Below are 111,633 nucleotides of genomic sequence, written 5' to 3'. Positions count from 1 at the left end.
GACCACATCCTCCCACAGCAACACCACTGCAACAAGGTTCACAGCTGTAATGGACGCCATCGTGGGACATCGCCGAAATACTTGCTCATTCATCGTCATCAAACCACAGGAATGCCTCTTTCTGACAGGCAGCTGGAGGAACAACATGAGCTCACACTCGCAGATATTGTACATACAGCACACAAACGTCAGCACCTAGACTGCATCATGCCGGAGAAAACAAATATATACCCTGGTTACAATGACAAACAGTTGGGGAAAGACATCCCGTCTGCACCGGTTGAGAAACTCTTCCTATTGCATCCATAAATTCCTAAGATGTGACTCTAATTACAGCCACTGCTTTACAGAACACACACACACACACGCTGCTACAAACACACACACACACGCACACACACACACACACACACACACACACACACACACACACACACACACACACACACACACACACACACTCACAGTGAATGGCAAGCTGCTAGCAGTCTACTCACAAGTGCTTCTGAAGCTGGGATCAGTGAAAAGGCAGATATCCTCTTTTTCTCATCTGTCAGGCTCACTTGTCCTCCTCCCTGCTCTGCTTGTCTCTCTGTCTCTCGCCGGCTGACTTAAAAGCGAGAGTGGCTGAAGACGGAGAGAGATCTGCAGTGCTGGAACTCTGTCAGTATGCTAATGCCTGGATCTGCTCTGCCTCCCTCTCTGTTTCTCTCCTCTCTCCCTCCCTTCATAGTTTTCTCCAAGGTCAGTGGGTAGAACTGCCTACTTGACTCCTCCCTTACTGGACAATTTCTTCCCTCCTTACCAACCCCCCCCCCCACCATACCCTCCTACAGGCTGGACACCCGGGCAGTAATTACCGTCATGATCCAGATTAACTCCTGGGTGTGCTCTTGTTGTGCTACACTGGGCCGGGCTGGACTCAGCTAGCTGAGCCAGGACGGGACAACACACAGACAGGATTACTGTGTGTGTGTGTGTGTGTGTGTGTGTGGGGGGGGGGGGTTAGACCCCACAAGGAGAGCCAGGGGCAGCCAGACAGGACGGGATGGGACACTGTTAAGCCCTGCAGGGGACAAGAGGGAGACAGAGTGAGAAGAAGACACTGAGCTAACAGCATGAATACAACAAGAAAAATGCATCTGCAAAGACAGGAACATAGAGGCATGTCAACTCTGAGGAACATCAGAGCATTATAAACCAATAACACGTAGATTAAAGGAGTCGGATTTACATGAGGGGAAAATAAAGCCTGAAATTAAAGATGACCCATGAAAATTTACACTGATCTGCTCATATTCACGGTCACAGCCACAGACTGGAATATATAAGAGACCATGTTGAATTTCATCTCATCTAGCTGCAGTCCAGGAGTCTCACACAGAGCCTCGGAGGAGACCAGAGTTAAATAGCTTAGGACTGGCAGGAGATCAGCCCAGAGGAGACACAGTTACAGCAGGAAATGATCACCTGATTTCCGAACAATTCTCACTGTTTACACGGATTGTTTTCTCAGATTCAAACGCTATATGAGCACAATCAGGCTGTGAAAAGATCAATGCAGTGGCTGTTCGAGTGTGTGCACTGTGCACAGTCCACCCCTCCCTGTAGTCTGAGTCTGAGCTTTGCGGACTGTTTAGCTGCTGCACTCTTAGTGGCTTTGGATCCTGTGATGGGATTAGAGGGGAGAAGCGTCTGATGGGATGAGACAGAACTCAATACATGAGCAGGAAGTACTCCTTCACCACAAGCGGAGGTATGAACCCACAACAGTACTTGTAGCTAATCACACTGATTGACACCAAAAGGAGCGCCAGCTGATCCAATTCATCCGTTTTGGGAAAATGCCGCCTTGTTCCCAGTAAGAGTGCAAGTTTACTAATAATTTCTACTTTCTGACTGTTGCTCAAAATAAAAAAGACAAAGTCATACCCATGACATGTATAGAAGCAGCACTGATCCAACATTCTCGACAAACACTGTTTCCTTTAGTTTGTGACATGTTCACAATTCCTCCATTAACAGAAAAGAGCACATAAAACAACCTCTTTTCAGAGGCTCCTAGAAACATCCTTGGGAATTGGTTACATCATCTGCAGCAAAGGGAGCAGTCTTTGGTTTTCTTGTGATGTACTGACACCCTCTGGTTGTTCGGGGTAAGTACAACACCCTCAAGAGTGCTTTTAATTTTGAATGAACAACATGAGATATGATGACATGTGTATCATGTGTTTTAGCTGTTCTAATCTAAAAAACAGCCTCACCTTCAGGATGGAGTTTACTTCAATTATACTGGTGCCACTGCCAGGTCTACTAATGTGATGGTGATAATGTAATGGTCATAAAAGCTTCACAGATGGTGTCATCAAATCAAATCGTACCCAGACGATATGAACCTAAAATCCGAGGACACACCGAGTGACAATTTCTTATTTTGTATTTCAAGAACTTTGGAACAGCATGCGTGAAAACAAACAAAAGAAATACAATAATTAAACATGCAACATCAATCAAACATAAAGTTGGGCCAGCCAACAGATCATTTTCACAAAATACAAGACAAAGAAATAGATGAACAAAACAACGACACCAAAAAAATTTGAATAATGAAAAGAAACTGAGGAAGAACTCAAGTGGATGGGCTGTTGTTACAGTACAGAACCAGCAGATGGAGGCATACAGTGTGAGATTGGTAACATGAAACATGAACATAACGGGTGGAATGGAAAACCAGAAACTAATCCAATAACTAACTAACTAACTCCATACAATGACAATGTAAAAGCACCTACAGATCACTGTCGTATTTATGTCTTTTTTGGTACCAACTACTGTAATTTAAGATGGTAATCACAACCTCAGATGCTATGTGACAGAATGAATGAAAGAAAGTAAAAGACGACCCACACGGAACTCCTGTCGTTCCAAGTACTTAATCTGTTCAGGTGAGTCCAAAAGGCACATCACATTGCAAACAACAAAGGATGCAGAGGACGCTCTGCTAACATCTGGAGCATGTTTCAACTCACTGCCATGCGTCTTGTGTAGGGAAGATTTCTAATCCACCACATAATACTGGTACACACTCCAAAAGATATTTTCAAGCCCTGCTTTCAAAATCCATAATTTTCTCTTTTATTTCATTTAAATAAAATATTATTCAGGTCCCAAAACAGCATGTGTGGGGAAGGGGGGAAAAAGGTAACCTAGAATGATTTCCAACCAGCACGATGACTAAGAGACGTTTCAGGTAAACAAAATTACGTGAGGCAAAGACTTAAAAAGCACATAAACATGACTGGTTGAAGGAAACCATAAACAACAAATACAGTACACTTTTTTTCCCTTCCTGTGCTAACAAAAAAGGCAAAGCAAACTTTGAATACTGCACGAAACAGAGATGGTGGTTCAGTACATAGTCAATACAGGTTAAAGATTAAACAAACCTATGACTTTCCCTCAACAGTTCTTCCACATGACCTATTTAACTGTCTTAACACTGATTTGTCCGCAAAAGAAATCTCTTTTTGAATGACCTGAGCTGTGCCAAGTAGTCTGCATACAGTACATCAAATTACAACCAAACACTGAGGACATACATTACACCCTAATTGTCAAGTACATACTGAAATTCTTCGTTCATTATTTATGACACTTTTGTGCCTGTACCTCTAACACCAGGCTCTGACGTCAGTTTGAAGATTAATGTGATTTCAAGGCCATTTTGTCATGTTTGTCTAGCCCTCTGTTAGCTACTAAACAAATAAAAACACAGGACGTGAATGATAGTTGTCCACAAAAAAAAGCAAGTATGTACTGTAAGCCAAGAGGTCAAAATATATCCACTCAGGCTGACTATGTGCTACTGCAGTAAGTACGTAAAGAACAGGTAGTGTTCATTATGAGTGTTATTAGTCTCTATGGGTGCCCCTTAGTGCCTACTGTCTGAACTGGCTCGCTGGCTGTGAACTATGACCTCACTGTAGGCTCGTACAGCAGATTGGGTCGGGTGAACTACATCACAGTGTCAAGGCATAGCATGGCTCATCATGGCAGAAAACATTGGAGTAGCACCTGATGGTGATAAAGAGGTTAAGGGCCTGCATCGGAAAGCAAGAAATACCTGTATGGTAGTTTAAGTAATGTAATATAAAAAAAAGACATTTCTTAAAATTACATGTGTCTTGGGGGGGGGGGGGGGGGGGGTCTGTTTAGTGAAGGCAGCATGAGAATGAAACCACGACACAGAATACTGAGTCCGAAGAAGAAATGCAGCAAAATCTCAAAATAAGTCCAGAATGTGGATCCACAGTGGCCAGAACTTGGCATGATCCTTCCCTGATCCACGATGAAGTGCAGGACAGACACACGGGCAGTCCAGACATGTCATGTCATCTCATCTTTAAAAGGTCCAGCATATACTGTTCATATTGCTCTTCATTTCATTACACTGTCTCTGATTTGACATACTGCAGTTGATCTGATTCTTTACTCTGAATAGTCTAGGAGCTGTGTCAACCATCCTGTCGTTCAGGTAGAAATCTCCACCAGCCACCTCTTCACTTCAGTTTAGCAGGACTATCTCTCTGCTGTACACCCTCGGGGACTTCCATGGGAAGTATTGTCAGATTAGGCAAAGCAGGCAGGCAGGGTCAGTGGCATGACTGGTTAGAGCTACAGGCTGGAGGCCGGGGCTTCAGCTGTGGTAGCTGGGCACAGCCGCCTGTTTCTGGGAGAGACGCAATAGCTCCTCCCTGATGGCCTTGATCAGGGAGGCAGAGGAGTGGGTAGGAGGAGATGTATCCAGGGGTGGCGGGGCTGACAGATAGCCCACCCCCGGGATGTCTAGGTGGGCAGGGGGTGCCGAAGGCTCCCTGATGCCACTTCTGGGCGTCTGGAAGATAGAGGAGGACGAGTAGTCAGGACAGTCCAGGAACTGAAGGCAGGAAGAAAGGGAAAACAGAAGGAGAAAGAGGGAGAGGAGGAGGGAAATATTTTAGAAGATAAAAGAAGAAAAATGTAAAAAGAATATCAAGTGACAGAACTAGAGAGTGGGAGAGAAGAGAGAACTAGAAGAGAGTAGCATAGAACTATAAGAAAACTAAAATTGTATATCCATAAAAAACTAAGAGAGCTTGTAGGATATGGCTGCCATTATTCTATATTACCTATATATAATATTTTTCTTATGTATATTCTATATATAAGAAAAAATCTAAATCAAAACTGACTATTTGGTTTCAAGTCTGTCTCTTAATGCTTTCCGCTGTCTCCAGTCTCTAGTTCATTTTTGGTCTCAAAAGACAAAACATGAAATGAAACACAAGATAAATTTGACTATTTCATATTTCATAGAAGACCTTGGTCTTAACAAAATCAAATCTGTGATTCACTCACTGCATCTTTTTCAGGCTCAGCCCTGGAGAAATTGTCATCTTGGTAGTGGTTCCAGCCAATGCCTCCATTCTGGCCTGGAGCTGCCCTGACCCCTGCTGGGTAACCATTCAGCCTGCTGGACAATCCCACCTGTGTAAGATGATGGAGCTGGGCGCCTACACACACACACACACACACATACACATACACATCACATCAGAGCTACAGGACCTGACACTCAATCCTCAGCAGCACCTTTAACACACTTTGATGCAATCACTGCAGTCTGAAAAGCACTCTGTCTCCTCTGTGCTGTGCTCTATATGATAAATGCCAGAATCCATTTCTATTAGTGTAAGTCACATGATGGCAGCAGCATCACGCCAGCTCCTTTAATAATTTAAGGGACAGACAAGGCTCTTTCAGTTTGACAGGTTTATGGGTCAGAGGTGTGTGTCTGTATTAAGGAACAGCGCTGTGGCCCACATCCAGAAGTGATTTAAAATAAATTGTGTCCACAGATAAACACACATAAATAAGTTTAGCAACCTTCAAGTGTTAAATCGTAAGAGGCGTGCACTTGTCTTTTCCCATAAAAAAGTTTCGAAGTGGAAATGAGTTTAAGACATATGGGCTTTTTTGCAGGTCAGTGCAACATCTGAATCCAACATGTAAACAAGTTTATGGCTGTTTGCCTGCATGTGTGCAGTTTCCACTTGTACCTGTGGTTCCCCCTACTGGTCGCGGTCTGGCAGATGAGGGCAGCTCGTCAGCGTAGAGGCCCCTGCTGGAGTACAGGCTGTCTGGCTGGAGCTGCTCACATTGCCCTGCTGTTTCTCCTGGTGGCAGGTAGCTCGAGCCAAGGCCCTGCCTGAAACACAGAGAAATGCATTTTCATTCACTTAATTGTGATTTAATGAAAAATGTAAAGTAAAAATAGAATTCTTATAGAATTCTTCTCTGTTGCAGTCTCTACGCTGTCGTATCAATGGAGCTATCCAGCTATTCTATAAAAGCAGTGACAATGTGGACATCTGCAGTTACATGAGGTACAGAAGTTTTCACCTACTTTATGCTTAAGCAAACAAATTAAACTTAAAAAAAACTCGCTGAACTGATATTGTTCAGTGCTGCATACATATGAGAGGACAGACCTATTGGACAGTGTGTGCATTTGTGTGGGTGTTTACATGCATGACTGTGCTAACAACAGGGCCATCGGTCACCCTGATTCTACTGTATGTGGTAGAAGATATAACTTAGTATAGCACAAGTGGCTGACAGCTGCCGATGATACTTTAGTTCCACTGTGTTCACATTTCCAGTGAGTTGTTGACCACAAATACATCAGTTGGGTTTTCTTTGGCTGCTCTGCTTTCTAGAAAATGAACTTAAATTGTTGGTGCTGCGCCTGCACAGTGAGTGTATCTGTGTTATGATATGAATGTGTGAATGTGGATGGGTGCCTTGGTCTTTTTAGAGGCAGTTAGGAGACCACTGCTTGGACCTGATCCATTAAACCAATAAAATAAAGATGACTCCTCTTTCATTATTCATGAGGCCCAATTCACTGGATGCACCTAAAGGAAAACATGCCTACTAAAGTGAAGGAAAATCAGGCTGTACTGATCAATAAGAAATCATTTTAGCGTAGGAAGAAGTGAACGTCAAATAAGGAAATTATTTATTAATTTATACATGAATATTCAATTTTCATGGACTACTCTACAAACCTTGGTATCAGGCCTTGGACAGCAGGGGGGGACATGCCCAGCTCAGTGAACCTCTGAGGAAGACAGACAGACAGTGCTCAGAAAGTCAGCAACAACAGTAATGACAAAGGCTGAAAAAGGGCAGCTAAACTACAGTACGTGACCGTATTTGTGGCTTATGAAATATTCAAAAATTGTATATATCTCAGCTTTCATACTGTATCCAGTTCTAGCAGAAACAAATATCGCAATTAATGTAAAGGTCAGTCGATGTTGATATTTCTTATAAAAGCAAAGCAGTACTGCGCCTATTGCTATGTACAGTGTATTCGGGGCTCACTCCATGTACTGGAGTAAACAGTGTTGTTTTTACCAAGCATGGTTTTGTTGGATATCCTTCTTTCTTTACAGTTGACCTTTTACAGCATATTAAAGCACTGAACCCTCAAAAGCAGAACCAGCAAATAACTTTTTATGGCTCCGCTGCCCACTGTTAAGTCTCTCTCTATATTTGTCACCTGGGGTGAACACCAGTGCTGGACTATAAGGGACAGAGTAGTGATTAATGTATGTCGATAGCTGTAAAATGCATTTATGCATTATGAATTTTAAGAATGTAAGTGAGAAGTACAATTACCATAGTGATAATTAAGTTTAAAGTCAAGATAGGAATATGTTTAGTTTTAGTATCTTAAAACAACATTACCATGAAATACTATACAGTACTTCATTTTTCCATTGAGAGGGTGGAATGCATGGTTGCATCTGCAAACTACTGGACATTTTTTAAAACAGTCAACGGTGACAGCATAGGCCTCACTGCTAACCTAATCTGAGTGATTTCATGGGCAAAAATCTTTACAGCTTCCTGTACCGCTAATATAAAGCTCTGCCAACTCATAACTTTTTTTTTCACATATAATGGCCATGGGCACTGAAAACCTTAAACTTAATTTTAGCTCAGCTCTAAACTTCAGTAGGAATTTCAAAGGAGGGGATACGCTATAGATAACTTTCACTTTGTCTCTTGGCAGGTCCACCCATAACATGAACCACTACGAACAGTGTATCGCACATGCACAGTATTACTAACTCAAAGTTTAATGTGTGAACAAACTGCAGCACTGCATAAACTGGCCTTTGTATTGTGCTGCTTTGCACAGACCTCTCTTCAATAAATAGCCTGAATAAAAACACAAATACAAAAGCAAACACTGAGATTGTTATTCCAGTCGCCTTCAGAGCAGTTATATGACTGTACCTTCCTTGAAACCAGCCTACACTGACAGGAGCTAATGCCGAGCAAGCATAGGCTGGGCATATTACTGTAGAGTCTTAGAGTTGAAGATAGCTGACAGGGGTTGGAAGGTCGCAGCTCCATCGGGGCGACAGATGGAGGAATACTTAACTGATTAGTTTGCTAAGAGGACACGATTAAACTTGAAGCTATAGGCTTCATGCTGTGAATGAGCGGAAAAAACCTTGAGAAAGGGAGGAGATAGTGAATACAAAGGATTGTACACGTGTCTGTTTACGGTTTTGTTGTTCTGCTTTTACAAATTTAAACAGGTAGCCTATTTCTCTTAATCTGCCCCCAGATTAGTGAAATTAACAGATTGATGACTAGAATACAGTTTACAGGATCTTAAACGCTTAGATGCCATGGAGAATCATTTGATGCTAACACATAATTGTGTTCAGTGCAACACAAAAGCAGTATGATTTGATGTTGACTGAATGGTTAATGCTTTATAAAAAGTATCCTGTAGATGTAAGCGCCAGGGATGGCTACTTACACCAAGAGCTTGATAGGAAGGACCCCAAGGTCTGGGGCCACGGCCTGGAGGGCTGGAGCAAGAAGGGTTGGTGTTGACCCCTGGGAGAGTGATCCCTGCGGTGCTACCCTGAGAGGTGGGCGACACTAGGGCAAAGGCATCGTCCAGCAGGGAGTGCATCTGCTGCCGCGCCTCCTCAATAGATGGCTGTGGTGGCATGTAGGGGGGTGGGGGAGGGGCATGGCCTGGAGGAGAGGAAGCGGGACCCAGGAAGACGTCATCGGTGGGGGAGGGACTCCTGTGAGGGGATCCTGGGCCTTGGTCAGGGTCTGACTGGAATAAACACAACATACGTACACACAATTAAGAGACGTAGAGGTTATACAGTATGTGGAAGATTGTATAATGATTCTCCTGTACTACTCACTACGTAGGCCACATTGTTGACTCCAGGACACTTTCTGTACGCAGCATCACTGTCTTCACTGATGAGGTGGTCTTTGTCTGCTTCCATCATGCCTCCATTCAGCTGCTCCTTCATCCTCTGTTTGGGAGAGCGTCTCCCTCGACCACTGAAAAAAAATAGGAGAAACGTAAATTAATCTATTCATGAGTATTTTTTATTTACTTCAAGACAGGCCAGAAAAATGTAGTCAGCCCTGCACACCCATATACACAAATCAACTTGTCCACCACCAAACCAAACAAGTACAATGACTTAAAACATGAGCCCTAACCTTTTCTTGGATCCCATGAGGATGGAGGACATCTGGGCATCTGGGTCCAGGATCTTGTCGATCTGTATCTGTGCTTTCTGATAGATGCGATCCTGGTCCTTCGCATCTCCGAGGCCACTCGTCACGTCATCCATGGCGGGGAAGTCGTAGTGGCCCTTCCTCTTGGCACGCAGACGTATCTTGTTACGATGGTGCTCAATCTCTGACTTGTGCCTCAATGCCACCTGGATCTGAGGAGAAAATCACCTCATTAAATGTCAGCCTTAAAATATGCACTGATTAGTGTGGACAAATCACAAGAACTACAGCAGCATCAGAGAATACATAATTTTATAAATATTTAAACTAGTAAATTAGTGAATCATATCTTCCAAAGGACTTGCAACGCTGTCATCTGTTCCTATTAGGTATTCTTTATTACGCTGATAAAAATAATTGAAGTCTTTGATACCTCTGTATCTGACAAAGAGCCAATTTGGGCTTGAAATGTTGTAATTTTCTCATGTAATAAAAAAGAACATTTTACAGGAGCAGATGAGTGTTGCCTGTCCTTTGGGAGAAAATTCACAGTGCATGTTTTCACAAGTAAGGTTGAACAAGTAAATGAATCACTTTTTTAATCCAAACCAATTTTTATGCCTTTTTCCATTGTGGTTGCACTAGTTTGATTGAATTTTCTAGCAACAAGTGTCACACTCCGCCATTATCGATAAAAAGTCACATGACTCAAAAACATTCTTGTCTTTCATATCTTAGAAAACAATAAAATGTTTATACTTTTAGATTCATTTATTTGCTGAAAAAAAGATCAGTTTTTGCCAAGCAGTCAGAAGAGCAAACCTCTTTGTTGATTTGGTTGGTGTCAGACAGTTTGCTGTTGATGGGTGGGCTGTGCAGCGGTGGGACAGGCATGGGCTGCATGGCGATAAGCTGGACTTTGTTGGGGAGTCTCCTGCTTGCATCTGTGGCACGAGACATCCGATCGACGTGCTCAAAGATCGAGGCTGAGGACAGCTGCTCGTTTGTACCATTCATAGGAGGAGGACCTGAGGAAGGAAGTATATAAACAGAGGTCATAACTCAGTCAGCACAGACTCAGTCAGTCACTGCAAGTCTAAATGCTAATGTTGACTTAAACTAGGGGACAGAGCACTGCGCAAGGATCTCTACAAAACTTCTACCATTGTATTTAATTGACAGGACTACATTTGAAATATGACTAAAGTGTGGAGTAAATGATTCCGGTGGTGACATGAAATGAACAACTTTGTTTGTGAGGTTGATTGTCTCTACGCTGTGACTGACAGCTCAGCAAGCAGTGATGGATGGTGAGAAAAAGCAGAGCACAAAACTACCACAGAAACAAACAGACAGCACACAGACACAGCTGCTGGAGGTCAAGCCTGAGGTCTATAGAGACACAGACGGAAAGAGGACAAACTCTTACCAATTCTATTCTTGCCTGCAAAACGCAATAGAAAGGAAAAAGAGTTTTATTGAGGTGAAGGAGATCAAATAAATGCACCTAAGATAGAAGTGGTTACTGTATGTTGACAATAAAATTTAAACAAAAGCCTAGTGAATTGAGGTCTGGCCACCATGAGTGCTATTGTAACGTTTAGAAATGAAAAGAAAAATAAAGGGGAGAAGCAAAAAGAGAGTCATCTGGGAGGATACATTTCCACAGTTGATAAAAGCTTCTCGTCTGCTCATGTGAAGTTTATTAATCAGAGAAAAGAAAGGAAGGAGCTGCTTCTGATGAGCAGAAAACACACAGATCAAAACAGAGAAAGATGCTACATTAAATAATACTGAGTGTGTCTTATTTACAACTACTTATAAACATTGTGGCCGAGCATATACAGTCCCAGGCAGAGATTTATCAATAACAAAACAAAGCCCATTCCTCTGTGGGTGAGTCAGGCTGTAGTCTGTGTGCCTGACTGACTCTGGCTCCAGCACATAGTCACTGAGTGGCATTGCAGGCTTGAATCTATCAACAAGCTGTCAGATAGAGTAACTTCAACTACCCCCCCCCCCCATTCCCTTCTCTCTCGTCTCTCTCTTCTGTCTGTACTTCTTTTGACCACTGAATAGAGTTCCTACCAGGTGTTTCTTTTACCCCCACTGTTCCCCTCTGTAATCTTTATGTCACTGCTTGGGTTGGTGCTGTACTTTTCCTCAGTCTTTCTCTGCTTTGTCTGTTTTTTTTTCACCACTTCACTATCTCCCCTGCCCTCAATCTGTCCCCCTTGTCAATCAAATCATGCCAGCTTGAGTTGCTCCCTCTTTATCTCTTTATGTCTGCCCAATCCCTTCAGTCTCATCTCCTTCCCCTCCCCCCTTTCGTATTCGCTCTCTGTGTTTGGAAGAGTGATGTGAGTGTTGCCACTTGCCATTTAAAACATTGATGGGGACCTTACGGGTCTGCTTGCCGTCGCTGGGTGTGGCGTGGGCTCTCAGGTTCTCCTCAGTTGATTCCCGCTCACTGGAATGGTCACTTACCACAGAGTCACCGTCTGACGGCGAGATCCTACCCAGAGAACACACACACACACATGAATAATACAAGTCCAAGAACACACTAACATGCTGAAATGTCATGCATGAACGAAAAACAGTGCTTTTCCAGAAAGGTAAAAACTGGGGGGATTCTTCAAAGAAATGATCATGTGATTTAAATGCATTAAAATATTTCCACTGACAGAATGATCAAAATAACAATTTGTCCTTGCCAGCTATCAAGTGAGGAGAAACAACCACTGTCGACCCCACACTGAAATGGACTATATTAGTGAAGTTAGTAAATGCATTAAGCACTAATTGCTTTACTAATGTTTTGATGTCATATGTCTATAGTGATCTGGGAGATGTTGGCAATGGTACACAAATTCTTCTAAATACATTATTACAAAGAAAAACTGAAAATACCTATTTGAAACCCAGCTATGATTAAATGTAATTCTTGAAACTAGTAAATATAGCATGTGTATGTTATCATAACTTAATATAAGTGATACAGACAAACGGACAGAATGCAAGACTGGAGGAAGATCCCTCACTGTCTAGTGCATAAATAATTGATCTGAGGATCTGTCAAAAGTTTTTCATCTGGTTGACTGACTGTCCCAAGTGAGCTGAGTGATGGGGTAAAAAACAAGCTACAATATATAAATATCTTAATATCTGTATCAAGTAGAGGATTCAAACCAAACGTGAGTAAACAGTGAGGGTTTTGACCAGGTGCTGGATAAAGGAATAGAAAAACTAATCATGACCTCTTGACCATCACTGAGTAAAACACTAGTCTAAAATGAACTGGTAGTGCTAATTCAGACCCTCTTTTTGATGCTGTCTTTTTGTTATGTAACCTATAACAGCATGACCTATATAGACATAACCTGATGTAATGTTCTCATTTTGTCTTCTTTATTTGAACTCATCATTAACAGTTTTCAGGCTCTTGCCCTGTACTATGAAGGAGCATTGACCTTTCTCGCCTTCGACCGCTGCGGGACGCCTTCGTTGAGGAGGTTTTGGACATGGGAGTGGGGATCTCCCCGTTCTCAGATGGACTGAAGCCATCTTTAATGGACATGGGCAAGGGTCCAGGGCCAGGCCCGGGCGGGACAGACTCCTGAATCACCATGACATCATCCTTACTCTGCTGGCCAAGGTGCAGCTTGGCAAAGTCAAAGCCTTTCACACTGGGAGCCTGCAACTGAGGACAGAGGCAGAAGAAAGGGAAGAGAGGAGGAATACAAAGTTTAAGGAAATAAGGAATGGAAAGAAAGGTGGAAAGACATATGGCAGACATTACAGAGGTCAGATAAATATTTACAATACTGTGAATATTTACTTAATGACAGAGACATGTAATGTTAATTGTCTTTAAGTGGAATCATATTTGAATATGACATTGTTGCATAATGACTTCAATCTATAGTTTAAACCACGGTGGCAAATATGCAGCGAGTTCAGACAGTGACTGAATGACTGACGGAGAAAGACTCAGACAGACATGAATGAATAAAGAGAAAGAGGGACAGGGAAAGATGTGGGGAAACATTGAGCTGCTTTCTTTGCTTTGAGGTGGTGGGATACGGAGGCTGAAGATGGAAGCAGTGAGACTATTTGAGTGTAAAGCCCTCGAGTCTTTCCAACAGCAAAGAAGTAAACACAGGATGTCAGACCTCAGTGTGTGTGCTTGCAGCTTTGTGAAACTTTGGCCCTATGACACTGAAATGTGTATACAAGAGAAGAGAAGAGTGACATGACATGTTCCAGGTAATTCTCTGAATCATACGCACACTCACTGGGTTTACTGATGCAAAATGTCTGGCTTAGAAGAGGCTTGTTGGTATAAAACTGCTAATCCAGTGTGTTGCTTGCCAGTACAAAACTGCTAATCCAAAGAGAGAGCGAGAGTGTGTGTATGTATATGTTTGTGTGTGTGCTGCTCTCCACGGCACATAAACAAGGCCAGTCTTTGAAAGGGAAAGCATTCAAAAAGCTGAAAAGTAAACGCTGTTTCATTATAATCAACACGGAGACTGAATGAAAGAAAACATACAGCTAATGATATATCCCAGACATTATACTCACTAATTACTACTTAGCCCGGTCTAATGGTAAATTGGGGAATCACAATAAACAGTTGATACATGCAAAATGACGTCTACTACTTCACAACACAGTGATATTATATTTTCATTAGGATCTAAAGACTATAAACACACCAATACTACGGTCCACAGTGAAATCCACCATAATGTGAAATACTGGATTTCTGTATCTGGACATCACAACCGTGTAAAGCAGGATCCTAAATGTCTATTAACAAAAACAAGCACTAGTCCTTATGGCTACTGAACAATATACCTCCTCATTTGCTCTCCTTCCTTTAGTTAACACTTTCATCTTGTCTTCTTTCTTCATCTCCCCTGTTTTCATTGTAATTGCTTTGCTCTCTTGTCTCCTTTGCTCTTCTGGTTTAATTCCTTTCTTTTTTAAGTTTAACTTTTCCTCATCTTTGTCCTCGTCATCCTCCTCCTCTTCTTCCTCTTCTTCTTCTTCCTCTTCCTCCTCTTCTTCTTCTTCTTCCTCCTCTTCTTCTTCTTCCTCCTCACTGCTCAAACTCTGTTTGCTCTTGGGAAGAGCTACTGGTCTCTAAGCAGAAGCAATGGTGAATAGCATAAATACTTTGAGTGATGCTATTGTTTCTGTATCTGACATAAACTCAAAAGCTGAACTATTAACTATTGACTAGGGTGTTGTTCTTATATAACTGTGCAAGATAGGAACAACTACTATTCAGACAGCAAACACGCACATAAACTAGGTCTCTTCTACATCTAGAAACACCAGACACTGCTCTGTACCTTCCCTCTTTTAACCTCCTTCTCCTCCTCCTCTTCCTCCTCTTCTTCTTCATACTCCTCTTCTTCTTCCTCCTCATACTCCACCTCACTAAATTCTATATCCTTCTTAGCTGGAGGGAGTGTCTGGTGAAGAGAGGTCCTTGATTCTCTGAATGAGGTAGTGGACTGAGAGAGGGGGAGTGGGGTTAAGTGACAGATGATTGTGTTAAGCAGAGAGGGCAGGCTAAGTGATAGTTACTTCTGCACATTAGATTCATTGCATTAACCCAGTGTGGAGGGTTTAGTTCACAGCACAGCTCAGGGAAATGAAAGACAGACACAGACAGAAAGATCCACCAGTAAGTCAGGAAGCTGAAAAAAAAACAAAAGCCTGCAACAACATGCTAAAAATATTTATTTTAGGAATGTATTGGAGGGGTATTCCTGTGTCAGCAACATCTGACTAAATGATGAAAGAGTCGCTGACTGTGAAGCGGCAGCTGAGAAATAGCACTGCAGGTGCAGCTCCCTGGTATTATTGTTGGTAAGTACAGCACAGTCGAAATGCCACATGCCAGTGCATTAGTCCTACATGTCATGTGCAAAAACAAAACAAAAAATACCAAAACATTGCATGACAGCTGGGCTTTTCAAGTCATTGGTATTGCTTTCAAGTATGACAATACATTAGCACTACTAAGCAGTATACTGTGTGTCAAATGTATAGTACTAATAGTAATAGCAAATTCAAACACAGAAAATTCCCTTTTTTCCCCCCTTTTTTTCTCTGATGAAGTTGACCCTGCTTCTCTCAAAGTGAACTGATGTGACTATACAGCCTGTCATTTCATTATTGTTTTAAAATATTTTGTTCATCAATACGTATAGTATGAGGGACCTCAAAGAGCAGAAGAACTTTCTCTCCTGTCAATTAACTTCAGGGCAAAAGGCACATGTGCTTTAAAGTAAGAGAGAGGCGATACTGAGACAGGAAATAGCCTCAGCGCAGCCAAATGGCATTATCTCTATTTCAAGTGAAGGCAAAATGGAAGGAGAAGCTTTTCAATTGTCGCAAACTGAAAATGAAATGAGACAAAGGGGAACTGAAGGGCAGGGTTGTTGGTGTTTTAAGCAAAAGAGTATGTAAGGAAGCATCAAAACAGTTTTAAATAAAATAGAAGAGCAGCCAAGTCACATTTCATGTTCTAGCTGCATTAAGGATTCTAATCCAGTTCGTGTCCTCTAATAAATCTCTCCACTGGGATCATTAAAGTTTTACTAATTTAATCTAAAAGAAGAAATGATGAAGTCCAGATTTTGCGCAGTCCTCCAGCACATTCATGGCAATGACAGATACACCTAATTAGTTAGCAGTTCATTTGGATTTAAAAGTGGTCTCATCTTTCTGGCTTTCCACATCAGTTGCCTTGAACCTTTCTGTGCAGAACACAGTAATGTGAAATAATGTAATATAATGAAACCTACTGAAATATTGTTTTCTTCTTGATGGCGGATGTTACAATAGTGGCTGTGGTGCCAATTAGTGTCAACTTACATATTTCAAATGTGTCATTTCAGTCAGACACTGTATGACACTGATCGGACTCTACCTTCTGTCTCTGCTGGATGGAGGTCATGGCATCTGGCTGGAACTCCAGCTTGTCTGTTCGACACAGTTTCCAGTACAGGATGGAAATGATGACGATGACCACGAGGAGCGGGATCACCACCCCAATGACGATCCACATGTTGTTGTTCTCAGCGTCAGAGGGCGAGGTCGCCACCTTCTCTACAGCTATAGACAATGACATTGAGAGAGAGACAAGAGAGCATATTGAGTCATTTCATTTGTGTATGCAGTTCAATATTTCAAGCATATCCTTTTATTCCCTGTTCACAAACACATTGAGAATGCAAAGCTAAACATGCAGTATCGTTGGAGTGCTGGCTCTTGTCTCACTGCTGTAATCTTCAATGCAGACCTTCATTAGTTTTAATTAACACTCATTTCATCCCCTGGGAAAGTACCGAAAGAGAACACAGTCAGCACAGAGACAGAACTCCCTTGAGGGGCTCTCATTAGGCCTTCATCCCTTGTTTAGATTCTTAATGAGGAAGACAGGCTTTTGGTACAGTGTGTACAAGGAGAGGTAATTAGCTCAAATGTTACTATAAACATACAAAGGAACACTTGGAGCCAGCAGCCAGCTTGTATCCTTTTTTATGTCTTATTAGGAGCTTGTGAACAATTTTCCTAAAATTGTGTCGTTTTTTTTCTGCATTGCTCTGTTCCAACACCTTCAACAGCTCTACTCAGTGAAGTGCAATTAGACCATGAAAAGTTACCTTGAACTGTGCAATTCACATAACAAAATGTACTGTATTTCAAGTCATATACCAACAAAACAACAATGGTAACCATAACTACAATAAGAATAAAATAATTATTCACATATAGGTAAGTCCCTTCTTTCTTGCCTATATCCACAGGTAAACAAAACACTACACATCATGTTCATCGCTTTGCTGCCCTTGAATGTTAGTTATCTACTATGTAAGAGGTACTCACGCTGTGCCAAAATGCCCTGGACACGATATCCCAAGACGATGGCCGCTCTTTGAACGTCCAGGCTATTGAGTAGGTTGGCTGCTTGATCTGCAAGCATCCTCTGACCACTGGGGCCCTCCACAAAATACACTATTTCCAAGGGATGGTCCACACCCACCAACCGGCTCGAACTTACAACCTGGGAGGGGGGAAAAACAGAAAGGTACAATATGTATTTGTCCAATCATTCGCATGAAATCATGTGGTATAAAAGTTCATGCAGATATAAAACACTTATCCAGTACCTAACAGGATATAAGGCTGCCCTTTGTCATCAGAGCAACTTTAATCCACCTCTGAATACTGTTATCCAAGTCTTGACTTGTTTGTTTTATAAATATTTTTGAAGTGATAAAAGAGGTAGTAATCTGTTTCCATAAAAGTTCAGGAAGTTTGAATCTGGCAATTGGAGATTGTGGGAGATTTTGACTGCATCCTAGACTCTTCAGTTTGTTTAGCCATGTGTTCAAGGGCATTAGTATGTTGGAATAATGTGGAAACATTCCTTGTTCCACAGGACACATTGTCTTGTATGTGGAAAGGATGCCAGGGCCCTATATTCCTTGGCTGTCATACAATTACATAGAGCAATCACCAGGCCTAACGACTACTAAGAGATGACTGCCGGTACTGTCCACCATTCTTTTTAACAGTTGGCAGACAACATAGCATTTTGTCTTTTTCCAAATATAAACATGTCCAGATGAAGGAAAAAGGCTGAAAGACATTGAATAAAAAAAAATATTTGCAGGCTTGGAATCCTCAGTTTTGTGGTTTTTAGCAATCATCTTGTTAAAAGGTCTTTGTATCTCTGTTGATGAATGATGATTTACACACACACACACACACACACAGCGAGGTGCAGGCTAGAGTGAGCTTCAATTCAAGTCCATCAAAATTAACATTAGTTGTGTGACGTGTTTTAATTTTGATACTCTCATCTGTAAATGTTTTCCTGCTGTAACATTTGTGGCTAATAGACAGTGCTCAAGCAACTGGAAAAGAAGTGCTTCCAAAAATGAACATAGGGTCCATTAAAGATGAGGCACTACACTCTCTACATTTAAAATGGAAAGTCTAACGAAGGCTCTAATGAGCAAAGTGTCAAAATTTCAATAATACAGATGGCTTTTTAATGGAGAGTGTGGTACCTCCTTTTCTATAGAACCCTGTAATGATAATCATTTTTGAGTTTTTGTGACTGCAGAAACTAAAATTCAGGCACCAACTCTGTGGCCTCCTTCGTTGTCATTTGCTGGATTGAAACTTGCTTTACAAGCCCCTGATAAAACATCCATGTGAAACTACATATTCAAGGGTTCTCTCTGATCTGCCACTTTTTTTAATAGCAGTGCACATTCACTTATTGTCTTCAGGCTCAGAAATAACGTCAAATATCTTAATTGTATTGTATGTATTGTACACCTCTTTAACTTAACATGAGGCTGTTGTAGCTGTACTTGTAATTGCTGCAAGTCCTTTGTCCATTCTTGTACAAAAATGTTGACACACACACATATATAAAAATAGCAAACTCATCATATGTAAACTTGTGTGTTCCCATTTTTTCCCATTCATTGTTTAAATATTTCTGCATGTTGGCTAATATGTGTGTGCAGTCTCCCTCTGGGTGCCCTGAGGCACAGTGCAGTCTGCTGTCTGCATTACTGGAAAGAGTAAAGCGCAGGTCATGCCTGGGTTGACACAGAAAAACGGCTGGGCAGGCTCCCTCATCCAAAGTCTAATCCAGTCCATGCATGGTTATTAGAGTGGAAAGACGGCAGCGTGAATGTGTGTGTTATTGCACGACCCCAATTCAACCTCCTCTTTTATCTGTCTAGGCAGACTCATAAGGTATTCTCATAGGTGACAACACCACACTGATTCTGTCATGAGAGTCTAGGGCATCTGTTTGAGATATATGTCTTATATGTGTGTGTGCAAGAGCGAGACAAAGGATTCTTCTGAAGTTCAGACGCTCTGAATCATCTCTCTCTCATTATATCCAACAGACACTCAAAGATGCCTCCCGAATGACAGTATCCTATCAAGGCTGGAAGGAACACAAGCACATAATAAGGCTTCTATGTATAACACATATTCATATTTGTGACTGTGAAAAATGTCATTTTGAAAGGCAGAAAGGATGCCAGAGCCTAAAATTAGAGATCTAATCTTAGCACCGAGACAGACATTACAGGTTTACCACCAATATGGTCCACCGGGTTTTATGGAGATCATGCAGTAAGCAGAAAGGTCAGAAACAGTGAGGCTGCTCCTCAGCCAAGGATGATATTTATCACTCTGACAGCCCCCCTGTTTAAAGACCACCATATGCACTCGGACTTCATGAGGTCAGATCAAATATGCATCTCTCGTCTACCATAACAAGTCTCTTTTATCCGAGTGTTTTGCTCTCCCTGTACCTCTGATTTCTGAATCTTTTAGCTACCAGTCTCTGTATCTCTCCCTCCATAATGTCTACCCTCTCCACAACAGAGACACACTCTTAATCATCCCAACTGCAGGATACAGACAGAGGAAGAGAAACAATTAATAATTGATCTGCTCTTAGCAGCTCCGTCAAGTAACAGGACTGGAGAAATGAGGAAGAGGAGAAAGAACAACGCCTCATGAGGTTGTGGTCTTTGAGTGGCTTGCCCCTGGGCTGAATGGGATGCTGTTGCCATAGAGACAGAGCCCTATCCTGTCCCCTTTGAGATGAGCTGAGCAGGTGCGGAGCGAACCCACAAAAGCTAGAGCCTGATTAGTAAAGCAGTAAGGCTTTCAGTGGTTACAAACACTGCAACGCTCACATAATGAGGCCTCAGTGCTCAGGCAAGGTAGTTAGAGAGAGCTTGCATCAGGGAATAATGATATAAATGGTACAAGGAAGGAAGCTTTTTTTAAGATTTAGTGAGTAATCCATTAACAAACTTCTTGTGAAAGTTTTGTTGTGTAATAAACAAGAAATTCAACTAGTAATTCTATTACATACTCTATACTGTTTCCAGAGAAAGGCACTGCAATAAGCATATCTTGAACAAACACTGCCATGTCTGCCTTACAATAACTTACAGTTTTGTATCGAGTTTTAACATTTTTATTTATTATAAAAAAGGTAAAAAAAGGTGACTGTAAGGTGACTTGTTTTCTAATTTACTTTCACTTAATTTAAGAAATTTTAGAACAGACAATATGTTGAAATAAAGACGACAACAGCAGCAGCTGAACGGTTCAAGATAATGTCACTTAACTTAAGGCAACAAATTCTGCAAGTATTTCATACAAGTGAAATTATCTACCCTGGTTGCCTTTTTCTACCCAAAAAACCTGACATGAAATGACTTAAATTTCTTGTGAGGTTTGATAGATTTTGCCCCGTTTGTATTATCTTCTCCAAAGGCTATGCAGCTGAGAATACAATCACTGAATGCAGACTTGAATAAATCTATACATAGATACAGTACCTGAACACTGCTGTTGCCTATAGTGGTGGCTCTCTTAACACGTGTGACTAATCCCATTGCCTCCCCGAGTAACATGGCCACCCGGCGCTCCATGTTGGCTTGGAAGGTCCGCTCGCCCACTTTCTGGTCCAGTACACCCAGAAGCACTATGTACACAGACAACAGAAAAAACATACAGAGTATCAGCACAACGGGTCTCAAATTTAAGTAGTTGCAGCAGCTTTTCACCATGCCAAGAACTGAAACCATTATACCTGTTCTGACCCAGGAGGAGCGAAGCAACTGGCTGGTGTTCAACTCCGGATAATGGAAAGCTGTTACAAAAAGTGCAAAATGATGTATAAGCGTAGTAAGGTTTAACCGAAGTTCATTGTTGTTGATCAGAACTAGAAAACACTCAGAAAGCACCAGCTATTACAGTAAAGGTGAAATATGAGTATATGGAAATAGCTAAAATATAGAGAGACAACTCTGCGGTACTCACGCTCAGCAATCTGCAGTACAGGAAAGCCCATGTAATAGCTGAATTCCACCATTGTGAGCTTTATCAGAGCATTGCTGACATCTGACCCCATCAGATAACCCCTTGAACCACGCACAGTGAAGGTGATGTCCACCGGCTGCCTCACTAGCCGTTGTTCCTGATACTTAGGAGCAGCTGTGGTGATGTTTACAATCTAAACACAAATAGACAGACATGCACTGTTCAGCGGACAGACCATTACACAACATAATGTACAAAACTTCTTCCATTTTGCTGGTGATGCAGTTTCTGGGAAAACTTGTTTGTCTCTAAAAGAGTTACAATGAAGTTCCCAATCTGAAAATCACTGGCTTCAGTCACTGGAAAGTAGAACACAAAATTGGGCAGTGTGGGCAGAGGAAGTTTGCTGGTTGTTGATAAATAATATTTCCATGCAGCAACAAATGCTTGATTTAATCCTTACATTTATTCCAACTAAAAGACTATAATATAGACCAGTGTAATAGGATTACATAAAACTCTACTGAAGCCAACCAACCACATAGCCAAATAAGCTTTTTATTAACAAACAGTAAGCTTCTTTAATACCCAACAACTAGAGCATGAACTCCTCCAAGTACATGTATTCAAGTGAAGTATCCTGGGGTCTTGTTGATGACTGATGGTAAGATGGAGAATGAGATGGACAGGAAGATTGGTGTGGCGTCCACAGTGACATAGTAAAGAATGAGCTGAGCTTGACGGACTCAACAATTGTGATTAAACAGATTAGCTCCTGTTTACAAAGCAATATCCCAGTCAAAGTCAGCCTTTGCTGCAGCAATCGCAGTCATGCTTCCCTGCCTTCTGGTTCCACTCACATGCACTGTGAAGTTGGTTGACTCCTTTGAGCGCCGACGCACTTCTGCAAATGCCATGGTCAAACCTCTCTCAATGCTCTCACTGAAGTTGCAGAACCGCACATCTATGTGACTGGGAACAAACTGCAGCACTGCATGGAGGGAAGACAACGAAAGTTTTAGATCAAGTGGTGATCAAAAGGTGATCACAAATGTTGACAACAAGACAGCTTGTGAAAGGTCATTTACCTGTGTGGATTTGATATTTTCTGTCTGGTGTTGTCCAGTTGGGAGACACAGACAGAAAGCGGCGCCCAGACCTTCGCAGGGCATTGATGACAGATATGGCTGTGTACACAACTGGACCGGACACCACCCGAAACACAAACTTTGGTGGGGGGTCCACAACCTTCACAGACAAAGCAGGAATATCAGACTAAGACAAATCACTCATTAGAGTCATTTATTCACAGTTAAGTGGCTTGTGTTAAATAATCAGCTGATGTTTTTGAATGGTCATTGTGGGTCTTGTGGATCTTGATGTGACTACTCCTGTGGTTAGTTTATCACAGAACCACTGATAAAACACTTGGGAAGTGGTCTGGCCTTCATGGTTTATGTGCACCACTGTAATATCGTGTAATGTACACACACACACACACACACGCACACACACACGCACACACACACACACACACACACACACACACACACACACACACACACACACACACACACACACATAAAAACCGAGATACACATATACTGTATGTGAGGGCCACTACACAACAGTTCATCCACTCCAGAATCACTGTATTCTAATAGGATCTCTTTTACATCATAATGTGCCTATGTTGTCATTACATGTGTCTCTTAATTGCCAAAAGAAGACTAAAATCATGCATGCTATCACCTTAAAATTAATAAAATGTCTTAACCCCTGTTGAGATAGATTTACCTGCAGCTCCACTGACTTGTTGAACTCCCCTTTCAGTATGTCTCTCACTTGAGATTTGGCATATCCAACAGTGGCCCCGGAAGGAAAACCTTCAGAAGCAAACACAAGGATGGTTATTGTTTTATTCCATTATAAGAAAGATCTAATATATGTATATTTCAAATTAAAATTACAGTTTTAAGTCCCAATTTGCATACATTTCATACACCAGTGTACAACAGTACATGTTGATTACATAACAATTTGCTGTAATATAACACAAAGCATAATTAAATGTCAAACTAACCTATTTTTACTAAATAAGCAGGCCTGTCAAAGTTGCAGAGGTACTGTCTTGATGTTGGAGATATAGTTGTGGTCTTTCCACTGGTCGTATAGATGATGTTGACACTAGCTGAGGCTTCAGTGGTGGCAGTAGTTCTAGTTGTGACTTGATGAGAAGTAGTGGTGGCAGTTGTAGTTGCGGGTACAGCAGAGACTGTATTAGCTTCACTGCTGGTTGGGATCAAGGTCATTGTGGCTGGGATGTCAACTCCATCTTCAGTCACCCCCTGATCACCCAACACGACTGGGGGGACCAAAGTGCCATTAGATGTGGGTTCAGTTGAAACTGAAGTGACATCGCTAGTTTGTTCAATTGTAAAAGTAAGTAAGTAAGAGTCTTGGGAAGTTAGTTGTGTTACGCCAGCAGTGGTGTTGGCAGCAGGTTCAGTGGGAACAGGGGAGAAGGCTATGGTAGCAGTTAAGACAGGAGTGGTGTGTATGGTACTTTGTGGGAATGATTCTGTAACAAACCAATGGACATCTGTCAGAGAGGAGGGAGACACTACATCATCTGGCAGCAAAGGCGTGGCACTGGGTGGCATAACTTCTGTTAATGTATTACTGTTCAGGCCAAGAGTCAGTGTAGGTGCCAACCAATCTGTGGTGGACACTTGACCACCCCAGACAGAAGAAGAGGGATCAAATAAGTGGGTTGGGACTATGGAAGGATCCAGAAAAGGCCCAGAGGCATTAACCAGCTGAGGACTCTCCTCTGTGGTTACTACTGTGGTTGATTCGTCATGAGGCTCAAACCCTGACAGATCACTGGAGGACTCATCCTCAGTGAGTTTGGTGTCAGTGGTGAAGCTGCTGGTGGGTGTGATGTCTGTAGCACTGATGGACACCACGGTAACATTCCCTCTGTGTTCAGCTCCAGCGTCTGAACTGTTGTTGTCCTTGGTCAACTGAGTGGTATAATACTCCAAGCTGTTCATGTCAGGTAAGAGGACATCCGTCGGTTGAATTGTGAAAGTATCGAGCCAATCTATGTCTGATGCGTCGGCCATATCACTGTTAGCTGTGGGAGTAGGTTCCAGTGTATAGTGAGTGGTTGTGGAAAGAGAGGAAGGATGAATGGATTTTAGTGGAACAATGATGCTGTATGCTGTCATGAGGCTGGGAGAAGGTGAGACATGAAGAGGATGCCGGGACGAAGGGGATATGCCCACTCTGGAAGGGAAGGATGTGTCATAGCTTTCTGTATAGTCCTCCAGATCATAAGAGTCAGAGAGCACCTTGGTGACCAGAGAGTAGTCCTCTCCATCTGCATTTAAGAATGACATTGTCTCCAAGTAGTCCCCAGATCCCCAATCAAATTCCATGGTGTTGGTGGGGTAGAAGTCCTCTGGAGAGACCTCAGTGGGTTCAGATGAAGGCGATGAAGGGTGGGGGGCGATGAAAGGCACATTGTAGCCAGGGGCCAGAATCTGATCTGGGTTGGGTAGCATGTTTATGTCATGTGCTGATCTTTTATCCTCCATGGGGGCACTGCTGGGGCTCAGCTGGTCCGCATCCAGGATTTTACCATGAGATTCATCTGTTGGAGAGTCAGCGAGAGCCAGTTTAGGGGGCTCAAGAGGCTGATCAGGAAGTGAGGTCATGATTGCCAGTGTTTGCTCTGATGCACCATCCTGCCGCTTGCTGAAAGTTTCTTTCTGCTCAGAACTGAGACCTAGCTGAGGTGTTGTTGACCTTGTAAAAGCAGAGGGGCTTAATGACGTTATGGACTTATTTGACTGAGGCTGCAGCTGGGATCTTGTAGGAGTTGGAGAGAGAGAGGAAGATTGCCTGGCCAGCTTCCAGTCTGTGGAGAGTTTAGCGAGTGTCTCAAATTGTGGACTAAACCCCAATACAGGTTCGGAGGGGCTTAATGATGGAGAGGAAAGAGGATGTGGTTCCTCTGCAAGGAGGTCACTTGCTGTGAAGGATTTGGAGTTTTCAGAAGCAACATGTCCCGACTGAAAATGTGTGATGTCAGCCGTCCTAACTTCATGGTTTGGTTCAGAAATGGATGGCAGGGAACCAGGTGAGTCTGGGCTCTCAAAGGCAGTATATTGCGAGGCTGGTAAGGCTGATGGTGATGACCCTGTTGAACTTGGAACATCTCCAAGAAATCCCATGGGGTGGTGTGTGGAGTCCAACAGAGACTGATCTGCAGAATAACAAAGAGAATGCTTCAGTTTAGTATTGAATGAAAGAAATATTCATGGCTGACTTCAAACAAAGGAAAGGGATGAGGGCTAGACTGTAATTAAAATTAGACTGCTTCTACTGATTATTATCATTCACACACTCAATCTGATTTATTTCACACACCAATATAGGGAACATAACTTGATTATTACTCAAAGTGAGTTTAAATATCTCTTTTATCCACAACCTCTGGATGCAAATGATTTCAATAAAGTTGTTGCTTTTGTAAACACAATAACCTGTCAATTTGTAATCTGATATCAACCCTGATATCAAGATTCAATCAACTGTAATTTCATCACTTTTAGCAAAAATAGTGGCCAAATTGTTCAACAGAGAGTCAGGATGAGACCAAACATGACTTTGCATGGCAGACAGGCATGCATACTATTGTATGTTATGTTGTATAACTGGACATGAACAACAATGGCATTGCATTAGAGGCATAGTTAGTTTGCTCACAAGGACGTTTTATAGGATTACCATTAATCATGAAATGAGTCATTCTAAGGCCGGTCCCCCCTGGAGCCGAGGTCACAGAGTGATAAATAGACTAAACAGTACAGTGAGACACTTCATTGAATCTGTAAGCTGTGGTGGGTTTAGCGTGTAATTTGAGACCTTGGCCTATATTAAATAAAATCAATACTATATTGACAGATGATTTGTAAACTGCAAGTATTGATAAAAAATGGAATTTGAGATCTATGAAATAGTGAGGTTGGTTTACCAGAAAACACCAGTTATTCAGTATACTGTATATTACAAGTACCTGCAACGTGTAAAAAGTGCACCACTTCACTTTGTGCTTGTGTGTGCTTGTTGACTCCTGAGCAAAATCATTAGACCTGATCACTAGTCTAACTATTGTCCCATTTGCTAAAGTGCCTACAAAATGGAACCATTAATCCTGAGGAAAATGCCAATAAGAGGAGGGAGTAAGGAAACACTCACAGGCTAATACATAGCCAGTAGTTTTGAACTACGAGAATATGCTGACATGCATGCAATGACCCTATGTTCCAAACTGAATGAGTGGTTGCTCTGGCTCAGCACCTCAATGATCTGGGCTTTTTACCCGTGCACTCTAGGGAGAACATCTCCTATCCTATTTTATGGTACCTGACTTTGGAGTGATGGATGGTGCAATTTGCAGCTCATCAAGAAGACCAGCCAAAATGTAGAAATGGCAAAGTGGCTTATGCAATACATTTCTGACTTAATTTGAGTGCCAAAGGCCTTTCTCTACATATTGCATAACACAATGTATCATACATGATTTAATTTGGGAAGTGCCTTAATTACACTACATGGTCAGGGTCTACATGAGCTGAAGGGAAAGGAACAGAATAGTACTTAAATAATTCATGGTTATATACCTTTTAACAGTTTCATGTAGCTGTGTAAATTTGCCTCTTTTATATGCTTAAATGTGTTTCATACACTTTCCATATGAATAATATTTAAAGCCCAAACAGAAGTTTCATGGTTCTGCTGAAAGAAACCTTAGCACATGGTTGGTACGATGACACAGGAGCTGCTGGCAGATAAACAGGACAGATAAAGGGAGATGAGTTAAGGTGCCTGCTTACATTAAAGGAGATGCTATCTTATGGTTCTTGGTTCAAAATGAACCATAATGTGTGCATAGAGAGTGTACAAGCACAAACAAACCACATCAAGGATTGAATATACAATAATTCTGTTAAATAAGCTAATAAGCTTAATGCAGACCGCATGGCTTGAATTTGTTCTTGAAAGTAGGTCTTGAACAGAGCAAGACTTTAAAGGCACCATTATTGCCATTGCCAGAAGCAAGTCACCAACAGCCTCTACATAGTGACTCAGCAGCTGCTGGTAAAGTTGCTGCTCTTTGTAGTGTGCAGAGGCTCTGCAGAATCATGCACACTTGAAAATAGCCGCAGAATCAGCTGAGGGAGAAGACTATTTTTAACACTTGGAGCACAAAACAGATCACTTATAAACAGCATCAACAAAAAAGAATATACTTCTGGAGCGTCATCTTCAATTTACTGCATCGCTTCATATAAGAGGACGGCCTCTGGCCTGGCCCAGGAGAAAACTCCCCACTTAATTATAACCTACACTGGTACCTTAATTGAGTCAACATGCTATTATAACAGAGCCCACTGGAAAGGACTTGGAAAGGAAAAGCCAAGACTTTCTTCTCTGAAGGCTAGTCTGTGCTGCACATTCTCCAAACTGCCACACAACTCCTCGTCTGCTGTGCCAATGTATCACACAACAGGGCAGATGCACACACTCTTAGCACACTCTGAGCAGACCAAATAATGTTCTTAACCATTAATAGGAGGATCTAGTTGCCTGGTCTATACAGGATGTTTATTGATGGCTTGATTTCTCAGTTGTAAATAATCACAAGAACAGAGCATGGAAAGGAGAAGCCCCAGCATTTCTACAGATCATTTTGAGAAAGATACTGGAATCATAATCTCTGCTGTGTCAGTCCAAGCAAAGCATGGAACAAATATGTCAATATGTGTGTGGTTCTCTGTCCCATGTCTCAACTGAGCACTTGCCTTTGCATTTGGCTGTAAACAACCGTTAATTTTGAATGCTACAGATATATAAAAGAACAGACAAAGACTATACAGACTATACAAAGAACATGCTGATGTTTGAGGTCATACTGTGGCACATGACCCCAAAATGTCACCTCATCTCAGGCCACCCCGACAGTGACAAACTAATTCATTTATAGTCACATTTAGGACAGTTAAACATGCATGAATGGATTTCAAAACATCCAGCTAATTTAAACAAAGACTGTTATTGGCAGGTGATCGAAGAAAATACTGATAATTGTACTGATAATGACAATGGTGAGAATGATGATGATGGTGATGATGATGATGGTAGCTAAGTACAAGGAACACTGACAGACAGAAAATACATAATCGAACCAAAAATCAATGCTCTCTTTCACAATGAAGCACAGTGTTCAGAATCCTTGCTGTAGTTTCATCTCAGCTTCATGAGGTTAAAGATATGGTTATAATAATATTTTCACTCAAAATAAAAACAAAGGAATTATAGAATAAAATCCCAAAACTGAATTATGATTGCAGATAGACCTGGCTGTTTATTCTTAATAATTAAGCAGGCATGGTCTAAATACTTGAAGGCTAATCTTGGGTAATGACAGTCAGAGCTCAGCACGACAGACAGCAGCCAGGCACAGAGCAAGTGAGACCAGACTGAATTGGGGCTGACATTACAGTAAGCAGAAACTGACAAAGGCCTTCAAGACCAAGCAGCGCTGCCATCTGTCCCCCGAAACACGAGTGTGTCACACTCAGCTGGCCACTCATTGTTGGGCCTGACCGTGAAACCAAGCCATGATACCCATGCAGGGGGACACCTTTTATCAGGTCACGGGAGCATAAAACTCAAGTGCTCGGCTCATGTAAATGAGGAGTACAGTTTTCCCTTATTCGTTCCTAATCCCACTGTCCCAGTCACTTACCTTTTCTCTTTCTGGAGTAGGTTAATCATTTTCACAGTAGACCCTCATTTCACTGCCAATAAAAACTCATTACAGAAACAGGGTCGGGCTGTTATTGCGTCAGCAGTCTTTAAAAACTATATGTCTAGTTTATAAGGAGTAAGGACTACTATAAGCAGCTTGAATACAAAAACATTATCCTGATTCCTCACAAAGAAGTTACTATACCATGTGTCATCTTCTCGTCAAAAAAACACATGAATGACAAAATATGGCACAGTCTCATTATTCTGACAACACTGAAGAATTAATGCAGTGAAATTTTCATTTATTCATTACATGAAAAATCCCAGGCTAATGAGATTCCATTTCCATTCATCTGGCTTTGATGTGTCTTTTAGCCTAGACTTGGTCTAATGAATAGCTGCCATATGCGTGACCTGAACTAAATTTGCATTTGATCAAATTGACAAGTTAACACATCCTACAAGTCATTTCCTCTGGGCCTTCTCCTATGTTTGACTTATAAACAGGTAGTTATTTTATTGTTTTACCTCCTTCAGTGAATCAGTCACATGGTAGCACAGCTATGACTGGCAAGTAAGTGGAAGCATTAATTGGGTGTTTTTTTAAATACCTTTTTGTTGTAAACTCATTAATACATTTCCATCTATTACAGCCGACTTAGTGAAAACCCATCTGTCCATATTTAAGCAGATGATGACACAGAAAATAATGCTCTTCTTGTGGCTTGGTTGGTTTGTTTGTTTTGCTTCCGTTTATACATCCGGTCGCAGGGTTGGATCACTTCCAGCAATCATGTAAAAAGGATTCTGACAAGAGAGGGATTATCACTGCTGTTGGCTGATCTGATGTTCCTTTATAAAATCCCCACAATGGAATAAAAAAGAAGTGGAACAGGGTAGAGAGACTGTGCTGAAGGCAGACACAACTTCAGGCATCTGAAATAGCACTAACCCATTTACCCTGGATGGATATTGACAAAATCTTATGAGATCATATATTGGATCATCACGGCTCTCCACTAACCTACATATGTGTCTTACTGTTAGAATAGCTTGACAGAGGCCCAGTGTGTCTGAATAGACGCTGGTGTTCCTATCAGTAGCACATTTTTGTTTTGCTTGCTTGACTTTACTTTGTTTTTGTTTAGTTTAACCTTTACCAAATGCTATCAGTTCGTTTCTTAAAGGGCAGTCACAGTGAGAGGATTTTATTGTATAGCCTCCTACTACAGTTTAGATACATCTCGTAATATAGAGGCAACAAATGTTTTGCTTTGACTATTGCATTTATTTCAGTGAAGCTCTTTCTTGTTTATATCTTCATTAGCCAAAACATATTGCTTTGGGACTCAAATCAGCATGACACAAGTATCAATTTTTGGATGTTTATGTATTAACATTTTATGCAAGATGTTAGAATTCAAGGACTGACACATTCTCATATATTATTGAACATAATAATCATCTGTTTTAAATGTAAAATATACAGAGTTAACTATAAAAAGACAGAAAACAGAATGGATAACAACACACAAGAATGATAATTTATACATATAATTGTGACTTATTAAAGTCTGCAACAATGAACACAAACAGATCCTCCAAGTAAGACAGAACGTGATCTTGGCTTTGCTGTCCTCTCATGACTACTGATCCCAATGCTGAAACCGGGTAAACCTGATAATGCCTGTCTGCAGACAGCACTCTGCTGATGTCTGGAATTGAATCATAGAAAATACCCTCCCCTGGTCTCCTTTACTCAACCAATACTCTAAACTGAATCTGTGTCCTTCGACACAGTGAAATATTTGGGCAGGCGAGAGTTGACAGACAAAACAATTAAGCGAAGAACAAATGTTTGTCTCCATCAACTCAATGCGAGTAGCTGGGTGAAGCCCAAATATGATTTAGCTGGTAAAAGGTTGAGTATGCGCATTTTTTGAGTGGAAGGGACATGTTTCCAAGCTAAAGGCAAGCTGTATCTCAGTACAAACAAATTACACATGAACAGAGACACACATCACAAAGATATGAGGTCCAACTGAATTGCTCAATATTGATATTTGGGGCATTTTATAAGAATCAACCTACCATTAATTATCAGAAGCAGCTGTGAAACACACAGAGGTGTGTGGGCACATGCACACAAACCACACAGAATAATTCACACATGCACACATACATTCCTATGTGTGTCAAGAAACCTGAGATACCAATTACAGAGCCCTCTAATGATATCATTTCCTATGTTTGCCAGACTCCTTATTGCAAAAAAAAAAAAAAGAAGTAATTTAATGGTTGTGTAATTTGAAAAAAAGAAGACAGAGAAGAAAGGGTCTTTTGGTATTAATGTTAGCTAACTTCAACCCCACACATGGTTCTGTTTTCAGCTGAGCCCCTTGCGTGACTGGCTCTTTTCAGTTGGCAGGAGCTGCGTATGCTGAGTGCAGTCGAACAATCAAGATATGGCTGTGTTGACATTTGGTTTAACAGGGAAGCTTTTAAGATGGGAAAGATCCCATTGTTTTTATCAGTGGAGTTCAATTAGATCAACTCTCTGCCAAAGCTCAAGCAGCCCCCCCCAGGGAAAAAAGAGGTGCATTTATTATAACCCTGCACCAGTTGCTTTGCGGTACACTTACTTGTTGAATTTAGCCTACATCAAACAATAAAAGATTAAAGAAGAGATTTAAATCAATAAAGTGAAGGTTATAAATTGAATCTAAGCCCCTGATCTAATAGGTCAATAAGGGTAAAGCACAACATAAAGTTTTGTAGTGGGAGACGTTGCCAACATCTACCGTAAATTAATTCAGTAGTATTTGGCCAAAAATGAGCATGAGAATGGAGACCTGACTGAGGTCATGCCTGCACTTCATCAAATATTTATGTGACCCCTGTTTTGTTTTCCTGAGGGAGTAGTTTTTAAGATAAGAGAAAGGGGAGTGCAAAAAGAGTAGGAGCAGGATGGGGGTGGGGGGTAGTAGAGTAGTAGTATGAAAGTCCAATTGAGAAAGAGGAAGAGAGGGAGAATGAGGGAATCAGAGCCAAAGGTACAGTTAGCTACAAGGAAAGCTGACTTTCCTAAACACTTTCAGGGATTTGTAGCATGCTGGGCTACTATATAACATATTCATTCATAAAAGCTCCACAACACACACAAACTCACAGGAGTCTCCCCAGAACTCATGGCTATGACGGTATGACCAATTTCAAAGGGTGGCTTATGATGGTGCAAAGTGGCATTCTTTAAGAAAAGCCCTACACTGCTATGCACACAGGGACAAGCACACACACACACACACACACACACACACACACACACACACACACACACACACACACGCACACACAGACACACACACACAATTTGGGTACACTCCTTCACTTTCTGCAGTGCTGATTTTCTTTGAAAGACAGGAAGGCAAAGACTTGTAACCAGAGAGGCCCAGAGGACTGTGTCACTCAGCACCCTCCTCGACTTTGCCTGAGTCCTCCAGGCCACTCTCAGGCTTAACGTCCTGGGAGAACAAACACTGTCTGCTGGGTTAGGTTAAGCTCTCTTCGAAGAAAACTGTCTTCTAATAGGCCTAAAAGTCAAATATGTGAGCATAAAAGTGAAGTATCTGTGCAGGGTTAGGCAGCATACTTAAAGTTGTGTGATGTTGAAAAGATCCAAACCAAAATGTTTAAGCCTGGAGTAGCTCAAAAAAGGCTGGACTGAACCGCACCATCTGCTCTGATAAATATATAAATAATCAGCTGCAGTTCATCAGAGCACGTAGTGATTTGGGCTCAGCACAATATGGCCTCAATGTTGCCTTCTGTCAAATCGTCAACTTTGCATTGCACATTTCAAGCTCCCAACACTGACGAGCCGCTAGCACAAGAAACTGGAAGCTCAGTCAGGGCAATCCATTTGAAATAAATAAAGGTTTACTGCAAGCTTGAGTACCAAAAGGTTTTGCCAACTGTTTCTAGTCAGATCAATTTTACAGCTGTGATTCTAGACACAGACAATCATTTTAACAAGAATAGCTTGCTGGTTGCTAGTTAGTGTTTCTTTAGCTACACCAATTCAGACTCTCTGGCTAAATAATGCTAAATGAGTTTGACATGGTTACAAGACTAACTTTTATTATTTTGCTAAAACCTAAATAAATAGATATTTTATAAGCTAAAGATAATGAATAAGGAACTAGACAAAATGTAATGTTAACTGTAATCATTGTATCCTTTAAATGCTATGCAATGGATCATGTAATGTAAAGCAAATCAATATAAAACAATATATAATAAATAATAATAATATACATATACACTGAGAAGCTTCCTAAAACACTACCATTGGTCATTTCTGCTTTTGTAAATGTAATTAAGTGCATAAATGTTAATTTAAAAAAATCCAAATTGCATAGTTAAAGCAGTTAACAAATCATAACTAGGTAACTTATCAATAACTAGTAATTATGTCTGGCAAAATACCAACACAAACAAACAAAACAAAACACACTTGTGAGTTGTTTTAATCCTTAAGTAAGATTGCTGTTCTACACAATATTCATGCCATGTTTGGACACTTGTAGGATGCTGAAACTGCAGTGGAAAATTGCCTTGGTAAAACACAAAAAAGGGTACACAAAATCACTAACAGATGTACATTCACAGGCCCCCACTACACTGGTACCTTCACATCACAACCTACCAGTACGATGCAGGTAATGGCGGACAACTGGAAGAAATTAGGTAAATGAGACTACAGCCATCCTCAGGATAGCTAACTATATAATAACTTTGACGTGTGGCTGCATTGGAAAAGATAATGATGGACACTGATTATCAAGTGGAACATTAACACATTAACATTAAAAAGCTGTTTTGAAAATGTGTGTCTGCTATCACTGACCCACTATCCCACTGCTCTCCACACAGCCAAATAATGTTGGGACAGGCTAGTCAATAGACAAGCAGGGTCAGCCACCGGCTGCTTTCCAATAGATCTTTCTGGTCAAGCTACAGGCCTGGTGAGAGCAAAAGTACCCACTGTTTGGCTTTTGATAGGTTCTACCCATTGATCTGCAACTGGCTCCCAGCTCTAATGAATAATGAATGGCCATATTGTCATCCCACACAGATCACATTTCACATGGCAACGGACTGCGCTGGTAATTAGCCAGGACTTTGCTGGCCTGCAGCTTGCTGTGTTGAACTTGCCAGCCACTGCAGTGCAGAGAGAGAGAGACTGTTGAAGCAAAATTGTAAGGGCACTTTATGGTATCACTTGTAAAGTTTATAATTATATCCAACATATTTCTAAAGATCTTTCATTTTAGACCTAGAGTATAGCTGCACAGCTATTTCTTTCACCGAAATTGGGCAGAGGACCAGAAAGACCAAGAGAAGCAGGGAAGTAAGAATGAGGAAAATACTGTATGATGTTGAGTCTGGAGGAACAATTATACGTAGGTCGCCATGCTCTATTTGACCTAGAAACTATAAAGTGTGCTTTTCTGAGTCTGTAAGAGGAAAGCTGTATGACTGGTGATTTCACTGTTGAAACAGACCATGGAAACACATTTGTCATCCTGTGCACAGATTAAGTGAACTGTATAGCAATGGGTAAAGATGAGCACTTCCTGTCATACAATAACAGTGTTTGTTCTTAGCTTAACTAATTTAGCAGTCAAAAGAACAGGTCCCAGTTCTTACCAGTATTACACGTACACTTACTTTACATTGTGAGATATTGAATACATCTTTTACAGCCATATATATCCATATTAGAACTTGATTTATTGACACAAAGTACCTAAAACATTAGATATATAATATATAATAACATTGCACCATTATTACATGTAAGACTTGACAAACAACAGACTCTTATTGTACAGTGTTGCAATTTTTACAATCCTTATTAATATCTCTTAAACAAAAAAATACTAAAGGCCCATCCCTTGATGTTCCCATTGTGCAGTAATAATGTTCTCCCAAATTTAGACCGCTTGAAACGAAACAGGCTAATTCAGAACAGCATGCAGTTGTCTGAAATCTGTCCAAACCATGGCAGATAAATGTAATCTCATGTGATGCAGTGGTTTGCAGCCTGCCACTGGAGAACTGCCTATGAGATGCTCCTCAAAGTGTTGCATTTAGCTTAGTGTGAGCATCAAAACCACGAGGAAATATCAACCAAAACCAGCCTCTCTGCTTTGGCAGAAGATATCTTCCCCTAACAAATTAAACAACCCTGATAAATCCCTTGTGCAAATCAAGTATTCCTAAAAAAATACAGAACATAAAGAGCAGTAAAACACCACAGCAAAATATGCTAACTGCTAAATGAGCTAACTTCAAATTTTTCGCCATTCTATTGACACACACAGATTCAGCCACTTGCTAAGTGAATAAGAAAAATAATCAGCAAAGTATACGGTATGTGACACCAACCCACTTCTTTGTCACCAACCAAATGAGAAAGACAATCTGCAAGCTTTTTGTTGTACTGTCATCAAGACATTAAGACGAAACGTGGGAGTCAAAATACTTTTTAAAAAATATAATGTGCACTTGAAACCCTGAGCAAAAACAGCCATAGAAAGGTCTTTGTGGTTTCTAGGTATAGAGTCACTTGGGTTTACTGGCTGTATCACCAACTACAAACCCATCTTATCTTTAGGAGAACCATCTCTACAGGAGGACCAAATGCAAACCAGTTAGCCAACACGCAGCTGTTCAAGTAACATCAGCAATATGACTTGGGTTGTCTTACAAGGACCTCAAAAATGCATAGGCAGTAAACTGAAGAAAGTTGGTAGCCCCCATTATTGGTCATCAAATTAAAAAAGCTGTGAATGGAGGTGTTATCATAAGAGTACGCGTTTAAGATTTACTAATTCCTGATTTCCTGCGAAAGGCTTTTACCCCGGCATTTACTGCATAATCCTATTACAACATAATATCATGAGTTTTTTGGCTGCTCTTTATACATGTTCTTTTCACTGGGTAATGTGAAGGGGGAGGGGTGTTGGTAGGATCATGTCACTATCTATAAAAGTAAGCCTGGAGAAAACACCCATCAAGTGGAAGGATTTAGACCCTTTCTCTTTCTCTAATTACTGGAAATTGGTTTAACTCTACAGTCTGTGTACTGTAGGGATAGAGCCACTTCACCTCTTGTGAAAATCCAGAATCAAACATGTGACTATCTTCATTATGAATATTACAACTATCCAAAATCACGCAGCAGCCCTGAAAATCAAGACATTAGTAAGTTCATGCCGAGGTAAACTACCAGACATAGACTGTTTTGTTACAAACTGCATACACTTCTAAACTAAAGGCAAAATAACTAACTATTAGGGCTACATGTCATCAAATCATTTCTTTTTATTAAGGGGATGACAAGATTTAAGTAGAGGAGTTTCCAACAGTGGCCTGAAGGTTAAGACAGCAAGCTTATAACTGGAAGGTCACTGGTTAAGTTGGCCTTGAGCAAGGCACATAATAAACCCAACTGCTCCAGTGCAGCTGCTCAGGGGCCCACAAACAAGACTGTGGTTGTACTGCGCATCTACTAGATGTGACTGCGTGTAACCGTGTCACGTTTTGCTGAAAATGTGCACTCATGCTCTGCAAACCTACCCAAAGTCAATAAAGAGGAAAAAGAAAATAGGATGTTTAAAATGTTTAGGGACTCTCTCTAACCCAATCCTCAGGATAAGAGAAGGTAACCATTACCAGAAACTAATCGATCAAGACAAAGATCTTGATTACGCCTAGGTTGGATCTTGGATGCCATTAACACATTCTACTGCACACACACACTAAACAGGTTTACCAACATTCATGTTTGCTTTCAACCTAGTGCAATTTATGTAGCTACACAGTTAGATTAAATGATATACACCATAGCAATGCTGGGTTGTATAACAATATGTGGACCATACTCTTCTACAAATACCATATTCTTTATTTTTAACGTGTTGATTTGCCACCTGTTATACTAAAATAACAAACATTAATGTTTTTTCTATCTATAGTTTGCATTTATCACCTTACAAGTGCAACTTGGTGTCTATTACTTGTCAATGCCCTTCTGCAAAGCTAACTGAACGTTGTACAAGATACTGATCGGTGTCAGTTATGTAACACAAGGTACAAATTAGTGGATCATGTTGTGTGAGTCAGCGAAAGGTGTTCTCTTACCTGCAACTGGTGAGTCAGCTGCGATCACTGTTACCAACACCGTCATCCCCAGAAACACTGCACGTTGGCCATGGGCATGCATAAGAGCCTTGAGCATCACCACCAAACCCGCGGAGGAGACTAAACCTGCCATGGTACGGCGGCGGTAAGGTCAAGGCATTTCATCCAGTTAAGAAAAGAAGTTTCATTCCGAAGAGACAATCAAGGTTTGGCTTGTTTCGGGCCGCCTGGTTTGCTCTCCTTTAGTTTATGGCCCCTCCTTCCATAACATGTGCTCACAGTGAAGACTGGCTGTTGAACACAAAAGAGCAACAATGTGACACTCAAAACAAAGCAACCACATTTACTGTTACTACTTGACCATGCCTCCATTAATTGGAGTACACATAAGCACACACTCCTGTAATACCAGCAAGGCTCATCTGATCACTGAAGGGACAAATGGGTCAGTTTGAACAAGACAGTTATTCTAAAATTGACAATCAATGTTTCAGAGGAAATTAGCCATTTCTATTTCTCATTTTATTGGCAGGACATTAAAACATTTTGCTTAATTTATGCACTGAGCCTTCCATAAACAATCAGGTTTCTGGTGCTTTTAATATGGATTCTAAATGATATATGTTTATTTTAGATTTGAAAAAAAATTTTTTTAGTCTGTTCACTCTCAGTATATCTCTCTCACACATCTCTCCAAATAAGTACATTATCATAAAAATAAATGTACATACCATGTTAAAATAAAAAATAGGGGGGTGCACACAGGGCTGACTTGTGTTTTTGCATTGTGAAAGAAACCTGACACATTTCATGCACATGGCAAACCAGGTCACGTTAATAGCATTAGTCAAATAAACACTAACAAGGAATTATTATCCAATTAGATAAACTAAACAGCCTAACTAACTCCACATACATGCGGATAACACCTTAACGTGGTGAATACGGCAGCAGAAGACCGCACATAGACCCAGCACAGACTTCATCCCCCGGCTGTATGGCTAGCTTTCAGTCGCTCTCTCAAAGGGTCTCATCATGATACAGTACAGTCTCTTGTCCTACATCCCGTCCCGTTACTCGCAAGTTTAACGGTCATGTGGCTCTTAATAAGGCTACACAAAGCAGGGTTACATCCCTCCGTTGAGTATCACAGCAAAATGCTAAAAACGGGTTAGCTAACATACTTTGGTAATATTTCCCAAAGCTAGCTTAGAGTGCACAGATAACGATTTTTTTCCTCCTTTCCCCCAGCCATTCCTGTCAGCCTGCTCATAGCTGCGCATTCAGACTTACCAAAAAAAGGGAGCTCCAACTTTATCAATTCCTTTGTCTGGGTTACGAGAAAAGATTCTTGGAGGAAATAAAATGCCGTCTGAGGCTTCGTCATTAACCTTCATGTAACCACCTGCCTGCGTTTAAAGTTATTTCAGTGTAAACGTACAGTGCACGAGCTGGTAGCTGGCTTTCATCTGACACTCTTTTGGTAACAGTTACCTTCTCTCGTCCTGAGGATTGGGTTAGTCCCGCCCCCTGGCTGATCTGATTAGTTTCTAATTTACCAAAACCCACTCTCATTGGCTGCAGCTCTTTTCTATCAAAGTGGGGTTTTAAAAATTAGGTTGGTCCTCCTCGACTGGCGTCTGCGGCTCCCACGGCAACGTTGCCTCATGCGATGATGCACTTATCAAGGTATACCCATGGATGGATATATCACTGTCAGCCGTTTTATTGGCTGAATAGAGATTACCTTCTTGTCATCCTACAAGAAATCATACTTGGAGTTATCAAAATGACCCCGTCTATTTTTCTGCAAGGATTATTTTTTGCTATAACCTTCTGGTTGTTGTAGCCTACTCCCATGCCTTTTAATTTACAATTCCATCATCATTTATAAGCTTATTTCAGCGCAGTGTTTACACTTAACATCTGACAAGACACAACAAGGACACACACTTTGTTGTTTCTTTTGTAATGTATGATTTATATCAGGAAGTAAATGCTCCAAATTCCAAAGGGCTTGCACGGTCCGAGACATGGCTCCCTGGTGCATGCTGTGAACAACATCGTGCTTAGCAAGGTTTTGTGGTTGAAAAGAAATGGAGATGATCAGCATAACCTAATCACGTCAGTGCCAGTTTATAATACATCAACATTTTGGTGCACACCGCCACCTGGTGGCAGTTTGGTATGACTACGCTTGCTGATGCTAGATCAGCGTGGCTTTCAGTTATATCCTATTACCCCTTCTCTGAGCATCTAACAGGTATTGTGAGTGCCATGGTGTCATGGAACATGTAATCCTAAAATACTTATGTGACTCTGTCTTTCAAAACATGACATGATCATTTTATATAAAAAGAGCTGCTAGGGATTCAGTCTGTGGTGGAATGTAACTAAGTACAATTACTTAACTGTACAATTTTGAGGTACTTAATTTTAGTATTATCAGTTTATGCTACTCTCACAGTGGCCATGTGTCTGTATCATGAGTACATTTACTTTGGGAACTTACGGTGAGGGATGCTTCCTTTGAATCGGATCCATAATACCTCTCACCAAGGGGACAATAAATCCACTTTGGTTCTGAACTACAGTAAGTTCCACACTGAAGCCTGTACACAACCATGGTCTACCAGCACAAGTGTTTTTCCTTAATGTGCCTGATTAGGCCTCTTTTTAGGACTGTGTGGTCATGTACAGATTGTGCTGAATTGACATCTCCCTGACTCCCCTGCTAGCTTTGTTGCAGGACAACCAATACCTTAATCATTCTAACAGTTATGTGTAGTTTGGTGACCTCATATAATTCAGACAGAATAAGTGAAAATGCCTGTGTGGGTGTGCATGACCTTTATATGTTTTTTTCATGGGTGCCAAACCATTTTGACATTTTGGACTAATAGTGTGCAGTATTTTAGCTTATTATTATATATTCTTATTTACTTTCTTATGCATTAAAAGGGTTACTTTGCTCAAGCACTCATAACAAACTTCAAGCACAAACACACACACACACAGACACACACACAGACACACACACACCACAGTAGAAAACAGGAGACTGATGCCGTGACTTAACAGTTTAATGTAAATCCAAGACAAAGTGTGATTACATTTCTACACATATACAATATGCATATGTGAGCATACAAATTCTCATTAATAACTCGATTCACCTCGGAGACCGAAAAAATGATCAAAAGTAACAGTGAATAACAAGCTATAACATAGTTCACCACAACGCGAGCCCCTTCTCACCCTACAGTTAGTAAAGAGGACAATTAAAATAACTATATTCTTCTATTTGACGAAGCTGTTTGTCTGTTAAAATCCTCCTGTAAAATTTACAATGCTATCATTAGTTTTTTCGAAGCCTAATATAAATTCACTCCATTTTTCTACAACGAAAATTATTAAGAGAAGCACACAACATCATAATGGTAACACAAGCGCTTAGTAGCAAGTACTCAACTTGTTAGGAGGTTTAATTAATCCTTCTTCTTATTGTCATTATTATATTTATTTAAACATTCTATAAAGCCAGTAAAATATCCATTCTCATAACATACTTAATAATATTAAGCTAAGGAACAGGGTATACATAGAACGCTACGTCAACAGATTGAAATAATGAGACATCACACCCCGATAAACAAAAGTAAATAAGAAAAGACAGTTAACAGAGAAGTATACTAGGAAATACTGCAGCACACATTAGCTTTATCGACAAAGAATGAGATTTTACACCATTGAGAAACCATACAGCAATGGACACAAAAGGGGGTCAGGGTTTGATGCACTCTTAGGTCTTTAGAAAATGTAAATAAGTTTAAGAAATTGAGCGACACTGATTTACTGTTTTGAGAATGTACCAAAAGGGATTTTGGCTTTGACATGACATCTAGCTTAAGATGAATATTTTTGTAGTGTAAACAGGCAAATCTGGCTTTGAATGTAGCTTTGGTCTACCACTTCTAGATTCCATTTATTAACACCACAAAAATAACTATCTTTGGCTAGAAATCTCACTGAAAGTAAGATGGGGAAAGCTACTTTTTTTAGTTATGTAAAGTAGGGCCAAAGTTCTTACAATGCAGCGAATTGGGGATTTAAGGTGGCAGAAATGAATCCATATTGTTGCCTGGTTTTACAAAAATTAGAATAAATGAAAGTAGTAGGAAAACAATCTTAATTGAATCGGTTTTGGTTCTTAAATTCATACATTGTAATCACCTGACACCCCTCAATCAGTGACGGCATCAAACCTTGACCACCTCACCCTGAATTCCCCCTAGGAATAGCCAGCAAAAGGAGCAGATCTCCTCAACAAAGGTTAAAAAAAAACCAACATACACTCTCATCCAAAAGGGCTTTAAGAATGCAGCTAGATTATGAATTTCCTGGTGACAGAGAGTACGTCAGCGCATGATTAATCCACCTAACACCTGTTCCTAACCCCTTTGTACTTTGGGAAGCAGCTGTGACGTGTGTGTGGGTCGACGTTGCGGGTCGTCTGTTCACCTCTTGCTGAGCTTCAAGTCACCTTGGCAGAGTTTGCCTGAAAAAGACTAATGTAGCACTATGCACCATCATGCTCTCAGGAATGTTGTTCAGTGTTTCCAAAGCTCCAGGAGGAGGAGTATTCATGGTAACACCATGAGAAAAGTTGGAAGTTTGAGTGTATTTGATCGGAGAATGCCAGGCTTCATGGAGGGTGAGATACTGCCTTATTTCGCTTTCTCTAATTTGAATGCCACCTTAAACCTTTGGAGGTATTGTTGTTTATTTTGGAAGGCAGTACTCTAACAATAAAGTCGCTACCTGGGAAGGCTATGCTCACCTTGACAACACAAAACATTTTTACACTCTACTTAAGCACATTTTGGTAATTTATAAGGTCACTCGATCTACGTTAATGCTCACATTTCTGTTTCCCCTTTCTTATAAAACACAAAACATTGGTTATGTGAGCACAGAACAGAGTAATAGACAAAGGTTTCATACACATCAAGTCATTTTCCACAATGTTGCGCATACAGGGCTTCTCTTAATTGGATGTTTCATTTGAGAAAACAGTGATTATTTGATATCCCCTAATCATGAGGATAGTGATAATTTTACATTATTTCTCTCATATGAGATTTTGCTGGAGATCAGATGTATAATTATTGCATCATGCATGGCCACGAACGGTGTAGAAATTAAATGAATGGTCACCCACTGAGAAAGATCTAAAGCCATTTCAGATGTCGCAGGTCACATATTACATTCATTTTGTGCAGGTGACCGTGGTTTTAAAGGTATAGTTGGTACATTTTTGATTAATTCATTTTTACAGGTCATTCTACTCCATAGCACGCTAATGGAAAACAAACTTTTTTTTGTTTTTACAAATTCATTTTCATACAACACCGATAAAGCTACAAAGTAGAAAAAAAAAAAACTGGCTTATAAAACAATTTGGAGAGAGGTTAGATAATTAATGATCATTCTACCTAGACAGGGGCCAAGTGTGAGGAGTAATGAAAGTAAAACAGACTGCAGCTCTTCTCATAGTTAAATGTCCATGTTCTAAACAAATGAATGACTGTGCTGGATGCATTAAGTATGTTAAATCCTCCCGGTGTACTTGTGCATTGTATGCACACATGCATTTTACTTGGGGGGTAAAACAACACGTCCTCAAAAGCACTTGCAAAACGTTTAAAGAAGAAGTTATTGCCTGTCTGCTCTAGCAACGCTGTGGGGGATTGCTTGTACCTACTGTGCTGTGCTGTACATGATCAATCTGTTGAATTCTTTGGTGGGAGGTGCGGAAAAAGTCCTAGCGTGACGATGCTACCCCCGTGCTGACAGGAGGGGGGGGGGACAGGACAGCAGTGTAGCATGGGTAACGCCAAATTCCCTCGAACAGTGGAATGTTTCAGTAGTCTGTCTCTGATTTAAATGGAAAATCATCTCCCTTATGCATGTGTGCTTAGGCCCCAACGACCTAGAGGAAATTAAGTAGATACAATAAAATAAAAAAGACAACAACAGAACAGAGAAGAATGATGTAACCAGCAATGTACTATGTAATCACATCTTTTACTGCCCACACCCTAGGTTTTGCATGCTGGAGCTGACGGAGAGTGGAGAGTTTTGGGGGAAACAAGTACCAGGATGACAAACCACTCTGGGGCCCGTCAAAGAGTTTTTTAAGAGCTTGTTAGATTTAGAACCTGGGTGTGGCGCCCTCAAGTCAAAGCATCTATCTATAAGGGCCCCATTGGATTATCATCGACTCAACACTTATATCATCAGCAGTGTTGCAACACTTTACACAGGTGCACCCACCTCCACGGAATACTAAATATTACTGTACATCAACCTTCAGGTTACAAAATAGAAATGAGCCTGACATATAATAAAAACACACACACACACACACACTCTGATAGAACATCCACAAGAATTATTGCAACAATCTCTAAAAATAAACACAACATGTACTACAGCCATGTCAAAAAAGTTCAAGATAATGTTAAGTTAAAAAAAAAAAACAAATCACTTCAAATGCAAGTACTATGGCATACCATGAAGGAGAGGGGGAAGGCTTTCACTAAACCACCAGCGGTCCTGATGTGCCCACGTTCAAAAGGACAAATGAACAGAGGAGATTATTTGTATCACTGGCTACAAGAAAAAAAAAAGTCTGTTAAATCAAGCAGCAAACACACAAAGCGACAGCCCTATTGGTTCTCTAAGTGTTCAGGTATCCCGTTCAAGCTGGCGTGGCGATGTCTGTGGTGTACCTGGTTCGAAGACAAATGGACAGTGGCGACAAATCGTCCACAAGTGCCCTTCCAGGTGTATGCTGTGGCATTTCCCTTCTGTTCTGTTCCTGCAGCTCTGAGATGCTACTCAAACCTCAAGCGCAACAAATAACTTCCAATTACCTTTGCTAGAGAAACAAACGACGACAGCAACAAATGACAACAACAAAAGGATTCGCGTCAGAATTCCAAGTGTGCATTTAGGTAAGGTAGTGCCCACCCTGCGGCTCCTACCGACCACCCGGGCTCAGTGTTACTATCAACCTGCTCAGTGCCAACTTGCTACCATTTTAGTCCCATTTAAGATAGAGAGTTTCACCCTGCCCTCCACAGTCCCTACCTAAACTGACCCTATGCTTTCAAACAGCCCCCTCACTCGTGCCTACACAGTATCTCTCTCAAACAACCCTCGATACTCTGCCTCTTCGCTGCAGCCTGGCTATCTCTAGCCTCACAGCCTCACGGCAACAATCACTTTCTGTCAGGCCCTTCTCTTGAACTAGCTTTTAACCTTAAAAAATGACCTCTACTGTGTCTCAAACATTGTACTGTAACTCATTCCCTGTACATGAAAACCGAGCTAATATCTCTGCTCTGTAATCACGATGCATGAATTCCCTTGTGTGATTAGAGAAAAACAACAACAAATATACTCCAAACTAAAGCCACATTTTGGGCGTCACCGCGATAGAGGTTTACAACTACAGCTATGCTGTACATTTTCATATTTACATTAATATCCAGAGCAAACAAGGATTTATCTATGACTTTGGTAAGTACCCCAGGCAAGTTATCTCATGCACACATAATAAAATAGCTCAGCATGATATCAACTCTGACATTAATCTTCATCATCTATAGTATGCTGTCATTAAGGACAAGAAACAGCAAGGGCTGAGCCTACACCTGGAAGAGAGCAACAACTGCCTAGGATGTCAAACCAGGGAAACATGTCTCTCTAAGTATAGCTATAGTCTCTTGTGGCTTTCAGGATCCAAGCCAAGTAAACTGTGTCGTTATATCTGTAAGGCACTACGAGGGAACAATGGTCAAAACCTAAAGAGAATTTTGAGGAGGTGGACTACACACGCATGGCTGACAGTAGCACACACAGACAATCACGTTGTACATGCCTATGTTATTATAACCACTTGTGCAATCACATTGAAAAAAGAGGAACAAATAAATCTATTGGTATCAGGGGGAAAAAAAGTTTTCTTCTTAAAACAAACAGGTGCAGACTGCTACATTCTAAGAACGGGGCCCAGCTAAGACACCTAGCTAAAACTGAAGTATCGTCATAAAGATGAAACACAAAGGAAAAAATACCTATAAATACACTAAAAAGTTTGTTGTCTTCTGTTGGTTATATTTCCAGAAGCCTCCTCGGCTGGAGAAGGTGGAGTGTGGTGGGGGGGGGGGGGGGGGGGGGTTGCCTCTCTTTTCTCCCCACACCATGAATGATTTGGAAATATTAAGACAGTTCAAGGCCATCAATATTTTTTTCTTTGAAGAGCAGCAGGTTTCCGTATTTCACCTTCCCCTAAATCTTGGGATCCCGAACTTCCAGTCAGTAACCCCTGTTCAACAGTCACTTCCCAAATTTAAGAGGGGAAAATAAAGGAAAACAAACCAGAAAACCTCCACTGTCCCAAAAGGCCTGTAAAACTAATGAGACATTACTTTCCTCATAAAGTAAAGCGATGAACAGACAAATAAAAGCAAAAACTGGCCCTTTCAGGAAAAAAAAAAATGAAAGAAAAGATAAAAACCCCTCTGAAATTCAACCCCACCTTTCCCTTCTCGAGAGGCTGTGAATCTTTTTTTCTTTTTCTCTCTGTCATCTTCAAGTTATACGTGACAGTTTCATGAGGATTGCATGTTCCTCTGTCTCTGTTTATGTCTGAGGTCGAGGAAAGGATGTCTAGGATGTTGACGGGGCTCTGGGTGGGTGGGTTGGGGGGAAGCAGCAGCGCTGGGTCAGGCTCTCCAGTGTCAGTCAGTGTCTTCTCTAGAGGTAAGGGTACTGGTTGACCTTGGTGGGGCTCAGTGGGTATCCAGTGTAGACAGTGGAGGCGGGCGAGGCGCTGATGTAGGCCTGGTGGGCAAACTGGGCCTGGTACTGGCTGTGGTGCAAGGTGGGGGAGGGCAGCACGCGGTGGCCCATGCTGACTGGGACCTGGTGGACGATGCTTGGTGGGTAACTTCCGTGCTGAACTGCGTGGCGAGCCGAGCCCTGTGACGCCACCAAGTGGGCCACGGTGCCGGTGGAGCCCAGAGCAGCAGGGGCTGTGTAAGTGTAGAGGTGGGGCTGGCTGGGCAGGTGTGTGGCAGCCAGGTGCGGGTGGACATTGCCCGTGTGAGAGGGGCTATTGTGATGGAAGGAGTACGGGGCCTGAGTGGCGATGGTGGGAGTGATGTATGCCTGCTGGCGCCGATGACCTCCATTTCGCTCGGCTACCATGTGCTGCTGGGCCTGGAAGATAGAATGGCTGAATGTCAGTTTTATTGCTCCTAAACTGAAACTGTTGTTCATGGAAAGCCTTGTAGCCTCAAATATGATTTCTTAAGTTTGAAACCCTTTCAAAAATCCATTGGATAATGTCAAAAACGCAATCAACCTTAAAGGAATAGTTGGACATTTTGGGAAATGTGCTTTTTTATTTGCTTTCTTGCAAAGAGTTATATGAGAAGATCAATACCACTCAAGTCCCTACGGTAAATATGAAGCTACTGCCAGCAGCTGCTTATCTTAGCTTAGCACTAAGGCTATAAACATGGGAAACAGCTAGCCTTGCTCTGTCCAAGGGTAACATTTACCACCACCTTTAAAGTTCAATAACTTTAATATCAGGTTGCCAGGAAACCAGCGGAGACACCAGGAAGTGACTGTGCCCAGCCAAGAAAGATTAAACAAAGAAAATATAATGTGTTAGTTAGTAAGCTTTAGAGGTGCTGGTTGGATTTTATACCAACTGTTTTCCCCCGTTTCCAGTCTTTGTGCTAAGCTAAGCTAACTGGCTCCTAGCCTTAGCTTCAAACTGGTATCAATTTTCAATCAATCTTCTCATCTAACTCTCGGCAAGAACGCAAAAAAGTGCATTTACCAAAATGTCAAACAACACCTCTACGACATGATCCTAAAATGTTGAGATCTGAGGTTTCTTAAGCACATATTCACACACTGACAGTGATAACACATGTGTCACCATACCTGGCTGAGATTGAGAGGCTGCTGCTGGAGGGGGTGTGGCCCTGAGCGCTGCTGTCTGTAGGACCCCCCTCCGGTCATGCCCCCTGGTAAGTGATTATTGCCAGACACCACTCCATTCGATGATTTGAACTTGTAAGCTGAATTCTGATGGTTCATTGCATCTGCACAGGGGAGGATAGATGTTTGGTTAATTGGGAAGCAGCAACTTTAATCAACTTCAGTACCTCACAACATTATAGTTACCAGCTAATGCATGAGGCTGTGTTTTAGGTTAGGTCCTTTACCTGACATCAGGCGCTCACACTCATTCGGGACCTCACTGTTCTGGGTTTTGAGGGGGGGAATGATTATGGTGCGGGGGTTCCCATTATTGTAGTTGTCCAGGATGGTGGTCTTTGTGTCGTAGCTGTTGTTGTTGGGGTGTCTGGACTCCACAGTGTAGGGGCTGTTGTGGCTGGAACAGTCAGAGTCAGGTGAATCGTGGACCGTCACACAACTGATGACATTCTTCCGCTGCTTTGAAGATGAACTGGAGGAAACAGAAGGGGACCAGAGAGGAAAGCTAGTGAGAAATCAACTCCAGTGACTTGACAGTGAAGTAAACTCAAGGACATCAATATTATAATATTGCATGTGCTTGTTCATAGTTTTGTTTTCACTGTATTTATCATTATCAGATTCTACGTCCCCTCTTAAATTACATACTGTATGGTGCCGCCAAGTATGGACTCCTAACCTAACTATATATCTACAAATCTGTTGTCACAATTGCTAGCCATTCTTCTTTTACTTCCTACTCTGTGTTTGCTTATTTTGCGTTTCAGCACAGCACATCACACCACACTGGAGTTGTCTTTGACATTTGTTGTTCTGTTGTCAGATGACTGCATGGTTATAAAATAGATTCGATCAATGGTCGCAAAATACCACTGCCACAGAAATAAGCACGGGCCTCGGGTGGCCTGGTTAGCATTTTGTTTTAGCATTTATTTTTTATAGTCGCACAGCCATCTGATGTCACAGATAAAAAGATATGTGACTGAAAGCGGCTTATATTGTACACAACTTTTAAAACCTAAATAAAATCATGCAGAAAGTTGGCTTCTTTGTTTGGCGCAATAGTGAAAACATATCTCTACCATGCTAAGTCAAAGAGGTCTTGGTTTTCTCTGTCTTGGCTGATCTTCAACTGCAGCCCTTAGTGATTGTTGTGAAAATTCATATTACAACAACAAGCCTGCAAATTTTTTATCTCAGTAGCAGAAAACATGACAAGCACTGGTAACCCCAATGATAAACAAACTTCTCAGCCTGTATCAATTATGTTAAATAGAACCATATTAATCCCTTAAAACCCAGAACTGACCTATTGTTTTGTTTGTGGTCGTCTTCCTCATCTGTGTCGCTGCTGATGGTGATGATGCTGACTGCAGGGCTGGGCGTGTCGGGGATGATGATGGTCTGTCTGGGGACGTGGTGCTGGTGTTGATGGTCGCGGGTGGTGCTGGAGGCCTGCTCTGCTTCGCTAGCCCCCCATCCGCCACCCCCACAGCCCTGTGGGGGCGGGCAGTTGGAGGCCGAGCCGTTCTGTAGCACAGCGCAACGTGGGGGCGTGTTCTCCTTGACCCGCTTGGAGCGCTGCGGGGACAGCACCGCCTGCGAAGACGACACTTCGTATGCTGACATGTTCCTTTTAGAAAGAGAGAAGAGGGTAAGTGCCACACAGAGGCAAAATACACATATGCTGGAGATCAAAGACCTCTGAATCAAAAGCTATGAGACATCATGATCTTTTTGTGATGATCTTAAGCTGCCAGTATGATGATTTACAGTAAGTTCAGAGTCATCTGAGTGTTAGAGTACCTGGCAGACATCTGGTGCTGTTTGTTCTTTTTGGAAGAAGAGTTGTTATTGGTTGCTGGCTGCCTCATAACGTGTGCCACTCCCACATTAAGTGTCTGGTTGGATGGGAGAGTGACGTGGCCAGCCAACAGGGCCGGCTGCTGCATGATGGGATTATAATGGCTGCCATGAGGATGGGAATTCCTGTAATATGACACAGCTTTATGTTACCACAACAATAAGAAACGCGCAAGTGAAGTAGCAAAGCATGACATACATTTATACGTCAGGATGATAAAACCCAATATTGGAATGGGAAAAAGACAGGATAAGTATTTCCCACAGAAGCCAGCGGGTGGCAGCAGCTAACTTTTCTAAAGAGGACGAGAGGAGGAGAGGGAACAAGTGAGGGAAAGAGCAAAGAGGGAGGGCAGAGGAGCTGACACCAGCAGCTGTGGAGCGATAGCTCTGCAGAGGAAGTGCGACACTTTCCCAATCGTCTCTCTGAGGACAACAGAGCTGCCACTGGACAGGAAGGGAGGGAGAGACAAGGGAGGGGGGGGTTGTCTGGTCACAGATGGACAGCTCGAATGAACCTGAGCATACATGGCCCCAGCAGTCCTCCACATACACATTATACACCTGCATCCTCCTTATCTCCCTGCAGATCGGCTTCTCCTATCTATCCATCCATTCATTGAGTCATCGCAGTGACTAGTCAGCTTACTTGACATGATGTCTCTACATGTACATACAGTACATCCCATCTCCCTGAGGTAAATCGGCTCTTGTGATAGCACCAGTGTTCACGTGGAGGCTGTGATTCATTTAAGATAAAGGACAAGCTGTCAGGGAGGTTCAAGCTCCTCTGTCAATCAGTCTTATGCCATACCTTCTTCCTATAGCACATTCTGAGCTATAAAAGCCATGAAACCACTGCTGGCCTTTGAAATCAATTTATCTGAACTAATCTACAGACTTGCCCCTGATGTTATGTGTATAAACATGATTTAACAAAGTGCATTGTTTTTTAAGCTTTAAAATGAAATCTGTCAGTCTATTAGATTTATCTATTCAGATAAATCCTTATGTGAAGAAAGGTGGATTTGAAAACTGTAGGCCACAATATTCAGACATCAATTAATGCTCTCCAAAATCAGTGACTGTGATGGCCCGGCTGGGAGCAGTTAAAAGTAAGGAAGAAGTGTTGTTCACCTCCAGTTGGCGAGAGGTTGTGTGCTGCTCATGGAGTCGGGGATGACAGTGGCATGCTGGACTGAGGTGTGGGTGAGCTGCTGCCAGGCCGGAGGCAGAAGGATCTGCTGGGTGCCGCTGGGCCAGGCCTGCTGAGGAAGGAGAATACAGAGTGGGGGATAAACAAAGAGGGGGAGAAGTGGAGATTGAAAGGACACAGAAAAACAGTCAGCTACCATGTGATAAAACATCCAAACTATTTTACTAATTTTGTTTGATGAAGGCTGTCATGGGACTGCAAAGCTACCCATGATTTTTTTTTCTTTTTGCTTCTTTTACTTTAAACATTACAAATGAACAAACACATTGAACTTCGCTGACTGGGCATGCAAAGTGAACTATGCCAGCTTCAAGGAGACATCCATCGACAAAAGAAATAAGGTCTTAATAAGGACTACAATAACCAGGACTTAATAAAGATGTACAGCAGCTCCTTTCTTTGTCTGCGTGTGTGTGAGTGAGTGCACGTGTGTGTGTCAGTGTGATTATGTGTTTGACTTGAGTCAAATCATCCTATGTTCTAATTAAATTCGTAGGCCTATTCAAGCCGCTGTGAAAGAGGCTACTTTGTATTTCTGATGCAGAACAGGAGGAGTATCAGGCATGATATGCCCCAAGATGTGCCAAGATGAGTGTGCGTGCATGCATGCCCAAGAGTGTTTGTGTGTTACCGTGTGTGTAACTCTAATAGTTTAATGCAGCTCTATTGATTAGCACTTTAATGTCAGGGCTAATGAATTGTTCCTTTAATACCATTTGCACATCTATTTACAACGGCATCAGTATGTGCAGCAGCACACACACGTTTAAACAGAGGAAGAGAAAGACAGAGAGAGAGATGAGACAGAGAGAGATGAGACAGAGAGAGAGACCATACTAAATGCAAAGCAGATAATCTGTGTATATGGTACAGTAACTTTATTTTTATATCTTCTAACTTTGTCTTTATCTTAACCTTTATCTTTGTATTCACATCATTGCTTTGCTCTGTCTGTTTCCATTATATTCTGACACAAAGTAGCTGTTCAGGCTGCAGGCCTGTGGAGGTTGAATTGTTTTTGTCTGAGGCAGGTTGCTAAAGTCCTAACCAACCGGCCTGTGGTTGAAGTGCTGCAGGGGGCATCTGCAAGCCAGCAGAGCTCCCTTGTCTGTGCACTGATGACTGACATCTCTAATGGAACATTCTGGAGCTGGTGATGGTCTTTACATCTAAGACCACATCCAAGGCCTTTTATCAACATGCCATTAAGAGACTCTAATACATCCATCCATCTCCTGCTCCTCCGCCTCCTGCTCGCTCTATCTCCATTCCTGGCACTCTACATGCCTCTCTCACTAGGCGTCTGCGTTGTGTAACCAGCCTGTCTGCCCTGAAATGGTAACCCAGTTAAGAGGCCATTTTCTTTCTTCTCAGAGCCTACCATCACTATCAGCGGCCCACCGCCTCCCACCTCGACCTACACTCCCCGGGTGAAAACCCTTTGTCACCTCGGGGCTTTGAAAGTCCCAGCTCTCACTCCCCAATTGTTTCCACATTTTCTGCATTCCTACTCCAGATAAAGGACCTGCTGGTTTCCCTGCCTCCCTGCTTGGAGCCTCCTTCACTCTGCCCCCTCTCTGCACACCCAGGGAGCTCGAGGCTAAACTTGCATGGGTCCGGGGTAGGCAAGGGTGCATGGGCAACAGTGAGCAGTGGGTGGGTGGGGGCACAGGTGGGGAGAATGCAACCAAGAGGCCAACAACAACTCAGCCAAGCCTGTGAGACCTCCCACAGTAAAGGAATAAACACACACACACACCCAGTTATTAGGTGTGCTGCTGGCTGGCCTATATAAACCATCTGCTTGCATTAACTATTGCCAGTGTTTGTTTAACATGTGTGCACACAGAGGTGAATACCTACAGAGCCTGGCAGCAATGTGCGATCCAGACTTTTTCCTTAATAAGACATGGAGGTTTTATTTTATTTTGCCTCTGATAGATCCATCATATCCATGGATCTGGTGATGTTGTGAAATCTCTGGTCAGGCCGAGCCTCATCCAAGCTTCCCCTGACCTCCCAGGATCCTCTGAGGCCTGTAATTTGGAGCGCCTGACTTGGAAGCAGCCCTGGAGCTAATCACCATTTGGTATCTGACAGATTAACCCACCATAGAAACACAGGCAAGCACACACACATACACACACACAGAGCTTTGCTGCCTGCCTACTGCATGATTAACTGGAGATAAGGGAGCACTTCAAACTCCCTGGATTCTCAGGGATATTTAAAGCCTTCATGGAAATTTCCATAGGGAAAGAGGTGGTGTGGCGATGGAAATGGTCTACAGTCTGTGTGTGTGCTGAGAGAGTGATGCACAGTCACCCTCTGTTACTTCCAACAACTGTATGCTAGCAGCTAAAGCTCCGGCTCCACTGTGCAGGTTCTAGTGAAGGCCTTCTCTGTGTGAAAGGCTCCTGCCTTTGTGTGCATCAGACCGTGGCAGCCTCAGCCTCCAGGAGAGCGGGGCAGCAGAGAGAGTGAGACAGCGAGGGGGAGAGAGGAAGAGTAGAGAGAGAGAGAGAGAGAAAGAGAAGCAGAGAGCAATGCACAGGAGAGCTTGGCCTGAATGCACTCAGGAAAAAAAAACAGCTGCCAGCAGGGGCAGGGTCACGAACATTGAGTGATTTCAAGCCTCCATCGATAGATACTATTCTTAGTGAGGGTTTATGAAAAAAGGGGATGCAGAGACTTTTGTTTGAATGTGAGCAGCTCCGAGTCTGACCGGCACTGTTGTTCTTTAAGACCCTAAAAAACTCTATTTGTTTCTTCTCTGTGATACTCGAATCTCTTCCTACCTGTGTAAGCAGGCCAGGCTGGATCTGAAGAGGTTGGGCACCAGGGGCCTGCGTCACTATGGGAACAGCATTCTCCATCCGCACAGAGTAACTGGTGTGCTTGGAAGGGGACGCCTGAAGCCCTGTGCACAAATAAAGCACGTGGACGGAGGATGTCAGCAAATAAGTACAGCAATACCCTCACTTATGAACAACATCATGCCATCTGCAAAATTAAGAGTGAGGGATCAGATAACGTGTTATATATGCAGTCTTATTTATCTGCTACAGATGTCAAAACCCTTCGCTATGGATGAATATAGCAACACTGCTTAGAAAAACAAAAACAGTAGTCATGGCAATAGTATAAAAACTGTTTCTAAAATATGTTTTTTTATGACCGATTCCACAAAAAAAGAAATAAACAAATAAAACAATGCCTTAAAGCTCTTCTGCCCTCCCAGTGCAAACACAAAAGTGGGGTGAATAAGCCTTACACAAAAATATTAAATTTCCTCTCAAATGATTAATTGCCTCATCAACTTATCATTGAATCACCATTTGTATGGTATGATTGACATTGCCTGTGGTGTGCAAGGCTAAAGCTGCAAAACAAAATGACAAAAAGCTAGCAAAAAGGCTGTGAACAGACATAGAACTAAAACCGACTACAGTGCTATATGTACGGTACCAGACAAAGGCTTTTTAACTGTGTTGTATCCTCCTATCATGGCCTGGTCTAGTACAGGTGCTCATGGCTGAGATGTTTTGCACATATGACCACAAATCCCACCCTGTCCGTTCACACTAATGCATACTGACTGGTCAGACCTCCTTACCTTGGAAGCCAGGTGGGCAGACGATGAGCGCCTGCTGGAAGGGGTCGGGCCGGGCAGCGCAGAGCTGAGGAGCCCCTGGCTGCAGGGGCATGCTCCTCTGGGCCACGGCTGCCATGGAGGCAGCGGAGGGCTGGTAGAGTGCAGATTGGTAGTTTAGTATGGAGACATCAGGACTTGCAAAGGAAAGGGTGGCATTGTTGGTGGAGGAGGAAGCCAGGTTGGTGGCCTAAAGGAATGATGGGACCAAAATAAAAATCATGAGGGTGGAGGAATTGATGGGAATGACAGGGAAGTGGGAGTGCTCCAAGGAGGCAAGGTTGAACAGCAGGCATGGTAAAAACAGAAAGATAACAACATGCTAACAAAATAATGCACACATAAAGATGCAAAAACAACCGCCACATCAAGATAAGATGGATGGCAGAGGCATCCATCATTGATGAGAGCCGATGGAAGAATAAGGAAATTGGACAACTGATTTGAATGTGTCTTAAAATATGCGGACTGTTGATTTGATTAATTAAAGGGAGAGAAAGAATGTGTGGAGAGATGCAATCAATGCTACAATTCTTAGAATAATCAACCATCAATGCCACCAGAGCACATTTAATTTTTAATCATTTACAGCATTTACTGGCAAACAAACCTTACTTCTTTAGACTAGAAATGTATATTGTCTACAGTGACAATATGCTGAACATGAATTTATTGATGCTTTATATGTCTCACTACCCAATTTAGCAACAATATACTGCACAGCAACATTAACATCTCCCTTATTATCACCCTTAAATGATGAGTGTTAAAGTCATAAGGAGATCACATTATAAGATTGTTTAAATGTAAATGTTACAGAATCAATATGAGCCAATATAATGAGCTGCAGCAAAATTTGACATTTCATGTCACAGCCTCACTATCTAGCCTCCAAATCAATATGCCTGACAGGAGTAATATTTCACAGCCAACAGTCATTCTATAATTATGTAAGCTTAGGTAACTCCGGCATGTCTTGACCATTAATAAGACATGTGGAATACTAAGACGGCGTGGGAACATCCTCAATACAAACAAATGCTTTTAAGAGACACTGTTTGCTCAGTTCGTAAAGTAGTATTTGCTCCACGAGACACTGTCTAATTTTAGCCCTTTCATTAAGCGTACAGAGGGGCGGAGGGAAATACAGAGACGGCGCTTTCATTTTTCATTTGCTCTCTTTAGCGTGTTCGATGAACACCAGGGGAGGGAACATAATCAATATGCCGCTGTAGCATTCATCATACACAAGCACGGAAGCAGCAAAATACAAGCCTGAGATGCATTTCAGCCTTGCAAATGAATCAAGCTGAATAAATCACTAACTTAAGTCTGTCTATATGCCCTGAGAGCCAGGGTGCAGAAAAGACAAGCTGAGAGAATGTTAATCCATTTAAATCACAGCAAGATGGGGTTTTTGTCGCATGCTACACAGTGTGAGCTGGCTCGATATAGTTGGTGATAAAGAACTCTGTTTACTAAAGAGAAGGGTGGGGGGGGGGAGCAGGAGTTGTAACTAAGCACAATCTGGAAAACCTTGCAACCCGACGCTCGGTGATTCCGGCATAAGCCAAAAGTCAGCAGTTTCGATTCACAGACCGTACGGGAGAGAAGCGGTAAAGCACCACAGGCTCAACCCAGGGAAATGGGAGGACAGACGAGAAGACAGAGGAGGACAGGAGTGAGAGGAGGGAAAAAGAGAGGAAGCCTGGTAAAGGGATTCTTAAGGCCTGAAAGCCCCAGAATGCAAGGCAAGCAGGAAGTGGGGCTTGTCATGTGTGTAATCAGCACTTTGTGACAATCCCACAGGACCTCGGGCACAGACAGAAATGCAGGCAGACAGATATACATGCACCAAGGCAGAGAGGCAGGCCAGTAAGCATGGAAACGTGAAGACAGACAGGAAGAAAAACAAAAAAACAGAACAAAGAGACAGATGCTCACGGGCTGCTAAGCTGTTCAACTACTGACAGTTGGGTGTTTAAAATACGATTATTTGGTTAAGACAACATTTGAGTGGGTATGCAAGCAAGATGTGTCTGTCATGTTGTTACTTGAGGGTTTCAGCTCAGCTTTAATTATTTGTTGTGATACATATACATTTACGCATACAAATACAGTATAGATAAAGGTGATACATATTCTATACTTTGATTTTTGAGGTCGCACTTTTATTTTTATCTGTAGTTTTATTTACCTCTGGCTGCATTTCTTTTATCATATTTTTCAGTCATAGTTTTATTGGAGCCTACTGTGGAAGTGCAGTAAACCATAACTAAAATAACTGACATACTTGCATCTGACAGCATAAAAGTTCACTATCAGGGGCTGACTAACAGCCTACTCAGTGAAGATGTACTATTTTTTTTTTCAGTCTTACCTGGCTGTGCACAGTGTTCAGCTGGTTGTTGAAGGTCATGGTGAGGTTGGTGGAGGTGCTGGGGGCCACATGGGTGATAAAGGGCGTCTTGCTCTGGTTGACTGTGTCGTACATGTTGACGCGACGCTTACAGATCTCCATGTTTTGGAAGCACGACTTCACGCTGCACGGACAGAGAGTGAGGGAGACGGAGAGGGAATGAGCACTGTGTGCCATGACAGTGGCGGATGTTAGTTCGGTGTTCAAAATAATGATTATGCAAACAACAACAAGGCCTGTTCAGCTACGTACTGTGCGCTGTGTGGGAAATCGAGGAGATGCGACATAGTAACGAAGGGGTGGTTGAGCGTTTCGATAGGAGTGATCCGCTTGTCTGCGTCAATGGTCAGCATCTTGGTTAACAAATCGATGAACTCCCTCCTGTCAGCCTTCTCTGCCAGCATGTCGCTCCCCTCCAGATCAGATGTCATGTTCACCTGGAACAAACACACAAGCATCTTAGCATTTCAAATACTTCTTCAATGGCAAGGAGTATGCAAGGTCTCTAGTGTTTTCTTTAGACAACAGAGAAAAATCTCTCCCACGGCTTATTCCCATACAGACGCCTATTAATACTTACAAGGCCTCATCACTTAGGGTGTCAGTGTGTGTGTGTGTGTGTGAGTGTGTGTGTGTGTCACAGAGCCCAGTGATAACCTTGCACCTTAGTGACATTATAAACATTTGCACTGGTATTTGTAGCACCACTTGAAAATATCTTCTGGCGCCTTCACTGAGATTTTTATCTATTCGGGAGATGTGAAAACAAACAAAAAACACGAACCCAATAAATGCTGCCATTGGCTAGTCGTTAAAAAAATAAAAAACCTGTTCACAAAGGACACCATTTTGTGGGAGCCTCTGAGAAAGCTGACATGAGACAACTTAACCTAAATATGTTCTGAGGCAATTCTGGGAAGCTGCCTTGGAACATCGTGTTGCTTCATCTGTATTAAACATTGCGGCTTAGGCTGTGGATAAATACTGGGCAAAGCAGATTTCTGCGGATTCTTGCTCAGATGAAAACCTACATAACTAGCAGGAATTGATTTGTTAGGCAGGGGACTAATTCTGGGGACTGGGTTTACTTTCAGGGTTGTCATGTGGGGCGAGGAACAAGGTCGTGCTGTAGCCAGTCTGGGTTGAAGCAAACAAGCTGATTGTCAGGCAGTGAGGGTACAGAGACAGGGACAGTGGCAACAGACAGGCGGCCTTGTTTATTGTGACTGCCATGCAGAGGTAGCAGACCTGTTTTTAATAAAGACGCAGCGCTTATCTGTAGGCCTGCTCCAGGGGCTATCAGATGTGCTGCCAGTCAACACCGCAAATCTGATTCAATTCTCTTTCTCTATGCAGGTTATTCAGGCTCTGCAGCCATTCCTCTCTGCTTGCCATCTCCGCTGGCTGTGATAAAGGAAGAATCTGTAGAATGAGGTGAAAAATAATCACATCGTCCTCTGCTCGTGGAAGAGATGACTTTGGGAAATGTCCACAGTTTTTTTGGTCGCACGTGCATAGCAGGTGGGAGTTGGCTGAGGATTGCCACAATAATCAGGCTGGATAAGAAGAAGCCCATAGAGGCAAAATAATTTTCCTATCATCCATTAAATTAAGATATTTGAATTTACTTGATAGGAAAGACATTTTCATGCTTCATTGTCTTTAAATAACAGCGAAAGGCAACATTTGACATTTTCAAATCTTGAATGAAAATGGTCTCTAAAAAACATAAAGACAAGAGGCTTCAACTAACATGGTCAGCCTTGCGTGTCTTGCATGTCAACGGCTGTTTATGGAGCCACATCTGTGCCACTGACATGCCGCTCTCGAGCATAAGGGCAGGGGCGGCAGATGTCGAGCAGTGAGACGGATCGGGCTACGCCTCAGGAGACGTGGAGCTAGTTCATGCAGGATGAAGGCCTGTCTTCTGCACAGCGCTACAACCATGTGCAGATTCACCCATAAACTTTATTTCTCAGCAGGGAGGGTGGCAGAAGAAAGGAAAAGTGCTTTGGCAAGTGCACATCATAAAAGAAAGATAAGGTGAAGACCATGCCGCTCCTCATGCCATCCCTGCTTCACTCATATCAACAGAGATACTGAAGGATTGCAGATCAAAGGGAATCCACTTTGGAGCAGGCCCTTCTTCCATCTACATCAGGCCTCAAGCGGGGTCCTGCATTTGCTGTAAGTTGGTCTATGATTTACTCAAATTAGACATACTTGCGACTAAAGCCTCCCCACATTTCCCACGACTTAAAGGAGGTTCATTATCTCTCCCTGGCACCCAGCCCCTCTGTCTTTCAGGGCCTTCAGCTATATCATCCATTATACACGCGGAGACAGATGTCCACAATGCTGACTTGTTTATGCGGTCGGGATAGTGAGATGGGGGGCGAAATAGGCAGTTTTCTCCCACATTGAGCTTGTGCGGCTCTGCTCTATCTCCGCTGTGTTTTTGTAGTAAGCCGAGTCTGGCTGCAACAGCGAGAGGTAGACGGGACACAGAGCTTGAAGCGTAGGAGACAGAGATGACCCAGGGGATATCATACTAGTGCAGGTTGGTTTCATTAAACTCTGTGCTGCATGTATGTGTGTGTGTGGTAACTGTAAATTCAACAAGCCCAGGCAGCGATACTATCTTGTCCCAGCTGACAGCATGTTATTCCAGACAGGCCTGACAGCGGCCCTGGGCGCTACTGGACAACCATAATTGTCTCCATCACTTAAGTCACTACATGTGTTGTGTGTCCACAAGGACCGTCTCCAGAGGCTGCTGCAGGTCGTGCACCAAGATGGCCGTATTCCAAAAGAAATATTTCACCTGCTTAACTCTTATCTCTTGGCTAGTCATTATCAGAGGTAGGATCGAGGTACAATGATGACAAGAGAACGCTGTCACAGATTCGAAGGGAGCTGGGGAAAAAAACATTGTAATTTTCCATCATTGCTGCCACATCTGCCAGCAGAACCGGTATTTGGCCAAGCGAAGGGTGAACAAAACAACACTCACTATCATCTCACTGTCAGGCACGTCCTATCAAAATGCCATGGCTACATGTGAACTTTCCCACCGTGGAGGGATGAATTCACTCTGAGTCATAGAGGAAAGTGACATTAGCTGCAGCCACGTTCAGTGGCAGTGCTTTTAAGTCTGCTATATAAGTCACTTCCTGGGGTTGTGTAAGATCCACTAAACAAAGACATTCCCACAGGTGACATGCAGGGCTGCAGGGGGAGAGGGGCTAACCAGCTGAGTCATGTAGACACAATATGGTGCGGTTCCCACTGAGCTGGTCTGAAAAACTGCTGGGGATCTTATGGAATGTGTTCATGTGTGTTAGTGAGCTAGACAGAGGGGGAGAGAGAGTACAACATTTTGCACCCGTCGCCCTCTACACGCTCACATGAACTATAGAAGACGTACAAAGTGAAGACGTAGCCACAACACTCACTCCAGCTTAAATAAGAAAGCAAACTGTACACATAAAACACGTTAACCAGCCTCACCACATGTTCAGCTCAAATGTCTGCCTGTAACTTATTAGATAGCGGTTAAGCAAAATGAAGAGCAGAGGCAGAGCTGAGGAGGGGTTTCAGTGAACAGCTGCTTTCATTTCACTCTGTAAAATTCTATATAGCAGCAGCATCTGGAGATCAGGCCTTGGCAGGATGAATATTTTAAAGGATTTCAAATATTTGATAGATAATTCTCGCGATGTGATGGATGAAACTGGCCCTGGACCTGAGCAGACACCATCAGTGGAGGCTTCAAATGCGAGACAGGTGGATGTGATTGAAGCAAAAGAAAGAGCAAAAAGCAAACAGTACATCTATTGTCCGATTTGTGGGAAGGGGAAGAGTCTTGCTTTGTGACACTGAAGCAGCATACCTGCGCCATATCATCCAAGCAGTTGAAGATGTACTTGCGAGCCTCCTTGGACTTGATCCCCGTCTCACCCTCGTGGTCCTCTGGAGTCTGCGGGAGACAAGAAGCAGATGTTCCTCTCAAATCCCATCACACTTCCCCTCTGGAAACGCACTATTTACATTTGGCTCATTACAGCCTCTTGTTGTAGATGTGCAGCAGGACCCGGCTTGCCCTCTGAGCAACCCTGGGGTAGCACACAAACACTCATCTAACAGCCAGGGAAGATGGGGGAGGCTGCATGTGGAGGCATATCACCGAGAGAATATACAGAACGTAAACTGCTCTGCACACACACACACACACACACACTTTTTACACAAGTGCACATGGGCACACACTTACGTAAACTATATGAAAATGCACAGACAAGTATAAACACGTGATCATTCTTTTTCAAAGGATGCAAATTTACACAAAACTAATCTGTGTTGACTATAGAAACCTCCTGACTGAACACATGATATTTTTTAATTACAGTCAGCAAAGCAACGCAGCTGCCGCTACATGGAAACACATGGCAAGGTCAGATTAAAGCTGAGCAATCACTCTTCAGAGTGGAAAAAACAAAGTGGTCGGGATGCCTTGTCATTTGATTTTCCACATACCGAAGACACTAGAAAATCATGAGGAGTTACAGCAGCGATGTCAAGTGCAAGCTAACAATCTGTCTCTGCGTCTTCTCCACAATGCTGCTGTCAACTCTTATCTTCAGGAACTCAGAAAACCCCTTGTTTAAACTGACAACAATGTGTTTTAAAGAGGCCTCCGAGGCCCATAGGTCGTACAGTTTTTCAGAGAGGACTTAGAAATTCTTGAATTTGAGCAAAAACATGAAAAAATTGTACCACTTTTACCTGACAACCGCTGAGTTAATACATGTCTTCATTTTTAAAGACCAATCATCAGTTGCTGTAAGTGTTGTATGTTACTGGGATACATAAGAAACGAAAAGAAAGAAAGAAAAGTGAGGTAAGGTAAGGAGGGTAAAGAAGAAAGGAGCGGACCTCCTTATTAGGCGGCCTACATGGAGGGACAGTGGGAGCTGGATTCGCCAAATCCTCTCACACAGACCCATTTTGCTCTCATTACCCTCTCACTTTGTTGACTGCCAGAAACAGGGCCGTCCACGCCTCACACAGAGTAGCCAGAGTTACAGGAGTACCTAGAAGGATGTTCTTGATACTACCAGCTTGGAGTGTGTGTGAGTTTGTGTCCAGCTGTACCTTAAGTCTCCAGAGAGGATAGGTGGAGTCAGGGTCTCTGTTGAAGAACCTGGTGGTCTTTGTCCCTGCACTCAACAGATACTCTGCGGGCAGACCCTGCGTCTGTGAGATGTACCGGATCTGCAAGACAGAAGATGAAAAATGTATCTGAGACTTTTCACATCGCATGCATGATTGAACCATACGCTGCGTTTAATTGGGGAGCACTGTGAATCCTCATCCTACCGATGACAAAAAGAAAAGGCTAAAACTTTCAGATGGATGATCTTTTGGTGGTTTGAAAATCGAGGCTGACATTAACTACTCTAAACTAATCTGGCTGAAATATGCATGGCACCCAAACATGACCTCAGCTCAAGAGTCTAAGATTGGTTTGAGACTTGTAAATGAGACACTTTGCTAAGTTTTCGGGCTTGAGAAAAATCAGGCAAGCTTGTTCAGTGATGGAGCACAACTTGCTCAAGGTTTTCCCACCGAGCCTCGTCTGACTGATAGAGAGCAGGGAACGCAGCAATGTCTTGCTCTGGAGCACAGGGGCTGCGCTAATTGGACAAGTGGCTCTGTGGCATCTGTTCAGATAAACAGGGAGGCTGCGCAAGAATCATCAGGGGCTGTCAGGGGGATTGCAGAAGCATCCCACCCTCCCAAACACACTCACAAGCACACACTCATGGAGAGAGAACACACACACACACACAAACATTACTGCACATGAACTCAGATTCATGGGTATGCTAGCACCCAAACACACACAATCATGAGTTGCTCAGAGGTCAGGAGACAATTTGAAGGTCCAAACAACCATTATATGTTACCTGATCGTACTCTGAGGCTCCAGGGTAGAGGGGCCATCCCAGGAAGAGCTCGGCTATCACACAGCCCAGGGACCACATGTCTATGGCCTCACAGAACGGCAGGCCCAGGATGATCTCCGGAGCCCTGCGGATAGAGAAGACACACAGTGTGGTTAGAAATCGGACAAGTTTCTCGTATACTGAATGTGTAAGACCATACTGAGCAGAGCTGGTGCTATGATGGGATTCTGCTGTGACTGAAAAAGACACAGAAAAATGAGACATACTCTAACTGTGACATGACTATATTGTCATTTTCAATATAAAGTCAAAGCTGCAAAAGCCTTTTGAGGAGCCTCTTCTCACGCTTCCTATGAGCTCATGGAGAGCAGCCCAGTGTAGTACACACAGGTCAGAAGCGGAAATAATCTACGCTGCATATGTAGGAGTGAGCTGGAGACTGTCAACATTCCCAAAGCCAATGCGATTTAATTAGACAACATAGACGCAGACATTTTTGCACACAGACACAGTTCCACAACAAGACAGACAGTTCAATTAATTGTCAATGTCTGAAGGCTGTTATGTTATCTTAACATCGATCACTCAAGGCAGCCTTGAACAAAGCTTGAAAGTCAATAGGGTGTTCCTTTTTCAATCACCCGTTTAGGCAGTTTAGTAACTGATTGATAACCACGCAGGAGCACCAATCACTGAGCCCCATCACTGGTAGTCAGACATGGGGAGTGTTTGGAGGTATGGGGGGTGTGTTTACGGAGTTTAACAGACTGCAGCCACAAAGCAATGTGGAAGCAATTATGCCATAAAAAAAGACCAACATAAATATTGTGTAGAGCATGCAATGAGCTTCATCCGGGCTTTTAGTAGGCTACATTTGAGTTAATAATGCCAGTGCTTCATTCTCAGACACTGGCTTTTTCCAGTCACACACACACACACACACACACACACACACGTACACATGCAGTGAAACACAAAGAGGCCATTTCAGTGGTAGAAGAGATAAATATCTATGATTTGATAAAAAAGAAGACATATTGTTTCAGTTATGTGAGCAGCACTGCAGTCCCAAACAATTTCCAACTTTCATTCAACATGTTTCATATCCTGTCAGAAAGACTAATACACTTCTTGCGAGCTCACGTCTCTGATGGGGCCTTAAAATAACCAAGAACACAGCGACTCTGCTCTCTAACAATCCAAAGCACTTTCAAGAGGTTTTCTGGCTGTCATCACTGTCGGAGGGGGGGGGCTTTTTGGTCTAACATGTTACTTATTGGTAGAGGCAGAGCTCCTGTCTTATCTATAACTTAAATCTAGACTGAACAACTGAAACCATCTATTAATAACATATTAACAGCATGACACACAGATCACAGAAGCTTAAGGCTGATCTTGGAAAGTTTCTCATTCATAGCCGAGTTCGCTGATTGCCGTGACCATGGTAACTAGGCTAGCACACCCCCCTAAGCCTAGGCGGGCTCTGGCAGGGCTTCGGTCGCAGAGAGAGAAACGAGGGGGCCTGGCCTTGGTCCTGCTGGAACTGTAGGTACCAGGGAAACAGAGAATGTGGAAAACAGCATGGGGGGACGCTGTAGGACTGTATAGGCCTGTAGGGGGGGCGATGGGTGAGCGGTCCGAGGGCAGCTTGGGGGGGGGGGGGGTTTGGAGGAGAATGAATAAACATACCACACATACTTAAAAGCTAATTTCCAACTGTAGCTCCCTGCCCTCTATTCACTGATGAAAAGGCAAAATGACAAGAGGGCACAGGCGATTCACTGTATACTGAGATATGTCTAACATAGAAAGGCAGGAGACACGGCGAGGATAGACGAGACACTGCGTAAGAGAAACAAAACCGGAAGACGAGGAAGAGAGTTCAAGAGAGGCAGACACACAAATAAAGCAAATGAGGGGGAGCAGTGCCTCGCTCAGTGAAGAGCTCCTGTCACAGAAGGTGGTTATTGGGGTCTCGAGGCAGCAGTGGAACAGACACCAAGACAACACTCTAGCAACAGTATCTTAGGGCACCATTACACACCGATACAAAGACACCTTCACACACAATGAGCCGAGACGTCTATCAAGGGGGCTGTCAAAGAGGCATAGAGGAGCCTGCTAGGAGGCAATGGCAGAGGGAACAGCGAGGTCCACTGAAGGTAGGTAAGAGAAGAGATGGACACCTCGGACCGGGGTCAGCGCCATCGCCCTCGAACAGCCTGTTAGAATGGCTGGAGTCTCACTGTGGACGTAATGGAGAGGGAACAACAACAGCTGCACACACATGTGGACAGGTACACCACCACCACACGGAGAGTTAAGCACACTACAAAAGTTAAAGTCGAAACTGTTAGGAGTGGCCTTCCAGTGAGGTTGTGTGACCCTTTTACCTTCAGCAGGAGACGTGCTCAATCACACTTGAGGTATCCATAAGCAAATGTTCATAAACATACTTAACCATCCTATTATGCAGCTTTGCTTTGGGGTCTCGGTCAATTTAAAGTCTTCAGAAACTAAAGTCAAGTCACTTAAACACTTAAACAAGACAAAAACTCCTTGACAAACACAGAACAATACACTGAAGTTTGTGAGTATTATGTTCTATTTATATATTCAAATATGATTGTTTGTGCTTTCAACTGCTTATCACGCTGTCTGTGCCAAGTAGACACAAGCAGCACTCCATCATCATCATCACCACAGAAACTGCATTATTTTTATTTTTACGATACAATGAAACCAATATACTGTGGCAGCCGAGCATTTGTCACCTAAATAGGATTCCCACATTCCTACACAAAAACACAAAAACATATACCCCCTTATGTGCACGGAGTACGAGTTCGAGGCTGTTTTCACAACATGAGGCTGTTTTTTTGACTCAGCTGTGAGGAAATTCTCCCCATCAAAACGCATTGTGGAGATGAAAGCCGCAGGAAACCCTTTCATCAGATGGTCCTTCAGATCACTGTGACTCCAGCGGACACATGCAGACCACAGGACCGTCAACCCCCCAACCCCCACCCCGTTTTTTTTTTTTTTTTTTAACAAAACACTGAACTAAGTAACTTCCAACACCAATCACCATCATGGTATCTAATTCATACTAGCTCATAAAAAAGCAAAAACTGAAAGTGGGGCTAACCCAGTGCCACATTTGATATCAAAGAAAGGTGGTTCATTACAGTCTTCGACAAAATCTACTTTCATCGTGTTATTAGTGCTAGGACTTTACCTTCTATGCATGTGTGTATAGCTGTTTGCCTCGACCACATGGACTTTGTGTGAGATGGAGAGATTTTGTTATTGTTGATGTTATGCTTGGATCCATTTCCGCCTGAACCTTCCTGGGTTATGCTCCAGTGCTCTACTTAGCGTGTTCTCATCGCTCCTCTACCTCTCACAGAAAGCTCCTCCCGTTCAGCGAAAGACAGAGAGAGTGAGAGAGTGAGAGAGCAAAGGAAGGAAGAGAGAGGGAGTAGCATTGTTGCTCTTGATATGAAACCACAAATGCAAATCTGCCCCTACCAGTGCACCGCTGCCATCGCATGCAAAGCACCCCACAGCTGCTGCTGATGCAGGGCTTTCACTGGCAGTGATAAACAGCACACACATCTGTGCAGCTCACAAACCTTGCTCCTTTCCTGTCCCTCTTTCCTTCCTAGACTAGTAAAGTGCAAGAGATTGACAATTCATGCAGATAGGACCCTTTTCGATGCTAAATAGGATGCCATAGTCAATCTCTCTCACAGGTAAAACAGCACACGAGCAGCCAGGTGTTCAGTGGTCACATTTTTGGTTTTTGACTGTTTCAAGACATAACTAAATCCCTTAAACAAAAAAAGGAGGGTGGGTCTGAACAAGACTCAAGAGTCCACAGCCATGCTAGCTGCTCTGTGAGGCAGTTCTTTTAGGTAAAAGTTAACGTCATTTAGCCTCATAATGATAAGGCTAACATGCAGTTATGTTCAGCATGTATAATGTTGCACTATTGGCAATCCATCCAATAGTTGTTGACACATTTCAATCTTAGCCACGAATGTGAACCTCATGGTGGAACTAGAGGAACGTCAGGGGTTCACATTGCCATCCATAGAGCCACACCGCTAGTGTGGCTAAAAACTACTTTCTTGTCCAGAAATTGAGGCTGCTTGGATACACCATCTGAGCGTGCTACATTCAGCTGACACTGCCAATTTATCACCCTTTAAGCTGCACCCCACCTCGCTCATCTCCAGTTGGCATGGCTACCATAGACAGTGCCTCTCAGAGGGTGGCAGTGAGCTTCTCGCTGCAGACCATAGATGTCACATACAGTACAGACGGTGTGCAAACCACCGGCTAGCCTAAGGCTTTCTCTGGATTTCAATGGGGACCCAACTGCATGAGAGGCCTCAGTGTTCAGGCTAGTGGCTCTGACAGCACTGGCCCTTGACAAAAGAAAGAGGGAGGGCGGGATGGAGAGGGGGAGAGAGAGAGAGAGAGATAGAGAGAGAGGGAGGGAGGGAGTCTGCATGCTGACATCCTCCCAGCTGGCCTGGTCATTGATGAGCCCCAGTCCCCTTGGGAGCCAGAGATGGCACGACTCATGAATGGGGCCTTTCTTCTGCCACCCCAGCCCACCCCTACACCTCAGTCCCTTCACCCACCCCCTCTGCAAGCCCAGCCAACCCCTTCACCTCACCCTGCCTCACCATCCACCCCCTCCTTACAACCCCTCTGCCAGCAAAACCCCCTTCAAACCCCTCAAACTAGGGCGCCAAGGCCAGGTTAGTGCTCCCTCCCCGCTCGCCTGTCCGCCCTCTGCTCTGCTGAACCGTGCCTGCGCTTGGCTGGCCTGCCAGCCCACACACACACATAAACACACTCGCACAGACACACGCACAGCTGACATCACAGGCTGTGTGCATGTCAGGATGTATCCATCAGGCTGACCTTCCCTTAGCTTGGCTCCAGACTGGAGACTGATGGATCTCTGGAACCCTGCAGCATTTACACACATATAAATGCACAACACAAACACACGCACACAGGTCAGCCAGTCTGTGGTAATGGGTTAGATCTCTTTCCTTTCCGTTTCAAAGACTTCGTCATTGGCCCTTATGTAACTATGTTTTATTCAATAGGCAGGCAGTTATAAGTAGAGTAGCATAAGAGTAGCATGCATACTGGAGGTAAATAAGATCTTACATACTGGGTATGTAAGAGCATTGTTACGACATAGTGCTGGTTGGGGGAGAGATAGCTGTCCAGTGCAAACAGGAAAAAGCACTCCATGAGAAAAGAGCCTGCCATTAACTTTTCTCCCCTGTATCTCCTTCTCTTCTTTCCATTTCCTCCTTCTCTTTGCCTCTTCCCCTCTCTCCATCCCACGCTTTGCCCTTGCCTAATGTAAAAGGCTCGGGCTGGTGCTGTGAATGACTCCCTTCCTCCCCCAGGGTAATCATCTACATATTCATGGCCTCAAAGGTTCCTCCACAGCCTCTTTGAAGATGCACCATAGAGAAGCACTTTTCTAGATATATTGCATGGTGGTCGCTGACTGTGAAATCAATGTGCAGAGTTACATCCCCTACCGTGCACCTGTGGCTCGCAGGAACCCACCCTAACCCAAGACACACACACACATCCATATACACTATACCTTCCCAACGGCTCCACCTGCTCTCATCACATCAGAAATTGCAGCACAGTGCTCACGCCAGGCATAGCAGTGCTCATGTAAATGCACATTTATGTAGGCAGATGCAGGTAGATGGCATTCAAATTTAGAGACTGGGTGTTCCAGGTGGTTAAGGGGTGGAAAGCGGGAGGGGGGATATCTGGACAAGGCAAACTTTTTCACAGTCCTTGAGAAATGTTGTCTCACTCCCTTAACAGGGGCGACATTCCTGGTGTTCAAGGTCCTAGAAAACAGGCCTCCCTCTCTCTTTTTCTTTTTCTCACTCTCAGAAAAAGGCAGGGCAAAAGCGCTGACGAGGCTGCCACTGTTTTACCTGTTAAAGTATTAGCATTTCCTGTGGGTCTGGGAATGGATTTCAACAAGGCAAATGAAAGCCTGTGGAAGGAAAGAAGGAGAGAGAATGTTTCATACAAAAGGATGGGACTATCATGATAATGCAAAAAGCAATAGGGAAACCTGCAGACACGTATTAGCAACTAACATTCTCAACTTCAACAGACGTTGGGATTACAACTCAAAAGCATCATAGCAGGCTAATGTAAAATATGGGTGACAGCTGCAGTGTATGGCCATGCTGATTCCACACAACCTGAAGTGCAGTTCAGCTCAGCAGCCTCAGAGGGAGTGAACTGTAACTGAGAGCTAACATAGATAGCATTTATACATACAAAGGTTGTCCCCTCTCCCTGTCCCAGTCTCACCATCTCACATTTAACTGCTCCCTCCTCTTTGAGGCATTTTATATAATGAAATATTCAGTGGCCGGAGAGCCACCTCTGTCACTGTGGCACACATGGCACATGGAGCCCTGTCGTCACAGCGTGGCACGGTCAATATTAGCACACAGGATATGCCACATTCTCTCACATGGCATCACCCTATGTCATTACACATAAGCTGTTTTTCAGATGACTGTGTTCACAGCAGCGTTAGATAACATATCAGATTTACTGTTAGGTAACATAGAACATCAAACACACATTTTATTGGCCGGGCAATACATTTGCTGCTATGGGGACTTTCTCCCCCCCTTGGAGAAGGAGTGTAGCACCCTTTTCCACCCGCACCCTCTCTCTGTCTTCTCCCTCTGCTTGCGAAAGCTTCCATTAGCAACGCTAACATATGCAAAACCCAAACAATGAGCGCAGCAACAGCGCAGCTCAGTTGTTCGTTTAGGCATCTATATGCAGTGCTTCATCGTTCCTGGTTGGTAATTGCCTCTTTCCTGTGGTTATTATTATTCACCAGCATGCGGCTGATCCTATAAGTAATACATCTCATTTCCACCTGCAACCAGCGGGCTCTCCCTGGCTCTCTGCGGTACCTTCTATGCCCCCAACCCCCATCGCCTGGTGCAGGGGTCAAAGGGACAGACCTCTTGCAACTGAGTGGAGATGGAGAAGGAAAACGATAGAAAGGAGATGAGGCAGGGAAAGATGGAGAGGGTGGGGTGGGCACAACAATGGAAGATGGATACCCTCTCGATCAACACCCACCTACACACACATGCACACATATTCTCTCCCTTCTACCTCTCTTGTCAAAGGGAGAAATGCTGGGAAGGATTTGCGATCGGTAAATGATGGCTGATATGTCATACAGTGATGGCTCTCTGCGCAGACAGCCTGGAGAGAAGATGTAGGGGACGCAGAGAGGGAGCCTCAAGTCTCTCCAGCCCTATTAGGGTAGTGGACTGACAGTCAGACAGTATTAGGCCGGTCTACCAGCCACTGGCCAGACTCTGACCCAACCCTCAGGCATGTGCAGCTCTGCTCTGTCAGACTTGAGTCTCCATGAAAACCAGACTTTAGTGGAATCTCTAAACAATGACTTGAAAATGGGTAATTGATATCACATCCTGGCAGTAAAAAGTATATCTAACAAGAGAGAGTTTCTTGGAAAGTATTAAACCACCGCTGCTGACCCTTCAGAATGATGCCATTGCACCCTCATACTCTTTTAGTCACTACTCTCCACAGTCAACAAGCCCAGAGGAAATATGTGGGTCACGCAGAGAGCTCGCTAGGAGTGGGTGAAGCCAATCTAAAGGCAGAAATGCAGACAGACGATAACACATTTTAACATGCAGTCACTCAGTCAACCAGCATAACCAGCTGGCAAGCCTGTCACCATGGCTGAGACATTCACCAAAACAGACAGGAGAGCAGAACACAGGCAGCGAGATGCAGTCTGCAGACGGGCACAGGGAGATGAGATTGTGTCTGCTCGTGGCAGCGGGATGCTTAAACCAAAGCCTTGATCACTTCAGCAAATTAGAGTGTACGAGGGAGAGCTAGACTTCAATCTTTGTCGGCTCCGATCCGTCCAGCACAGAGGGGGCAGCGCAGAGCTCAGGCCTAAACTGCTAAATAGACTATATATCATATCACAATATTCTATCACTGCCTTTCAGTTGAAAAGCTTAGCATTTCAGTAATGTAAACTGCTGGCCAAACCAATCACAATCTCATCTGCTTGCCCTCTCTGGTGGTTTGCCTGTATTTTCTGCTGTCCGGTTGATGGGCATTATTATTGTTTTATGGTGTAGTTTCTTCCAGCAGTTGCTTTAGTCCAATACATTCCAGAGCAAGAAATTGCAAGGCTCAGCATCGATATGTCCCATTCTGTTGATTTAGGGGGACGAAGACAGAGATCAAGTGATGGGGGAGAGGAAGAGGGGGGGCACAATCAATGTGGTTGGCTAGCGGAGCCGTACATACTGGATATGTGGTAAAACAACAGACAATGTCCATTTGAAATGCGGCGCCGGAGAACATATAGCTGGGAGCCACGGGGGCGCCATCCTACCGTTGTAACGACATATGTCTCCCTGCCATTCAATACACACAAAACACGCGTGCACACGCGCAGTTTCAATCATAAATGCGGCTGTGGTTGACTAGTTCCTTATTTCTGGGGCAAGTGAAAGAGCACATGAGGGAGACATTTGCAAGGCAGACTGAAAAACACTCCTCCACCTTACCCCGCATCCCGTCATGTGCTGACATACAGTACACACGCTACATTTCTCTACCTCCACCCATCCCCCCTCTTCACCCCTCCCTCTCTCTATCACTATCCCTTGTTTGACTACCGTCTTCCTTCCTCCCACCCAGTCGGGCAGTAATACCATCTCCTGCCTAATCAAATTCTGCTGTGTGTGACATGAATTCTCGGTGCCCAAGGCTGCGCTGCCTCGCGACAAGCTACAGGGCCACAGAGAGCTGTAACTAAACCTCACACAGGTCCTATGGAGCAGCTCCCCATCTCTCTCTAAAATTTAACACAGGGAGAGACCTCCTGGATGTGATTCCCCAGGCCTGCTCCTTCTTCCTATCGGCCGGTTTCCTTGCCTCAGTGTGTCTGTCTGTCTATATACAGTGCTTCTCTCTTCATTGTGGTGCATGTGTGTGTGTGTGTGTGTGTGTGTGTGTGTGTGTTTCAGTGAGTCCCCAGAGTACAGCAGGCTCACGGTTAATTAGAGAGTGGATAGGACGGAGTGACAGAGGCTGATCACGATTGTCACCCAGATGTGGTCAGAGCTTAATCCAACACAATGACATGATCATACTTGCATGACAGCTATCACATAAGCATACAAAAAAATGCATCCTTAAACACACACAGACACACACATCCTCCAGAGTGTCCTTCAGGAAAGGTGAAGCCTCTACCGATCATGAGTCTTCCGTCCTCAGACTCATGTCCCTCTCTCTGCCCCAGCATGCAGCCTGCCTGCTGTGCCTTCAGACACTGTTAACGCCGTTTGTCACGCTGCATTCTGCCCTGACAAGAATTAGAAATGTCATCACGTAGAGAAACAACAGCAGGAGTATTAAGGCTTTAGGGAGGAATTTGGACAAATAGGCCGTTCCCTCATAGCCTCATCAGAAGCCAGTCTAAGACAAACGAAGGGAGACAGATAGTGTTGTGTGTGTGGTGTGTCTTTGGACAGGAGTTTCTCCTGTCGGATCAGTCCTGGGAGAGACAAAGCCATGTCATGAAGGGGACAGGTGTTTGCTTTTGTGTTTGTGCTTTCTTTCTCAAAGTTTAAGCCACGTTAATATACACGGCTAGGGCTAAGAAACTACTACAGGTAATAAATGTTTTCACATACATTCATGGACATGTGCATGCATGGATTTATAAAAATCAGGCGATGAGTCTCAATTTCATTCAATATTAGCCACAGTCCTCCCCTTTACACTAAGAAACAGCAAATACAATCATTTCCCCAACCTAAACAGTAAATCTCTATCTGAGCCACATATGAATCAGAAACAATATGTAATTCAGCCTTTAATCACTGCTACTTGTGTTTGTGTTGCCACTGCATGGGGAAATGCAGTGTGAACTCTTCTCTTATAGAGCAAGCAATAATAATAGGAGATGTCTTCAAAAACAATCAGTCACAATGACAGGTAATTAATTTGGCCAAGCAACAGTGCCCTGCAGTCATTTGTAAGTATAGTCACAGTTAATCACCTCTCAATGACAATACCCCTGTATTGTTTTTTCCTTCCCTCTGTCACATGGAGAGTGATAATTTTCTCCCATCCCCTATATGGTCTACCATGACAAACAGTGAAGGCATGCTCGGCATTTAATATGCCATACATTGTCTATTGAGGGAAAACAATTACTGTACAGCAACAATCAATACAGCATTATCCTTTTCATGTAGCCATACTTGAAGACTCAATTATTATGGACAAAATGACATTGTTATTTCTGCCGCTGTGGCCTGACTCAAGGAGAAAGCTGACAGCTTTGATTCCATCTAAATAGTCATTTGAACAAAACTCAGATTGCGCTATCTATACTGGCTATCAAATTGTTTTGTCCACTATGTATGCAGGGAGGGGGTAGCTTACACATGTTTATGTGTCTGATTGAGGTAGGGACTGACATAAATGAATTATCTTAATCAGGCTGCCATGTAAGTATCACTGTGGCGATTGAGGGGGAAATCAACGTAAGAAGGATCATTGTTGTGGATTTGCGATTGTAAAGACAAGTGACAGTGAGGGTTGATATCCCAGAAGATGTACATACTACCTCTGATCAAGGGGTTAAAACTAGAAACAAGGGACTTTGCTGGTTCTGGGCCAAGCTGGCTAAGAGTTAGTGCTGAAATTATTAATTATTTTAATTAATCTGTTAGTGACAGTGAAATATGCCCATCACAATTTCCCAGAGCCCAAGGGGACGTCTTCAAATTGCTTTTTTGTCAGATCTAATGTGGTTTGAAATATGCAGTCAAAATTATAAGATTACTTGATTATTGCTTAATCCAACTTCCATGAAGCAAACCCAGTTAAAACACATGAGTGGAAACACTGCATGTGAGACAAAATGAATGGAGGGCACCTTGTGGTTTTCTGAAGGCTAGACAAGTCAAATTACACTTAAACATGATAGTCTTTGGTTTCTATTCCCCCCTCAAGTTAAAAACCTATAAACAAAGATACAGACAGGGGGAAAGGTCAATGTTTACAAGCCAAACGGTAAAGTATAAAAAGAACTGATAGCACCACCTGAGACTGGAGACTGCTGCCCTTGGGAGTCTAATGACAGACAAGATTGTTCAGCTCTTTCATGGATGCAGAGATTTTTTTTCCATGACAAGACATACCAGGGAACGACTGACAAATATGCTTTCAACATGGTTTGCATGTGATAAAAACATTCCACACAGATATGCATGTCCTGTGACAGCTCTATAACTGATGGTTGCCTTCCTTAACCAGGTGTTTTCCTGTCTTAGTGTACCTTGCCCAGAGGGAAGACCGTCCCCTCTCACTGAACACACACACACACACACACAACAAAGGCATTCTGGCTCTGAACATTTCCTTTTGTTGTGGAGTCGGAGGCAACAGACAGTTTTACAGTACAAGCAGAGACTGTGGAGCAGCAGCACTGGAGGTGCCTGCTGGAGTCAATGTGAATTTTAAACCAGTGCTAAACATGACACATTTACGATTTCTCAGGCAAGAAATCATATCACACTGAAGGCTGTGTACAGAGGAATTCTCTCTTTCTCGTCTATTTGTCTCCCTCTTTCCTTCTTTTCTTCCTCTCTCTCCGCTCTCCTTCTTTTTCTGTCTGTGTGAGCGCTCCGAGGGTGCTGCTGGAGGGAGTCCAAAAGGACACAGTGTGAAATGAACACAGCTCTGACCTCCCAGACACCCCCGACACAGCCAATCAGATCACTTCTCCCCGACACATAGGGCACTATAATTGGTTGGAGGGTGGGAAATATGACCAGTGGGGATTTCGAGTGGCGGGAAAAAGGGGAGGGAGTGAGGAGGAGAGGGGGAGGGGGGCAAGGGAGTGGTGCCACAGCTCCTCAATGCACTTTAAGCGACCCTTTGCCCAGGACAGGACAGGAAATCTCCAGAACAAAAGCTAGCTGTCATCTCCGCCTGACAGGCTCGCTCTGAACAAAGCTGCTCTCAGCTGACTGGCAAACCGACCAATCCTTAAGGGAGGTAGCTTGTTGTAATCTGGTTCTGTCTCACATTCCAGACGTCTCTGGTGAGCGAGGCGAAAGAGCGTGCCCTGAACCCTCAAACAGGAAATGAGTCCGAATGTCGTTCCTTACCCTGGGATGGGGCCTCAGCTGTGGCCAGTAAAGGGTTGGAAACAACATTGCATGTATAAATACAAACATGCCCATCAGCTGATATACACACAGAGACAAAAACACAAAAAAGCATCCACGAATGACCTCTCTGTTTCCTCTCTTCTCCTTCTCTTAACACATAGGTATGGATGTGCACACGCCCTTCTCCCAGACATCACTGCTTTCAGCTGCATGCCCCGGGCCTCCTCTCCAGCCCAAACCCAGACTCACATCAGCCACATTCCACAGCCTACCGAATCCCCCAGGGGCAGCTTCACAGCTGGGCACTGAGCTGGGCTGTTCCCTGCCTCCCTGGTTCGCCTTTCCCCATCACCATCCCCTCCTTTCCCCCTTCTGCTCACCATCTTATACCCTGTCAAACACAACATATCCTTCTTTCACCCCTGCATCAGAGTGATTGTCCTGCTCCTGCTGCCATCGGCTCATTCGCAGTTTACATGATGAAGTTAGACAGAATGTTAATGAGTTCTTTCAAAATTCTGCTGTTATTGAATACCGTTTTATTCTCTTGTAGCAGCAGTTTCTTTTAAGGTGTGTCATGTTGACAGGGGTAAAAAGACGTGTCAGGAAACAGACTACACAATCTAATAACTTCATCTGTGACTGTGAAGCTATCGTGTTGCCAGCAAACAGCAACAGCAGTCGATATATGAAACCGACCCCATAATGCAATAAATAAAGGTATGAGACAAGTTGCGAAGCCCCACAGAAACAGGACCCTGGTGAGATCGTAAGAGGGGACCATCGGGAACTTCAGTTCGGGGGTACGACACCTCTCTCCTCCCAGACTATACTTACAACCAGCTCAACAGTGACATTAAGAGGGTGGGTGCTATCATTAAACTCTAAAAAAAAATCCACCAAAGGTGAGAATGTGTTGACTGATAGTGGAGTCAAGTCTGATTAAATATCAGCATTAAAATATACTCCAAAAGTTGCCACAGTAACTCTAAGATCCAGGAGAAAAAGCACATTTCACACAGTTTTAACCTGTAAGAAATGTGCAGAGATGCATTTTGGAAAAAAACACTCGCGAAGAAGCCTCAACGACATGTGTTGTTCCTGTCCATGAGGTTCTCCCTGGCTCCAAAAATGCGAAACAATTACATACAGCAGGCCAATTGGGCAGAAAAGCTGCATCCACACACCTGACAAGCACAGCAAAATACCCCCAACTAGCAGTGCATTTGCATGTCTCTGAGTCTCTGTGAGTGTGCATGCACATGTGGGTGTATTATTTAGTGTTCATGGATGTGTGTGTCTGTAAATAGTTAAGGCCAGGCTCTGTTTCATCATTTCAGTAAATGCCACGCAGTATATCAGCCTAACTGCATACGTCTCGAGCTATTTCCATATCTGTAATAGAGAAAGCCCATCTCCCATCAGAGCCGCTCCTCCACTCCGCTCAGAGAGCCCAAATAACACACAAATGTGCACACACACACTGCATCTCTGATGAGCTGACACAGAAAACTAGATTTATTAAGGGGAGGGAGAGAAGGAGAGACGCAGAGGGTGTGTGAGGGTGTAATTTCAGCAACGGACACAGGTTGTTGTAGACAAAAACACACACAATCACACACACACACACACACACACACACACACACACACAAAACACAATGCCCCCCCACAATTGCAGCCATAAAGTGCATCACTCTCCTCCAAGAGACCTGTTTATTTCAGACCTGTGACACAAAAGCCACAGCGGCATGCAGGCTTATCTCTGCACATCCCTTGAAACGCAGCACAGCCCCCAAAAGAGCTCCCCGGCGCTCCACATGCCACTTTCAATTAGTTCCACAAAGAGAGTCTTCCTCTACCAAAAGGAAGATGGGAGCTCATTACTGAATTCCTCTCTACTCTCGCCTTTGAAATATAGATCAGGAGGCTACGTCTGACTGCTGGGGCCCTGGATGTGCCACTTGCCGACCATGCCACACCAGTCCAGAGCAGATGAGCACAGAGTGCCGTCTCATGGATTAGCCACTCCTCAGGTTTAACAGCCCCTACAGCTTACCCTCTATCTCACCATTAGCCCTCTGCCTACCCCTCCTTCTCTCATTTGCTTTCTCTCTGCTCCCTCTTTCTATCTCTCTCCCCACTAAACAGGCTCCCTGAAGCCACAGCTCTCAGCACTAAAACCCACAAATGGGAAAATACCAGTTCTAATAATCTGATGAGAGCGTAAGAGAGCAGCAGCGGAGGAAATGTGGATATCATATCGCACAGTGGTGCTATTATAGTGAGCGTCGACACAGAGGCAGGGGCTGATAAGGCCATGCAAATTCATTCAGGTATTCTAATGAAGCTAAAGCATAGCAAAGCTGCAAAGGTGGGCTTCTGTGGAAATCAGCTGTTGTGTAGGAGTTCATTAAGGTTAGGTTTTGACACATTAAAATCCAGAGATTCAAAAGTACCCAGTGATAACAAATGTGATGTGACTGCTAATAAAGTAATGCATGCCAATTGTGAATTATTCGGAACGGTGACACATAGTAACAATGCTGTTATAAAACATGGCAGCTGCATTTGCCCTGAGATTAAACAGTCAGTGGGAATCTATTTCTTATCTGGCCGGAGCAGAAAACACAATAGCCACCATGAGGCAGCGATGCTAGTTAATGGTTTCCCCTCGGGACCAAAAACAGCACGTTCACCAACATCTAGCTGTTTACTTTTTTGCCTGATAATCTCATTAACTGCACACAGACCTCCACGCTGCTGCGCTGCATTCAAAACACTGCACGCATGTGTGTGTGTCCAGTATGCACGTAGCCAGTGTGACATCTTCATCTACTGACAGTATGTTAATACCTTCAATTAACAACTTCCATTAGCGCCATCCTCGGTGGAACGCCACCAGCTAGGTTACAAACAGGCAGTTAATTAGAGGGTATTGGCTGAAACTAGAGGATGACCATTAGGGGTCGCGCATGGGAAGAGACACGCGACCCGCTGACACTTTTGTTTTTCGGGGGAAAAAAAATGAAATCATTTTGTTGTGCCCTCCAGTTACTCATTTCCTCCCTTGTCAATCAGCAACAATGTACAGAGGTATCAGACACAGGGGTAGAAGTTTCGGTTGCTAGGCCATTGATGGAGATTCAGTGTAGCAAATGGGATAGAGGGAGGGGAGGAAGTGGAAGAGGTAGGAAGGGAGGAGTGGGTGGTTGTAATGGCAGACAGAGAAGAGGGGTATATGGTCTTCATACTCTCTGATTCGCTCTCTATGCAAATCACAACAATCACAGGAAATGCCTGGGCCTTGGCTCCAGCTAATTGCCACGGCAATAACAAAGGAGGGCTTCCTTTGAGCGGAGAGGCAAATTAAACATTAGTTTAGAGTTTTCTTGGAGACCGAGGGATGTTATAATTACCCAGAAACCAACACATCAGCACTTTGCACGCCACGCGTCCCACTCTCGCAGCCTGGCGCAGGAAAACAAATGTATCTCATATTCTGGGAGAGAGGCATTTGGGGGGTGGGTGGGTGGAGGAGAGGAGTACCAGGAGGGAGATGGAGCAGGGGCGGGGGGGAATGGAGGGGAGAAGATAGTGAAGGGCATGGAGATGGGGATGAGAGCAGAAAGCAGGGGATGGGGGAGGACAGAGATGGAGAGAGAGGGGGATAATGAGGGGAAAGGAGGTGGAGAATAGGCCGTCTCGCCAAACCACTCCATGCTGGTAGTGAGGCATCAAAATGTACACCCACTATTAGCATATTGACCCCACCCCTCTCCTCTGGCCTTTTTCCCCCTCATTATCATCAGGCGTGGTGCATGGGACACAGGAAACACAAACCGAGCTCATTTCCCATCACGTTAGCCTAAATGTCACGCCGGCAATGAAATGAGAGCACCGAACAAATGTGCCGTGCAAATGTGCACGGGCGGGTTTGGCCGTCTAGCTGGCCACCTAAGGGTTAAGTCTGCGAGCACTTTATTAATGTGGGTCGGTGCAGCGGAGCATGTTGCAGGCGAAACAAACAAGGCTGGATCTCACTGAGATATGCAACCATGGAAACTTCAGGAGACGTCCTTGGATCTCTTTCCCTCCGGGGGAGGGAGGCAGAGTCCCTGCCCCAGTCAGGAGGGCCGACATTGGGCCTTGAGCGATGTGATGTGTCCTGGATGGCTGGTTCTATGTTTGATCTATGTCTGAGGGCAGCAGCAAATCCTGACACATTCACCCAGTCTGTCTAACCTAAATGTTCATTCAAAGGGCCTGTCTCTCCCTGCAGCCAGAGCCTGCCCTCTGTCTGTAGGTCTATTTGTCTGTTTCTTACCAATCTGCTAGATGGCCAGTCTGTCTGTCTGTCTCCCTGCTGGTCTATCTGGTTTTAGCGTCTGTCTATATGGCTGTCTGACTGTTAGTAGGTCAGGTCTGCATGCTTGCCAGACAGTCTGCCTTCCCTCACACAGTATGGATGCATGAACTCATACGAGCCACTGACCATGCCCTGGAAATCTAATCATCCAGCACAGTTGGATGTTTGTTTGTGCTTGTACACACAGATGTGCATACAGGAGTGCAAACAGCCAGCCATGTACACAAACAAAATGAGTCCCACCCAGCCATGATAGGAGTATTTTATTTTTTTCTGTAAACCCGGGCCTGGCTGTTATGTGCTCTTGTTAGTATTTGTGCTCAAAAAGCACAGGTTGTGTGTTGTATTAGTCACACAAGGCTAACCCCTTTCTCACTCTATACACCCATTTGCAAACGCACACACACACAAAGACACACACATATGCACAAATCCCTCTACGTCAGCAAGCCAAACTCATAAAACACACACTCTCTAATTGGCATGTAGTAATTTTGCTAGCTCCTATAATAAAGAAACTTTTTTCTACCCCAATTACTTCTCCATGTTTATGTAATGGGGCTTGTTATTTTCTGACTTTTAATATCCATCCTCATATAACTGTAAACTATGTGAATAACAGCATTAATAGACCACAGGTCCTCAAGGATTTGTTACTTTTAGGGGAATCAGGGTTGCAGTGATACAGTGTTTGCAAGCAATCCAGAGCAGTGACATCAGTTAATTACATAAATTGGAGCGGGATCAGGCCAGCAATGAGAGAGATTATGACACAAGGGCAGACTGAATGGCTGGAGGGACACAGCCCAGTGTTTCTGACACCAGCATTCAGGGAAAGAAGGAATTACATCACTGTGTTGGGGTTATGTAAAACACTAGACCTGCTGTAAGACTCAAGCCCCCTCTGAGGAAAACATTTAGAAGGAAACTACTCCTTAGGAGGGACGAACTAAGAGATGGCCTATTCAGCTTAACCAGAATGTTTCTCTTTGTGTTCAGGTCAGCCATGGACATCATGAGGAACAATCAAGAAAAGCAGAGTGAGTTAACTTTTGAATCAATCTATATTTATGCATGTGAAGAAAACTGCAAGCAAATCCACCAGTATCTCTAAGGGTACTGACACCCAGGCTACAGATCTGCTCTGTGTGGTTAAAAAAAGAGAGACCTGCTAGCCAGCCGGCACTAGAGGGGGTGTGAGATCTCCACCTCCTCATCAGTAGGCCTAAAGTCTATCCCATAGACGCTCAGAAACCCAGAGGGGAGATCAAAGCCTGTGTGATCCAGTGGCTGTTATATCACCCCCGGCCTGCTCTCCCACTGCGGGGCCTCCTGTTACGGTGCAGGCAACAGGGAAGAGAGGGAATACAAAACACTGACCTGGTCCCGTCCATGCATGCAACCCTTCAGGACTTAATTTAACCCCCCCACCCCCACCCCCACATCTACATTTACATTCCACTTTGCATTCGATTAATTTCCATTTGACCACACTTGCATGTTTTTGCAGGAAACATGAATAGTCATGAGCTGCACATGCACTCACTAAAATAGGATACACTGCTTCAAGAACAGACATGGGTGGAATCTTCTTTCACTCATTGTTCACTCTTAAGGGAAAACATTTTAGCCTCTGCAGATCCAATTTGGTATTTGTATTTTAATTCAACATTTATTTCACCAGGCTTCTCAATTATGAAAACTAGCAGCCTGCTGATTCCTGCTGTCCCCACTCAATTGTTCACCTGGTTAGAGAATGTGTTAAAAATCAGCGCTTCCTCCCTCCGACTTTCCTTTCCCCTGTGCTACGGGAGATGAAGTGAGGAGACAGGCGATTGGACCCTGTTTTTCTTCCCTCAGTGGAAAGGCATCTCAACAGGCCTGCTATTGACCACATCCACCAGGGGAGGGAGTGGGTCAATGTAACAGAGAGCAGGGGACCATTTTGGACCACTTAACTATAATCAGTAAATGCACCCCGGTCGCAATTAGCGCAGGGCCACCCTGAGAGTGTTCGTTTTGCTCACAGCTCTGTCTGTGTTTTATTCTGCTCCACAGGAACCTTGTAATGCAAATAGCACTCCTCACTCCCAGCTTAACAACGGCAAAGGAGGCGGGAGGGTGTTGGAGCATGCTGCTGTCCTTACTTGGTGGTTGTTTCAATGAACGCAGTTGCTTTCCTGTGTTTCGGGCAGAAACTATAAATCCTTATATTCTCATTGTTCTGCTGCAGAACCACTGACCCCCTTGCTGTAAAATAAACCTTTCAAAACTGGGCTCATGTGGTGAGAGCGAACAGGGGGTCATCATCTGTTGTACTCAGGCTCAACATTCTGGCTTTATGCAATTAGCCCCACAAAATGGCTTTTTCTTTCATAAATCTAGATGTGGTAGAGCTTGTGAAGGAGAAAGAGAAGCTTTTTTGTGCAGAAAACAAATAGGAGACAGATATGTGACAGGTAGCTGGAGCTATCACACTGAGCCTGTACAATGCACCAACACTCTCCTCAACTCATTTATGATTCACTGCACTTAGTCATCCGTTCTCCTCCTTTTCCCCCCTGCTCCCACAAAGAAAAAGGTAAGCAAAGCAGACGGACAGACAAACAAACAATCAAATAAACAGAGGGCCCTTTTTAACTGATGCTGGCACTTCTGTAGAACAGGTGCTGTAGTTATGATTGATTTGAGCTACAGTGTGCATTGACGATTCAAAGAGAAGACTCCAGCACAAAGACGTGCACATGAGTTCAAGGAGTCTGTTAAACACACACACACACACACACACACACACACACACACACACACACACACACACACACACACAAAGGAAGGCACAATAAAGTACCTGACCTCCTTTTCCCTCAAACACCTGTTTACTGTGCTAAAAGGAAAGAACAGAACCCATATTTACACTTTTTCCACAACTCCTCTATGCCACATAACATGCACATGTGCTGTATGTTAGTATTTTAAAAGATTTCAGTTAGAGATTTCATTTATTTTTCTATCCTTTATATTCAATGCATCTCACTAGTCCAAGCTCAGTTGAATGTTCTGAAACATGCTCATGCAAAGCTCCAGCTCACGCGCCCAACAACTGTACACAGAGATACGTCACTGGCGCATATATATATATATATATATATATATATATATATATATATATATATATATATATCGAAGCTCTCTGCTCTTATGGCCAGCTGAGAGGGATGAGGCTTTGTGATCCTATATGGTTTCTAGATGTGATCATTGGGCAGATTTGCGTGAGGGACAAAGGTCAGCATAAAGGAAATGGAGAGAGGGGACGGGAGGGATGGACAGAAGCAGGAGGACATCGGAGGGAAGGAGGGTGGGAGGTTGAGGGAGGATGACGACGGATGGAAAGATGTCAAAAGAAGCAAAGAGGGGAAAAGGGGGACAAGGGGCAGGGATCACTAATGAAAGTTCCCTGCTGTTTTCTCAGCTGTTCTTCTCGGTGCCCTGAGCAGTGCTGTGTACAAGGCCAGAAATTCTTGGTATGCTAAATGGGCCATCGCTCCCTCTTCCTTACTCTCTCAAACACACACACACACACACACACACACACAGCATGAATGGTGAATGAACACACCTAAAAACAGCATCTTTGTGTCTGACTTGAAGCCTTATTGTCACCATGGTGACACTGTGAACAGCAGGGTTGGTGTGGGACTTTTGGGCTTTGGGGGGTTATGTGCTCCTCCAGCACCTACGTGTGTTATGTAAAGAGCTTGGCACACATATTGACCCAGGATGGAAGCTGAAAATGGGCTTCTGGGAGCTCCTCAACATCATCCTATTTTTGCATTCGAAACCTGCTTCAAAATCGGAAAGATGGGAGCATATTTAACAGCACTGCTGACAGCAAAGTCATGCCAAAGACTTTAATAAGAGATTAGAAACGTACTCTGGAGTTGTCAGAGAAGAAAGCGTTTCTGCAAGGAGAGCTATGACCCAAAGCCAATAATAATAACAGTGTCATAGGTAAAATCTATACTTTTTTTCTGCGCTGAGAGGCTGAACACAGACGCACAATGCACACAGCTGGTAACAGGCTGCAGATGAAAGCCAATTTGATTTCTTTGTGTAACCGAGAGCTTCAGTTGGACCACAGGTCCCTGTGGAACAAAGACAGAGAGAAGCGAGGGAGAAAGAGGAAGAGATCGAGAGCGAGAGAGGGGAAGGAGATAGTGAAAGGGGGAGAAGGAGAGCTGGGCAGAGAGAGAGATGGGGGGGCGGGGGGCGGAGCAGGGCGTCCTGGCCCACCTGGGCAAACAATAGCAGTGAGATGAGAGTGTGGCTCAAGGGCCCTCCCTGTCCCTAAAGTACACAGCTGTCGGTTGGGGCAGGCAGGCAGATCAAAAACAGCCCCGGTCTAGTTCAGGTGTTGCACCTTCAGAGGCAAACGGACAATTTTGGAACAAGAGCCTTGGTTGCTATGGTGACGGCCGCAACAGAGAGACTCTTTTTAGAACTCATGTGAAATGATGCGTGTTAATGTTCTTCATTCATTTTGGCAAAAACACAGAAGAGAGAGAGGAAAAAAAGGTTGGAAAAGAATTGTCTGCACTTTTAAAGGATGCAAGGACGTTTTATTTGTGACTGATGCATTTCTGCTCAAATGAGAGTATTATGATGTAGTTTGTTTGCGTGCCAAAAGCAGCTTGTGCAGGATCCAGGGTTGCGTGTTAATGGATTTGTGTGTTAGTGTGAGTATACCGAGCCTTGATTTCTGCTCAGGGTATACATATAGAAAACCTTCTGTATCTTCTTTTATGTAAGCCTTAGTTCTTCATGATTATTGTGAGAAGTGCAAATGTAATGTTGGTGAATGACCTATGAAATTCAGCTTCAAGGTTGGTATGTATGTTGATGGCAAACAGAGTCTACTTGAAGCCGGTGTGTATGTGGAAACGGCATCATAAATAGAACCACGGGGGGGGGGGGTGTACAAGGACAACACTGTGGCAGGATCTGTGGAAGATGAGATCTGGATCACACGGTTATAGTGACAGCTTTTAATAAGGTCTAGCAAGATCTCATCTTTCCAGATCCTCCCTCTGTTATCTGGTCTGTTGAGGTTTGAGCTTGAAGTTGGCTGATGCGCTGGGACTCCTTCACCTTTGGACAACAAAATCGTCTTTGTTTAAAGAGAAGCCATCTGTTTGATGATATATAGATTCTGGCTGTAATGAAAGACTGTGTGGTGGTGTTGCTGCCTCCCTGACGTCCCTGCTGTGTTTAAAGGGGTGATGTGAGTTATGTCCAGTTCATGCTGACAGCACACTGAGATGCTGTGTTCCTCTCAGCTCAGTGGTAGCCAGTCGGGGCACATCTGGTGCCAGATTGGTGCATGTGTTTACTGTTAATGTGCATATATGTGCAAAAACCTACCCAATACACTGTAAATCAATCAGTCCTGCGGGGCCATAAGGTGGTATGAGGATGTGAACACTGAACAGGTTGTGTAGCAAGACAGGACGTAACCTCGGTGTTTAATCAGACAGTCACACACACCCCAAATTGCCTGGTACGGTTGAGCAGCCACTGTTCACATTTAATAGTGATTAATCTACCTCTTGTTCTTTAGTTTTTTCTCATCTTTTTTTATTGTAGTATTTCTGCTTTTTCTTCTTTCTGTTATCTACAATCTCTCTGGAACACGTTTTTTTTTTTTGTTTCCTCTGTGGGCTGATATATAGCGTCTTAATGCTCTTTGGTGCCTCCCAGCTTGTGCACCCAATAACCGGCTGAACTCTACAGACAATCTGACGCTCCTCGCTCATAAAACACTGGGATTAGTCTTCAAAGCTCAGTAGCCAAGCACACAGGAGAAGTTCATTAGTTTGCATTGCTCTTTTTTGTGAAATTAAGCAATGTAGAAGTTTGAATATAGTAATAAAATATAGCAGTTTCCCCCCCCTTTGTGGCAGCTGCAGTAGTGATGTCTAAAGCAACGAGTTTTGCCCAGAAGTAGACTGAAACCCCCTTGGATGCTGCCCCCTTTCCTAATGCTAAACCTTTTAATATTTAACCAGGATCCAATACAGGAGTAATTATTTTTCCAAACAAATTACGCCTCAGGCCCAAACCGCCGCAATCTGATACACCACGGCGATACATTCTCTGTCACAAGGCGCTATTAGTCATTTTAAATTATTTATCAAGCTTGGGTGAAATAGGATTTGCTTCAGACCCGTTTTATGACTAGCTTACTGCTTGAGCAGAATCTTGAGCGTTCTTTATATTCCAAAAAGGCAATTTTTATGAAAAGCTCCTCTGGCTCATCCTAAGAAACCCCTGGAGACATCGATTTGTGAGGAGTTCACTGAGACACAAGGTCAATAAAAAAGTTTAAAAAATGATGATGCTGATGTACATTCTGTGGAAACAGCCTTTTCTTATGACATCAAAACAAGATTGCAAGACGTAAGGCTTCACCCCAGACTACTCCACAATGACAACAGATACATCAGAGCCTTTGTGTAGATAAATATCATGTCATAAACTTCCCTTACCCTTTACCCATACATTTTTTAAATGGTAAAAAAAAAGCTTCCTGTAAATCAGGACTGTATCTTCAAACCTGAGACACTATTTTGTTGTTTTGTTTCCATGCCTTAGTCTGTAGTTTCATTGTATGCCCTTTTTCTATTCATATCCATATCTCCCTCTTAACTAAAGTGAAATAACTTTTATGAAACTTTTCTGATCCTATCTGAAATTGACTACCATAAATGTGAGCTAAGTATGGCGTTAATAATTGGAATCTGAAAGTCACACAGCAATGTTGCTTTTTAACTTTATGAGTGGTGCTGAAAATAGCCTGTGTGGTAAGAACAGAGCCTCATTTTAATTCTGCCATCTGCAATGAAAAATAGCAACATTTTTATAGAGCGACAACTGTCACCATGAATATGAGCTATGTTTAACTGGGTTGTCGAACATCTTCCATCAACGATGAATGCATTTAAAGGGGAGGGAGAGGCGGGACATAAAAGCCGGCGGATAAATTCGTTAAAAATGGTAGTTAGAGAAAAATCAAGTTATTGTGTCGAGCCAGGGATGATACTAAATGAAGAGAGTGAGAGAGAGATTAGGAGTGGGGGGGTTATCAAAGCCTCTTTTTCTCTCTATACAGGGGGCCCCAGCTGGCTGGCTGAGCGACGGAGAGCTGCCCACTTGCCTGCTGCAAATTAGCCAAACTATTTACCCTCATATATGCACATTAGCAAATTCCTCCAATTGAGAAAACAAATGCATCTGTTTTGTCCTGTTGAAAACTTCATGGGAGCCTGCATGGGCCTCTGCACACCAGGCATTCTCTGTCACAGTGGCAGTCAGTCCTAACACACACACACACACACACAACCAGCAGCATGGAGCCAATTGCAGGTCCCTGCTGGGCCTCCCCAATCCCCCCCAATCCTCTCCCCAGCTGGACAGCCATAGCTTGGATCAGTCTCTCTCAGTGTCTCTCCTGCCCTCTGTCTGCCTCTCTTCCCGACTGTTGTTGATAGTCTCTGTTTTTCTCTGTCTTTATAACTCTCTCCCTCTGTAATTGGACCACTCTGAATTTCATCAATACTCCCATGACCTGCCTTAAATAAGGAAATGCATGGTCCCAAAATGAATGAATCTTTTCTTTTTTTTTCTCTTTAGCAAGTCTTCATTGCCTTTGCTGCATATTTTCCATCCTGGAGTTAGCTTTTAAATATTCATGTAAGTGGATGGAAGAGGTGAGGGGGGTGAAGGGAAGGTGAGGGGAGGTGGGAAAGAAGAGAAAGGAAAGGAGGGCGGGAAGGAGCCGAGGCAGCGCACAGGGGTGGGGGCTACCCCCTTTCTGGAGCTCCCTGCGGAGGGATGGATACAGGGATGGTGGAAGGGGGGGATCAGCAGGAGCCCTAATGATTTATTTAGACCCGGGGGCACCTGTGCCAGTCAGTGGCTGATGGCAGCCATCACCCTGCCAACCCGCTGGTGTTTGAAACTAGAAGAGAAAGACAAATCTGTGGCAAGCAGGAAAATTAATATAGGACTACTGCTGTGAGAAAATTCAGCTGTCCAGTTAATGATTTTCAGACTTAAGTGAGAAGAAAATTCCATCGTTCTGTGGTCGTAACCCTACAGTTGAGTCTGGACATTTTAATGACCTTCCACCTATGATTTTCTTAGTTAGCCTGCGGTGATATGCAGGAACTCTCCAAATACCTGTTAGGTTGAGCAAGCTCCTACTTACGTTGCTTGCAACATTTGCTACCCACCCCAAAAAAAGCTCAGGTGAGGAAGAAGAATCCTATGTTTCAAATAAGCCAATCAATACAGAGCAGACAGATTGCAGCCTTAGTGAGCTTAAGTGGGCGGCTCGCTGCGTTTTATCAAGGCAGCTTAATTTCCGTCAGCTTAATATCCTGGGAAATGTATGGAAATTGAACTGCGAGGGAGAACAAAGACAAGTAGCCTGGATGAAACAATGTGTTGAAACTCTGAAAGCTCCGTCTTATCGTAGGAGCATACAGTCACACCGTAGCAGGGGTGCACAAACACACACATGCACCACACACACACTCACCTGGGCAGCCTGTCAGAGTTTATCGATAGGTGTATCCATCAGCTAGGTGCTAAAGTTCACATTTTTCTCAAGAGTTAAATAATTCTCATTCATTATTTGACAAAATGACTGTGAGCGGTTGACTACTGTATATGTTCTGATGCATATGCTTGACTACCAGTAGTTAATTAGCTTAGCTGCTACATGTCTCCTGTTCGCAGGCTGCTCTGTGGAGACACATGGAAGAGCTGCCCAGAGGCAAATTATAAATGAGAAACAGGTTATTAGGATTCTGTCATGCATACTAAGGTGTTATGACTGTCATAAAAAGCGCAGTAGTGAATACAGGGAGCAGTAATTATCATTTCAGTCTTTCTTTTATACACCAGTTCCAGATAATAGGAGATGATTTCTACAGTCAACAACAACAGGATGGCCCTGGCCCTGAGTGGTCACAAGCTGGAGATATAAAGTTAAATAAAAAAATCCAACCACAAAGTCTGCAAAAAAGTGACAACATGCAACAGCAGCCACCCAGTCAGGCTCAACCTAATGAAAGCTCATCTACATTAGTAATAATCTGCCTCTGCTTGAGGTACTGATGAGGAGTGCACAACAACGACCCTCCACACACATCCCACCTCCGTCCCTCTACCCCTCATCTCCCCCGTTCTCCTTCCCATTCAAGATACTTTCTCGAGAATCTTCACATAAACAACACCTGCACTACTAACCGCCACTGAGCGAATTTGCCTTTCCATCCTTTCCTCTGTGGCAACCCGATCCTGGCTTTTACCTACCTTTCTCTCCCTCTCTAGCACATGCAAACGCACACTTTAACACACGCTTCAGAGAACAGTAACTAATAGCAACCTCATTCATTAAAACCACCCCTTGATGTTTCGCACGGAGGCAGGGTAAATGTGCCGGAACGCCTGCCCTGTCTGTCTGGTTGTGCAACGCTAACAACAGATAGAAAGACGGATAGACAGGTGGGGCAGGGTGCTCGTCTTACACTCAGCCGCCTCAGCACGAGCAGTGACTGCACCACCCCTGATGGAGACAGATACATATTTCATCAGTTATTAAGGCTACAACATAAGCTCGACAGTGTCAGAGATCCTACAGCTGCACCCATCTTTACTGCCAACATGAATAAAGATGCGAGCTCGGAAAAGCAGAATGAGAAAATGCGGAGAGTTCCATAATATGAGCTTTTTGTGAAGTTTCCATCTGGATGCATTAAGATCTCTTCTGCCAGAGGCCTTTCGCTTTACCCTGACAGCGCTGAGAGTACGCAGACACTGGCCACTTCAGATTGCTGGTGACATCAACAAGCCCCTTCCTCCCTCTCAAACACTGTTGACTCATTTTCTTTTCACCCACAATGTCTAATGTGGTAATTCCTCAGGCTCTACTACTGTAGTGTATGTACCATATAGTTTGCTCATGCATGTGTGAGTATGAAGCCTGTGATGTGTGCATGTTAAATACCTGGTACAAGCTGGCAGGTGCTGACATGTGTGCAGTATGTGCAGCTTCAGGCTCCCACGTTGTTAATATTAAGATGTTTAATTACTAGAGGAAATTGCTCTCTAGTCTCTTTCTCTGTCCTTCTGTCATGTGGCAACTGAGCAAGTACAACTCTAAAACTAGAAAGCCTTTCTGTATGAGCACAGAAAGGGTGGGATAAGCTCAAAAAGAACTACGGAAATGAAGGCAAAAACAGTTTGAAGCTGTTCGGAACTGCCACACTCAGAGGTGGGATGAAACGAGAGGGGCTAGATGTGATAATTAATTATTTAAATATGGGGATAATGGTGCACACTTGCAGACTGCAGGCTCTCTCCTGGAAGCCATTCATAGCGTTGTACTCACTTGTATGCAGAAGTAAGACTGAAAACAGAGATTGAGAAAGAAGTTTAAGCCTAATGTCTCACCTCTGCACACCTTGGCCGGTCGCTGCATGAAGCGGGTATGATTGTCACATTGTCCGTTTCCTAAAGTTATAGAAGCGGTCAGAAATTTCGACATTGGAAAGGTGTGTAGGGAGGGGGTTTCAGCCACTGTTCGACCATCTGACAACTACTTCCATTGGGGTATACTGACCCGTTAAGTGTATGTCTAGACGTTCGGTTGAGGAGTCCATGAGTGAGTTCAAGCATCTATCGCAAACTAACCAAGGCATACGGAGAGATTAAGAAGATGGGTAACCCACCCACTTTCTTGCCTCTAGTGGTACTGTATGTATTTATGTATTTGCTCTGGTTTTTAAATATTGGTTTCTGAGATGCAGCCTAGTAAAAAATTGTGTTGGTGGCCCTCAAAGCAATTAAAAATTCAACAGAAACAATGTTCCTGTTACTCTGGATAATGCTGCGAATGGTTTTCTTTGGAACTACTTTATGGACATACATAAAGACATGGAAACAGAAAAGAAAAAACCCATACCGAAATGACCTTTAGACAGTAATGTAGGGTGAGAGAGTGTGTTGTCCAAACATCCCTGCCTCTTTCTGCATGTTAGACCTCCCTCTCCATACTACCAGCCACCACAAGGCCAGCTCCAGCCTGCTGCACCACCTCAGGAAACTTTACATAAACTTAAATAATGTCTTGCTGCATTCCACCCATCTCATGGCCTTTACCCGATGAGATAAATAGGACAAACATGCCCAACTGGGACAAGACAATAATCCCTTTATCTGGCACAGGGTAAGCTTGACTAGCCGGCTTACCTGTTACATCATTAGCTATAGGCGAGAGGGGAGAAGGGGGGACAGGAAAGGAGAGGAGGATAAAAGAAGTAGGACCAGGGTTAGGTCACAAGTTGATGTAATGAGGACATAAACACCACACAATAATTAACAACAACAGTATTAATACATGTATAAAACTGGAGGGAGGCTGTGGTGGCACCAAGTGTAGAAGTGCTACAGACAGGCCTATTTGACAAGGATAGATGAGCTCAGCTACATGAGCCTGTATTCGCTAAGCACTGAAGCGAACAAAGTTGAAACTCTAAGCACCCTAAGAGCTGTTCTAGCAAATAGCACATCATTTGTTTACCTTGAATACTGGTGTTTTATTTGCATGAGTCAACCTTGTGGAAAATCCATAAGTCATTTCCAAGGCTCTTACAGCACATACGGCATCACCAGCATACGCTATGTCTATGACATCCAAAATACAAACAGCCAAGTGTGAGGGGTATGATATGAAATCCGCAGCAGATGGATGTAAGCAAAAGCGGGTGATAATGACTTTGTAGGTGTAACGTCTGCAGCGGGCTTAAGATTCTTTCTTCAGACTCATCTATATGAAAAGATTTACAAAGGAAAAGAAGAAAGACAAACATCTTGCTCTCATGGCTCCTCCTTACCATTATCCCAGACTCATGTCATTTCACCTCATCCATCAAAAATCCGGGAGAAAAAAACCTGAGTGCACTAAGACCAGAGACACCTATTTTATTCAACAGGAATCAAAGAAGACGACAGGGGGAGGTCTTTGCTATTGTGGAGGATATTAAGTAACAGAGCCAGCAGGTTGGAGCTGGCAAATCACACCTATATGTAATCCCTACCCTACCGTCTGCAGAACAGAAACTATCCTATATCTTCTCATCTGAAATCATCAAAGATGGTTTGATGTTCTCCTCTAAGCTTTTGAACTCACCATGAACTCTACCCGCAGCCAGAGTTTGTTTGCTGCCCAAACTGCATGCGTTGCGAAGGCACCCGTAGTGCTCATCTCCCATGAGCTCATTCTTTGAATTGAAATGTAAGACTTGCCTCATTCCTCACAATGAGTCCTGGTAAAGCACACACAGTCTTGTTGTTGACATACAGTACGTGCATGACATTATGCAGTACAGAAAACCTTGGGACACACACACACACACACACACACACACACACACACACCACTCCCAAGGCCTCAAACCAGGGTCACCAAGTCCCTGGTCTAGGTTTTGGTGGCTGGTGGGTAATTTTCTGGTCAATGTCAGCCTTTCTTTCCCTCTCTACGCTGCCAAGAGGAAATGAAGGGATGATCTCTCCGTTCTCCTCCGCTCGTCACTCCCCGAGAAAACAAACAGGAACATTTTATGGCCTGCTTGTTGACCTACAGCCCAGGAGTAACAACAACAGGCTACTAGTGGTGTTTACTTCAGGATGAGCTACTTAAGCTGCTATAACAGCACTGCCCTGTTGACATGTACAATCCAATTCCCATACAGGGATCTTTATATACTACAGGTTTAGGAGACAGTTGGGGAGAAGTGTTGATAAAATACAGTTCAATAAACAGTAAAGCTCAGATAAAATAATACACCTGTCAGATGTGATAAATGAATGCAGCAGTCTGAATCCCATTTCTGTTCACTCTCAGTTCTCTCTACTTCCTGTTTTAACAGGAAACAATGGCCTTCAGTGTGGCATATTTAAAAAGCCGGTGATAAACTGTAAAGATATCAAAACCAAACTCTATCAACAGAATCCACTAAATGGGGACCACAAACTTCTCTTGACAGAATCTGCACTATGTGCAGTTCAAGAGCCGCCACCTGGCATGTGTGTGGGTATGTGTGTGTGTGTTTACGTGTGTGGTACCATACACACACCTGTTCTTCCCTCAGCCCCAGCCCAGGCCCCGGCACCAGGCCTGAGCCCCAAACAAAGCTTCTCTCTGTACGGACATGGACACTGTTTGATTCCTCGCACAGTTCCCCCAGCGCTGCCTCTGCTGAAACCTAAACACACTGTTTGCTACAGGCAAAAACAGACTGTTTAAGAAGTGCTGGGAGAAGAAAGAAAGGCCTTCCCAGAGACTCATCTGGTTCTAATGCAGGGCCCGCTGGTGTGGATTACAGGCACATATTACAGGAGAACTCAGGCTGACCCCTCATCCCTATCCCAGGGGAAATGGGAGCCAGCCATGGTGATGGGGGGCTGAGGGTCCAGGGGCCTGGGGATGAGAGGGGTGAATAGAAGCCTGTGGGCAGGCTGCCACCCCACATGATTGGTGCCCTTCTTCAATGAGGGAGTTTCTCTGAGACCTTTTCAAAAACCCTCTATTGAAAAACGGGGGAAAAAACACTTTCTTCCCCTGAACCTCTCAATGACACTAAAAAATGTCATTACTTCAAATATTTTCTGTGGTCTGTCACATCTTTACCAGAGCTTCACCAAGTTTTGGAGGAACTAAACAGGCCTTTGATCATCTTCAAAGTAACACTGAAACATGCTTGTTTTTATCACATTAAATGCAATAGGCATCCGGCTACTCAGCAAGCCTGAGTTTCACTGTCCTACCCCACACTGGCAGGGGGGTTAACTACGAGGGTAAACAAGCTAACAGGAAAGGCAGAATCGGAGTGAAGAGAGAGAACTTCAGCAGCAGCTCATAAGGCTGGCAGCAAATCTGGGTGTTTGGCCAAATAATCAGCTCAACTAGGAAAACATTCCTATTAAAGCTGGGATAAATCAAACAAGATGCAGAAAGCATAATGATCATCACAACAAACAACAGAGGAACGCATCTCTTTTTCATTGTGCCATTTCCTCTTTGCATCTGCATTGTTACATAAAATACCTAAATTAAGCCTTTCATATGCATTTCATTCATATAAGCAACTAATTACTACTTACCTGTAGTATCTGGACTGCAGATAAGTGGAGCAGACTGCTTTGGACACATGGCTGGCTGAGCCAAAGTCAATGACTTTGACCCTGTAGGGCTGTCGAGACGGGTCCACGAGCATGATGTTCTCTGGCTTCAGGTCAGCATGGATCAGCCCCAGGCTCTTCAGTTTCATTAGCGCTGTGGCCACTTGCTGTAGCACGGGTCTGATGTATTTGAGCGGCAGAGGGCTGAACTTGTTCTGCTTGAGGAAGTCGTACAGGTTCTGCTCCAGCATCTCAAATACCAGGCACGTGTGGTTCTTGTGCTGGAAGCACTCGTAGGCCCTCACAAAGTTGTAGTCATCTGCACTCTCCGTGCTGAGACGCGCCAGGATGCTGACTTCGATCTGACCCTGCCGTGCATACGACGGGTGGTTTTTTAAGATCTTGATCGCTACAATCTCGTTGGTGCCCCTCTTCCAGCACTTAACCACCTGTCCAAAGGTTCCTCGCCCCAAGAATTCCAGCACTTCGTAGGTGTTGGTCATGGAGCAGAGCACCTCATGTTGCACCAGCTGGTAGTCCCCCTCACTGTTGGAGCCGCTGTTCTTGGATGTTGCCGTGGAGGTGGCGGTGGCCACTGTGGCCACCGTGGCTCCACTGGCTGCTCCGTTCTGGATCATCGGTGGGCCGTGCTCCTCAATGATCTGCACACTGCTGTTGTTGTCAAGCTCCTCACTCTTGCGTTTAAGCCCGCATCGCTGGTAGGTATCGAGGAGACTGACCGTGCTGCGGCGTGTCAGGTTGTGGACACCAACCCCGCCACCCAAACCACTGCCGCCGCCACCTCCACCACCACTGCTGTTGCTGCTGCTGCCTCCACCCCCGCTGCCCAGCAGAGACCCCACGGCCCCGGAAGTGCTGCTGGCTGAGGCGACCACAATGTGGGCCGCGCTGGCTGGGAAGATGAGTGCCTGCTCGTAGGGCAGGGTGGAGCTGGCGACCTGCAGGGAGCTGTTGATGCCTAGGGGGCCACTGGCGGCCGACAAGTTCTTGCTGCTGTTGTGGCTGTAGACTTTGCTGTGTGTGCCGTACCCTGTCATATCCCAGTTACAACTCTGCTCCACCTTCAGTTTCTTCACGCTAAAGAAGGCACTTGATTGGAGAGTGTGAGGGGAGAACACTTGCACTTGCGAGGCCATACCTGTGACAAGAGGGGAACAGAGGGGAGGAGCAAAGAGGACAGGAGGGGAATGAAAGTGAGAGGTTAGGAAATTGAGAGTGTCTGAAACACGAGCGGTAGCCAGAAGCTTTAAATAAAGACAGCTTGGGTCAGAGCAGGTCATTAAAACACCAAGCGTATATGCTGATGCGTCAGCATGTTAACCTCTTGAACTCTTTAAGATCATAGTAAAGTAACAAGTATTAAATTACATTCAAAATGTCATTAAGCATTTGTTTCTAAGTAGTAGTCATGTAGTTGTAATGAGACATCAGATACTACGTCATTAGAACTGGTGGGAAAGGGATTGTTTTTATAATACAATATAAAGACATTTTTTATATTGTTACATAACATAAATAAAAGCCAGAATGTTTAGCAGAAAGATAAGCAGGTTTAGATTGAGTAGTGCTTATGCAAACCACTGGTTCATGCAGAGGAAATGCCATTTCCCCACTGTTCCCATCTGCAGCAGAGTAAATAGGCTGAGTGAATACTAAAAGAATACCCTTTCATGGGACACTCCACAGAGACAGCGGAGCAACACAAAATCAGGCACACAAAAAAATCTCAAGGAATGATTGCAATTTCCTTCCCCACTACACAACCCAGCCCTTGCATTTATTGGTACACAATTACTCAGTTTAGGGAAGGTGGTGGAAGAAATTTTGTTCCAAGTAACTATGAGAACAGGAGAGGGGCACTGAACTCCCTCTCAACTACAGATCCTGAAGACAACAAAACAAAAGCAAAACTGCAGAGAGGCTGCGCTCTGAACTCCTGGGAACAAGCTGCCTCAGAATAAGCAAAAGCTTCTCCAAGCAAACAACTGCCCAAAATAGTCGCTTTCTTTATCTCTCTCTTTGCTAACAGGCTTGTTTGTAACATTGAAATGATTATTACAGTACAGGGAAGATTATACGAGACTTGTAGCAATGCTATGTTTAAACAGTTTCCAGTAAACCAAAATTAGTTTACTGCTAACAAACTAAGAGCTTCCACCTGGCCATGCCAACGCCCACACAATTGGGCCTCGCTGTTGATCAACTGATGCATGAATCAAAGAATGTTACGGCTGCAGCTCGCACACCAACACTAACAAAATCATGAAAACAGCCCTTAAACTGGATTTTGCTGCTGGAAACAAATTCTGCTTTTGTGTGTTTAATAGACATCTTGAAAGCTGTGAAGTTTTGTTCCGTCCAGAAAGATAATTACAGGACCATTTTCCCTTCAAGTTTGGAGGACTTTCCATAACTGTGGGCTCTATTCTGGGGACAGAAAGCAGAGAGGAGGGGACATGCCTGGTCACTTTGTCATTATTAGCCCTCTGAGTGGTGATGATGATTAATTCAGTAGGAAGTTGGCAGCCCTCCACTGTACTTTGCTTCATTTGTCTTTTTTAACTCCCCTAACCTCTCTTCCTCCAACTTTTTTTTCTACATTTTTTTAGTCTCTCTGTGGCCTTGCCTGGACTTACTAGTTATCTACGTGGTCATCTGGTGTTAGCCCTAATGCTGCAGGATTGAAGCTGCAGTGCACATTAGAGGGCTCACTGTAAGCTTGGCGGATGTTGTACAGTAGCTGATGTAGCATAGCACCTTCATGCTCACTGTTATTTAAGCTTCAGCCATGATATCTGCACATATGGACTCTGAACAATCATTAAGATGTGGTGGGGTGTTTTTTTGTTGTTGTTGCATTAAGTGCCCACGCCCAGTCACTTCATGGCCAGTCCCGTAGGTATGGCTGGTCCAGAGAGGTAATGAAGATCGTCCGCTAGGCTATTAGGGGCAAGGCTCTCTGCTAATCACATAAGCCCTGAAGGCCAGATGTCACTCCTTGGATTACCAATTCCTGTGCCTGGACTTTACGCTAAAAATAATTTGAATGATGGGTTGCGTCACAGAGCAGCGTCAACAGTGTGTGACTGAGAGCCTGACAGGATAATCACAGGCACAGGCTGATGAACACAAAGATGGATGGACAGACACAGAGCTGGCTTGTTCCTCTTATGGAAAATTCCAGCATTTCATATCTGCCAGTGTGATTATGGATAGCTCGAGGTTTTACAAGGCCAGATTGAGGCTATCTGCTCTTTGCATTAGCATCACATGAATTCCTCTTCAGCCCTGTTCTTAGTCACTCATTCACTCTGTTTTGACACTGTGGTCAAAGAGTTCACTTGACATTGCCTACACGGTGCAATGAACTGAGGGCCACACATGTTTCCCTAAACTGGAGACGCCTCTAAAATATAGCTGACAAAAATGTTTAGAAATGCATAGCAACCTCTTGAAATTCAGCTTTGACTTGTTAAGAAACTCTGCACAGCTGGTTTTTGCGATGAAACTTAAAGCTGTGTAAACAGCACCACAGTTTATAGCCCTGTGTGGAACACAGATAAGTAATTTAATGAACCAAAAGTAAGAGGTCAAATGGGTGGGATGTTATCTCATGACAACATACACGGGCAACAATGTGACCAATTATACTTCATTGGGAAAGCAGCTCCAGTCCTCATGAATCACTCTTCACCCAAAGTGAAGTTCAAACATATTTATGATCCACAATCTGAGCAACCAAACCCTCCATACTGTTGTCAGAAACAACACAGTGCAAAAGACCTTCCCTTGAAAATGTCCTCTTGAAGTTTATTTGAATTTCTGAACTCCATGCCAAGCGCACAACTGTAAAGGTCCATTGTTGTACATTTACAATGTTGGAATGCCTTCAGTAGCCAAGGCTTTCCATTTAGCATACCTAAAGGAACACTGTGTGTCCCACATACTGCAATTAAGCATGCCAGGGAGGCATTTTCCACTGTTTAGAGGCAGCATGTTGAAATGGTAGTAGTCAATGTTTTCAGAGAGATTACTTCTCTGTCAGGGGGTTGTTAATCTTCTTTTTGGGAGGATCAGGACCGTTCTGCATGCCATGCGAGGGTGAGAGACGGACTGAAAGGGAGGGAAGGAGAATAGAGCGTGGAGAGCGGGGCCACGAGTGGCCCTCACATTCTAGCCTGTGACCTGCTTCTGTTTGCTCTCTTTTATTAAACCCGTCATTTATACTCGGCTGACAACATGACAGAGAGTATTGATGAGGACGCCTTTAGACACCACCAAACCTGCCAAGTAGTCCTTTGTAATTACAAATAGTCTTTTAATATAAAACCTGCTTATCATTCAGCTCATCCATGCCTGTCCTCAAAGTTCTGTGATTTACACAGAATTGTAATCTTTTTCCACTGTGATGGCAAAAATGCATAAAATCAGGCCAGTAAGTTCAAATATATATACCCCAGCCGTGACCTAGGAGATTATCCAGAGGCAGCAGTCAGGTCTGTCTGATCGATGTCTCCTGGATATATTTGGACTACTTTCTGAGGCCTAATGGCTACCGACACCAGTGGAGGTGCTCTGATGACCCTGTCTCTTTACCGAACATCCAAGTGTCTGCAGGTCTGGAGGGTGTGAGGGGTGCAAATCACTGGCTAATGAAATTACTTCGGACTGTCTAGACAAAGCATTACCTCACCCTTCACTGCTGTTTGCATGTGGGTGTTCATTCAGTGAGCCCCTGTGCTCTGTTTGGAAGCATCTGCACTTGTTTCTTAACTCGTGTATCCAGGTTGTCTTTTATATGCATCTTTAATTTGAGGGATGCCACATGTACATGATGGCCAACAGAACCACTGGTGGAAAGCCTGTAGTGGGGCAAAGTGACAGACAGAGACTTTGGGGTTAAACACAACAGTGAACGCACCACAGAAGAGGAACATATTGTCCATACAGAGAGGCCTAGCCTTGTGTTCCTGCCTCCTGCCTGAGTTCTGCCCTCAGTGGGGGAGCTGGAGCTTGACACTGCATCTCTCTCTCTCACCAGCGGACACTATTGACCATCCTGTCTGCTTTTTTAGCTCTCTCATCTCTGCTTATTTATAGAATAATGCATCAGACGAGCTCGCAGGGAGATACTGTCACGCAGGCTGCTGCTCCATCAGCCTTTATGCTCATCCTGACCACAGTATTTGACCAGTTGGAATTGCCTCGCCATCTCTCTCCACTCTCTTACAAAAACACAGAAGAGGACGGATATCCATTGGGCATATTGACAGCCTAAGAGGCAAATATGAATGTGGTTTGACAGACAGACATACACAGGACGTGTAAATCAGCAACATGCCTGCTGTAAATGTGACACTCCCTCAACTCTCCCCTTCCTGGAAGCTAACAGCCAAAGATACAACATGTTGTGTTAGCAGTGAGATAACATGTTCGGCCAGCACTTGTTCAAATGCGCCTGAATAGATACACAAGCAAGAACAGACACACACAAGCACAAATGTTCTTATGCAGGTGCACACAGGAGCACCAATATAAAGGTGCATGCAACTACACACATTCACACCAACTGATGTGAAACACAACTCTGAATAAGTTATTATATTAATATTATTATATACATTATTAGCTTTCTTAGGGTTTACCTTAGCAATGATAGCTTGTATAGTTAAAGTTTTAATATTGACATTTCTAATCTAGTAGAGCTGAAAAACGTGGCTCCCCAGGGTAACTGTGAGTAGATAAGGAGGCTGCTATTCACGTGTGGTCATAAAACGGCTGGTGTGAGAAAAACATTTGCCTTGTTTATACTGCCAGGTCAGCCTAACCAGGCGCTGAACCAAGGCACAGGGTGGAGGAGAGGAGCGGCAGATGAGATGAGGAGGAGCGCGAGGGGAAGGGAGGCAGAGGGGGTGGCAGAGTGGCTCTGCTTGAGCTGGATTTCTTATTAATCAAATCACGAGTGTAGCGAGTGTACAAAGCACAGCACCCAACTTCCTCCCCAATGAAAGACAGAAAGACAGAAGGAAAGAAAGAAAGAAGTCTGGTAATAAATGTCCTTGCTGCTGTAGAAGTAAAATGTTGAATGTGGAGCAGATAAGAAGAAACAGTTTGTTCTGTGCAGGAGTCTGGTGTGTTTTGTGGCAGTATAAAACGAGAAGGAGGGGGCTGAAAACGTGCCCAACCATAAACCAATGGCACCTGTTAACTCGTGGCTTGACTGCACTACCATTGACAGCCACTACATGCATCGAGCTGAGCGGCGGCTTCGACTCCAGTGGCAAACACAGTGCGGGGCCATGCAGGGACACACACCTGATAAGCAGACCTCTCCACAATGCTTATCATTTACACACAGTAAGAGAAAACGCCCCAACACACCACACTTCCTCTTATGTCATTAGGATCAACAATGACAGCTGGACACAATGTACTATAATGAGATCAACATATGAGAACTGCAGGCAAGAAACAGCAACCCAACATAGACAGCAATGGGGGAGGACATGACTGTGACATGACCACCACACCAGGATGTTACGTATATGTCGCTTAGGGACTTAATGAGTTGAGATCAAGCACAAAGCTGTATAAGGAAGATTCTGGGGCCTTTGAAGTGTGTGTTACACTGGTGTCACCATGGGTTCTTATGGGTTAAGAAGGGCCAGTGCAGTATGGATTTTGTTGTGTGCCGACTGTGTTGTCCTATAATCTACAGACAAAGTAAGGTTTTAGTGTGAATGTATGTTGCTGCTGCTCGTATGCTGCTCGTACATACCGTGACCTGAGGTTTTGAAAGGATGGTGCTTCAGTAAGTGAAAGACAAAAGCCAGTCATATGCAAACACAAAAAGAAACACGACGATGCCCATGTTCACACGCAGGGACGCGCATGCCTGCGTACACAAACACAAGTTAGCCCCCTGTCAACATTTCAGCCATTATTCACCCTAATGTTCACTTGACAGCGTCTAACCTCTTCCTGAGCACACAAATATAATTATATTCTCAGACAAAAACGTTAAAAAAAAAACAAACAAAGGATTTTAAAAATGTTGGGGGAAAAATTCTACAATAATCCACCACCATTTTCATTTCATGTGATCGCTTGTTATTTATGCATGGGCTGCCTAATATATTCCCAACAGGTATTCAGTTTGTGAGGTTCATAATCGTCTTATGAACCCTGCTAATGTGATTATCACATCCAAAGTGTTAAGTGAGTCTTTACTCTTTTCTACATTTTTGGAATATGAGCTATATTTGAGGTTGGTAAACAATTGACTTAACTTGTCCAAAGTAAGAATGAGAGAGTCAAACAGCAGAAGGAAGAGATGGAGACAGTCACAGGGAAAGATGGGAGGGAGCACTGCCTTGGACACCGGCATCATTGCCCCACCCTGCCACCCTGCCCTGTCCCATTGGAACAGACTGCTAAGAATTGGTTTTGGGTGTGTTCTTGAGCTAAGGGGTCAAAGCCTGCTGCTGCATTAATATCCAACAGAGACAGCTGCAATAACGCCTTTCCTGCTCAGCATGCTCACCTCCACCAAGGATGCACCCAACACCACACACACACAACTCTCTGCATGTGTGCAGAATGTGTGTACACACGTGTCAGTAGGTGTGTACCCACAGACATGCATTTATGCATTTCTGAGACTCCACATGTGCATGTGTTTATGTGTGTAACTTGACTTTGACTTCCACAACTATTTGTCAGAGCTAGTCTATCATCTTAGCTATGTAGTGACAACATGCATAAAATAACCATCCCAAAACACACACACACGCCCACAGGGATTCATCTGATGCCCCACCCCTTCGAAGACCCTGTGATGAACCCCGACAACAGGAACCAGTCCAACCTGACCAGGCACCTGGGGACCAATCACACACAGGCAGGACCACCACTTCCTGTGTTTCCAAAACACAGTCGTATTCAAACAGCAAACTGATAGGAAGGTCTAGCTTAAAAAAAGAGAAGAGGAATGAGTTGCTAAGATATACCTGAATGAAAATGCTTTGCAGATTTGTTTGTTTGTTTGTTTTAAGCACAGCTGGTAAAAAAATAAATAAAAAAAAACTACCAATGCCTGGCAGTTACTTTCTCTTTCTGTGGCTTGCAAGTTGTCAGCTTGAAACCAGGATGGCGTGTGGTGTTTTTGAATGACGAGTTGTGACATACAGGCCCAGTCAGCGTGTTTGATAATGATAAGTGCTGATGCTGGCACATGCAGCCCACTTTTTTACTGCCTCAAAGATGGCAGAAAGAGGAAGAAACATCGTAGCTCTTTATAACCCCCACATGTGGCTAGCCTTCTGTTCCCCTGTCTCCCCCACTGTACTCCACCTTTCTGCACTCTCTGCTATCAAATACAAGCTGGGGATGGTGCACATGCCTCCCCAGGCGACAAGAGTGTGTGATATTTCAGCAGGGTGTGTGAAGCTTCTACTCGGGGCCTATTAAGGCCACAGATCAGACTAATTTAGACTACAGATGCCTTTTTTCTCCCTCTAAAATGCCTCAACATGCACTCCTGCCTTTATACTGCAGGTGACTCATCCAAATGCACGCTCAATAAATTATTTTAATCTCCTAATCTCTCTTCATCTTCTTCTTTTTAACCCTCTCTCCTTCTGTAGCTTCGCTCATTCTGTCTGTCTCTTCTGTGACAAAGTAAGGGGGCCCACCATGCTATATATTCCAACAGCTTTTAAAAGATTATAACACGTGTTCACATACCAATTTAGCGAGGCATATGTGTTAGTCTTAATCCAACTGACAGTGTGTCGTAAACATGGCTGTTGAGTCTTTTCTGGCCACAGAACTGAGGTAATAAATATAGCTAGCCAACTCAGCCCTCTGCGTCTGATTCAGCGTGAAAATCATGGCTTTAGCCGATTATATTTACAGTGTCCTCACAGTCACAAATAGCAGTCAAACCCAGGCAGGAAGTGGCTATTCTGACCCTCGGCTTAACACCCACATACTGAGCGGCCGTGTATGAGAAGTACACATTTGAATTGGCTTGCATAAAAGGTAAACACCTTCAAAAGGAGAATAAGAGTTGTTGGTTTTACAAATATAACCATTATGACGGACTTTCATGTAACTTTGGTAAATCACATGAAACAAGATCCATCTACTGTGAGAATTTGCCAGGTTGGCTTTGTTCCTGTGGTCTGAGCTGTTTCTAAACTCCCAGTTCAGTAGTAACTGAGAGGGACTTTAACAGATGGAAAAGATGAGCTGTGGGAAGCCAGTAAATAATGATTCATCACACTGTAAGATGCTTTACTGTGAATAAAGATAGAAATGCTAGTAGCCTGTTAGCCTAGCGGAGGTATTTTTTTTGTCCAGGCTATTAAAAGGTTGAAAGGATGTTACTGAGATGGAAGCCACTTAACGCCACCATGTTTTTTGCCCAAATGTCTTTAAGTTTAATGCTCATGAATGCAGAACTCCTCCTCACACGCTGTCTCTGTCTCACAGAGGCCTAATGAGGTAAAAACAGCTCGCCTGGCCTGGACCGCTCTGGAGCAGTAATGGGAAAAGAACAGGTCCTCATAGCTAAAGGTCAACTTTTGGCCTTTTTCTCAGCCAGCTTCTCTAAAAAGTGATGGAGGGGCGGGAGCATGTTTGTGTGTGTCAGCAGCTGCTGGGCTCTGTCAGGGGAGCTGAGGAGATGGGCGCCTCACCGAACAGCACTGAGATGTAATAAGGGGACTGGTTAAAGGAGACGAGGGGTGAGATCTACGACCCCCAACACCACCGCCACCAACAAAATCCCTCTATGACCAGTGACCCCTCCACCCCTTAACCAAATGCCACCCCCCCCCCCCCCCCGACCCCCCCAAAACGCCCCTGACCTCAGGCAGTGCCCCTGAGGCCCATGGGCCCCCTAGAAGAGGGTATTCATCTCTCCACCCCAGCTCCACTGCCCCCCTCCCTCCATTTTTTTCTGCCTTACTTTTTCAATCTCTGTCACTCCCTGTCTCACTGCCATTCTCCCTCTCCCTCTCTGTCTCTCAGGCTGAATAGAGGGGTCAGTTCAAAAGGCTGCGCCAGGCAGAGCTGCTGGCTGGCCATGATGCGCCTGAGGCTTTGAAGTGAGGAGTGGATCTAAAAGGTGTGCAGAATGTTTTTTTATGCTGCAACACACTTGGGCCCAGAAGCATAAACAGGTGCTGCTATTGCTCTTCCTGAAATGTGTTTAGTTAAGTCCACCATGAACTTAAGCTTCATGATAATAGATGAGAATACATGAGAAGCAACATTACAATCGCAATAAATGTCACTATTGTTTGTCAAAGTATGCTTCTATTTTAAATTAACTGCAATATAATGTCTGAGCCCTTTGCTAGAACTTTCAGAATAAAATAATAGGAATAGCAAAGGCATAACCATTTCCTCAAACCTTTCCGAAGATCCTAAATGTTGCATGTTTTAATAAAAAGGTTCGCACTGCCATTAAACGACCATAATCATTCACTCATGCTATAACGTAAAAATGTTACTTACTGTCTAAATGTTCATGCAGCTGTGAGGAAATATTTCTCACAGTCAGGACATTCAGCGTTTTTTCATGTCAGTACTGGAGTGGTATTAGAGGAGCCACAGCATTGTCTAATTGAATCAATGACTTTTTAACACCTCTCCCTCTCTACATTATCTCTTAAAAGCTCATAAAAGCCTGATTTCCAGCCTTCAGCGGTAACGAAGGAATCACTTTCTCTACATATGTGAATATTAAACAGATATAGAGACCATTTTATTACATTTCATGACTATAATTCTTAAAACCTCTGAGAGATTTCTATCAGCACATTTAGTCACTTCTACCTCCTGCTCCTTTTGATGTGTAACTTGTTAGTTTACCGTGTAGTGAGACTGATTTTTCATAGGGACTACAGGATTCCCAAGAGAATCAGATTAAGAAAAAAAAAAAGACATCACTTTAGAGGGAGGGGTGTGTCTGTAATAGTGACCGCCACATTTTATTTCCAGTTGCTGGCTTGCATGGGGATGTGTCATCACAACTGCTTTCACGGTAATAGAATAATGAGAATCACACAGCGTGCAGAGAAAAGTGAAATGAGATTGAATAAGAAGATGAGAAGTGGCGAATGAATATATGTGAGAAAGAATCTCAGAGCAAATATTGCACAAAAAGCAAGCAGGGGGAAAAGAAAAGGGCTAAAGCTGCTCATTTCCATGCCTGTTGACTCTTTTGACTACCCTAGTCCTTGTCTACTGCTGTCTCCTTTCTCTGTTCTGTGCCTTTTGCCTCCTGGCTCTGGGCAGAAATGGGCTTGAGCGCTCGTCTGAGCTTTGAAGTCCTTTGGTTATCAGCCAAGCGTTACACTGTACCTGCAGCCATCTGTGAAGGGGCCGCCAGCAGCCACCCATCGCTCCACTTCCCTTCCATGACCGAGAGGGGCCAAAGCCAGGAGTGGTGATGGGCCTGGCAGCGGGCACTTAGTCCACATTGGCTGGCCACACATGGTAGAGCCCATAGCTGTGTCCGTGTCAATGAGTATGAGAGCATATACCCTAAAAACCCCAACCTCAGTGCCCTAATCTTACTGTGTAATTCAGTCCTTCTCTGCTCATTTCAATACCTGTAAACACCCTCTCCCTCTCCATCCTCACCCTCCCAGCCTGTCTCTTTCCCTCGGAAGAGGAGGAAAAATGTGGAGGTTATGAAAGGCTTGATTAAAAACTGCAAACCATTTTTCACTCTGCGCTTCGTGTAATATAAAGAGACGATGAAGATCTTTTGTTTAAATTAAGTGGCTGTGAGTGCGGCAGTTGCCCTCACCATCCAGCTGTAGCACCTTATATCATCCATTGTCTTTACACCACATTCGAGGCTTTGTTCAACTTTTTGACTTGCTTCGTGTGTGCATGTGCAATATGACGTGTCAAGCTGAAAGGCCCGATGAGCCAGTGATAAATACAGCCCGCAGCGGCAGCTCTCTTCCAGAGAGTGCGATGTCAAATGGTCTGGTATGGGGGGGACATTATGACAAACAATAGGATTAAGACCTGCGACAATGTGCACCAAAAACAAGCCGGTGGTTTGGTTTGGGGGGTTAGTGATGGCACTAAGACAAGCCAGGGGGGACGGAGTCAGGCGGGAAGCGGTGGTGGGGGTCTGAGGGCTTTTGAGTGGGGGTCATGATTACGGAGAACAAAAAAGCTACAGTAGTTAGACCTCTTCTCAGACCAGCCTCCAATTACACACACACACACACACACACACACACATACGTGGGGGCTTCCAATCTGGCCATCAGGCTGTTGCTGAAGTGTCACATGGGCACCATGTGTGCTGGCCAATGGCCTCACGGCTTATCAACAAACAGAGAGGGATGGAAGGACAGATAAGAGATAGATGTGGGGGTGGGGCAGGGAAACGTGGGGTGGGTGGGGGTGGGAATTGGAGGGGTCATTGGCGGATGATGATTGCAAAGAGAGCATGCAATATATGGTATGCGAGCAAAATGCAGATCATGCTCATGCTGCACTGTACAATATTATTCACACACACACACACACACACACATATATATATATAATATATATATATAGCGATTTGACACCTTCAGCATATAAAGCGTCCTTTCTGCTCCAGGAATCTCTGTGTAATTACTGCTTAACAGGCCCAAGTTAACAAAAGGTCTCATTCACTCTCTGCTGTGTGGAGAAACAGCAAAATGTGAACCTTTGTTTAAACCATGGCTCTCATGGCATAAGGTGCAGAGACTCTCAGCACTTTAGAACAGACGCTACTCTTTTCCAAGCAAGAGGAGGTTATTTAAAATTTTAAGACAGACACTCGTCTCTTTTGTTCTCACTTACAGGTAACAGGCTCACTGAGAACCAGAAATTATTTTTCCAAAATTGTGTGTGTTTAAAGTGTTAATTCCAGCAATCAAGCGTTCTGTGAAAGCAGATGTGAAAGCAGATATCACAACTTAAATCCACATAAAAAGTGTTTTAACTTTTATATTACAGGCCAGTAAGTAAACTAAAAAAACAACTGTAAAATGCCAGTTACACTAGTTTCCTCAGAGCCGGGAGTCGTTGCACTGCTAGTCAGAGCCAGAGGCAGCTGTTCCACACAAGCTGACACCATACACAGTGTGAAACAACAGTGCAGGGAAAAAAAGGGCCTTCACACATGCATGACAACCAACACGGAAATGCCTTGTGTAAGCAGTCGACAGGGTTTAGGCTCCATCCCAGCCAGCCTCCCCCCTTCCACTTCGTTAAAAATGAACTAATGTCAGCAACTGATGTGGTCTCCCGCTTCAAGGACCTCGGAGCCCGGCTTTCAGAGTGGTTTTCCGAGAGCGAGGCCTGAAACATATGGCAGAGGCACTAAAACAGGAGGCTTATTGACGGAGGAGAAATTGAGAATTGCAAAGTCCCCTTGCATTTCAATTGAATCTCCTCTACGCAAAAAAAAAGAGCCAGAAGAATGATGTGCTGGAGTACTGGAGGCAGTTTTACTCCTGAGAAATTTGCTGAAAAGAGTATATGAAAAGTTGAGCCTGTTGAAATAGCCAGAGGTATTCTGCTCATATTCAAGGCTGGGCCTCCTGTGTCAGACTGGCCTCTACTAACCTGTCATTTCAGTTCAGGCTGATGTTCCCCTCCCCTCCACCCCATCTGTTTCCCAAACCCTTCAGATCACACCTGTGAACTATTTCAGCACATCAGAGGGCTCGCATATTCCCTTGTCTTCAACCGAGAGCTACACACTCACCTCATCTCACATAAAACTCACATTCTATCTCCCTCCAAAGCCTCAGCTTCTTCTGCTAAATGCTTCAACAAATCAATAGCACAAAGAATCCCCGAAACACTGGATTTCACTTCCTTTTCAGGATAGGAGGCTTTGAATAATGCAAAAGCGATACTTGTAAAGACAGCTTATCCATTTTCATAACCCTTTCTGAGCAGCCCACCTTCCAAACAAGTCATGAGGTGATGCACCAGGTCAACAAACAGAACAAAAACGGCCGCTGAGTGAAAGCGAAAAACGAGAGATAAACATTCACAATGGCACCTACAAGGATTTGCAGACTGTTCTTCCCTGCAAGCTATTTAACTATCACCCTATCTCTTACCAACTGTTTAGCCATCCCTCCCTCCCCAGGCCTTTCTCTTTCTCCACTGTGGACAGTGAAGAGCTAAACACGCCGCCCTGCTTGTCATAACAGTCAGGAAGAGAGACCCTCCTCGGTTCCCCTGACTGAGGTGTGGCCCCACCGTGGCCCCCAAAGCCCCCCAGGGTTCTTCCTGCAATTCTAATCAAAGTTTAAAAAGCCGCAACCTTGGACTCTAAGCCTGGGTCGTGGCCTGTGAGGAAGATATCAATCAAGCGGCTCCAAACAAGCGTGAGGGGGAAGAGGGAGGGAGACGGAGAGAGAGTTGAGGGCAGTTTCTGGAAAAGTCTGGCTCTCTCTGTCCTTCAGTCCTCAAAGGAGTAACTTCCCCTCAACGGGGGTAGGGTGCATTCCCCCATACCTGGAAACCACTAGGTAATTCAAAGTTGCATGAACACATAATGGTTGTGTGGAAGGATAAAACATTAATCTGCCTCTGATGCTGCAGCGCCTGTCACCACCACCACCATCATCATCAGCCTCTGACTCATACTCCAGTCCATTTTTCCAGGCGGGAATGAATGAATCCTCTCTGGAATAGTACTGGTTGACCTGTGAGAGGCGAATCTGCAAATGAAGTTGCCTTCCTGCCTGGTGCCCAGCTGTCTAATCCTCTATCTGGCCTGCCCTACAAATGGGTGAAGGCACATGTGTATGGACTCATGCACAGATAGAGACATGTGCACATGCAGTCATGAGCACAGCACCAAGACCCATATGCAGCCAGGGAAGAGGGCAGGCAGGCAGCAGGCAGGGTTTGGCTGTGTCTGAATATTAGCTTTTCCACAGCTGGGGGCTGCTGGACCTGCTCTGTTCATCAGACATCCATCAAGGTGTCAGTTTGGGTTATGAGACCAGGCTCCCAGGGTGATCAGACCGCTGCCCTGCCTGCCAGCAGGTCCGCCTGATGGCCTTCTCTCTGGGCCAAGAAGGACCAAAGGCAAACACGTAACAAAAAAAAAGAAAAAAGGAAGAAAGCTTATCCAACTGGGACATGGATACAAATTCACACAAACATGATGATCTCTATCTCAACCTTGTTTAAAGAAAGAATTCCTAATGAATGATTATGAATGAGAAATCAAGTTCACCAAACAAAAACAAATGTCTACTGTGAAGTGTTTTTTTCCTCAGCAAGCTCAACTTTAAACTATAAGAGGAAGTAGTTAATCATATAGATTGAAGTTATTAGTTGCCCTGTAGCCAAGGGTGAGTAATCACCATAATAGCCAGTCTCATTCTACATGAAGGACCCCCCCAAATCTATTTTCCACCAGAGCCATTTCCATGCTGCTCTGCATAACAGCCCTCTCCAACACTGAGGAGGACAGGCAAGGTAATTAATCCCCCCCTGCCGCCTCTTTCTCTTCCCTTCTCCTCCTCTCTGTGGTGAAGGGAAAAGCCGGGGAATGTAATTTACACTAATTACCTTTTGCATAGGAGTCTCATTTCAACTTTCCTTTTCATGTTGAAAATGCCGTATAGTCTCGAGCTATGCCTCCAACCTTCACCACCCCTAATGAAAAATCACCACAATATTCCTATAGTGACAACAGCACTTAGTGAGGAGTTTGAGCAACCTCATTGTAGTTTATGATACTGCCTCTTCTATAGCAATTATTATATAACCTAATATTCCTATTAGGACCTGCTTTTGCTAGTAATGTTTATAAAATGTCACTTTAAAATGTGTTTAAGTACTACTTTCAATAGTTCTTTTTCTTAATGGTCATTTTGAATAGAAAAGAAGGGGGTTCCCTTTAACACCAGCAGAGGGACTATAGAGTAGACCAGAAGATATTGAACATGAGGCTGCTCAAAAATAAATATTGGAAACATCAAGGCTCATCATTTGCTTTGTGCTACTATTCAATTAGCATAAGCTCCAGATGATCATGTAAACCTGTTTCCTTTATAAATACTGTTAGAGGGTATATGTCCTATTATATGTCCTATTATAAGCATCTCCACAGGCTACAGTGTACAGTTCTGAGTGATACATTACTACAGCTGAATTAAATCCACATCTAACATAAAGCTGCATGTCCCTGTTGTATCACACTATGGAGTCTATTGCTGTTATTTGTGTAGTTGCAGTCGGACCACTCACAGACCCCCACCGAACATGCACGGATTATAATGGGCCGCTTGCATTGTTTTACGTCTATAACCCACCTTGCAACGACATTGCAAAGCAAACACGTTTTTTGTGCGAGAATTGCTCTGTTAGAATAAAAAAAAAAAAAAAAGAAACCTGTATGACAGCAAACAATTTAGAGAGGCATGCGGGGTAGCATTCTCCCAATTGGATTAGTCACAGGCATACAGTGCTGCAGCGATAGCGAATATGCTTGTGTTTAAGCTTGCCTTTGGTTTCCGGAAGAAAAATAAATCATGGGAAGCAATGCACCGAGGATCTGCAACATCTGAAGTCGGCCAGTTTGAAGATTTGCGTGAAATAATTGGAGACAGAGGAATGAGAGTGAATAGAAGGCGAGACTCGGAGCGATCGGTCTCCCCCCGACCTTCTTTCACTCCCTCTCCTTCTTTAAGCACAGCTATAATTCCCACCAGGAACAAACATGAGGACAAAAACACAACATCTCCAGGTGTGTGTGTGGACACATGTAGACCGCTGTATGTTAAACACATGCTCGTCTTTGACCTTATTCAGGCGCCGTATCAGCGCTATTTTGACGGGCACATCTCAGACTGTCTGAGTATTTACTAATATTCTTTAACTGTGAGTAAAAGCGGTCATGCACGAAGCTGCGGGGGATGTGCCGAGCTACTTGCAGCAGGTTTAGAAAACACAATGTAAATATATGTTTAATGACTCTGGCTGGGAGAGGAGAGGGTGCAACGCATCTCTCCCCCCCGTATCAGCCGCAATTCGATTGTATCTCAACTGACACAGTGACTGAGCCCCGCACAGGGGGGGGGGGGGGGGGACAGCACATTTCCAAAAACCATCTTACCTTCGTATACAGGGGCCATCGGTGCAAGGATTTCTGTTATTCATGGCAAAAAATAAAGCGAGATGTCTGTTCAAAACTCAATGAAAATCTGCCATCTTGAAACACTGATGAGAGAGTCGCCGCGGTCTCCTGCATTACTGGCCCAGTTCATTAGTGAGGAAAATGCTCATAATTCATATCCAGGCGTTTTCTTTCACAAACGTACGGTCCGACGCGAGGGGAGCAGACAGAGGAGAGGCTGTGCAATGCAAAATCCCAGCTGCGGCGTGTTTCTGGAGGCTCAGATGATGAGCCACGATGACAGGTTTACTTCAGCTATTGTGCGACATGTCTGTGGAGTGAGGAGTCTCTGCAAAAGTTGCAGTGGTCGGAGCGCAGCGAGTTTGGTGTACAGTGAGCGAGTCGACTGACGAGCGAGTCGATGGATGGAGGCGAGGAGGAGATGCATCACTCCGGAGCCCAAAAACAAATGCTGGGATCAGAGTGAGAATCATATCAGCAGCGTTATCGTTTGCAGAAGGATGTTATAACTTAAATAAGACCAATAAACAACCATTGGTAGTCTTTAAAAATGGAGAAAAGTGAAGAATAAAGCGAGCATTAACCTTATTATACTAGGCAGGCTTATCGCTATAACACAGAGGCAGTTCAAAGTGCTTTCCTTAAAGGCGAGGAAATGCATTAGAACAACATTTAAAACACAATAAAAAGGAAATTAAATTTCAAAATAGAATAAAATTAGATTAAAGGAGATATGATAAAATAAAATACAAATAGATAATAA

At 43.7% G+C, this 111,633-nt stretch overlaps 2 protein-coding genes across 2 annotated transcripts; both read right to left on the bottom strand.

The window, feature by feature from the left end:
- Window positions 1–4,696: 4,696 nt before the first annotated feature.
- Window positions 4,697–25,763, bottom strand: LOC139286911 (UPF0606 protein KIAA1549). Its single transcript, XM_070907849.1, has 24 exons — window positions 25,603–25,763; window positions 23,606–25,509; window positions 23,320–23,408; window positions 22,611–22,770; window positions 22,383–22,513; window positions 21,523–21,715; window positions 21,293–21,352; window positions 21,039–21,184; window positions 17,530–17,707; window positions 16,571–16,755; window positions 14,982–15,146; window positions 14,482–14,769; window positions 13,092–13,321; window positions 11,997–12,133; window positions 11,048–11,062; window positions 10,441–10,646; window positions 9,601–9,830; window positions 9,291–9,435; window positions 8,881–9,196; window positions 7,429–7,436; window positions 7,110–7,162; window positions 6,099–6,247; window positions 5,398–5,552; window positions 4,697–4,936 (listed from the first exon to the last, which is right to left on the bottom strand). Exons 1-24 carry the CDS (start codon window positions 25,761–25,763, stop codon window positions 4,697–4,699), a joined length of 5,544 nt encoding a protein of 1,847 aa, XP_070763950.1.
- Window positions 25,764–46,009: 20,246 nt separating this feature from the next.
- On the bottom strand, window positions 46,010–110,973 carry hipk2 (homeodomain interacting protein kinase 2). Its single transcript, XM_070906842.1, has 16 exons — window positions 110,850–110,973; window positions 94,509–94,829; window positions 93,653–94,472; window positions 62,763–62,886; window positions 61,948–62,067; window positions 60,686–60,772; window positions 57,046–57,230; window positions 56,755–56,917; window positions 54,339–54,564; window positions 53,521–53,642; window positions 50,644–50,774; window positions 49,450–49,632; window positions 48,953–49,276; window positions 47,871–48,115; window positions 47,587–47,747; window positions 46,010–46,848 (listed from the first exon to the last, which is right to left on the bottom strand). Exons 1-16 carry the CDS (start codon window positions 110,866–110,868, stop codon window positions 46,384–46,386), a joined length of 3,696 nt encoding a protein of 1,231 aa, XP_070762943.1. The 5' UTR covers window positions 110,869–110,973; the 3' UTR covers window positions 46,010–46,383.
- Between the last annotated feature and the right edge of the window lie 660 nt (window positions 110,974–111,633).

The sequence above is a fragment of the Enoplosus armatus genome, chromosome 6 (assembly GCF_043641665.1).
Source record: "Enoplosus armatus isolate fEnoArm2 chromosome 6, fEnoArm2.hap1, whole genome shotgun sequence".
Lineage (NCBI taxonomy): Eukaryota > Metazoa > Chordata > Actinopteri > Centrarchiformes > Enoplosidae > Enoplosus > Enoplosus armatus.
Note: the sequence above shows the minus strand (reverse complement) of the source record. Positions and strands in the feature narration are given on the sequence as shown.

Bases quoted from the DNA above. Each gene is read 5' to 3' on its own strand.
- hipk2 (XM_070906842.1), bottom strand. The intron at 54,565-56,754 runs GTAAGACTGAAA...TCATTCCTTTAG, and splicing joins TGAACACTGTGCACAGCCAG to GCCACCAACCTGGCTTCCTC. The intron at 49,633-50,643 runs GTGAACAACACT...GTCATATTACAG, and splicing joins CAACCTCTCGCCAACTGGAG to GAATTCCCATCCTCATGGCA.
- LOC139286911 (XM_070907849.1), bottom strand. From the start codon at position 25,763: ATGGGATTTCTTGGAGATGTTCCAAGTTCAACAGGGTCATCACCATCA. The intron at 21,185-21,292 runs GTATAATGGTTT...CTGTGTACATAG, and splicing joins CTCCTCCTGGGTCAGAACAG to TGCTTCTGGGTGTACTGGAC. The intron at 17,708-21,038 runs GTACTGTATCTA...CCCCCCTCCCAG, and splicing joins TAGGCAACAGCAGTGTTCAG to GTTGTAAGTTCGAGCCGGTT.